Source organism: Hemiscyllium ocellatum, chromosome 12, assembly GCF_020745735.1.
Source record: "Hemiscyllium ocellatum isolate sHemOce1 chromosome 12, sHemOce1.pat.X.cur, whole genome shotgun sequence".
In the NCBI taxonomy this organism is placed as follows: Eukaryota; Metazoa; Chordata; class Chondrichthyes; order Orectolobiformes; family Hemiscylliidae; genus Hemiscyllium; species Hemiscyllium ocellatum.
In genome coordinates, this window is record NC_083412.1 from 10,536,637 (window position 1) to 10,680,815 (window position 144,179).

At 45.3% G+C, this 144,179-nt stretch overlaps 1 protein-coding gene across 1 annotated transcript; it reads left to right on the forward strand.

The window, feature by feature from the left end:
• Positions 1 to 42,660: 42,660 nt before the first annotated feature.
• Positions 42,661 to 117,685, forward strand: LOC132820887 (coagulation factor X-like). The gene is made up of 10 exons (XM_060833246.1): positions 42,661 to 42,693; positions 51,820 to 51,920; positions 53,685 to 53,917; positions 62,891 to 63,051; positions 67,975 to 67,999; positions 70,926 to 71,039; positions 72,532 to 72,663; positions 75,920 to 76,137; positions 84,445 to 84,562; positions 117,030 to 117,685. Exons 1-10 carry the CDS (start codon positions 42,661 to 42,663, stop codon positions 117,683 to 117,685), a joined length of 1,791 nt encoding a protein of 596 aa, XP_060689229.1.
• The last annotated feature ends 26,494 nt before the right edge of the window (positions 117,686 to 144,179 follow it).

A 144,179-nucleotide genomic window follows, 5' to 3' on the forward strand; every position in this document is an offset into this window, starting at 1 on the left:
TTGCTTTTGTTGGTGAGGTTGGGGGTGGTGTGATATCAGCATAAGCTAACCACCGGACCATTCTGTTAGAATAAGATAACAGCACTTATGTAATTGTCAGTCTTTGTTAGGGTGAAGTACACTATCAGATCAATGTGCTCTTGTACAAAGCCTCCCCTCTGTACTTTGACCATTAGATTTCTGTTTATTTTGTGGTCAAATCCTCAGCAAAACAGCGTCTGTCAATCCAATCATGGCTCGTTTTCGCATCACTGTGCTCGTTTCCTTGATGCTTCAGATGTTCTGGGTCACCCACTCTGCAGGTAGGTAACTCATTCAAAACTCAGGGATCGGCAGATTACTGTCACCAACCATTCTCACCCAGAAAGCACGAATCATTACAAGGATCGCGGCTCCTTTCTCTTTGACACTGATTTTGTTTATTCTGAAAGGACACTGGTAGTTGCTCGACAGGAGCTGTTTCGTGTATTCAAGGGTGCCCCTGTTCGGGATGAAGGAGCAGATTGGAAGAGAGCTTACTTTCAAAGTTGAGGGCGTGTTGGGTGGGGTCAACGCAGAGAGGCTGCTTCCTCCTGCAGTCCTGGTCTCCAAATGGTCACGTATGGGAAAACAGCAAAGTGTAATAACGTGAAAGATTGTTCCCTGGAGAACAGCCAAGCTCCCACAGGGTGGATTGAAGAAGATAAAAGCCCCTGTAATTGAAGGGTCAGTGGCAGTACGGCTACGCAAGGAGGAGAAAACAGACAATGCGGTGAAGGAATGAAAAAATGCCAGGGATCTTCAGGACAGCACTGTGTAGAGAGAAGCCAGATAAACTGATTCAGTGATGAAGTGGGCTGGAGGAGTGGTAACCTCGTGCTCAGTGCCATTTTACCCCTTGATTTGTTTAAGCAAAGAGAGACCTGCAGGCTTTGAGAGAAGATCGCCAGCAGACAGGAAGTGCATTAGGTGAGTGTGATGTTAGGGTGATGGGAGTACACTGGGACAGTTGGGTGCCAGAGAGGTGAGGAATTCGAATTTAACTTAGCTTTATTGTCACATGCATGCGTATGAGTACAGTGAATGGTTTACAAGTCGTCTATTATGGCACCATCTTAGGTACCAAACCACTTGGGTTCAGATTGTTAAGTACAAATTCTTAAGGGAAAAGGTTAGCAATATAAAGTACAGAAATAAATTATCAAATTAGAGAAATAAGAGTTCAGAATAACACCCGTTCCAACCCAGCATTCACCTTGAGGTCAGGAACGCCAGGAGTCCAAGTCCGCGCTGAAGCCATGAGTTCGAGTCCACATTGAGGCTGGGGGTCCGCACTGGCTTTCACCCCAGACATCACTGATGCCACCTGAGGATGGGAGGTAAAAGGAAAAAGAAATAAAAATGCAAAAAGGAGAGAAAAAGGAAAAGAAATGGATGCAGTGGACAACCTACTCCATTGCCATGTGGTGTCCATTGGGTGACAAGTACACAGTGGGCAGAGGGTCGGGGGTGGAGTGCTAGAGTTTTGTGCATGGGGTACAGGGGTTGGGGGGGTGGGGGGGGGGGGGTGGATGGGTGCAGATGAGGCCTGGAGCGGGGCAGTGTGTCAGAAGTGAGCAATGGGAAAACTGGGTGTTCATGTTGGATCGAGGGCATAGAGAGATAGAGAGCGGCTTGTTAGCTCAGGGTCTGCATGAGGTATAGACAGGAGCCATACCTTACGAACATGGTGGGAGGGATCGCTGAACACTTCTTCAGGAGTTAGATGGTGTGTTTAACAAATCTAACTTTTCCTGAGTATTTATCTAATTTGATCAGAACCTTTTGAATTCTTTTAATTTATAAGAAGAATTTCAGGGGGTCCTAGATGGAGAAGAATTACCCAGCAGAAAATTTAATTCCCCAGGCAGTCCCTTCAGAGTCCTCTCTGACATGGACGCTTCCCCTTACTCACCTCCCTTCTACATTGCAACAGCAACTGAATGTTGTTTCAGGTCTGAGGGATTGGATTTACATGTATTCGGAAACGCAAGGACTCATTTGGGACAGTGAACATGGCTTTGCGCATGGGAAACTGTATCTCAACAACTTGATTGAGTTTTTTGAAGAAGCAATGAAGAGGATTGATGAGGGCAGAGCGGTGGACGTGATCTATACGGAACTCAGTAAGGCATTCGACAAGTTTCCTCATGGAAGACTGGTTAGTAAGGTTAGATCACGTGGAATATGAGGAAAACTAGCCACGTGGATGCAAAATTGGTTTGAAGGTAGGAGACAGAGAGTGGTGGTGAGACTTGAGGCCTTTGACCAGTGGTGTGCTGTAAATATCAATGATGGGTCCACTGCTTTTTGTCATTTAAATAAATGATCTGGATGTGAATATAGGAGGTATAGTAAGTAAGTTTACAGATGATATCAAAATTGTGGTATAGTGGACAGCGAAGAAGGTTATTTCAGAGTACAACAGAACTCGATCAGATGGGCCGATGGCCGAGAAGTGGCAAATGGAGTTTGATCTAGATAAATGTGAGGTGCTAAATTTTGGTAGGGCAAACCAGGCAGGACTTATACACTTAATGGTAATGTTGCTGAACAAAGGGAATAAGGGTTATAATTCCTTGAAAGTGGAGTTGCGGGTAGATGGGGTAGTGGAGAAGACATTTGGTACACTTGCCTTTATTTGCACTGAGTTTTGGGGTTGGGAGGTCATGTTGCAGTTATACGGGACATTGGTTCAGCCACCTTTGTAATATTGCATTCAGTTCTGGTCTCCCTGTTATTTGAAAGATGTTGTGAAACTTGAAGGGGTTCAGAAAAGATTTACAAGGACGTTGCCAGGGTTGGAGGGTTTGAGCTGGGAGAGGCTGAACAGGCTGGGGCTGTTTTCCCTGGAGCGTCAGAGGCAGGGGAATGACCTTATAGAGGTTTATAAAATCATGAGGGGCATGGATAGGGTAAGTAGACAAGGTATTTTCCCTGGGGTGGGGGAGTCTAGAGATTATAGGTTTGAGAAGGGAAAGATATAAAAGGGACCTAAGGTGTAACCTTTTCACACGGAGGGCTGTGCATGGATGGAATGGGTTGTCAGAGGAAGAGGTGGAGGCTGGTACAATTACAGCATTTTAAAGGCATCTGGTTGGGTAATGAATAGGAAGGGTTTAAAGGGATATGGGCCATCTGCTGACAAATAGGACTAGATAATTTAGAATATCTGGTCGGCATGGACGAGTTGGGCCAAAAGGTCTGTTTCCATGCTATACAGCTCTTTGATTCTATGCCTCTATAAATAGTTTCATGATTTTTTTTAACAATTCTATCAAATCTTCTCCCTGCCTCCGAGCTCCATATAACTGAGGTCCTCCATTGTCAGAACCATTCAATCTAATATCCTCTATACCCTCTCTGCAGCATTCGCACCCTCCCTATTGCTACCTAAAAATGAGACCTAATTTTTTTTTCTTTTAAATATTCTGTTTTTACTGTTAATTAAATCAAGGATCCTGATACGATGGTATGGATTCTCTGCTGCTTGAATAAGGACCCTCCAAGCTCCAAGAAAGATGACTTGACTTTATTAAATTCTGCAGGCTGTTGGTGGAGACCAGGCAGCTGCTCAGGGTGGATCACACCATTCCCAGGTCATCTTACATGTCTATCCGGCTATTCACCCTGTCCATGCCCCTCATGATTTTATAAACTTCAGTAAGGTCATGCCTCAACCTCTGACACTTCAGGAAAAACAGCCCCAACCCATTCGGCCTCTCCTTATAGCTCACACCCTCCAACCCTGGCAACATCCTTGTAAATCTTTTCTGAACCCTTTCAAGTTTAACAACATCTTTCCTCTAGCAGGGAGACCAGAAATAAATGCAGTATTTTAAAAGTGGACAAACTAATGTACTGAACAGCCACAACATGACCTCCTATACCAAATGTACTGACCAATAAAGGCTAGCAGACCAAACACCTTCTTCACTATCTTATCTACTTGCGACTCCACTTTCAAGGAGCTATGAACCTGCACTCCAAGGTCTCTTCATTCAGCAACACTCCCCAGGACCCTTTGACAGAGTGCACATAGGGAAATCATTACCATTGACAGAAATGTTGGCAATTAGAGGGAAACAAGAAATAGTATAAGCAAATAAAAGATACACAACAAGCTCTCATCATCTGGCATTCTGGTGCTGTTTAAAATGGCAGTTGCAGATTCAATATTAGCTTCCAAAAGAAGATTGGGTAAAAAATATATAGTCTGTGGAGAAGCAACAGGGGTGCAGGGATGTCAAAGTGCTGACACAAGCTCGATGGATCGAATGGTCTTCTGTACTATGACTCTAACACTGTGGATGAAGGAAGAGTTGAGGGACATAAATTTCAGGCAGTTACTAATAATTCCAATAACAAAATGGGGAGAATAGACTTCGCTCAAGGAAGGGAAAGCTATACCACAGGGATTGCCTGAATGTTGGTGTGGAGTTTTCAATACAGAAGCCATTCCATGTGAAACAGTACTGGATACAACAAAACCTACACTCTGCCTACAGCACTGAGACTAGTGCTCCAGAATTAACTGCAGCCGAAACCCACCACTGCACCTAACTCATTTCAGGAACCTACTTAGCAAAGTGAAATATTCTTCAGGCACTGCATGTCCTCCAAGATACTGGAGAGACTCAATCTGGCCATTAGCCTGCATTTTAGGCACCAGCTATTAACTGCACAATTGAGAAAATGGCTGCAAGGTCACAACTACGGAGTGAGGGGCCTGCAACACTAAAAAGATCATCAAGGTGTGGGCAAAATCACACATTGGAGGGGACTTTGAGGCATAACGTGTTTGAAGAACTTATGCATTGGGAAACTGAAGAGGTTGTGAGTCATTGGGGAGGTCACCATAGTTGATTGGGAGTTGCTTTAATCTGAGAAGACGGAAGTGGTGGAGTTAACTTCCTGCATTTTTCTTGGCCCACACACAGTGCTGAAAGGCACTTAACTGGTAACTGTTCAATCCAAAAGCCCACAAAAACCCTTGAAGTACACGGACGAATTTGTACATTGAAATAACTGCCCACTCTCTGGAAATCAGGTTAGTCATCAACTGAAAGTACCCACGGTAGAGGTAGCTTGGGTGGGGAGGTTTGCTCCACTTTCCTTCTACACTCCAAACATGTTTTAGATTAGATTAGATTAGATTACCTACAGTATGGAAGTGTGCAGGTTAGGGTGGATTGGCCATGTTAAATTGCCCATAGTGTTCATGGATATGTAGGTTACGTGCATTAGTCAAGGATAAATGTAGAGTTGTAGGGTAGAGGAATGGGGCTGAGTGGGTTACTCTTCAGAGGGTCAGTGTGAACTTGTTGGGCCACTGTAGGGATTTTATGATTCTAACCTTCAATGATAACCTGATGAAGACACAAGCCAAGAATAAGGATCCTTCCAATTCCAGAGGGCAAGCCTAAATCTAAACCATATGAAACAAACATTGGACAATTGTTTGCAGTTCTGAGCACCATCTATTATGCAGGATACAGTCAAGCCTCACCATGGTCATAGAGTCGTAGAGATGTACAGCATGGAAACAGACCCTTCGGTCCCACCCGTCCATGCCAACCAGATAACCCAACCCAATCTAGTCCCACCTGCCAGCACACGGCCCATATCCTCCCAAACCCTTCCTATTCATATATCCATCCAAATGCTGCTTAAATGTTGTAATTGTACTAGCCTCCACCACTTCCTCTGACAGCTCATTCAATACACGTACCACCCTCTGCATGAAAATGTTGCCCCTTAGGTCTCTTTTATATCTTTCCCCTCTCACCCTAAACCTATGCCCTCTAGTTCTGGACTCCTCCACCCCAGGGAAAAGACTTTGTCTATTTACCCTATCCATGCCCCTCACAATTTTGTAATCTTCTATAAGGTCAGCCCTCAGCCTCCGATGCTCCGGGGAAAACAGCCCCAGCCTGTTCAGCCTCTCCCTGTAGCTCAGATCCTCCAACCGGCAACATCCTTGTAAATCTTTTCTGAACCCTTTCAAGTTTCACAACATCTTTCCGATAGGATGGAGACCAGAATTGCGTACAATATTCCAACAGTGGCCTAAGCAATGTCCTGTACAGCCACAATATGACCTCCCAACTCCTGTACTCAATACTCTGACCAATAAAGGAAAGCATACCAAACACCGCCTTCACTATCCTATCTACCTGCGACTCCACTTTCAAGGAACTATGAACTTGCACTCTAAGGTCTCTTTGTTCAGCGACACTCCCTAGGACCTTACCATTAAGTGTATGAGTCCTGCTAAGATTTGCTTTCCCAAAATGCAGCACCTCGCATTTATCTAAAATAAACACCATCTGCCACTCCTCAGCCCATTGGCCCATCTGGTCCAGATCCTGTTGTAATCTGAGGTAACCCCCTTCGTTGTCCACTACACCTCCAATTTTGGTGTCATCTGCAAACTTACTAACTGTACCTCTTATTCTCGCATCCAAATCATTTATGTAAATGACAAAAAGTAGAGGACCTAGCACCGATCCTTGTGGTACTCCACTGGTCACAGGCCTCCAGTCTGAAAAACAACCCTCCACCACCGCATTCTATCTTCTACCTTTGAGCCAGTTCTGTATCCAAATGGCTAGTTCTCCCTGTATTCCATGAGATCTAACCTTGCTAATCAGTCTCCCATAGGGAACCTTGTCAAATGCCTTACTGAAGTCCATATAGATCACATCTACTGCTCTGCCCTCATCAATCTTCTTTGTTACTTCTTCAAAAAACTCAATCAATTTTGTGAGACATGATTTCCCACGCACAAAGCCATGTTGACTATCCCAAATCAGTCCTTGCCTTTCCAAATACATGTACATCCTGTCCCTCAAGATTCCCTCCAACAACTTGTCCACCACCAAGGTCAGACTCACCGGTCTATAGTTCCCTGGCTTGTCTTTACCGCCCTTCTTAAACAGTGGCACCACATTTGCCAACCTCCCGTCTTCCGGTACCTCACCTGTGACTATCGATGATGCAAATATCTCAGCAAGAGGCCCAGCAATCACTTCTCTAGCTTCCCACAGAGTTCTCGAGTATACCTGATCAGGTCCTGGGGATTTATTCACTTTTAACCGATTCATGACATCCAGCACTTCCTCCTCTATAATCTGGACATTTTGCAAGAAGTCACCATCTTTTTCCATATCCTTTTCCACAGTAAATACTAATGTAAAATATTCATTTAGTATCTCCCCCATTTTCTGTGGCTCCACACAAAGGCCGCCTTGCTGTTCTTTGCAGGGTGAAAATGTGTTGCTGGAAAAGCGAAGCAGGTCAGGCAGCATCCAAGGAGCAGGAGAATCAACATTTCGGGCATGAGCCCTTCTTCAGGAATGAGGAAAGTGTGCCCAGCAGCTAAGATAAAAGGTAGGGAGGAGTGACTTGGGGGAGGAGCGTTGGAAATGCGATAGGTGGGAGGAGGTCAAGGTGAGGGTGATAGGCCAGAGAGGGGGTGGGGGCGGAGAGGTCAGGAAGAAGATTGCAGGTTAGGAAGGCAGTGCTGAGTTCGAGGGATTTGAGAGAACAATTCTTCCACCGCCTTCGCCTCCACACCGACTTCTTCAACCAGGACTCCCGCCCACCCTCTGACAACCCCTTGTCCCGCCTCCAATATACCCCATCCATCTGGACACCCCGTGCTGGCCTCTTACCTGCCCTCGATCTCTTCATAGCCAACTGCCGCCGCGACACTAACCGCCTCAACCTGTCCATCCCTCTCACCCACCCCAACCTCTCACCCTCACAACATGCAGCCCTCCACTTCCTCCGTTCCAACCCCAACCTCACTATCAAACCGGCAGACAAGGGAGGCGTGGTGGTAGTTGGGCGCACCGACCTTTACGCCGCTGAGGCTAAACGCCAGCTCGCGGACACCTCCTCCCACTGCCCCCTTGACCATGACCCCACCTCCCACCACCAAACCATCATCTCCCAGACCATCAATAACCTCACCACCTCAGGGGATCTCCCATCCACCACCTCCAACCTCATAGTCCCACAACCCCGCACCGCCCGTTTCTACCTCCTGCCCAAAATCCACAAACCTGCCTGCCCCGGCCGACCCATTGCCTCAGCCTGCTCCTGCCCCACAGAACTCACCTCTGCATACCTCGACATGGTCCTGTCCCCCTTAGTCCAAGAACTCCCCACCTACATTCGAGACACCACCCATGTCCTCCACCTCGCTTCCCCGGTCCCCAACGCCTTATCTTAACCATGGACATCCAGTCACTGTACACCTCCATTCCCCATCACGAAGGACTCAAAGCCCTCCGCTTCTTCCTTTCCCGCTGCACCAACCAGTACCCTTCCACTGACACCCTCCTTCGACTGACTGAACTGGTCGTTACCCTGAATAACTTCTCTTTCCAATCCTCCCACTTCCTCCAAACAAAAGGAGTAGCTATGGGCACCCGCATGGGCCCCAGCTATGCCTGCCTCTTCATATGATATGTGGGACAGTCCATCTTCCGCAGCTACACTGGCACCACCCCCCACCTTTTCTTCCGCTACATCGATGACTGCATCGGCGCTGCCCCATGCTCCCACGAGAAGGTTGAACAGTTCATCCACTTTACCAACACTTTCCACCCCGACCTCAAATTTACCCACCAACTCCTCCCTCCCCTTCCTAGACCTTTCCATTTCTATCTCGGACGACCGAATCAACACCGACATTTACTACAAACTGACCGACTCCCACAGCTACCTAGACTACACCTCCTCCCACCCTGCCCCCTGTAAAAACGCCACCCCACACTCCCAATTCCTTCGTCTCCGCCGCATCTGCTCCCAGGAGGACCAGTTCCAATACCGTACAACCCAAATGGCCTCCTTCTTCAAAGACCGCAATTTCCCCCCAGACGTGATCGACGATGCCCTCCACCGCATCTCCTCCACTTCCCGCTCCTCCGCCCTTGAGCCCTGCCCCTCCAATCACCACCAGGACAGAACCCCACTGGTCCTCACCTACACCCCACTAACCTCCACATACATCATATCATCTGTCGTTATTTCCGCCACCTCCAAAAGGACCCACCACCAGAGATATATTTCCCTCTCCTCCTCTATCAGTGTTCCAAAAAGACCATTCCCTCCGTGACTCCCTCGTCAGCTCCACACCACCCACCAACTCAACCTCCACTACCGGCACCTTCCCCTGCAAAACTTTCGCCCACACCTCCCCCCTTACTTCTTCCCAAGGCCCTCAGGCTATCCGCCACAAATTCACCTGCACCTCCACACACATCATTTACTACATCCATTGCACCCGATGTGGCCTCCTCTATATTGGGGAGACAGACCGCCTACTTGCGGAACGTTTCAGAGAACATCTCTGGGACATCCGGACCAACCAACCCAACCACCCCGTGGCTCAACACTTCAACTCCCCCTCCCACTCCACCAAGGACATGCAGGTCCTTGGACTCCTCCATCGCCAGACCATAACAACACGACGGCTGGAGGAAGAGCGCCTCATCTTCCACCTAGGAACACTCCAACCACAAGGGATGAACCTAGATTTCTCCAGTTTCCTCATTTCCCCCCCCCTCCACCTTGTCTCAGTCAAATCCCTCGAACTCAGCACCGCCCTCCTAACCTGCAATCTTCTTCCTGACCTCTCCGCCCCCACCCCACTCCGGCCTATCACCCTCACCTTAACCACCTTCCACCTATCGCATTTCCAACGCCCCTCCCCCAAGTCCCTCCTCCCTACCTTTTATCTTAGCCTGCTGGACACACTTTCCTCATTCCTGAAGAAGGGCTCAAGCCCGAAACGTTGATTCTCCTGCTCTTTGGATGTTGCCTGACCTGCTGCGCTTTTCCAGCAACACCTTTTCAGCTCTGATCTCCAGCATCTATAGTCCTCACTTTCTCCTCTGATCTTTGTTGGACGCCCTATTCTCTCCCTAGTCACCCTTGTGTCCTTAATATATTTGTAAAACCCCTTTGGATTCTCCTTAATTCTATTTGCCAAAGCTATCTCATGTCCCCTTTTTGCCTTCCTAATTTCCCTCTTCTAGGGATACACTTGATCTATCCTGTCTGTACCTGACATTTGCTTCCTTCTCTTTCTTAACCAAACCCTCAATTTCTTTAGTCATCCAGCATTCCCTATACCTGCCAGTCTTTCCTTTCACCCTGACAGGAATATACTTCCTCTAGATCCTTTATCTAATTTCTGAAGGCTTCCAATTTTCCAGCCATCCCTTTACCTGCCTCCAATCAGCTTTCGAAAGTTCTTGCCTAATACCGTCAAAATTGGCCTTTCTACATTTTGAACTTCAACTTTTCAATCTGGTCGATCCTTTTCCATCACGATTTTAAAACGGATAGAATTATGGTCGCTGGCCCCAAAGTGTTCCCCCACTGACACATCAGTCACCTGCCCTGCCTTGTTTCCCAAGAGTAGGTCAAGTTTTGCACCTTCTCTATTAGGTACATCCACATACTGAATCAGAAAATTGTCTTGTACACACTTAACAAATTCCTCTCCATCTAAACCTTTAACACTATGGCAGTCCCAGTCTATGTTTGGAAAGTTAAAATCCCCTACCATAACTACCCTATTGTTCTTACAGATAGCTGAGATCTCCCTACAAGTTTGTTTCTCAATTTCCCTCTGACTATTAGGGGTTCTATAATACAATCCCAATAAGGTGATCATCCCTTTCTTATTTCACAGTTCCACCCAAATAACTTCCCTGGATGTATATCTGGGAATACCCTCCCTCAGCACAGCTGTAATGCTATCTCTTATCAAAAATGCCACGCCCCCTCCTCTCTTGCCTCCTTTTCTATCCTTCCTGTAGCATTTGTATCCTGGAACATTCAGCTGCCAGTCCTGCTCATCCATGAGCCATGTTTCTGTAATTGCTATGATATCCCAGTCTCATGTTCCTAACCATGCCCTGAGTTCATCTGCCTTCCTTTCAAGCCCCTTGCATTGAAGTAAATGCAGTTTAATTGATTAGTCCTACCTTGTCCCTGCCTGCCCTGACTGTTTGACTCACTTCTGTTCTCAGCTGTACCCATCTCAGATTGATCTCTTTCCTCACTATCTCCCTGGGTTCACCCACCACCCCCACCCCGCCCACCCCCACCTTACTAGTTTAAATCCTCCCAAGCAGTTCTAGCAAAATTTCTCTGCCAGTATATTAGTCACCTTCCAATTTAGTGCAATCTGTCCTTCTTGTACAAGTCACTTCTACACCAAAAGAGATTCCAATGATCCAAAAATGTGAATTTTTCTCCCGCACACCAGCTCCTCAGCCATGCATTCATCTGCTCTATCCTTCTATCCCTGCCCTCACTCGCTTGTAGCACTGGGAGTAATCCAGATATTACTACTCTTGAGGACCTCCTTTTTAAATTCCTGCCTAACTCTCTATAATCTCCCTTCAGAATCTCAACCTTCCAATGTTGTTGGTTCCAATGTGGACAATGACCTCCTGCTGGCCCCTCTCCCCCGTGAGAACATTCTGTACCCTGTCTGAGACATCCTTGATCCTGGCACCAGGGAAACAACACACCATTCTGCTTTTTCTCTGCTGGCCACAGAAACATCTGTCTGAACCTCGGGCTACAGAATCCCCTAACACAATTGGTCTCTTGGAAGCTGACGTACCCCTCATTGCATTAGAGCCAGTCTCAATACCAGAAACTTGGCTGTTCGTGAGTGATCCAGCTGAGAGGTCAGGTGAATGGTTAAATCTGGGCAGGTCAGCTCGATTAGAGGTGCCTGTTGCCTGGTATTCTGTACCATTTTAAAACCAAGCCTCTGAAAGGAACCCTGCTGGGGAATTCACACCTACTGATGTTCATCGGCAGCCCCTTTAGAAATTCAGAAAGCAAATGTGTCACAACCTAATCTGCCAATTACATATCCAGTATTTAGTAATTCAACAGTGAAGGTACAAGTGAGTATTCAGCTTTTGAAGCCATTAACATTAACAAAACAGAAGTGTTAACTACAGAGGTGGACAGATTGGCTCTGTGTTCATTGCATACTTACAGTGTTCACCTCAGTGTGAGAGGCATTGAACATAAAGGCAAGGATATTATTGCTTCATTTTTACAGTGTCATGGTGAGATCACATCTCTTGTACTGTGTGCAGTTTTCCTTCTTTGAGGACGAATATAAATTGAAAGTTCAGAGGAGATCTTCCAGAACGATGGTGGTCATTTGGTTTGGGATTGGTGCAAAGTGACACCACAGGCTGGGTTCAAATCTCACACTGGCTGAGGTCAACATAAAGGTCCCAGCTTCTCAACTGTGACCATCAGGTTAAAATACCACCAGCCATCTCTCTCTTTAATGACAGAGTGGGAGGATGGTGACTTTTGTTACCTACTCAATTGGTACCTGGACTGACTGGCTTTCCTATGGACAGGCTGGGCATGTTTTCACTGGACATCAGAGGAACTCAGCATGATGTTTTAAAATTCATTTATGGGACTCGGGCATCGTTGGCTGACCAGCATTGATAGCCCATTCTTATTTGCTCTTGAGAAGGTGATGGTGAGCTGCCTTCTTAACCGCTGCAGTCCACTTGCAATGGGTTGACCCACAATGCCAGTAGGGAGGGAATTCCAGGATTTTGATGTCACGACTGTAAAGCAACTGCAGTATATTTCCAAGTCCGGGTGGTGAGTGGCTTGGAGGGGAAACTTGCAGGTGGTGGTGTTCCCAAGTACCTGCTGCCCTTGTCCTTCTAGATGGAAGTTGTCATGGGCTTGGAAGGTGCTGTCTGCAGGGCACCTTGTAGATTGTACACACTGCTGCTACCAAGTGCCAGTGGTGGAGGGATTGAATGTTTGTAGATGCAGTGTCAATCAAGAAGATGGTATTCGGGATGAAGTCAAGCTTCTTGACTGTTGGTGGAGTGCACCCATTCAGGAAAGTGGGGACTACTCCATTACACTCCTGACTTGTGCCTTGTAGACTTTATGGTGTCAGGAGGTGACTTACTGACAGCATTACCTCTAATCTCTGACCTGCTGTTACAGCCACTGTGTTTATGTGGGGAGTCCAGTTTCTGGTCAATGGTAACTCCAAGGATGTTGACAGTGGGGGAATTCAGTGATGGTAATACTGTTGAATGTCAAGGGGCAGTGGTCCGAGTGTCTGTTATTGGTGATGGCCATTGTCTGGCATTTGTGTGGCGGGAATGTTACTTGCCACTTGTCGGCCCAAGCCTGGATATTCTCCACATCTTGTTGCATTTGGGCACGGACTGTTTCAATATCTGAGGAGTTTGCGAATGGTGCTGAACGCTGTAATCATTGGTGAACATCCCACTTCTGATCTTATGACGGAGGGAAGGTCATTAATGAAGCAGCTGAAGATTGTTGGGCCTAGGACACTACCCTGAGGGACTCCTGCAGAAATGCCCTGGAGCTGAGATGACTGACCCTCCACAACCACAACCATCTTCCTTTGTGCCAGATATGAGTCTAACCAGCAGAGTGTTTGCCCTCTGATGACTGAAGCTGATGAGATTCTGACAAGGTCTTGACAAGGTGGAGGTGGAAAGGACACCAAAAGTTCTTCCCATGTCTGAACTCACAGGAAGTTCTGTTCCCATGTCTCCTGTACGATCACTGGTTGACACTGGCTCTTGGTCCAGTAGCATCTTGATGTGAAAATTCTCCCCAATTTTCGAATCCCTCCATGACCTCTCTCCTCTCGATCTGTGTAATCTACTCTGCCCTTGCACTTGGAACAGCTTAGCAAAGGGAACAGCTATTTAGGAGCATAAGTCTTTAACCCTACAACCTTTGCAATATTCAGTGCTTTCAGCCTTTACTTAATACCAGGTGGAGTGAATTGAATTGGCTGAAGACTGGTACCTGTAATGCTGAGACCACTGGATAAGGCCGAGATGGATAATCCACTCAACCCTTATGGAATCATAGGCTATTACAGAATGGAAACAGTCCCTTCAGTCCAACTCGTCCATGCCAGGTTTCCCTAACTGAAGTAGCCCCATTTGCCTGTGTTTAGTCCATGTCCCTTGAAATCTTTCCTATCCATGCACCTGTCCAAATGTTGTTAAATTTGTAACCAAATCTGCATCTCCCACTTCCTCTGGCAGTTCATTCCACATATGAACCACCCTCTGGGGGAAAAAGTTGCCCCTTAGCTCCCTTTTAAACCTTTTTTCTCTCACCTTAAACATATGTCCCCCAGTTTTGAATTACCCATCCTGGGGAAAAGAGCTTTGCCATTTACCTTATCTATGCCCCTCGTGATCTTATAAAGCTCCATAAGGCCACCCCTTAACCCCCTACACTCCAAAGGAAAAGAGTCTCAGCTTCCCCAGCCTCTTCCTATTACTCGAACCGTCCAGTTCCGGGAATATCCTTGTCAATCTTTTCTTCATCCTTTCCAATTTAGTAATATCCTTCTTATAGCAGGCCGATCAGAACTGGACACAATACTCCAAAGGCGGCCTCACTGTTGTCCTATATAACATCCTGTTGTGAATGCCTTACCTTTTGCACTGGTGTTCTTCCATCATTGAGGATGGGGACATTTGTGGAGTCTTCTTCTCCAGTGAGCTGTTTAATCATCCATTCATGACTGGACATGGGAAGCCTACAGAGCTTAGATCTCATCTGTTGATTATGGAATTGTTTAGACTTGTCTATCACTTACTGCTTATCCTGTTGGCACGCAAGTAGTCCTTGTTGGTGGCTTAACCATGTTGACACTTCATTTACAGTTTTGCCTTGTGCTACTTCTGGCATGCTCTCCTGTACTGTTCATTGAATCAGAGTTGTTTCCCAGGCAGGATAAGGGGGTATGCCAGGTGATGAGGTTGTAGATTGTGCTGGAGTACAATTTTGTCAGTATTAGTGGCCCACAGTGCCTCATGGATGCCCAGCCTTGAGTTGCTAGATCTGTTTGAAGTCTGTCCCATTTAACACGGTGATCGTGCCACACAACATGATGACCAATACTGTTTTTGCTGCAGTGCTCCAGTGCAACACGCCCGCGCTTTCCAATTTGATTTTCTGCCGATGTATCACTTGAATCTGTCTCATGCAGTTTTCCTGCAGGAGTCTGAAGCCAATGGCGTGCTGCACAGAGAGAGACGGGCGAATGCAGGACTGGAAGAGCTGAAAAGGGGCTCCATTGAACGGGAGTGTCATGAGGAGGTCTGCTCATATGAAGAACTGAGGGAGGTGTTTGAAGATGGTGAAAGAACAGTATGTCTCAATTCTTCTCCTGTAAAATCTCATTGTTGTTCCATTGGATCTGACCACTTCCTCTGGTTAGTCCAGAGAAGTCAATCTGTGATTGGGTCCCAGATAACACTGTCGTCTAGTCAGTAATCTGTAATTTATTCCACTATTGCAGTCTATTACACAAACATTCAAGTCAATACACTGTCTATATTCCATTGTAACAGCCCAGTTTGCAATCTATCCTTACTTTGCACTAACTGTCCAGTCTGTAACCCATACTTTATATCACTCTCGCAATCTGTAAAGTGTCAGAATTCCACTATTAACAATCCAGTCTGTCAATTGTGTGTATTTCACTTGAACACTCCAGCCTGTTACTTAACCAAATCCAGTTAAACAATCCAGTCAGTAATTATTCTATTGTAACAGTTCAAGCTATAATCTGTCCTTATTCCACTTTAAAATTTCATTTTTTAACTCCATTAATTCCTAATCTGTATTCTGACTCCAGCCACGCTATAGTTCCAGTCTGTAATCTACATCTTAATCCACTTTAATTGTCGAGTCTATAAACTGCACCCTATTGCACTCAGACGGTAACATGCGCCTTATTCCACTGTGATAGGAAAGTCTGTAATCTGCATTTAGTTCTCTGTATCAATCCAGTCAGTAATCTGTTTTAATTTATCTATAACTGAAATAACACCACAGAGGCTGGTATCCCGTCACCATGTCACTCTTTATTTACACACTGATCCAGCTCACTCAGAGCCAGCTCTCAGAGTGAATAGAACCTCTGAAACTCCTGTTCATATCTGATAAGCCAGGGCTCCCTGATTAGACCCAGGAACTCCTGTTTTATGGAATCCCCTGGCTGACCCTGTTATAATCGCTACATTGCTCTTCCTCTCTAAGTCTCTGGATGTAGGCCCGTTCTTTATCTTGTAGCCTGTCCTGGGGCATTTTCACACCGGGTCCAGTTCCTCCAACTTAGAATCAGATATGGGCAGCGTGTACCACACCGTAGTTCACCTCTTCCATCTAAAGCATCTCAGAAGAAAGTCATCATCTTCTTCAGGCAGTAAAGGTGTTGAGCCTGTGATACACAGTGTCCATCTCAGACTCCAAAGTTGGTTTGATGTTAGATGGTGGGGGAGAACCACTGGGTTCCAACAGCATTTCTGGCTGGTCAGAGAGTCTGAGCATGTTTTGATCCTGCCCTGTTTTTGGGTTTGCAGCTTTCATGTGGTCCAGAACTGTCATACCTACCTGAACGTTGTGCATCATGGGCCCTGACCTCCTGCCGAGCAGGCCTCTGACCCATGCATGGCTATTTCCATGGTTTCAGCACCAAACTTTGTCCCTAAAGTAAACTGTCTTTTTCACTTAGAGGAGTCTTTGGTGTTCCTGTTGCTATTTCACACTCCCCTCCACTCTTTGACCAGGAAGATCAGGTTTAGCCTGGTGTAGAGTCTTCTTCCCATTAACAACTCTGCTAGAGCTATCCCTGCAATTGCACAATGCGTGGTCTGATAATTAAACAGGAACTGGGACAATTTGGTATTGAGTGAAGCTGTGGGCTGTATCTTTATGGTAACCTTCAAAGTTTGGAACGTTATTTCCACCAGATCATTGGATGATGGATGGTATGGAGCTGTCCTTATAAGCAGAATGCCTTTCGACTCTAGAGAGTACTTTTATTCCCTGCTGGTAAATGATGGCCCATTCTCTGTGACCAACACTTCTGGGAGCCTGTGTATTGCGGAGGTTGCTCGCAGGTTTTTGATCGAGAGCCCCGTGTTTGACACATTCACTCTATGCATGTACAACCACTTTGAGTGGGTACCCACCTTGGAAAAATGCCTAAAAACTATGTCCAAGTCTTCTAACCACTCTTTAGTGGTCTTCCCTGTTATTAGTATGTGATCTTAATAAATGCCGGCCTAGGGTAGATATGTAAAATGTTCTCCATCATCTGCTGAAAAATGGCACAGGCTGATGATACCCCAAATGGCAGCCAGGTGGACCTCTAGATTATGAATTCCCTCATTGGGCTGTTAATCTGTCCAATCAGAGAGCCCTGGCTGACAGATACAAACAGGAGTATCACTTTGACAACTGGCTCTGTGGGAGCTGGATCAGGACTCACCACATATCAATAAGGGGTGACTTGGTGACAGGGTACTGGCTACTGTGGAGTTATTTCAGACGAGAGAAATGCATGCTCCTAAAGACGTTCACTCAAAACAATCACCTTTGCATTGGAGTAAGCATATCTGGTATCTTGCTGTTATTTGGGAAGCTTGACCTGTCGACCCTTCCGAAGGCTGGGCCCTGTATGTGGAAAGAAAGCTTAATGTTTCTGGGCAAATGACATTGGGGCAGATGAAAAGCAACAAGTAATTGTCCTGACAGTGTGTGGACCCGCAGCTTTTTCGGTTATTAGGAGTCAAACCTTCCCTGAGGCACTAGATACCAAAACCTTTCAAGAGTTGACAGATTTACTTATGGAATATTATAACCCCAAACCTCCTCCAATTCTGAGAGGCTATCAGTTTAACTCAGCAAGGTAAGAACCAAGGAAAACTGAATTGGGATTTTTGACTAGGTTAAGACAACTAGCAGAGGGATCTGACTTTGGTTTAATGAGATGCTGATAGACCGGTTGGTATGTGGGATCAGTGATGGAACCATGCGATAGCGCCTTAACAACTGAATCCCAACTGGGCTCAGTGGGATTCCACTCAGTGCATCATCTAGACAAATGGGAGAAAGGGAGGACTGCAGATGCTGGAGATCAGAGTCGAGAGTGTTGTGCTGGAAAAGCACAGTGGGTCAGGCAGCTTCCAAGGAGTAGAAGAGTCAGGAATTTCCACTAAAACTTCAGCAGATGTAACTTTATAATAATAATGGACCATAAATGTTGCTGTGTCTACATAAAGAGGACAAGGCAGTGTCACCCATAGCTTCAGGTCAAATTCAGCTGTGTGCTCTAATACTTTGTACACATAGTGACAATTTGGAACAGCATCTGGGAGGTCAAGTAGCAAATGCGGATGTATTGAACCACTCGTGGCACCACCACTGAAAGGGTCCACAATGGTTTCAAATTTTCTGAACTCCCTTCCAGTCACAGCTGACAATACCAGGCTTTGGATGTAGAAAGATCCAGACCTGACAAAATTAAAAGAGCTGGTGGTGACGGGGGAAACAAATGGGTCTTTGCAACCAGACTGGAATCCTTTCCATACCCAGAGAGACCAGATCACAAGAGAGGACAGCATTTTATTACAGAGAGCAGAAGTGATTGTCCCAAGCAAAGGTCACCACCAGATACTGGCTGACCTCCATCAGGGTCGTCCATGGGTTTCCAAAATGAAGATGTTGGCAAGACATTATGTCTGGTGGCCAGCAGTGAATGCAGACATAGCTGCATTAGCTACAATTGCAGTGTCACGCAGGGACATATCCTGAACAGAGAGATTCTAGGTCAGCCCATATCAAAACCCCAAAACAAAGCCAAATCTTGCTCAAGCAGTTAAAATATTTTCCAGGATCCCATCAAGTAAATGTAGTTGCTGCCTGTACGCAGACTTGAGACAGCAAAAGAGTCCCACATTGAGTAAGAGAACTCAGAGGCCGGTATCCAGAAGAGTGCATACCCTGGAAAGCCCCCTTACAGTGCCCAGAGTGCCAACATGGACAAAATGTACCACTCGCGTTTGTGAGAATGGCGGGGTAAACTCTGGATTAAGTTACACGTCAACGATGCCAATCCTTCCGTGGTCTCAACATTCTTAGTCATTGTGGATGTCCATTCAAAGTGGCCGGATGTGCATAGAGTTCATTCATCAAACATGGGGACGCCTTTGGAAAAACCACACCCGTTTTACAAAACGCGGACTCCCGGAAGTGTTTCTCACAGATAGGGGGCCATCGTTTACCGGCAGGGAATGTAAGTATTTCCTAAAGTCTGATTTCAATGGAGTTACAGTTAAGCCAATGTTCTTTTCTTTTTATTTTGCCTGTTTTTTAACTGTACTGTAAAAAAAAAGTGCATTTTGTTTAACACCGAGTAGCTTGATCAATCGAATTGCATCTGGAATGCAACACCTTTAAAATAAGAAAAGGTGAGGTTATCTTCTGAATATATTTTGAGGGAGCTTGGTCTGGTCCATAAACAGTGTTCACTATTCTCCACTAATGTGACATCTCTGACTACATCTTTACAATCGGGACACTTATAGTCTCTACTGTACATCATAATTGTGCTCCATATGACACTGTTTCAAACTGATTCGTGAAATGATTTCATTCTTTTTTTCTTCTTTTTTCAGAATGAATTCTGGAAGATCTACAGTGGTATGTCTCCAGTCCTTCTCTCTGATTTATAAATGGATAGTTCTGTCTTGCCTCATTTTTATGATCAGTGTTCCATGAAGTGGCTGTGCCTTACAGACCTTTAGTAAGTTAGCGGCTGCTGGCTGAGATGGGGAACAATACCCATGGAGAGAAATTGCCATCTTGCGCTGAAGGCTCCATTCCCATTTGATTTGATTTGATTTGATTTGATTTGATTTATTACTGTCACATGAACTGAGGTACAGTGAAAAATATTGTTTTGCATACTAACCAGACAAATTGTACCTTACATGTGTGCAGCAGGGCACTAGTATAGAATGCAGAACATAGTGTCACAGCTACTTTGGGCACAGTGGTTAGCACTGCTGTCTCACAGCGCCTGTGACCCGGGTTCAATTCCCGACTCAGGCGACTGACTGTGTGGAGTTTGCACATTCTCCCCGTATCTGCGCGGGTTTCCTCCGGGTGCTCCGGTTTCCTCCCACAGTCCAAAGATGTGCGGGTCAGGTGAATTGGCCATGCTAAATTGCCCCTAGTGTTAGGTAAGGGGTAAATGTAGGGGTATGGGTGGGTTGCGGGTCGGTGTGGACTTGTTGGGCCGAAGGGCCTGTTTCCACACTGTAAGTAATCCAATCTAATCTACAGAGAAGGTGCAGAGAAAGATCAACTCTCACATTCGAGAGAGCCATTCATAAGGGAAGAAGCTGTTGTTAAATCTGTTGGTACGTGTTTTCAAACTTTTGTATCTTCTGCCTGATGGAAGAGAGTATAACTGGGGTGAGAGTGGTCTTTGATTATGCTGGCTGCTTTCCCGAGGTAATGGGAGGTGTAGACTGAGTCAATGGAAGGAAAGCTGTTGCGCGTGAAGGAATGGGCTGAGTTTACAACTCTCTGTTTCCCCTTGGTCTTGGGCAGAACAGTTTCCTGTGATGTACCCACATAGATGATTTCTATGTTGCATCGATAAAAACTGGAGATACATTGTGGAACAGGAGGGAAACCTGGGGATATGCCACAGTGCAAATTGCTGAGAGTAGGTATCGGCAGGAGTGCGGTGAGAAGGGCAAGGAACTGATTCACCCTCTTTGAGGCAAGGGCTGAGACAGAAGGTGGGCAGAACAGTGCAGGCCATTGTGAGGGAGGTCAGAGCACTCTCGGGCACAGAACCGGGCAACTGTCAACAGTAACTAATCAGGTCCAAGACAGAAAAACTGATTGGAGTAGAAGTGTAAGTAAAGCAACAGGAATAAAAGAGAAAACAGGACCTCAATGGAAAATACTAGAGCAGACAGAAGCCCCATGCAACCTCATTGGAGACTGATTTGGGTTTCCACAGAGCAGAGAAATGGTTGAAGGAAAATAGGAGCAAGTACACTTTCACTCTCACTTTCAGCTCATAGCCGAACATTTTGATGAATTGATAATTTGGTGATATGTCTGAACATTTTTCACACACAGATGAGAATCAGTGCGTGTCAAACCCCTGCCAAAATGGTGGAACCTGTCAGGATTTGTTTCAACGTTACCTGTGCACCTGCCCGAAGAAGTTTGAAGGCTGGAACTGTGAAATAGGTAAGAGTCGACATGGTAGACACTGATCCAGTTCAGTAGGAATGTGTTCTTGAAGTTCAATTCTGAATAGAAGTCCCAGTTGATGCTTCCCTTCATAAGCTTCCAATGATTGTCTATAACACTCCATCAAATCAAATTCACCTCGTTCTTCCTCCAGTATGAACTGTGTCCATAAGATTATTTGGTACAGGAGCAGAATTAGGCCATTTGGCCCATTAGGTCTACTCCACCATTCGATCATGGCTGATATGTTTCTCAATCCTGTTCTCCTGCCTTCTCCCCATAACCCTCGATCCCCTTTCTAATCAAGAACTATCTATCTCTGTCTTAAATACACTCAATGACTTGGCCTCCACAGCCCTGTGCAATAATGAGTTCCACAGATTCCACCCTCTATCTGAAGAAATTCCTCCTCATCTCAGTTCTAAAGGATCATCTCTTCATTCCAAGTTCTTGCCATGGGATACGAGCCTCTCCTACTAGTGGAAAAAATGTCACCACATCCACTCTGTCCAGGCCTCTCAGTATTCTGTAACTTTCGATCAGATCCCCCCTCATCCTTCTAAACTCCATTGAGTACACATCCAGAGTCCTTAACCACACCTCATATGACAAACCCTCATCCCTGGGATCATTCTTGTAAACCTCTTCAGACTCCCTTCCAAGACCAGTACATCTTCCTTCGATATTTCAATATTTCAAATATGATCTGACTATAGTCTGACATAGCAAGTACACATACTCAACAGTATACCTCTAGTCCTCTTGCAATGAATGCTAGCATTACATTTGCCTCCCTAATTGACAACTGAGCCAGCATGTAAACCTTAACGGAATCCTGATCTAAGACTCCTAAGTCCCTCTGTGCTTCAGTTTTCCAAAACCTTTCACCATTTAGAAAACAGTCTATGCATCAACTCTTCCTACCAAAGTGCATAACCTCACACTTTCCCACATTGTATTTGATCTGCCATTCCTTGTCATTCTCCTCCTAGTCTGTCCATGTCCTTCTGTAATGAGGAGACAATGATGAATGGCTTCATGCTAAAACATTGACTCTGTTGCTTTTCGGATACTGCCTGACCTGCTGTGCTTTTCTGGTGCCACACTTTTCAGCTCACATCCTTCTGTAGCCTCCAGCTTCCTCATCACTACCTGTTCCTCCATTGGAGCTCAACATCTCAAGATGAGGAGGAGCCCTGGTCAGATGGCTTTAAAAGTTAAGAAACGAGAGACAAATTCATTTATTCTACCATCTGTCAACCATACTGTGTGCAGTTTTGGTCGCCATTGTGTGCAGTTTTGGTCGCCATACTATAGGAAGAATGTGGAGGCATTGGAACGAGTGCAGAGGAGGTTTACCCGGATGTTGCCTGGCACGGTAGGAAATTCGTATGTGGAAAGGCTGAGGCACTTGGGGCTGTTCTCATTGGAGAAAAGAAGGTTTGGGGGAGATTTGATAGAGGTGTATAAGATGATTAGGGGTTTAGATAGGGTTGACAGTGAGAACCTTTTTCCGCTAATGGAGTCAGCTGTTACTAGGGGACACAGCTTTAAATTAAGGGGTGGTAGGTATAGGACAGTTGTTAGGGGTAGATTCTTTACTCAGCGGGTTGAGAGTTCATGGAATACCCTGCCAGTAGCAGTGGTGGACTCTCCCTCTTTATGGTCATTTAAGCGGGCATTGGATAAGCATATGGAAGTTATTGGGCTAGTGTAGGTTAGGTAGGCTTTGGTCGGTGCAACATCGAGGGCCGAAGGGCCTGTACTGCGCTGTATTTTTCTATGTTCTGTGTTCTATACATTGATCTTTCCATTCCTCCATTGATACTTTTCTCTCTCTTTCTCGTCAACCTTTCATAAAGTCATGGCATCTGATCACTCATCACTTTTCACACCTCTGCATTCATCCTGAATCCATCAGTCTAGCTTTGTTTCCTCTCCTCCTTCATTTATCCATCAGGTGTGCTCTCTGCAGATGGATGGATATCCCAAACTCTATCCACACACCTTCCCTTTATTCATCCATTCATTAGCCCCGAGTTCTCCCACCTATCCTTCCATTTCCAAGGCATCGAATAGAGTACAAAAGCAAACAATCATGAGGGGAAGTTGGATAGCCATGGATTGCAGGCGAAAAGACAAGAGATTGGTACTAGGTAAGGGAACCAGAATAGGCCTAATGGGAAGAATGGCCTCCTTTTGGAATGATTCATTGCATCCGTGCACTATAAGTTAATTCCCTGAGACCTGAAGAATCCACACCATAGAGATTTGAACAAAATGTTTATCGAGATGGTCATTGTGTTGGGAATCCTATAAACTCTGGAACATATCCCTGTATATTGGATGCTTTCAAATCAGTTACTGCATACCAATGATTAGATTAGATTAGATTATGGGTGGCACGGTGACACAGTGGTTAGCACTGCTGCCTCACAATGCCAGAGACCCGGGTTCAATTCCCGACTCAGGTGACTGTCTGTGTGGAGTTTGCACATCCTCCCCGTGTCTCCGTGGGTTTCCTCCGGGTGCTCTGGTTTCCTCCCACAGTCCAAAAATGTGCAGGTTAGGTGAACTGGCCATGCTAAATTGCCCGTAGTGTTAAGTGAAGGGGTAAAGGTAGGGGTCTGGGTGGGTTGTGCTTCAGCGGGTCGGTGTGGTCTTGTTGGGCCGAAGGGCGTGTTTCTAAACTGCAAGTAATCTAATCTAATCTAACATACCACTCCTAGAGTATACTGTGTGCTGCTTTGCATCTCCTTATCTCTGGAAAGAGACTATTGCCAGAGAGGGAGTGCAATGAAGACTGTTCCTTGAATGGCAAGACTGCCCTATGAAGACAGATTGGGCGAACTGGGCCTGTATTCGTTCAAGTTTTGAAAAATAAGAGGTGAATTCGTAGAAGCCTCCAAGGGATAGGCAGAGTAGATGCAGGAAAGATGTTTCCCCTGACTGGGGAGTGTAGAACCAGAGGTGCAATTTAAAAATTAGGGAGGTGTCACTTAGAAACCAAGAGGAGGAGGCAGTGTTTATTCAAACTCTTTGGAATTCGTTGTTTCGAAACTCAGTTTGGTATATAGACCAGAGATATTGACCAGTCTTTGATTGCCAGTGGTATAATGGGATTATATGGAGAAAGGGGATGATATTCAGGTTTGGGTTGGCAAGTGGCAAGTATTAGCACCAGACAAATGCCTGGCTATGACTATCGCCACTCCACCAAGGACATGCAGGTCCTTGGCCTCCTCCATCGCCAGACCATAACAACACGATGGTTGGAGGAAGAGCGCCTCATCTTCCGCCTGGGAACCCTCCAACCAGAAGGGATGAACTCAGATTTCTCCAGTTTCCTCATTTCCCCTCACCCCACCTTGTCTCAGTCAAACCCCTCGAACTCAGCACTGCCTTCCTAACCTGCAATCTTCTTCCTGACCTCTCCGCCCCCACCCCACACCTTGACCTCCTTCCACCTATCACATCTCCATCGCCCCTCCCCCAAGTCCCTCCTCCCTACCTTTTATCTTAGCCTGCTGGACACACTTTCCTCATTCCTGAAGAAGGGCTTATGCCCGAAACGTAGATTCTCCTGCTCCTTGGATGCTGCCTGACCTGCTGTGCTTTTCCAGTAACACATTTTCAACTCTGATCTCCAGCATCTGCAGACCTCACTTTCTCCTCCTATGACCATCGCCAACAAGGGTAATTTAAACATCGTCTCTTCACATTCTCTGGATATTGTGAAATATCCTCCTCAAACTCAGCTTCCCACAGAAATCCTATACTCTACCTGCTTCACAATCACATGCCAGCTGCGACTCTCAGCAGTGGAACCATCGCGGACAAACAAACCGGGATAAAGGCAGACTGCGTTACCTCACCGCCAGCTTTCTCCATATTCCTTGCTGCTGCACTCCACACCATCTTCGTGGCGGTCTCAGCTGGAATGGAGCTAATAAACAACAGGAGTGTGAAATCAGGCCAGTACCAAGACCACCCCAAACTCTATCATTGAGCTGCATCATCGATGCACTTTCTGGAGGCTTACAAAAGAATGGAGTTCAGACTAACCAGAAAACAAGGATTTCCCTACCAGCTTGCCCTTGCCACTGGGCAGCTTTGGAGGCAGCACGGTGGCTCAGTGGTTAGCACTGCTGCCTCACAGCAGCAGGGATCCGGGTTCGATTCCACCCTTGGACGATTGACTGTGTTGAGTTTGCACATTCTCCCTGTGCCTGCGTGGGTTTCCACAGGCTGCTCCGGTTCCCTCCCACAGTCCACAGATAGGTGGATTGGCCATGGAAAATTGCCCATATAGTGTCCAGGGAAGTGTAGGTTAGGTAGATTAACCATGGGAAAATCCAGGGAAGTGGGACTAAGAGGGATGCTTTTCAGAGGGTTGTTGTGGACTCAGTGAGTCAAATGGTCTGCTTCCACACTACAGACATCCTACACATCTATGAAATCTCAAGGGAGTTACCACCAGCCTTTGCAAAATCCCACAAACTCACTGACAGGGCTGATAGACTGATGTGAGTGTTCTCTCCCAGGCCAGGCCGGTATTGAGGCACTGGTCAGACATGAGCAGCTGGAGTGGTGCAGGCCACATTGTCCCCTGCTCCCAAAAAAAAGCTCCCTTCAGAGCTCTGCAATGATCACTGAGACAGCAGAGTAAATGCAACAAAGACGCTGCAGGCAACCTCCTCACCAAATGCAACATCCCCATCAAGAAGTGGGAATGGCCTGCCGACCATTTTGAATTCCGTTGGGTGGAGCAAACTACAAGCATTGAATTAACTTCATTATCACGTTTACAGGGCGACCCCCATATCTGCAGAATTATTTTCCATAGTTTCAGTTACCTGCAGTGTTTCAACTTTGGAAGCAGGTATAGATACTTGAGTACATTTTTTAAGGAAAAAATTAAAGTCAGAGATGTGTAGAGAATGTGCAGCACAGAAACAGACCCTTTGGTTGAACTCAGCCATGTTAACTAGATATCCTAACCTAATCCAGTCCCATTTGCCAGAACTTGGCCCATATCCCTCCAAACTCTTCCTATTTATATATCCATCCAGATACCTTTTAACGCTGTAATTGTACCAGCCTCCACCACTTCCTCTGGCAGCCCATTCCACACACGCACCACCTTCTGCGTGAAAAAGTTGCCCCTTAGGTCCCTTTTAAACCATTCCCTTCTCACCCTAATCCTATGCCCTCACGCTCTGGACTCTCCCACACCAGGAAAAAGACCTTGTCTATTTACCCTATCCATGCCCCTCATGATTTCATAAAGCTCCTCAATCTTCAATGCTCTAGGGAAAGTAACCCCTGTCTATTCAGCCCCTGCCTATAGCTCAAATCCTCCAAATCTGGCAACATCCTTGAAATTGTCCCCTTCACACCAAGTCCAAGATGATTAATATATACATGAAAAACAGAAGACCCAATACCGGCCCCTGGGGAATGCCAGTATAAACCTTCTTCCAGCCTGAAAAATATCCATTGGAATACAATGCCACCCTTTTCACAAGATTACATTGTCCTTGTGTTTTTTTCAAGAGGGGTTGTAAAGGCAGTGGTGCCAAAATGGCTGACAGAAACTGCCAAAGTCAACAATCAGAGGACGGATTTACATATTTTAAAAAACAGCTGTACAATGAAAGGGGATTGGTCAGTTCTCCTAGTTCAGGTTCTTTCTAGTTTGGTTTAGTTTTAGCAGGTAGTCGAAAACTGCTGAAGACCGAGAGAAGCATCTGCAATAAAAAGAGGTTCTATGCTTCAACAGAAGTTTCTCGCCTGAACTTTCTCTCTGTAACCTCTCCTGCCTGGAAGAAGCTGTTTCAATTTACCTTTTGCCAAGGAGTGTGTTTATGGGATGTTGCGGGAATTGAAACAGTTTCATTAAGTTGCAATTTTGAGTCAGTTGGGTTTTCAAAAAGTTAAGATATTCTAAATCCTGTGGTGTTGGAAAAGTCCAGCCAGGCTGGCAGCAACCAAGAAGCAGGAAACTCGACGTTTCAAGCATAAGCCAACTCTCCTGCTCCTCTGATGCTGCCTGGTTATCTGTGCTTTTCCAGCACTTCATGTTTTGACTCTGATCTCCAGCGTCTGCAGCCGTCACTTTCTCCCATATTCTAAATTCTGTTTTCTTTTGTTGGTGTTTCAAGTGTAGTGTTTAAATAAATTCTGCTTTGCTTCAAGCTGAGTGGTTTGACTGGCTGCATCGCTTGTGGAAAGTCCACTTCACTTCTGCCTTTAATAAAAGTAAAACTAGGGTCTGGGCTACCTTCTTAAAATATTTGGAGGGGGAGCGGGTGGTCTGGCCGGGTCCATAACAATTGATTCTTACTCTCTGTCTCTTGTCACTCAGCCAGTTTTGTATCCACATTTACTGAACCTTTTATGCCATGGCCCAGAAACTTTACTCACAGGTCTGTGTGTGACATTGTATCAAATACCTTCCGCGTACACCATATCAACAGTATCATCGTCATCGAGCCTTCCTGTTATCTCTTCAAAAAAATTCCAAAATGTCAATTAAACACAATTTCCCTTCAGAAATCCACAGTTGTAATTTTTTTAGGGTATATAGTTATTGAGTAATGATTAAACTCACTTGCTTTTAGAGAAAACAACCAGAATTGAGTGTCATTTTGAGAATGGAAACTGTGAGCAGTTCTGCACAAATGTGGTCAATTCATCTCGTCAATGCAGCTGTACAGAGGGCTACAGACTTGGAGAAGACGGAGTGTCCTGTATTCCTGAAGGTTCGTCATTGTTTACCATCCTTAACAGCCGACCGACTCTATGGTGAAAGAAATGGTTATAGATAACTGAGCACCCAGCACTTGAGACTGTCTCCAACAAATCATCAGATTAGATTCCCTACAGTGTGGAAACAGGCCCTTTGGCCCAACAAGTCCACACACACCCTCTGAAGAGTAACCCACCCAGACCCATTTCCCTCTGACTAATGCACCTAACACTATGGGCAATTTAGCCTGGCCAATTCACCTGACCGGCACATCTTTGGACTGTGGGAGGAAACTGAAGCACCCGGAGGAAACCCACGCAGACACGGGGAGAATGTGCAAACTCCACACAGTCACCCGAGGCTGGAATCGAACGTGGGGCCCTGGTGCTGTGAGGCAGCAGTGCTAACCACTGAGCCACCATGCCGCCCTAGGCCCAATTAAAAAGTGGGGCAGCACAGTGACTCACAGTACTAGGGACCTGGGTTCAATTCCAGCTTTGGGTGACCGACTGTGTAGAGTTTGCACGTTCTCCCGGTGTCTGCGTGGGTTTCCTCTGAGTACTTCAGGTTTTCCCACAGTCCAAAGGTATGCAGGTTAGGTAGATTGGCCATGCTCAGTTGCCCATAGTGTTCTGGGATATACACACCAGGTGGGTTAGCCATGGGAAATGCAGGGTCCCAGAGATTGGGTGGGATGTTCTTCAGGGGATTGGCGTGGACACGATGGGCTGTCTGGCCTCCTTCCACACTGTAGTACATTCTATCAGTGCCACTCACTGGTAACGAAATGTTCCAGGGAATACTAATCCCATGCAGATGGACACTCCTACACTGCTCTTTCACAAACAAAATGAACTCTGTATTTTTGAGAGGAGATTCCACTTTTTCCCTGAGGTTGGTGAGTCCAGAACTAGAGGGCATCAGTTTAGGGTGAGAGGGGAAAGATATAAAACACACCTAAGGGGCAGAGGGTGGTACGTGTATGGAATGAACAGCCAGAGAAAGTGGCATCTGGATGGGAATATGAATAGGAAGGGTTTAGAGGGATATGGGCCAGGTGGTGGCAAATGGGGACTAGATTAATTTGGGATATCTGACTGGCATGGATAAATCGTCGAAGAGTCTGTTTCCATGCTGTACATCTCTATGACTCTATGACTCTGTGAAGTATGGAGTCTGACAGGACTTGTGTAGCATTGAGCAGGATACCAGATAGGAAGCAGGGGCAGTACAAAGTAAACAGGGTGTTGGATGAGGAGAGTGCCAAATACATAGTGGGCTAGTGGGAGATGGTGCCAACTGGGAAGGAGGTACCGTGAAGGAGGGTCCCAGCTGGGGAGAGTGCTCGTGTGCAAAGTGGCAAGAGTGGGGTGGGAGGGTGGGAGACTCAGATCTGGGGGTTTCAGGAGTGATGTTGGAACTCGGAATGGACTTACAGCAGCACGGAACAGGAAAGGGTGTTTGGATCCAGTGGTGGAGTTGTGGGGGGATGGTTTCAGCAGTCAGTTCAGGGCCAGCAAGGGCACGGTCAGGGGAAGAGGGAAGGGTCATTTGGTCCAGCGGTAGGGTCAGGTTCGATCCGGCAGACAGGAGGAGTCAGACCCTGGGTTTTTTGGAGAAGCATAGTTGAGTGTCGTTGAGGGATGTTCCTCTCCCTACTCTGCAAAGACCCAGATGAAAACTGGTTCCTGAGAATCACCAATAATAGGAGACCTGTAACTCACTGACTGCAGAGACCCATAAGTCACTGATAACAGAAATCCCATAACCCATCTCCAATAGGAATGCTGTACCTCAGTGACAAAAGGAATTCTGTGTCTTAGGGACAGTAGGAATCCTTTACTTTCTCGAAGTGGGCACAATTACAATATTTAAAAGGTGTCTGCTTGGGTACATGAATAGGAAGGGGTGAGAGGGATAAGTGCAGGCAAATTAAAATAAGTCATGTTGGGATATCTGGTCAGCATGGATGAGTTGGACCAAAGGGTCTGTTTCCGTGTGTATGAGTGGTTCAGTGATAACAGGAATTCTGCACTTGGGCATGGGGGATTTCTGTAACTCACTGACAACAGGAATCCTGTATCTCAGTGACAACAAGAATCCTATATCTCCATGTCATCAAGATTTCTGTATCTCAGTGACAAGATTCCTGTAGTTCATTCACAACAAGAATACTGTATCTCCATCAACAAAAATCTTGTATCTCACTGTCAACAGTAACCTGTATCTCAGTGACAATAGGAATCTTATAATTTCTCGACAAAAGGGATCCTGTAGTGCACTAATAACAGGCATCCTGAAACTCACCCACAACAGGAATTCTGTATTTCAGTGATAACAGGATCTCTGCTACTCTATGTTATCAGATCCCTCAGAGAACTATTCTATGAGTTATATCCTCTCTCTCCACGCCTGATAAATTGAAAGTTAATTCTGGATCTTGTTCAGTTTTTTTCTTCAGCCCCACTTTGTGAAGATAGATGACTCTACACTGGCATTCGAAACCTCTGCCAGGTCAACACCATTTCAGGGAGTAGCTCGAAGCTTACTGAAGACAAGTCAACAAGTTTGTGGAAGGACATTGACAGAATCTGAGCAAAAACTAACCGATTCCTTTCCTTTTAAAAGTGCCCTATCCGTGTGGAAAAGTGCCAGTTCTGATGAAGCGCCCGACCCCACCCAGCGACTTTGCAGGGTTAGGGAGAATTGTGGGAGGTTCAGATGCTTTGAAAGGAGAATATCCATGGCAGGTATGCAAGAATGAGTGCTGCAAAGTGTATCGTGATTCCAGACCAAAATTATACAACAGAAAATATTAATTGTGGGAATTGGGCTGTACAGGACATTGGTTCGGCCATTTATGGAACATTGCATTCAGTCCTGGTCTCACTGCCATAGGAAGGACGATGAGAAACTCATAAGGGTTCAGAAAAGATTTACTAGAACATTGCCAGGGCTGGAGGGTTTGAGCTATAGGGAAAGGTTGAATAGGCTGGGGCTGTTTTCCCTGGAGCATTGGGGTGACCTTATAGAGGTTTATAAAATCTATAGAGGGGAATGGATTGGGTGAATAGTCAAGGTCTTTTCCCCAGGGTAGCGGAGTCCAGAACTAGAGGACATAGGTTGAAGGTGAGATGGGAAAGATATAAAAGGGACAACAGTTTATTGCAGAGGGTGGTGTGTGTATGGAATGAGCTGCCAAAGAAAGTGATGGTGGCTGGTACAATTGCAACATTTAAAAGGCATCTGGATGGGTATACGAATAGGAAGGGTTGAGAGGAAAATGGGCCAAATGCTGGCAAATGAGACTAGACTGGATGAGGATATCTGATCAGCATAAACGAGTTGAACTGAAGGGTCTGTTTCTGTGTTGTACATCTCTATGACCCTATGATCATGATCCATGATCTCAGAAACCAGTATCTGAGAGCCCAGAAAACCTGATTCGTGTCAAACGCCCGAGTTTGACACTGCTTGATTGACAACGTGAGCTGGGGGCGATCATTGCTACTGAGAAAAACCTGAAAGAACTGCAGGTGCTGGAAATCAGAAACAAAAACAGAAATTGCTGAAAGAAAACTGGCAACATCTGTGAGGAGAAATCAGAGTTAATGTTTCGGGTCCAGTGTGCTCTGAGGCCACTGGACCTGAACCGTAGGTGGTGCAGTGATAAGTTTAGATTAGATTAGACTTACAGTATGGAAACAGGCCCTTCGGCCCAACAAGTCCACACCGACCCGCCAAAGCGAAACCCATCCATACCCTTACATTTACCCCTTACCTAACACTAGGGGCAATTTAGCATGGCCAATTCACCTGACCCGCACATCTTTGGACTGTGGGAGGAAACCGGAGCACCCGGAGGAAACCCACGCAGACACGGGGAGAACGTGCAAACTCCACACAGTCAGTCGCCTGAGTCGGGAACTGAACCCGGGTCTCAGGCGCTGTGAGGCAGAAGTGCTAACCACTGTGCCACCGTGCCGCCCACAAAGTGTCCCTATCTCAACAGGTTCAAGTCATTCCTTCTCCAAAGGTGCAGAGTGGCATCTCTGAACAGATTGCCAAAAACATATATTTGCCTGTACTGCCTCCCTTATGGTGGATCAATGGTTAGCACTGCTGCCTCACAGTGCCAGAGGCCTGAGTCTGATTCCACCCACAGGCTGTTTGGAGTTTGCACATTCTCCTCACGTCTGTGTGGTTTTCCTCCTGGTGCTTGAATTTCTTCTCGTAGTCCAAAGAGGTGCAGGTTGGGTGCGTTGGCCATGCTGAATTGCCTATAGCATCCAGGGAAGTGCAGCTGAGGTGGATTGGCCATGCTAAATTGCCCCTAGTGTGTAGGCTAGGTAGATTAACCATAGGAACTGAAGGGTTACAGGGATAAAGTCCTCTTTGGAGGATCGGTGTGGACTTGACGGGCCAAATGGCCTGTTTCCACACTGTGGGGATTCTATGCTGAGCTTTTCCAGCAATTTCTGTTTTATTTATCAAGCTCACAATGTCTATTTACATAAGATATTTCCAGCATCTGCAGTTCTTTCAATGACTACAGTTTCAACCCACTGTAACTTTGGGGGTTTAGTAATTGACACGTTTATTGCAACAGAAAAGTTTTTTTTAATCACCATGTGTCCACTTGTATAGCATGTTTTAAACTTCTTTGACTCATTCCACCATCACTATAAGGTCCATTGCTCTTATGAAGTGTATGATGAGCAGATGGGCATGGACGAGAATCTGAGTGAAGATGCCAACCTTTTGGCACGGGAAGCATGGAGGGTGGGTGAAGAGGCATGAGGGGCAATGGGGGTTTATTTGGGATGATGAGGGGTGAGTGTAGGAGGGCTATTCTCTCTGGAACAAGGTCCAACAGCACCAAGGTGGGACTTTTCATCAATCTGCCTCCATGCCCAGGGCAATGGATGCCTCTGGATTCTTCCCTGGCGCAAATGATATCTTCTGTGCTCCCCCAAGCCCATCACACAATGAAAATTCCCTCTTTCCTAGCACATTCTCCCTAATGGGACTCAGCCAAGACTGGAATATTCTTGATTTCCACAATCTGCCTGGACAGAGAAAAGATTCGAGATTAGAGAGGTGCTGGAAAAGCACAGCAGGACAGGCTGGAAAACCAAGGAGCAGGAAAACCGACGTTTCGGGCAAAAGCCCTTCCATCCTGAGGCTGGGTAGAGAGAGAGGATGAATACAGAACCTGTTTTGGAGGTTCGAGCTGGCGAAAATCAGAAAATCACAATGTGATCAAGCAAATTCCACATGGCTTTGTGAAAGGAAAATCCTGTTTAACTATCCCCTAGCTTTTGGACACCTTAACATTCATTGTGGTTAAAGGGGTAACAGTAGGCATTAGGAGCATGGATTTTCAAAAGGCATTTATGGAATGCTTCCCTTCACCACCACTCATTTAACCATCGAATACAATGGACATTCGACATTACAAGTGAAACATCACATGAACAGAGAACATGGAACATGACAGCGCAGTACAGACCTTTCAGCCCTCAATGTTGCACCGACCCAATCTGAAGCTAATCAATCCTTCACTATTCCATTTTTATACCTATCCAATGACCATTTAAATGCTCTTAAAGTTGGCGAGTCTACTACTGTTGCAGGCAGTGCTTTCCATGCAGCTACTACTCTCTGAGTAAAGAAACTACCTCTGACAACTGTCCTATATCTATCACCCCTCAATTTGAAGCTACGTCCCCTCGTGTTAACTGTCACTATGCTAGGAAAAAGGCTCTCACTATCCACCCTATCCAACCGTCCACTTATCGTATATGTCTTAATTAAGTCCCCTCTCAACCTTCTTCTCTCTAACAAAATAGCCTCAAGTTCCTCAGCCTTTTCTTGTAAGACCTTCCCTCCATACCAGGCAACATCTGAGTAAATCTCCTCTGAACCCTTTCCAAAACTTCCACATCCTTCCTATACTGCAATGACCAGAACTGTACGCAATACTCCAAGTGCGGCCGCACCAGAGTTTTGTACAGCTGCAGCATGACCTCATGGCTCCAAAACACCATCCCTCTACAAATAAAAGCTAACACACCCTATGCCTTCTTAACAATCCTATCAACCTGGGTGACAACTTTCAGGGATCTATGTACCTGGACACCGAGAACTCCCTACTCATTTGCATTGCCAAGAATCTTACCATTAGCCCAGTATTTTTATTCCTGTTGCTCCTTCCAAAGTGAAATACCTCACACTTTTCCACATTAAACTCCATTTGCCACCTCTCAGCCCAACTCTGCAGCTTATCTATGTCCCTCTGTAACCTGCAACATCTTTCGGCACTATCCACAACTCTCCTGACCTTAGTGTCATCGTAAATTTACTAACCCTCCTTCTTTGATCTCATCCAGGTCATTTATAAAAATGACAAACAGCAGTCGACCCAAAACAGATCTCTGTGGTACCCCACTAGTAACTGAACTCCAGGATAATCATTTCCCACCAACCACTACCCTCTGTCTTCTTTCAGCTAGTCAATTTCTGATTCAAATCACTAAACGACCCTCAATCCCATGCCTCTGTATTTTGTGCAATAGCTTACCATGGGGAGCCTTATCAAACACCTTACTGAAATCCATATACACCACATCAACTGCTTTACCCTCATCCACCTGTTTGGTCACCTTCTCAAAGAACTCAATAAGGTTTGTGAGGCACAACCTACCCTTCACAAAACCATGTTGACTGTCCCTAATCAATTTATTTGTTTCTAGATGATTATAAATCCTATCTCTTATAACCTTTTCCAACACTCTACCCACAACCGAAGCAAGGCTCACTGGTCTATAATTACCAGGGATGTCTCTACTCCCCTTCTTGAACAGAGGGACAACATTTGCTATCCTCCAGTCTTCTGGCACTATTCCTGTAGACAATGACGACATAAAGATCAAAGCCGAAGGCTCTGCAATCTCCTCCCTGGCTTCCCAGAGAATCCTAGGATATGTCCCAGCCGGCCCAGGGGACTAATCTGTTTCCAGAATTGTTGTGGTTCTTTCATATGTTGCGCTGAGGCGGTTAGCGCAGGATTCCCATCTCCTGGCTTGTTTCAGCGTTTCTCGCCCGTAAGTGTTTAAAATCTGATTGAAGATTTGTAGCTCGGGTATCCGTCGTTGTGTTTCCAGAATTGCTAACACTTCCTCCTTGTGAACCTCAACCCTGTCCAGTCTAGTAGCCTGTATCTCAGTATTCTCCTTGACCACATTGTCTTTTTCCAGTGCGAATGCTGACAAAAAATATTCATTTCGCACTTCTTCTATCTCCCCTGACTCCACACACACCGTCCCACTACTATTTTTAATTGGCCCTAATCTTACTCCAGTCATTCTTTTATCCCTTATATACCTATAGAAAGCTTTACGGTTTTCCTTGATCCTGTCTGCCAATGATTGTTCATGTCCCCTCCTGGCTCTTTTTAGCTCTCTCTTTAGGTCTTTCCTGACTAACTTGTAACTCTCAAGCCCCACTGAGCCTTCGTGTCTCATCCTAACATAAGCCGCCTTCTTCCTCTTGACAAGAGATTCAGCATCTTTAGTAAACCACGGCTCCCTCACTCTACCACTTCCTCCCCGCCTGACAGGTACATACCTATCAAGGACATGCAGTAGCCGTTCCTTGAATAAGCTCCACATTTCAATTGTGCCCATTCCCTGCAGTATCCTTCCCCATCCTCTGCATCCTAAATCTTGCCTGATCACATTATTACCTTTCCCCCAGTTATAACACTTGCCCTGCAGTGTATACCTATACCTTTCCATCACTAAAGCAAACATAACCGAATTGTGATCACTATCACCAAATGCTCACCTACCTCCAAATCTGGTCGGGTTCATTCACCAGTACCAAATCCAATGTGGCCTCGCCTGTTGTTGGCCTGTCTACATACTGTGTTAGGAAACCCCTCCTGCACACATTGGCCAAAAACTGACTCACCTAAAGTACTTAAACTATAGCATTTCCAGTCAATATTTGGAAAGTTAAAGATCCCCATAACAACACGTATGGAGTCAGCTATTACGAGGGGGCATAGCTTTAAATTAAGGGGAGGTAGGTATAGGACAGATGCTAGGGGTAGATTCTTTACTCAGCGAATCGTGAGTTCATGGAATGCCCTGCCAGTGCTTTATGGGCATTTAAACGAGCATTGGATAGGGATATGGAGGATAGTGGGCTAGTGTAGGTTAGGTGGGCTTCGATCGGCGCAACGTCGAGGGCCAAAGGGTCTGTACTGCGCTGTATTTTACTATGTTCTATGTTCTAACTACCCTGTTACTCTCGCTCTCACTCTCAACTACCCTGTTACTATTAGCTTGTTAGTTTCTTCCTGCTATTGCCTCTTAGTTAATGAAGGATTCTCTTGACTCTGCTCTCTATTTTATGAACAGATGCTGCTGAAGTACTACGGGGAGGTACTCTGTGGTGGCGTGTTGCTCAATCCCCAATGGGTTGTCACTGCAGCTCACTGTCTGCAAAATAAAAAACGGGAAGGCTTTCAAGTCATCGCAGGTACGTTGTTCAAGTGAAGTTTGTTTCGTCTGGGATTCTCCTATCAGGTTTCAGTTGGTTACTGAGGGTGCACTTCGGGACAGTGTTATTGGAGCCAAATGTTTCGGGATGCCGTATTTGGGATGAGAATGGTTCGTGTTGGTGTAGCAGAGTGGTTTTGAGTGGTGGGTTTTGGATCAGATAAATTAGGATGATTCATTCATAATGGGAGTGATTTGGGATGGCGTGTTTGAGATGAAAGTAGTTTGGGATGGTGTATGTTGAATCAGAATGGTTTGGAATGGTATAGTCAAAATCAGAGTGGTTCAGTATTTGGGATGAGAGAGGTTCAGAATGGTGTATTTAGGAACAAAATTGTTTGGGATGGAGTATGATATTCAGGATCAGCATGATTAGGAATGGCATATTTGGAATCAGAGTGATCAGGAATGGTCTGCTTTGGATCACAGGAGTTTGGGATGGTGTATTTTGGGATCAGACTATATTTGGGGTGAGTATTTAGTACGTATGAATTGTATATTCAGGATAAGGTTGGTTTGGAATGGTGTATTTAGGATGAAAGTGGTTTGGGATGATGTGCTTTTGATCAGAATGTTTTGGGATGGAATATTCAAGATGGATGTTCAAAGTGTCCAGGTGTATCTGGGATGAGAGTGGGATTATATTCTCAGCATGATGATTTGAGATGGTGAATTCAGGATGAGAGTGGTTTCCGAATACTTCATTTGGGATCAGAGTGGTTCAGGGTGATGCTTTTGGAATGTGGATGGAATGGTCCAGATTCTGCCCCTGACTGTTCTGTTGAACCTAGGAGTTCATACATTTGTTCTGAAGACTCAAAACGCTGGGACTCGAAACATCAACTCTGTTTCCCATGCTGCCAGAGCCTCTCCAGCAATTTTTTTTTTGTTGCACTTCCACATTTCCTTTCCTGAATAAAAGTCTCGGAAAACTGCCTGGGTTTTCTTAAATACGACCGCAGTTAAATGGGGATGCATGTGAAGTCTGGTCTGCGACGGGTTGAAGTGAAGGGCACATCTCTATGGTGAGAGGAGAAATATTTACTAAGAACAAGTAGAGGGGGGCAACGTTTTAACACAGGGAGGGTCATGTGTGGGATGAATTTCCAAAGGAAGTGGTGGAAACACTTGCGGCATTTAAAAGACATTTGGATAAGTACATGGTTAAGAAATGTTAGTGCAGGCAGATGGGACTAGTTTAGTTTGGGATTATGTCTGGCATGGACTGGTTGTAGGGTCTATTTCTGCGCTGTATAACTCTATTCCTCTATGACTACGTTATGTTCCATTTCTGCAAGTTGTAATGGAAACAGCAAGGTGAAATAAAAACAATGATTTTTCTCTGTCTGAAGGTGAACATTTCCTCCAGATTCCAGAAGGCACTGAACAAGTGAGGAACGTATCCCGGGTGATCCTACATGAGAATTACAACGCAGAAACCGTCGATAGTGACATTGCACTGCTCGAACTCAGTGCTCCGGTCGAACTGAACGATTTTGCAGTCCCCATCTGTTTGGCGGAACGGGATTTTGTTTTACGGGAGTTAAACCAAATCCGGTTCCCCACAGTGACCGGCTGGGGAAGGGTATTCGATGCAGGGATCATTGCGCAGACACTTCAGAAACTCCGGATCCCACTTGTCCGGACCTCTGAGTGCCGCCTGACGACCGAGAGAGAAATCACTCAGAACATGTTCTGCGCAGGATACCGGGACGTGAAGATGGACTCCTGTCGAGGGGATAGCGGGGGGCCGTTGGCCGCACAATACAAGGGCAGCTGGTTTTTAACTGGGATCGTAAGCTGGGGAGAAAATGGGTGCGCCAGCAAGGGAAAATATGGAGTTTACACAAAAGTCTACAAGTTCATTGAATGGATCCGGCAGTATGTAAATCAGGGCAGGCCAACAACAAGTCCCCCTGTGCTGGAGAACCGGACTGCATCAATGAAATGAATGGTAACCACTTCCTAGGTCTTCATAAACCATCTTCTGCTGATTTTGAGACAAATGTGACAGGAATTGTAATGTTTCACTGATGAAAATTAAAATCACAAACTGTTGTAACTCTCTGGCCCCACTAACTTCTGATTGAAGCCCCAATGAATCATGCAGATTTTCCACACCACCCTTCACAGATTTCTGTTCAAAATTCTGCTGAAATGGAAAATAAGTACAAACGGTGATTTGAAATGGGAAGCACATCGAGGGGTTATAACCTTCCCGGAAACTGGGGAAAGTTCAGTTTCTCTCACAATAGGTCACTTGGAGTAAACGGTTTGAGAAGGTCGCAGCCATACCCCGCTCCATACTCTTCCTGTACAGAGGGAGGCCATTTTTCCCATCATGCTTGGTTCTATTACCTCGTGGAGAAAGTGGGGACTGCAGATGCTGGAGATCAGAGCTGAAACTGTGTTGCTGGAAAAGCGCAGCAGGTCAGGCAGCATCCAAGGAGCAGGAGAGTCGACGTTTCAGGCATAAGGGCTTATGCCTGAAACGTCGATTCTCCTGCTCTTTGGATGCTGCCTGACCTGCTGCACCTTTCCAGCAACACATTTTCAGCTCTATTACCTCATGCCAATATTTCTCAGTGCCCTACACACTATTTCTATCCAAATACACTTCCAATGCCTCTCTTCATTGCTTCAATCAAGCTTGCCTCCACCACATTTCTAGGCAGTGTATTCCATACTCACTGTGAAAATGATTCTTCCCACATCACTCTTGCTTTAAATCTATGCCACTCTCAGTGTGGCTTTTACAGTAGGCACTTCTTCTCCACCTGCCTGCTATATCCAGCCCATTTATGGATTTGAAAACCTCTATTAAATCTCCTCCTAACCTTTCTTCTCTCCTGGGGGAGCAGCCCCATCTTCTTCAATCTATCCTCATCACTGACATTCCTCATCTCTGGAACCATTCTTGTAAATCATTTCCATTCTCTGTCCAAAGCATTCACACCTTTCCTGTAATGGGGCACCCAGAAATGTGTATTATGCTCCAGCTGGGATTTAACAAGCGTTCTGTACAGTTTCAACATCACCTCCTTGCTTCTGTACTCGACGCCCCTGTTAATAAAGCTGAGGCCACTGTGCGCTTTATGAACCAACAGGTTTATTTGGAAGTACTAGCTTTCAGAGAGCTGCTCCTTCATCTGATATCTTTTGGAGCAGGATCATAAGCTTCCTGATGAAGGAGCAGTGCTCTGAAAGCTAGTGCTTCCAAATAAACCTGTTGGACTGTTACCTGGTGTTATGCGATTTTTGACTTTGTCCACCCCAGTCCAACACCAGCACCTCCACGTTGTGCTTTATTAACAGCTCTTCTGCCACTTTTGATGATCTGCGCACATAGACACCCAGGTCTCTCTGCTCTTACACCCCCTTTAGAATTGTACTCCCCTATTTTTTATTGTCTTTCAATGTTCTTCCAAACAAAATGCAACACTCCACACTTCACCACATTGAGTCTCACCTGCCACCAAGCTTCCCATTCCACTAACCTGTCAATGTCCACACGGCCGTCCTCACTGCTTACAATGCTTCCTAATTTAGTGTGAGTCACAAACTTTGAAATTGTCCCCGGAATGCCAAGGTCTATCAATATATATCAGGAAAAACAAAAGTCCTAATGCTGATCCCTGGAGAATGCCATTACAAGCCTTCCTCCAGCCTGAAAACTATCCATTGATTATTATTCTCTGTCTCATGTCACTCAGCAGGTTTTGTGTTGACGTTGCTACTAACCCATTTATACCATGGCCCATTAATTTTCCTCACAACTCTGTTGTGTGGCACTGCATCGAAGACCTTCAGAAAGCCAATGCATACCTCATCAACAGTATTACCCTCATCGAGTCTTTCTGTTACTGACTTGGATTGAAAATTGGCTGACACTCAGGAAGCAAAGAGTTGTGATAAACGGGTCCCTTTCGGAATAGCAGGCGGTGTCCAGTGGGGTACCATTGTGGGGTACAGGTGGAGTTCGGTGCTAGGATTGCAGCTATTTACAATATATATTAATGATGTAAATGAAGGCATTAAAAGTAATATTAGCAAATTTGCTGATGACACAAAGCTGGGTGGCAGGGTGAAATGTGAGGAGGATGTTAGGAGAATACAGGGTGACCTGAACAGGCTAGATGAGTGGATGGATGCATGGCAGATGCAGTTTAATGTTGATAAATGTGTGGTTATCCACTTTGGTGGCAAGAACAGGAAGGCAGATTACTACCTAAATGGAGTGAAGTTAGCTAAAGGGGAAGTACAATGAGATCTAGGTGAGCTTGTACATCAGTCAATGAAAGCAAGCATGCAGGTACAGCAGGCAGTGAAGAAAGCTAATGGCATGCTGGCCTTCATGACAAGAGGAATTGAGTATAGGAGAAAAGAGGTCCTTCTGCAGCTGTACAGGCCCCTGGTGAGACCGCATCTGAAGTATTGTGTACAGTTTTGGTCTCCAAATTTGAGGAAGGCCATTCTGGCTATTGAGGGAGTGCAATGTAAGTTCAAGAGGTCAATTCCCGGAATGGCGGGACTATCGTATATTGAAAGATTGGAACGATTGGGTTTGTATATGCTTGAGTTTAGAAGGATAAGAGGGGATCTGATTGAGACGTATAGGATTATTAAAGGATTGGACACTCTGGAGGCAGGAAGCATGTTTCTGCTGATGGGTAAGTCCCGAACCAGAGGACACAGTTCAAAAATAAGGGGTAGGCCACTTAGAACAGAGTTGAGGAGAAACTTCTTCACCCAGAGAGTGGTGGCTGTGTGGAATGCACAGTCTTACAGCGTTTTGGCTCAGTGTTACTCTATAACCATAAGACCATCAGGTACAGGAGCAGAATGAGGCCATTCGGCCCATCGATCTGCACTGCCATTCAATCATGGCTAACATGTTTCTCAACCCAATTCTCCTGCTTTCTCCCTGTAACTTTGACCCTCTCACCAATCAAGAACCTATCTATCTCTGTCTGAAATAACCTCAAAGGCTTTGGTTTCCACAGAAAGTTCTATGGAAAGATTCTCACCGCAAGGCTGAGTGGATTTTCTCACAGTATCTCACCAAACATGTGCATTAGTGCCATTGTGAGCCCTCACAGTGAGAATCATATCTGACTACCACCTCATTTTGCCATACCCAGAGTGAGTTGACATTACCTGCTGATTGACTGCAGCCCCTGGCGCCATCTTTAGAAGTCAATTCTGCACCCGGGCATGCTGTGTCAGCATGGAGCTGCTGCTCTGTACGGTTCGTGACATCTGCCCATGAACATGGCAGACAGAGGGTTGCAAAGTGCCCTGCTGTGTGGGCAGAAAGCTGGATGGTCTGATACACAGGCAGGACGTGCACATCCCTCAAGACCAGCATTGCAGGCCAGACCATGTCAGCCTGGCTCAAGCATGTCCACTAGGTAGGAACAGTTTGTCTGTCTGGAGTACTGCCCGGCACTATGGGCAGATGGTCAATAATCTCCCCGCTTCCCCAGTGTCAGTGCCACCGTCTTCTATCTGCTACCTCACACTCGCGCTGTTACTGTCCCTATCTCCCATTCCAGGCTCATGCTCTACCAGTCTCACTGTTACCCGACATCACCTTCACTTGCTGTTCACCTTCCCAGCACTGCCGGCCATGCGTGCTCTCTACACTGCCTACTCACTCAGCTGGGATACCTCCCCAACCACAGTAATAGTAACCCACTTTCATCTCTAGCAATGTTTGCCTCTCTCTCTCATTCTGGGGCAAACCAGTGGCAGATAGAAAAAGGCATGCTGGGTGGTTGACTGCCCAGTATTTGGCACCACTCCCTTTATGTGGGAGTCCTGAGCAGGACTGCCCCAAATGATTGACTGATAGCAATCCAGGGATAGCCCTTGACTTTCTGAGCCATGAACCCCTGTGCAAAGACTTGCTCCCTTGATCTGCTAGAGCCTTGCCTACAATCATGACAGGGCTCATACAGATATCATTGGTCTTTCAGCCAATCAACGCTCAGACTTTCTGCCCTACTCTCTCCCCAAGTCCACCGGCATTTTCTTTCACTCCTAATTAAGGCCTGAAGATCCTCTCTGTTCACTTCACACTGGACAATCTGGGATTGCTGGTGATCCTTGTGGAAAGATGTTTTCAAATCTTAGTCCTGAATTGACAGGCTGCTATTATCTGTAGCAATGGCTGAGTGGCAGGAAGACGGTAGCATGGTGGTAAGTTTACGGCTAACCATCCAAAGGGGAGAAAGTGAGGACTGCAGACGCTGGAGATCAGAGTCAAGTGGTGCTGGAAAAGCACAGCAGATCAGGCAGCATCTGAGGAGCAGGAAAATCGATGTTCAGGCATAATTCCTTCTCGATTCTCCTGCTGCTTGGATGCTGCCTGACTTGCTGTATCTTTCCAGCACTGCGCTCTTGACAATCCAAAGACCCAAGTGTAATACTCTGAGGAACGTGGGTTTAAATCCTACTATGGCATGCGTTTGAATTTTATGAGTTAATTTGGAATCGGAAACTAATCATCAATTGTTGTCAAACCCCACGTGGTTCACTAATGTCCATGAAGAAATCTGAACTGTCCTTACCTGATCTAGCCTATATGTAACTCCAAACCCGAAGCAGTTGGCTCTTAACTGCACTCTAAAATGGCTGAGTAAGCCACATAGTTCAAAGGTATCTAGGGATAGGCAACCAGTTTTTAAGACTGCATAACTGTCAGAAAAATTATCTATTCATATACACAGTGGTTTCAGTGTCAGTCCTGAATGCGTAACCTTCTAAAGAGAACAGCAAATTCTATCTTGTACATCCCTCCTTCCCTTAGCCCCACATCCTTCCAGGCACATGACAATGTAGTGGAGGTTGCTTGATGTCATTAGGATTCTGGCTGATCCGATGATGTCACAGAGCTGTTCCTCGTGGGCCGAAATACACACCGAGGGTGGAATTAAGGAGAGTAGGGAGAAAAAGCACAGGAAAGTCTGAAATCTGACCATCGGAATGTTACAAACACATGCAGAGAGATATGTGGATAAGATCAACTCATGTTAGATGGTCGGGTTTAGGGGATAATCTTTCACTCATATCAAAATGATACTAAAGCTTGGTGACCATAATTCTAAAATAGCAATGAAAAGGGTAGACCATATCTAAAAGTTAAAATTCTAAATTGGAGGAAGGCCAACTTTTGACTGTATTAGGTAAGAACTTTCAAAAGTTGATTGGGGGCAGATGTTCACAGACAAAAAGATGGCTCGAAAGTGGGAAGCTTTCAAAAATGAGATAACGAGAATCCAGAGACAATATGTTCATGTTGGGGTGAAGGGTGTAGGGAATGCTAGGTGACTAGAGAAATTGAGGTTTTGGTTAAAAATAAGAAGGAGGTATATAGGTCGATAGAATAGTGAAGAAGGCATTTGGTACGCTATCCTTTATTGGTCAGAGTATTGAGCACAGGAGTTGGGAGGTCACGTTGCAGCTGTACAGGACATAGGTTAGGCCACTGTTGGAATATTGCGTGCAATTCTAGTCTCCTTCCTATCAGAAAGATGCTGTGAAACTTGAAAGGGTTCAGCAAAGATTTACAAGGATGTTGCCAGGGTTGGAGAGTCTGAGCTACAGGGAGAGGCTGAATAGGCTGGGGCTGTTTTCCCTAGAGCGTCAGAGGCTGAGGGGTGACCTTATAGAGGTTTACAAAATTATGAGGGGCATGGATAGGGTAAGTAGACAAAGTCTTTTCCCTGGGATCGGGGAGTCCAGAACTAGAGGGCATAGGTTTAGGGTGAGAGGGGAAAGATATAAAAGAGACTTATGGGGCAACTTTTTCACGCAGAGGGTGGTACATGTATGGAAATGAGCTGTGGTGGAGGCTGATACAATTGCAACATTTAAGAGGCATTTGGATGGGTATATGAATAGGAAGGGTTTGGAGGGATATGGGGCTAGGTGCTGGCAAGTGGGACTAGATTGGATTGGGATAGCTGGTCGGCATGGATGGGTTGGACCGAAGGGTCTGTTTCCATGCTGTACATCTCTATGACTCTTTGCGGTTTAGACAGCAGAGATCAAGGGAATCCTTCGAACAGTATAAAAGTACTTACTGTGTTGCCATACCACAGGGGTTCCTCTCATATTATCAAGAAGTAACTGGTGGTGATCTAACCTGAAGGCAACCAGACCTCAGGTGAGGGAAGAAGTTGAGAAGGAGAGACTTTCATGGGAACCACAAACCAGTGATGGGCATTGAACCCACACAGTTGGTATCACACTAGCCTGTAAACCAGCAATCCAGCCAACTGAGCTAAACCGATTCCTTCAAAGGCTATAGGAGTATACTTAAGAGGGAATTCAGGAATGCAGAAGAGGACATGCGATAGCTTTGGCAAGTAGGATTAAGGAGAATGCAAAGGGATTCTATATGTATAAAGTAAGGTGTAAAGGTTAACTAGTGAGAAAATAATGAAAGATCAGCAAAGCCACTTATATGTGGAACAGCAGGAGATGGGGGAGATACTAAACAAATATTTTGTGGAGAAGGACATTAAAGATAGAGAACATGGGAAAATACATAGGGGCACCTTGAAAAGTGTCCATATTATAGAGGAGGAGCATAAAGGTGGATAAATCCCTAGGACCTGGTCAGGTGTATTCTAGAACTCTGTGGGAAGTTGGGGAATTGATTGCTGTGTCCCTTGCTAAGATATTTGTATTATCGCTAGTCGCAGGTAAGGTGCCGGAAGACCAGAGCTTGGCCAAAATGGTGCCGCTATTTAAGAAAGGTGGTAAGGAGAAGCCAGTGAACTATAGACCAGTGAGCCTGACCTCAGTGGTGGGCAAATTATAGAGTCATAGAGATATACAGACCCTTCGGTCCAACCCGTCCATGCCGACCAGATATCCTAACCCAATCTAGCCCCACCTGCCAGCACCAGGCCCATATCCCTCTAAACCCTTCCTATTCATACACCCTTCCAAATGCCTCTTAAATGTTGTAATTGTACCAGCCTCCAACACTTCCTCCGGTAGCCCATTCCATACACGCACTGCCCTCTGTGTAAAAATGTTGCCCCTTAGGTCTCTTTAATATCTTTCCCCTCTCACTCTAAACCTACGCCCTCTAGTTCTGGACTCCCCCACCCCAGGGAAAAGACCTTGTCCATTTACCATATCCATGCCCCTCATGATTTTCTAAACATGTATGCAGTCAGCCCTCAGCCTCCGACGCTCCAGGAAAACAGCCCCAACCTATTCAACCTCTCCCTGTAGCTCAAATCGTCCAACTCTGGCAACATCCTTGTAAACCTTTTCTGAACTTTTCAAGTTTCACAACATCCTTCTGATAGGAAAGAGACTAGAATTGCTCATAATATGCCAAAAGTGACCTAACCAATGTCCTATACAGCTGCACAATGACCTCCCAACTCCTGTACTCAATGCTTTGGCCAATAAAGGGAAGCATACCAAACGCCTTCTTCACTATCCTATCTACCTGTGACTCCACTTTCAAGGGGCTATGAACCTGCACTCCAAGATCATGTTGTTCAGCAACACTCCCTAGGACCTTACCATTAAGTGTATAAGTCCTGATGAGATTTGCTTTCCTAAAATGCATCATCTCGCATTTATCTAAATTAAACTCCACTGCCATTCCTCAGCCCATTGGCCCATCTGGTCAAGAACCTGTTGTAATCTGAGGTAACCTTCTTCGCTGTCCACTACATCTCCAATATTGATGTCATCTGCAAACTTACTAACTGTACCTCTTATGCTCACATCTAAATCATTTATATAAATGACGAAAAGTAGTGGACCCAGCACCGACCCTTGTAGCACTCCGCTGATCACAGGCCTCCAGTCTGAAAAACAACCCTCCACCACCATCCTCTGTCTTCTATCTTTGAGCCAGTTCTGTATCCAAATGGCTACTTCTCCTTGTATTCCATGAGATCTAACCTTGCTAATCAGTCTCCCATGGGGAACCTTGTCAAATGCCTTACTGAAGTCCATATAGATCACATCTACTGTTCTGCCCACATCAATCTTCTTTGTTACTTCTTCAAAAAACTCAATCAAGTTTGTGAGACATGATTTCCCACGCACAAAGCCATGTTGACTATCCATAATCAGTCCTTGCCTTTCCAAATACATGTACATCCAGTCCCTCAGGATTCCCTCCAACAACTTGCCCACCACCGAGGTCAGGCTCACTGGTTTATAGTTCTCTGGCTTGTCTTTATCACCCTTTTTAAACAGTGGCACCACATTTGCCAACCTCCAGTCTTCCGGCACCCCATCTGTGACTATCGATGATACAAATATCTCAGCAAGAGGCCCAGCAATCACTTCCCTAGCTTCCCACAGAGTTCTAGCGTACACCTGATCAGGTCCTGGGGATTAATCCATCTTCACGCATTTCAAAAGATCCAAGAATTTCTTCTCTATTATATGGACATTTTTCAACATGTCACCATCTATTTCCCTACATTCCACTGGTAAAGTTGAGAACAAAGGTGAGTCAAACAGTCAGGGCAGGCAGGGACAAAGCAGAGAACAAGGTAGTACTGATAAATTAAACTGTATTTATTTCAATTCAAGGGGCCTAACAGGGAAGGCAGATGAACTCAGGGCATAGTTAAGAACATGGGACTGGGATATCATAGCAATTACGGAAACATGGCTCAGGGATGGACAGAACTGGCAGCTCAATGTTCTGGGATACAAATGTTACAGGAAGGATAGAAAGGGAGGCAAGAAAGGAGGGGGAGTGGCATTTTTGATAAGGGCTTACAGCTGTGCTGAGGGAGGATATTCTCAGAAATACACCCAGGGAAGTTATGTGGGTTGAACTGAGGAATAAGAAAGGGATGATCACCTTATTGGGATTGTATTATAGAACCCCCTAATAGTCAGAGGAAAATTGAGAAACAAATTTGTAAGGGGACTTCAGCTATCTGTAAGAATAATAGGGTGGTTATGGTAGGGGATTTTAACTTTCCAAACATAGACTGGGACTGCCATAGTGTTAAAGGTTTAGATGGAGAGGAATTTGTTAAGTGTGTACAAGACAATTTTCTGTTTCAGTATGTGGATGTACCTACTAGAGAAGGTGCAAAACTTGACCTACTCTTGGGAAATAAGGCAGGGCAGGTGACTGAGATGTCAGTGGGGGAGCACTTTGAGGCAAGTGACCATAATTCTATTCGTTTTAAAATAGTGATGGGAAAGGATAGACCAGATCTAAATGTTGAACTTCTAAATTGGAGAAAGGCCAATTTTAATGGTATGAGAAAAGAATTTTCAAAATTGGGAGCAGATGTTTGCAGGTAAAGGGACGGCTAGAAAATTGGAAGCCTTGAGATATGAGATAACGAGAGTCCAGAGAAAGTATATTCCTGTTAGGGTGAAAGGGAAGGCTGGTAGGTATAGGGAATGCTGGATAACTATAGAAATTGAGGGTTTAGTTAAGAAAAAGAAGGAGGCATATGTAAGGTATAGACAGAATAGATAGAGTGAATCCTTAGAAGAGTATAAAGGCAGTCAGAACATACTTATGAGGGAAATCAGGAGGACAAAAAGGGGACATGAGGTAGCTTTGGCAAATAGGGTTAAGGAGAATCCAAAGGGTTTTTACAAATACATTAAGGACAAAAGGATAACTAGGGAGAGAACAGGGCCCCTCAAAGATCAGCAAGGCAGCCTTTGTGTGTAGTCGCAGGAGACAGGGGAGATACTAAATGAGTATTTTGCATCAGTGTTTCTTGTGGAAAAAGACATTGAAGATAGCACAGAAACAGACCCTTTGGTCCAACCCGTCCATGCCGACCAGATATCCCAACCCAGTCTAGTCCCACCCACCAGCACCCGGCCTATATCCCTCAAAACCCTTCCTATTCAGTATGTCTTTTAAATTTTATGAGAGGTTGATAAAATCATGAAGGGAATGGATATGGTAAATAACCAAAGTCTTTTCCCTGGGGTCGGGTGTCAAAAACTAGAGGTGAGAGGGGAAAAATATAAAACCGATCTAAGGGGCAACTGTTTATGCAGAGAGCAGTGTGTGTATGGAATGAGCTGCCGGGGGGAGGTGGTGGAGGTGAGTACATTTCTGACTTTTAAAAGGCAACTGGATGGATTTATGAATAAAGTTAAAAACCACACAGCACTGGGTTATAGTCCAACAGGTTTATTTGGAAGTACAAGCTTTCAGAGCGCTGCTCCTTCATCAGGTAACTTGTAACCTATTTGGTCTATAGCCTGGTGCTCTGTGATTTTGCACTTGGTCCAGCCGAGTCCAACACCAGCACCTCCTCATCATGGGTGAAGGGTTTAGAGGCATATGGATCAAATCTGGCAAGTGAGACTTGATTAATTCAGAGATTTGGCCGGCATGGACGACTTGGATCAAAGAGTCTGTTTCCGTGCTGCATATCTCTATGACTCTATGACCCTCAATCACTAAATACATATAGTTGTCTTCAGTCTTAACCTGTATTAAATTCAATAGTGTCATACTGTCTCCTCAACCAGGCTATCTTCAACCAAACCCTGGCTATGGGTGTGCCAAGAGTGAGATTCCCTTGAACAAATGGTTGTTGTCCCTCACGGGGCCCGTGCCATTGACTGGAGGATTGAAAGGAGGTCTTTTGAGTTGAATTGGCATCATTTGATGTGGGTGTAGCCCAAGCCGCCTGTCAGCTCCCTGCATATCGACGAGTGCAGGCTCTCTGTGCTTATCACAACCGATCACTGACCTTTACATCTGTTTACTGTTTCCCCTGCTCTTATTGACTAATTGTTGGTTTTGCAGAGGTCAGGGGTTCAGGGGTCAGCAGGTCAAGGACATCCCAAGGTGCAGTTCGCCAGGAGCAGGCAGCTCCGGGGGCCCAGGGCAGAGTAGAGCACTTGTCCTCCAGGAGGCGCCTCATAGTCACAGTGCTGGGACTAAAAAAATTAGAGAAACTGATTTACAAACTTTGAAACAAAAACTTAGGGGTAGAGATGAGGGGAATTTATTTCTTTAATGCTGTCTAGAATTCTCTTCTTTCTCCTTAAATCACTGTCTGAGCCAGACTTACTGCCCATCCCTAGTTGCTCCTTGCGAAGATGATGGTGAGCTGCCTCCTTGAACCGCTGCAGTCCATGTGTTGTAGGTGGACTCACAATGCAACTCAGTAGGGCATTCCAGGATTTGACCCAGCAACACTGAGGGAACAATGATGTCTTTCCAAGTCACTGTGTGGCAGTAGGGGAACTTGCAGGGGGTGGTGTTCCCTCGTATCTGCTGCCCTTGTCCTTCTAGATGGAGGTGGTTGTGGATTTGGAAGGTGCTGTCTGAGGACCCTTGGTGAATTTCTGCAGTGCATCTTGTAGATAGTATACACTGCTGCTACTGAAGTGTCAGTGCCGGAGGGAGTGGATGTTTGTGGACGTGGCGCCAATGAAATGGCCTGGATGGTGTCAAGCTTGTTGAATGTTGTTGGAGCTGCACCCATCCAGGCAAGTGGGGAGTATTCCATCACACTCCTGACTTGTGCCTTGTTGCCAGGCATTGGGAGTCAAGGGGTGAGTTAATTGAGGCAGTATTCCTTGCATCTGACCTGTTCTTTTAGCCACTGTGCTTATATTGTGAGTCCAGTTCAGTTTCCAATCAATGTACCCCCCGGCATGGTGATAAAGGGGGATTCAGTAATGGCAATGTCAAGGGAAGATGGTTAGGTTCTTGCTTGTTGCAGATGGTCACATCCTGGCACTTGTGTGACACAAATGTAACTTGCCACTTGTCCAGAGATTGTCCATTTGAATATGGACTGCTTCAGTGCCTGAGGAGTTGCAAATGGTGCTGAACATTGTGCAGTCATCAGTGAGCATCCCTATTTCTGACCTTATGTTGGAGAGTAGATCATTAATACAGTGGCTAAAGATGGCCTAGGACACTCCCTTGATTACCCAGGGAAGGCAATGGTGTTCTGGTAATGTCATTGGATTCACAATCGATAACCTCAGGGAAAAGTTCTGGGGACATTGGTTTGAATCTCACGGGGTCAGACAGTGAAATTTGAACAGGGGAGTCCAGAAGTAGAGGGCATAGGTTTAGGGTGAGAGGGAAAAGATTTAAAAGGGATCTAAGGGGCAACTTTTCCACGCAGAGGGTGGTATGTGTATGGAATGAGCTACCAGAGGAACTGGTGGAGGCTGATACAATTACAACATTTAAGAGGCATCTGGATGAGTATATGAATAGGAAGGGTTCAGAGGGATATGGACCAAATGTTGGCAAATGGGACTGGATTAATTTAGGAATGACTCTACAATCCAATGGGGAATGAAGAAGTCGGCTTGAATGTGGCCATTTAGCCGTTGTTAGTTGCCATAAGTACAGAGACAACCGTGCATAGCTCAGTTGGGACAGCATTACTCTGAAGATCTGAAGGCCCAATTTCAATTTACTAGGGAGTTCATTTGGTGCAGTGGTAGGACGTACCTCTGGGTCAGAAGGTCTGAACTCAATTCCCAGTGCTCCAGAGTGGTGTAATAACATCACAACGTTGATTTGAAAATAACCACCTTGATTATAACAGGAAGCAGCTGAGACCGAATGCTCTGACTGACATAGATGGAGGTTTGGTAACGTGGAAGTGGAGGGTTACAGGAGACAGTCACGGACGGTGAGACCACAAGCAGATTGGTCGCGATTTTATTGAATGGTGGAGCAGTCTCGAAGGACCAAGTGGCCTAAGATCCCATGTTTAACCTCAGTGCGAGCTGTGTTGTAGGTGACACCCTCTCCCATCACTCTCCATGTCGGCCTGCAACTGTGTCAGTGAAAATGATCCTGCATTTAACACAGTCAGATTGGAATCCCCCACCCAATCCATATCACCCCATCCCTCCTCCCTCCTCCCCCCCCCCAGGTAATGTTCTGGAGACCTGGGTTCAAATCCTGTGAATGCAAATGGTGGAATTAGGTAAGGATGGCAGTTTACTTCCTTAAAGGGCATTCGTGACCTAGATGGGTTTTTCCTGACAATGCTTTCATCATTAGACTCTTCCAGATTATTACTGAATGCAAATGGTGGAATTTGCATTCAGTAATAATCTGGAAGAGTCTAATGATGAAAGCATTGTCAGGAAAAACCCATCTAGGTCACGAATGCCCTTTAAGGAAGTAAACTGCCATCCTTACCTAATCTAGCCTCAATATGACTCTAGACCCACATCAGTGCAGTGACTCTTAACTACCCTCTGGGCAATAAGGGATTCGCAATAAATGCTGACCTAGCCTAGATTTTAAAACCTCTTCCCACAATAAAGATACTGAATCTGATTTTTGTTCCATTATAGTCCATCTCTAACTGCCCTGGAGAAAGAGGTGGGGAGCTGTCTCCTTACATTTCCAAGCAGGATCACGAGCTTGGAGGCATGACTGACCAAACCGTCAACCTGTACTCCCTGCTCTGATAGGTCTTCCCTTCTGTTCCCCACCACTGCTCACCGAAGGGTGATGACAGTTTTCAGCTGGGGTCAACGTGAGACAGGGTCACAGTTGGGGAGAGGTTTGGGTAACACTGGTGGAATCATCCCATTAGGGAGGGAATTTCAGGATTTTGACCCAGTGACATTGTGAAGGAATGGCAATGTATTTCCATGTCAGGATAGTGATTGACTTGGAAGGGGTAGCGCTCCCATGTATCTGCTGTCCTTATCCTTCGAATTGAAGTGGCTGCGGGTTTATAAGGTGTTGCCTGAGGGTCTGTGGTAAATATCTGCAGTGCATCTTGAAGAGACATGCTGCTGCTACAGAGCGTTGTTGGTGAAGGAAGTGAACTTTTATGGATATGGGCTGTTTTGCCCTGGATGGTGTCAAGTTTCTTGAATGTTGTAGGAACTGCACTCATCCAGGCAAATGGGGGGGGGGTATTCCATCAAACTCCTGACTTGTGCCTTGTAGATGGTGGATAGACTTTGGGGAATTGAGAGACAAATATAGAGGGGATGTCAGAGGCAGGTTCTTTACACAGAGAGTTGTGGAGGCAGGGTCACTGGGGACATTTAAGAGACATGCAAATGGTCACAGAAATTTGAGGGTGAATACATAAGGATCAGTGGTCGGCACAACATCGTGGGCTGAAGGGCCTGTTCTGTGCTGTACTGTTTTATGTTCTATGTTCTAAGTTACTTGCTGCAGGATTCCTAGCCTCTGAGCTGCTCTTGGAGCCATGTGTTGATATGGTAACACCCAAGATGTTGCAGCTGATGGTGATTGGGCCTAGGGCACTACCCTGAGGAACTCTCTCAGAGATGTCCTGGAGCTGAGATGACTGATCTCTAACGACCACAACAATCTACCTATATTGAGAGTTTGTTGCTGGAAAAGCACAGCAGGTCAGGCAGTATCCGAGGAGCAGGAGAATCGACGTTTCAGGCTCATTCCTGATGAAGGGCTCCGGCCCGAAACGTAGATTTTCCTGCTCCTCGGATGCTGCCTGACCTGCTGTGCTTTTCCAGCAACACACTCTCAACTCTGATCTCCAGCATGTGCAGACGTCACTGTCTCCCACCATCTACCTGTATGTCAAGTATCACTCCAACCAATGAAGAGTTTGTTGCCTGATTTCACTGATTCCAGTTTTGCTAGGGCTTCTTGTTGCCAAGTGTGGCCTTCAAGGTCAAGGGCTGTCACTCCCACCTCACCTCAGGAATTCAGCTGTTTTGTCAATGTTTGAACCAGAGCTGAAATGACATCAGGACATGAGTGGCCCTGGCAGAACCCAAACTGGGTGTCAGTGAGCAGGTTATTGCTGAGTAAAGCAGTGTGAACAATCCTTCCTCTCATTTCACTAATGATTTACACTTGTTATGATGAAGGTTCATTAACGATAGTACCACTGGGCCATTGGATCCCCCTAAAGAGGTGGGTGCTATGTAGGGATATTGGGTTCCACTGGTTTAAAATGTCCTCAGCCCTGAAACAGTGAGCGGCCTCCTATTGCTCGTGGGTGTTGGAGAAGGGGGTTGTTTGAGCTGTGAGTGTTGTATAGTCCCTGTGCTCACACTTTGAATGTAGCTGGGGAGCTACGACCTGCTGATTGCGAGTCACTCAGGATGCCAGAGATCAAGGGTCGGTGGGGTATCGAGCGGTTTATGTTTGCAGCCCTAGTTGTTGATCTTTGAGCCTTGGTTCACTCGGGCTGTTCACTGAAACTCAGACGCAGGAGGAGTCAGCAAGCACCAGCGAAACATGGCAAGACTGCTCTGGGCTACGTCCCTTTTCCTGTTGCTTCACCCCACAGCCGCTCAAACTCCAGGTACCGTCTTTCTGTCGACCGGTACGCGGATGAAGATTCTCAATTTTGCAAGCTGTGCCCACCGCCGGTGGAAAGATTCAGAGTTTGTGACCTCGAGGGAGAGTCGTTCCTCGGCCTCCCATCTCAGCCAGATGGTGTGATGGTTAATCGTTGAAACCAGAGTATTCAGGGATGCACCCACTAACTGTCCCTCAGGGTTTGGTTCTGTCCAAAGTCTGTGCTTGGGACATGCTGGTCTCCCTGATCTCAGCTGCTGAACACCAGAGTTGCAATCATTAGATCGTTTCAGTAGTGGTTATTGATCGCTGTCCATTTTTATAAGTACTCTGTGTCCCCCATTCCTTTCATCATGTTCAGGGGCTGTGTGTACCAATTCATCCAAGACCATCTGAGATACTAAGCACCTCATAGGTAAGAGTCCTAGTGAGGTGGTCACACCTAAGGTGCAGGCAGACAGGAGCCTGGATGACCACTAGGAAAGGTAAAGGGAGTGCAGGAATCCCCTGTGACCATTCCCCATGTATACCATTTTGGATACAATTGGTGGGGGGATGATCGTTCAGGGGAAAGCAGCAATAGTCAGCTCAGTGGCGCTACAGCTGGCTCTGGGGCACAGCAGGAAAGGGCAAAGATAAACAGGACCTCAGTGACAGGAGACTGTAGTTACAGAGTAGGAGATTCTGTGGCTGCAAAGGGGAATCCAGGACGGTGTGTTGCCTCCTGGGTGCCAGGGCCCAGGATGTCTCAGAATGGCTGCAGAATGTTCTCAAGGTGGCGGGCAAAGAGTCAGAAGTCATTGTGCACTTTGGTACAAATGACATCGGTAGAAATGAGGAGGAGGTCTTGCACAGTGTTTATCGAGAACTAGGAAAAAAATTCAAAACCAGGTCCTCGTTGGTGATAATCTCTGGATTACTGCCCGTGCCACGTGTGAGTCAGAGTAAGCGCAGGAAGCTATGGCAGAATCATGCATGGTTCAAGAGTTGGTGCAAGGGGCAGGGATTCAGATTTGTAGATCGTTGGAATCTTTTTCTGGGGCAGAGGTGACCCATTCAAGAGGGACGGGTTGCAACTGGACTGGAGGGGGAACCAATATCTTGGCAGTCAGGTGCTGCAAGGGAGGGTTTAAACTAGATTGGCAGGGGGGAGGTGGGATCCTCAACATGGGGAGGCAAGTGTGAGGTTGGAAGGAGATACAGTAATCAGAAATAGTAAGTTGAAGAGGCAGGTCAGGCTGGAACACAACAGAGACTAATGAATGCCTGTTGGATTAAATTCCTTCTATTTCAGTGTAAGAGTGCTGACAGATAAGGCTGATGAACTCAGGGCGTGGATAGGTACATGGGACTGTGATTTTATAGCCATTACAGAAACATGGCTAAAGGAGGGACGGGACTCACAGCATAATGTACCAGGGTACAGGTGCTTTAGGTGGAACAGAGGTATTGGAAGGAGAGGAAGGGGAGTTGCATTTTTGATTAGGGCAAATATCGCAGCAGTAGTCAGAGATTAAATAATTAAACAATCATCCAGTGTGGCTTTGTGGGTGGAGCTAAGAAATAAGAAGGGGGTGGTGATGTTATTGGGGTTGTACGATAGGCCCCCAAATGGTCAATGGGAATTGGAGGAAACTTGCAGGAGCAATATGGTTGTCATAGTGGGGGATTTTCATTTTCCAAACATAGATTGGGACTGCCAGAACAGTAAGGGCTGAGATGGGGTGGAATTTGTTAAGTGCGTTCAGGAACGTTTCCTCAAGCAGTATGTAGAGGGCCCTAAATGGGAAGGGACAAAGATTCCTGATGAAGGGCTTTTGCCCGAAACATTGATTTTCCTGCTCTTTGGATGCTGCCTGACCTGCTGTGCTTTTCCAACTCTGACCTCCAGCATCTGCAGTCCTCACCTTTGCCTAGGGACAAAACTCGACCTACTCTTGGGAATCACGGAAGGACAGGTGACAGAGGTGACAGAGGGCAATGCACTCTGGGATCAGCGACCATAGTTCTATTAATTTTCAAATGGCTCTGGAGAGGGACAAAACTGGTCCACAGCTTCAAGTTCTAAACTGGGGCAGGGTGGAATTTGGTGGAATTAGACAGGAACTTGCAGGGGTTGGTTGGAATAGTTAGTTTGCAGGCAAAGGGAACTCTGGCAAGTGGGAGGCTGTAAAAGTGAGATAGCTAGAGTTCAAGGTCTATATGTTCCTGTGAGGGTGAAGGGTGAGTTTGGCAGGAATAGGGAACCCTGAATGATGAGATGTTGAGACTGTGACCAGAAAAAAGGAGGGGGCATGGCTCAGGTACAGGCAGCTGGGATCCTTGGAGGTATAAGGGAATACAGGAGTTTACTGAAGAAGGAAATCAGAAAGGTGAGAAGGGGATATGAGATACCCTTGGCTGAAAAGATTAGAGTGAATCCAAAGAGGTACTTTGAGTATATTAATGGAAAAAGAATAGCTAGAGAGAGAGAATAGGGCCCCTCAGGGACCAAGCGAACACGCATGTGTAGAACCACAAGGGATGGGCAAGGTTCTCAATGAATATTTCTCCTCTGTGTTTACCATGGAGAAAGACTCGAATACTTGGGAACTTGGGGAAGTTAATGGTGATATCTTGGGGACAGTCCATATCATAGTATAGGAGATTTTGGATGTATTTGAAAGTATGAAGGTGGATAAATCTCCCAGTCCTGGGCAGGTATATCCAAAAACACTGGAAGAGGCTACAGAAGAAATTGTGGGGGCCCTGGCTGATATTTTTGCATCATCATTAGCCATGGAAGAGGTGCCAGAAGTTGTGCCATTATTCAAGAAGGGCTGCAAAATAAAGCCTGGGAACTGTAGAACAAGAAGCTTAACATCTGTGCTAGTTAAGTTGCTCGAGAGGATTGTGAGGGATAAGATGTGCATGCATTTGGAAAGACAAGGTTGGATTAGGAGTAGTCAGCATGGCTTTGTGCGTGGGAGATCATATCTCAGGAATTTGTTCCAGTTCTTTGTTGAAATGACCAGGAAGGTTGACGAGGGCAGGGTGGTAGATGTAGTCTATATGGATTTCAGTAAGGGTTTTGATAAGGTTCCACATGATTGGCTGTTCTGGAAGGTTAGACCACATGGAATCCAGGGGTAGCTGGCAAAATGGATACACAATTGGCTTGATGGTGGGAAGCAGAGGGTAATAGTGGAAGGATGCTTGTCAGACTGGAGGCCTGTGATCAGTGGAGTGTCTCGGTGATCGTTGCTGGGCCAATTGTTGTTTGTTATCGATATCAATGATTTGGATGAGAATGTACAAGCCATGTTTAGTAAGTTTGCTGATGACATTAAATAGATGGTCTCGGGGAAAGTGAGGAAGGTTCTTAGAAATTGCAGCAGGACCTTGATCAGCTGGGGAAGTGGGCTGAGAAATGGCAAATGGAATTTAATATAGATAGGTGTGAGGTCTTGCATTTTGGAAAGTCAAATCAAGGTAGGAGTTTCATGGTGAATGGTAGGGCCTCAAGGAGTGCAGTGGAACAGAGAGACCTTGGAATTGAAGTGTATGGTTCTCCCAAAATGGAGTCACAGGTAGACAGGGCAGGGAAGAAGGCTTTTGATACACTGGCCTTCATCAGTCAGGGAATTGAGTATAGAAGTTGGGAGGTTATGCTTCAGTTATACAGGACATCAGAGTATTGTGTTCAGTTTTGGTCACCTTGCTATAGGAAGGATGTTATTAAACTGGAAAGAGTGCAGAGAAAATGTACAAGAAGGTTGCCTGGACTCAACGGGTTTGAGTTATCGGGAGAGTTTAGACAAGCTAGGACTTTTTCTTTAGAGCGTAGGACATTATAGAGGTGTATAAGGTCATGAAAAACATGGATAGGATGAATGAACTTAGTCTTTTTTGCAGGGTTGGGGAATCGAAGACTAGAGGGCATCAGTTTAGGGTTAGCGGAGAAAAAATAAAAGGGAATTTGAGGGGCAATGTGTGTACACAGAGGGTGGTACGCATATGAAATGAGCTGGCAGCGGAAGTGGTTGAGGCGGGTACATTAACAACATTCAAAGGCATTTGGACACACACACGGATAGGAAAGGATTAGAGGGATATGGGCCAAGTGCAGGGAAATGGGGTTAGTGTGGATGGACATTTTGATCGACATGGACTATAAAGTCATAGAGATGTACAGCATGGAAACAGACCCTTCGGTCCAACCCGTCCATGCCGACCAGATATCCCAACCCAATCTAGTCCCACCTGCCAGTACTCGGCCCATATCCCTCCAAACCTTTCCTATTCATATACTCATTCAAATGCCTATTAAATGTTGCAATTGTATCAGCCTCCACCACTTTCTCTGGCAGCTCATTCCATACACATACCACCCTCTGAGAGAAAAAGTTGCCTCATTGGTCTCTTTTATATCTTTCCCCTCTCACCCTAAACCTATGCCCTCTAGTTCTGGACTGCCCCACCCCAAGGGAAAAGACTTTGTCTATTCACCCTCTCCATGCCCCTCGTGATTTTGTGAACCTCTATAAGGTCTTGTGCCAAAGGGTCTGTCTCTCTGCTGTCCAAGTTTCCTCTGTTCCAGTGCACTCCTTAAGGCCCTACCATTCAAACTCCTACCTTGATTTGACTTTGCAAAACGCAAGACCTCACACTTACTTATATTGAACTCCATTTGCCATGTATTAGCTTACTTCCCCAGCTGATCAAGGTCCTGCTGCAATTTATGATAACCTTCCTTACTGTCCACTATATTGCCTATTTTAGTGTCATCTTCAAATTTACTAATCATGTCTTATAATCTCATCTCAGTCATTGATATTGATTAAAAAAACAGCAACGAGCCCAGCACCGACCCCTGAGACACTCCACTAGTCACAGGACTCCAGTCCAACAAACATCTTTCCACTATTACCCTCTGCTTCCCACCATCATTTTATCCAATTTGCCTGCTTATCCTGGATTCCATGTGGTCTAACCTTCCAGAGCAGCCTACCATGTGGAACCTTATCAAAGACCTTACTGAAATCCATATAGACTACATCTACCACCCTGTCCTTGTCAACCTTCCTGGTCACTTCATCAAAGAACTCTAACAAATTTGAGGCGTGCTCTCCCATGCAGAAAGCCATGTTGGCTATTCCTAATCAAAGTAAAGAAAAAGACAAGAAATTATAGGCCGGTTAGCCTGATCTTGCTCCTTAATAAAATTTTGGAGGTCATTGTGAAGGATGAAATTTCTGAACATTTGGAAGTGTACAGTAAAATAGGGCCAAGTCAGAATGACTTCATCAAGGTGAGAGCATTGCTTGACAAATCTCTTAGAATTCTTTGTGGAGGTAACAAGCAGGTTAGACCAAGGAGAGCCAATGGATGTTATCTACCTAGGCTTCCAAAAGGCCTTTGACAAGGTGCTGCAGAAGAGGCTGCTGAGTAAGATAAGGGCCCATGGTGTCAGAGGTAAGGTACTAGCATGGATGGAAGCCTGGCTGCCTGGCAGAAAGCAGTGAGTGGGGATAAAAGGGTCCTTCTCAGGATGGCAGCTGGTGACAAGTGGTGTGATGGGATAACAACTTTATACTTTATATATTAATAATTGAGATGAAGGAACTGAGGGCATTCTGGCTCGGTTTGCAGATAGGTGAAGAGGCAGGAAGGCTGCAGAAGGATTTGGAGAGGTTAGGAGAGTGGACAAAGAAGTGGCAGATGGAGTATGATGTGGGAAAGTGTGAGGTCATGCACTTTGGTAGGAAGAATAGAGACGTAGACTATTTTCTAAATGGGGAAACAATTCAGAAATCATAAGTACAAAGGGACTTGGGAGTCCTATTCCAGAATTCTCTTAAGGTAAATTTTCAGATTGAGTTGATAGTTGGGAAGGCAAATACAATGATGGCACTTATTTTGAAATGACTAGAATATGAAAGCAGGGATGTACTTCTGAGGCTTTATAGGGCTCTAGTCAGACCAGATTTGGAATATTGTGCACAATTTGGGGCCTCACACTTCAGGAAGGATGTGCTGGCCTTGGAGTGGGTTCACAAAAAATGATCCCAGGAATGGAAAGCTGAGCATATGTGGAATATTTGAGATCTACACGCATTGGAGTTTATAAGGGGGGAATCTAATTGAAACTTTCAGAAGATTGAACAGCCTGAACAGTGGATGTTGGGAAGATGTTTCCATTGGTAAGAGGGACTAGGACCTGAGGACACAGCCTTAGAGTAAAGGGAAGACCAGTTAGAATGGAGATAAGGAGGAACTTCTTCAGCCAGAGAGTGGGGAATCTGTGGCATTCATTGCCACAGAAGGCTGTGGAGGCCGGATCATTGAGTATATTTCAGACTGAGGTAGATAGGTTCTTGATTGTCAAGGGGATCAAGGGTTACGGGGAGAAAGCAGGAGAATGGGGTTGAGAAACTTATCAGCCATGATTGAATGCCAGAGCGGACCTCAATAGGCTGATCAGTCTCATATCTGCTCCTATATCTTATAGTCTCATTGCCTTCTGATGTTTCTACATGTCAGACATATAAGAAGGATTCTATAGAGCAAGCCTATAAAGTACTCTATAACTGTAAAGGTCAGGAATAGGTCGATGATTCTATAAGTCAAATATAAGTTGGGATGAGCTGATGATTTTATTCTGGGACCTCCAAGTCCTCCATTTGTTCCTCTCCCGACGTCCCCAATAATACTCTTACACTGACACTCTTATTCGTTTGGCTGAACTGGTCCTCACCCTTAACAATTTCTCCTTTGAATCCACCCACTTCCTCCAGACCAAAGGGGTAGCCATGGGCACCCTCATGGGCCCCAGCTACACCTGCCTCTTTGTCAGCTATGTAGAACAGTCCATCTTCCATAGTTACACCGGCACCACTCCCCACCTCTTCCTCCGCTACATCAATGACTGTATCAGCGCCACCTCATGCTCCCACGAGGAGGTCGAACAGTTCATCAACTTCCCAACACATTCCACCCAGACCTTAAATTCACCTGGACCATCTCTGACACCTCCCACCCCTTCCTCGACCTCTCCATCTCCATCAATGATGACCAACTCAACACTGATATTTTTCACAGGGCCACCGACTCCCACAACTACCTGGATTACACCTCCTCCCATTCTGCCTCCTACAAAAATGCCATCCCACATTCCCAATTCCTCCGCTTCTGCCACATCTGCTCCCAGGAGGATCAGTTCCACCACAAAACACACTAGATGGCTTCTTTCTTTAAAGACTGAAATTTCCCTTCCCATGTTGAAGATGCCCTCCAATGCATCTCATCCACGTCCTGCACCTCTGCTCTCGAACCCCACCCCACCAACTGCAACAAGGACAGAACACCCTCTTGGTCCTCAACTTCCAACCCATCAAACTCTGCATAAACCGCATCATCCGCTGACATTTCCGCCACCTACAAATGGACTCCAACACCAGGGGTATATTTCCCTCCCCAGCCCTATCCACTTTCTGCAAAGACCATTCCCTCCGCAACTACCTTGTCAGGTTCACGCCCCCTAACAACCCACCCTCCCCTCCTGGCACCTTTCCCCCGCCATCGATTGTATCCGTTGCTCCCGATGCAGTCTCCTCTATATTAGGGAGACTGGACGCATTTCCACAGACCGCTTTAGGGAACATCGCCAGGACACCCTCACCAATCAACCCCACCCCCCTGCGGCCCAATATTTCAACTCCCCCTCCCACTCTGCCGAGGACATGGAGGTCCTGGGCCTCCTCCACCATCATTCCCTCACCACCAGACGCCTGAAGGAGGAATGCCTCATCTTCCGCCTTAGAGCACTTCAACCCCAGGGCATCAATGTGGATTTCACCAGTTTCCTCATTTCCCTTCTCCACCTTACCCCAGTTCCAACCTTCCAGCTCAGCACTGCCCCCATGACCTATCTTATCTGCCTATCACCCTTCCCACCTATCTGCTCCACCCTCCCCCTGACCTATCACCTTCATCCCCACCTCCATCCACCTATTGCACTCTCAGCTACCTTATTCCCACCCCCACCCCCATTTATCTCTCCATCTCGGAGTCTCCCAGCCACATTCCTGATGAAGGACTCCTGCTCGAAATGTCGATTTTCCTGCTCCTCAGAAGCTGCCTGACCTGCTGTGCTTTTCCAGCACCACACAGTCTCAATGTTGATGAGTTTATAGGTTGAGGAGAGGCTGGTGATTCTATAGATCAGGGATAGGTCACTTATTCAAAAGATGAGAAACAGGCTCAAAATTATATAGAAGAAAGTGAGGATTGCAGATGTTGGAGATCAGAGTCAAAAATTGTGGTGCTGGAAAAGCACAGCCGGTCAGGCAGCATCCGAGGTGAAGGAGAATTGACGTTTTCAGCATTGGCATTCCAAAGATGTGCAGGTCAGGTGAATTGGCCATGCTAAATTGTCCATAGTTGCTATGTGCGTTAGTCAGAGGAGAGTGGGTGGGGGGGGGGGGGGGGGGCGTGTGGACTGGTTGGGCTGAAGGGCCTTTTTCCACACTGTATGGAATCTAATCTAATCCTGATTCTGTAGGTTTTAGCAATTGGTCCTGATTATATAGGTTTCAGAGATAGATGTCAGGAACAGGCCCCGATTCTACAGGTGACATGGATAAATCCTGATTCTATGGGAGTCAGGGATAGGCCCTTATTCTAAAGATATCACAGAATCCCTACATTGTGGAATCAGACCCTTCAGCCCAACAAGTCCACACCAACCCTCCGAAGAGTAACCCACCCAGACCCATTCCCCCTGACCTAACCTACACATCCCTGAGCATCATGGGCAATTTAACATGGTCAATCCACCTAAGCTGAACATCTTTGGATTGTGGGAGGAACCCCGAAGAACTCGCAGACACAGGGGAAATGTGCAAACGCCACTTATTCCACAGGTTGGTATTGAACCCGGGTCCTTGCCACTGTGAGGCGGCAGTGCTAACCACTGAGCCACCCTGCCAGAGGTGTCTGGGATAGGCGCAGTTATGTCTTTCCCATTGACCTCCCCCACCCCCTCACGATAAGCCTACCCTGTAACTTCCCGACAAACTGAGTGGAATGGCAGCTCCTAATTGCTTTGTATATCACTTTGCTCCGTCCCAGTGTTTGTGACTCATGAAAAGGCCAATAACCTCCTAGCAAGACAGAGGCGGGCAAACAGCTTTCTGGAGGAATTTAAAGAGGGTGACGTGGAGAGGGAATGCATTGAAGAACGGTGCTCGAAAGAAGAAGTGAGAGAAATCTTTGAAGATGACCGGCGAACTGTAAGCAACACTATCTCTGGCTTCCATCTTTGATTGCTGCTCTTAGCTGTTCCGTGTCTGAGCAGGACAACATCCTAGTGATGAGGAAATATCTCTTCAGTCGAAACCTGTTGGTTTCTCTATCATGAGAGATGGAGAACAAATCACTGAATGTGTTTATGAAAGAGGTGGATTTCTAGGAGCTAAAGGTGTCAAGGATATGAGGAGAGAGAAAGGCTATAGCTTTGTGATTGAGGGTCAGCCACGATTACATTGAAAGGTGGAACTGGCTGGATGGGCCAAATGGCCTACTTTTGCTCCTAATGCATACATTTCTCTTCCTTTCCCTGAACGCACTGATTTGAGGTGTATTAGCCAATCCAGTCATTCAAATTTCCAGTCACTTCTTTTTATGTTGGCATATGCCAAGAACATTATTTTGGTACTCCATACTATCACCAGAGAGACTCCAAATAAAGATACCTCTGTGTCAATCTCATTCATACCATGAGCACGCTGAGGCATTTCCCGCATAGCTCTCAGTTCTCATGCTTGCTATGCTTTTTCTGGTAAATAGGACAGGATGTCGCTATGACACAGGATCAGCAATGTGGAGGCCTGAAATTCTAGGTGAGTTTGCCAAATGGAATTCCAACAGGAAATAAAAATCTGGCTCCAGTGGGTTGACAACCAAACTGTCAGATTCCTATGGAAATCCAATGGGCTGGAAGCTCGAGGGAATGGAGACCTGAAGTCCCCCAACAGCCTGGCCTACTTGTGACTCCTGTAGCCCCAAGTCAGTGCGGTTGCCTCTCAGTGAGCCCTGGCTGGACTTGTCCTGAGTGTGGAGACCTAGGCAATCAATGCAGTTACATCAAAAATAACATTTGGCAAAAAGCCAATCATCACCTTCTCAGGGGAAGGAGATGTGGTGATATAGTAGTTCACATCACTGGACTCGTAATTCAGAACACCAGGTTTACATTCTGGACAGCATTTGAATCACATCATGGCACAGTGACATTTGAATTCAATCCAAATTGGGAATTAAAAGCTGCCCTAATAGTGACCATGTCAGCACTAGCACTAAGGCAGTCCTTAGCAGTGACACTAACATCCCACAAACAATATATTTTTAAATGATCATTTGAGTAAGAGGGGGATGTGAGGAAGACACTTTTCAACATGGCAAGTGGAAATGACTTAGAACTCACTGCCTTCAAAGATGTGGTGACAACCATGGAAACATGAAGTAAAGGAGCTGGAGTAGGCCATTCAGCCCCTCGAGCCTGCTCTGTGATTCAATATGATGGTGGCTGATCTAACAACTCCATATCCTGTTCCCTGTTACTCCCTATAGACTTTGATCCCTTTAGCCCTAAGAACTATATCTAACTCCTTCATGAAAATATTCAATGTTTTCGCTTCAACTGGTTACTGTGGAAGAAAATTCCATAAGCTTATCACGGTCTAGGTGAAGACATTTCTCCTCATCTCAGTCCTCAATGGTCTCTCCTGTGTCCTTAAACTGTGACTCCTGGCTCTGGACTCCCTGGTCATCGGGAACCTCTGTCCTGTATGTACCCTGTCCAGTTACAGTTGGAATTTTATAGATTTTTATGAAATCCTCTTTCATTCTTCTAAATTTCAATGAATCCAAACTTTATTCATATGTCCGTCCTGCCATCCCAGGAGTCAATCTGATTAATCCTTGTTGCACACCCTCTATCACCAGAACATCCTCTCTCAGGTAAGGAGACCAAAACTGCACGCAATACTCTATGTATGGTCTTACCAAGGCCTTGTAGAATTGTAGCAAGGTTTAGAGGGAATTTGAGGAAAAGTTTTTCTTTACCCATTGGGTGGCAGGATTCTGGAAAGCACTGCCTTGAGGCAGGACACCTAATGACCTTTTAAAAAGTACTTGGATGAGCATTTGAAGTGTCAGAGTATCTGGGTATAGTGTGGAGAGCGGGGGCTAGTGCCGTTTGGTGCACTTTAGTCAGTACATACTCAAAGGGCTAACGGGTCTCTTGTGTACTCTATTATTGTATGTTTTCCCCACCTTCCAACCACCCTTCCCCACGACATATCATTGAACCTCTCGGATCTCCAACCACTCCCTCAACTCCCACCAGTTCCAGGTCCATTCCTCTATCAGAAATACTCCCATCAGAGAGTCTGCCTCTGTGTGCCCAGTACATGACCAGGTCAATTGCAATCCTGCCTGGAAATTCATTTCATTTCATCCTTGGGCACTGCCGGCTTTAATAAAGAGTTAAAAATTAGACAACACCACGTTATAGTCCAACAGGTTTATTTGGAAGCACTAGCTTTCATAGCAATGCTCCTTTATTGGGTGCCTGATGACAACCACCTGATGAAGGGGCAATGCTCCAAAAGCTAGTGCTTCCAATTAAACCTGTTGGGCTATAACCTGGTGTTATGTGATTTTTAACTTTGTCTACCCCAGTCCAACACCGGCACCTCCACATTTAGCAAAGAGAGTATTGTATTGGGCGTGCAACCGCTGGGAAGCATCAGAGCTGTGGTCTTTGACAAGGGGTGTATGGTGAGGGTGAAACTATGCCACATAATGTCCCTGGACTAATGGGTTACACCAGACAAGGGTGAAAACTGCAACTTCATCAAACACGCGTCCTTCACAGAGAAACACCTGCCCGTATTGCATCTCCCATGAGGAAGTCTTCAGGAGCAGTAGGTGACTATGAGCCTGAAGCTCTGGGTTTGATTCCTATCCCTGAGGGCCAAGGGAAGTGTAATGTGGCCAATAGGTTGAGAATCAACAATATGACCGGGGGGGGGGACAGGTTGTTGGAAGGTGGGGGAAAACACACAATTATAGAGTACAGAAGAGGCCCTTTGAGTAAATCCCCCCAACACACAGCAGTGAGAATTGGAGAGATTCGTGGTCACTTTGGTAATTGAGAGAAACCAGAGCCTCTGTCATCAGTCTCCATGGCTCCTGATTGTAACATGCAAGTAAACGTTGCCACAATGACTTGTATTCCATGGTAGGTCAATGTGGATCAGATTGGTGTTGATAGCTCAGGGTTCAATTCCCCTGGGTTGGGATGTATTCAGGTCCAGTCTTTTTGCTCCAACCATGGTGATGATTGCCGCTCATTTAAGGGTGACCCTGCCTTCAGGCAGAGAGCTGATGAAGGAGAATTTATCGCCCAGCTCTTAAAAGTCTCACCCCTGTTTCACACCAATCCATTCCAGGTCAATTTCTCTTCTACTAACCACGGATCTCATTGCTCACTCCCATCCCACTCCCACTTCTGACTAGCCTTCCCATTGACCACCAACCTCACAATTCATGAGTCATAGAGTCATACAGCACAGAAACACACCTTTTAGACCAACCAGTCCATGTCGAAAATAATCCCAAACTAAATTACTCCCACCTGCCTGCGCTTAGCCCATATCCCTCCAAACATTTCTTCCTCATGAACTTAGCCAAAAGTCTTTTGAACTTTGTAACTGTTCTCACATCCACCACTTCTTCTGGAAGAAAATGCCACACACAAAGCACTCCCTGTGTAAAAACATTGGCCCTTGTCTGTATTTAATTCGTAGGCCTCTCACCTTAAAAATATGCTTGCCAGCCTTAAAAGCTGCCACCCTAGGCAAAACACGCTTTCTATTCACCTTATCTATGTCCCTCATGATTTTAAAAATCTCTATAAGGTCACTCTCAACCTCCTACACCACAGTGAAAAAATTCCCAGCCTTTCCTTATCGATCGCTTTCCAACTATCTCCAATCCCTCACCTACCTTTACAGAATGTACCTTTGTGTGATCCATTGGTGATAACATCAATATTCTTGTGTACATTCACCAGCTCCATGGCTTTACTGCCTTCTTACTCTTCACATTCAATATCCAAGCCCAGCATCTTGGGTGGCACAGTGGTTAGTGCTGCTGCCTCATAGCACCAGGATCCCAGGTTCAATTCCAGCCTCAGGTGACTGCCTATGTGGAGTCTGTAGTTTCTCCCTGTGTTGGCATGGGTTTCCTCTGGATGCTCCAGTTTTGTCACAAAGATGTGCAGGTCAGGTGAATTGGCTCGCACTAAAATAGTGTTAGGTGCATTAGTCAGAGGGAAATGGGACTGGGTCGGTTACTCTTCGGAGGGTTGGTGTGGACTTGTTGGGCTGAAGGGCCTGTTTCCATACTGTAGGAAATCTAATCTCAATGATACTATTAATGTCATCTATCTCACTGACTATTTGTAGTTTTACCTTTCCCCTAAAAACAAGATGAGACCATAGAGTTCGATATTAGGGGTGGACAACATTTACCAAATAATCCGGAACCCTCGCACATAATTCAAGAGTTATGTTGGGAACCAACTGAAGATTATCAGTTCGCGTCACAGTGGGATTCATTTGCACCTGCTGGAAGCTGCATATCTTCACACATAGGGCCCTGCACTTTGTAGAGCAACAGAAAATTTCCATAAACTGTACCTTTTCAATGAGGCAGGGGTCATGGAGACAAATAATCTCTGCTATAACTCCATGATGAGTGTTCTGACGAGAGCCGGCTGGCCAATTTCAATGTTAGCAGTTAATAGTTCCTGTTGCAACACCTCAGCAACCACAGTCCCACCAATCAGCACCAGACTGCAGAAACCGCTGCACCCTTCCTAAAGGCTGGTTTGATTGCCATTCAGTCCTGATCACTGCCAGACTACACGTCTCTTTTCTTTGCAATGTTTAACTAATGGACTGTCCTCCAGCTCACGTGAATTAAACTGTGCAGTCCTCAGGAAGGACGATACTGGTGGGACATTAGTTTGTGACAATAAAGACAGTGAGCTCCCTATCTGACTCTGCTTACAATGTCCCTCTCTGTCTTTACTCAATATTCTATAACACTGTATATACTGACATGCTTTCATCTTCTTGTTTCAGGATGAATATTGGAATAAGTATGTAGGTGAGTAATAATTTAAACATATATTTTTTCAGTTCGAATCCCTCGGATTGAGTCATTGTTTAGCCCCAAGAGGAATGGTCTGAGTGAACCTGTGCAGTGAGGGAACTACCTATCAGAGTAAGGGAGTATGGGGGAAGGTTAGCAATCTCAGTGCTGTGATCTCCAAACTTTCCCACATGGTGATGGGATTGCAGGATTGGCTCTTAAGCAAAGACCTCAGATCTAGGACTGAGGAGCCCTCAATCATTGAAGCATCAGAGATGATGTAAGTACAGAAAGGCCTTTTGTAATATCACGCTCAAGCCTCTTCTACTCTCTGAGATCCCTTTCAACCTCTCCCCACTCTTAGTAGTCTCTCTCTGCTCCTTTCCAATTTCTCCCTCTTTCTGTTCACCTACTCTCTTTCTTTCTCTCCACCAGAAGAGTCATAGAGTCATACAGCATGGACACAGACCCTTTGGTCCAACCAGTCCATGCAGACCATGTTCCCAAACCAAACTAATTCCTCCCGCCTGTGTTTGGCACATATCCCTCCAAACCTTTCCCATTCACGTACGTGTACAAAGCCTTTTAAATGTTGTAACTGTATCCAACCACCACTTCTTCTGGCAGTTCATTCCACACGGACCACTCTCTATATAAAAACCTTGAGCATCTTGTCCTTTTTAAATCTTTTTCCTCTTATATTAAAAATATGCCCCTTAGTTTTGAAATCACCACTTTCCGGAAAATACCCCTTGATAATCACCTTCTCTATACCCCTCATGATTCTATACATCGCTATAAGGCCGCCCCTCAACCCTCCAGTGAAAAAAATCCCAGCCTATCCTGTCTATCTTTATAACCTAACCCTCCAATCCCAACTACATTTGGTAGGTTTTATCTTAACCTTCTCTGATCTAATAGTATCCTTCCTTTAGCAGTGTGACCAGAACTGCACACAGAAGAGGTCTCATCAATGTCCTGTACAACCTCAACATGACATCCCAACTCCTCGGTCTGACCAATGAAGGCTAAATGCTAAATGCCCTCTTAACCAACCATGTATTATGGACCTGAACCCCTGTTCAAAACACTACCCAAGACCTTACCATTTATTGTACAAGTCCAGCCCTTGTTCTTTTCACCAAAATGCAAAATCTTGCATTTATCTAAACTAGGGACGGCACGGTGGCTCAGTGGTTAGCACTGCAGCTTTACAGCGCCAGGGACCCAGGTTCAATTCCAGACTTGGACAACTGTCTGTGTGGAGTTTGCACCTTCTCCCGTGTCTGTGTGGGTTTCCTCTGGTTTCCTCCCTGTGCAGATTATGGGAATTGGCCGTGCCAAATTGTCCATAGTGTTCAGGGATGTTTAGGTTAGATGCATTAGTTAAGGATAAAGATAGAGTGGAGAAATGGGTGGGATACTCTTCAGAGCATCAGTATGGACCTATTGGGCCAAAGGGCCTATTTCCACACTGTAGGGATTCTATACATTCTAAACTCCACCTACCACTTCTCAGCCAATTGATCAAGATCTCGACGCAATCTTCAATAGCCATCTTCACTGTCCACTTTGCCATTAATTTTGGTGTCATCTACAAATGTACTCACGGTGCCTTTTTTATATTCTCATCTAAATCATTTATATAAATGTTTTATATAAACTAAAGTAGACCCAGTACTGATCCCTGTGGAACACTGCTGGTCACAGGCCTCCAGTCTGAAAAAAAAACCCTCCATCACCATTCCCTGTCTCCTGCTGTTAAGCCAATTTTGTGTTCAATTGGCAAGCTTACCCTGAATCCCATGTGGTTGGGCTTTATTAATTAGTCTATGATGCAGAACCTCATCAAAGGCTTTACTAAAGTCCATGTAGACAACATTCTGCTGTTATCAATCTCTTTGGTTACATCCTCCGAAAACTCACTCAAGGTGTGAGGGACGATTTCCCTGGCACAAAACCATGCTGACTATTGTTTATTAGTCCTTGCTTCTCCAAATGCATGTTTTCTCTATCGTTCTGAATCCCCTCCAACCTACCCAACACTGAATTCAGACTCACAGGTCTGCAGTTCCAGGCTTCTCTTTACTTCCTTTCTTATATAGGCACAACGTTAGCCACTGTTTAGTTCTCCAGCACCTCACCCATGGTTATATAAAAAAGTTGCCCCTCAGGTTCCCTTTTATTCTTTCCCTTCTAACCTTTTCCCAATTCCTCGATTCCCCAACCCTGGGAAAAAGACCGAGTGCATTAACCGTATCCGTACCTCTCATAATCTTATACGCGTCTAAAAGAGCCCCCTCAGTCTCCAACTCCCTACAACTCAGAATCTTGAGTCCTGGCAGCTTCCTGCTCTCTTTCTGGTTCAATAACATCCTTCCTATAGCAAGGAAACCAAAATTGAACACAGCAATCCAAGTGTGGCCTCACCAATGTCCTGTACAACGGCAACATAACTTCCCACCTTCCATACTCAGTGCCCTGACTGATGAAGGCCAGTGTGCCAAAAGCCTTCTTCACTGCCCTGTCTACCTGTGACACCACTTTCAGAGAACCGTGCACCCGAACTCCAAGGTCCCTCTGTTGCACTACACTCCTTAAGGCCCTACTATTCACGAAGAGAAACAGAGTTAACATTTCAAGTCTGATACCAAGAGACGACAGTTTTGAGGCAGTTTTGAGGCCACTAGCTGCAAACACTCTGCTCACTGTCCTGAAGAAAATGTCTTTACTATTTGTAGCATTAAATATTTGAAGTTTGCTGTTTTATTGGGGAATGACTTTAAGTACACTGGACCTGGAGAGAATCTCGGAAATGGGTGGGGGAAGTGGGTGGAGTTGGGGAATGACGGGGAATTGGTGGGGGGGCAGGGGTGGGAGGGAATGAAAAGAGTTTTACGGAGGTGTTTCAGATGGATGCCATTCTCTTCCCCTTTCTCAGACGGCGATCAGTGTGAGTCCAACCCTTGCAGGAACGGGGGCGTCTGTCGTGATAACGTTAACCGGTACGATTGCCAATGTCCAAAGGGTTACCATGGCAGCAACTGCGAGATTGGTAAGATCCCAGAGAGAGGCATTGACTGGCTACATCCAGCAGAGTGACATGTTCGTGTGAGGTCAATGGTACAGGGTGGCACTCCCTGGACAAGACTGCAGTCAGGGGCTGGGCACTGGAGGTATGTAGGTGAGAGGGGAAAAGCCTGTGTGGGAAGGTAGACATCATTCCTAACCTCATGTTTAAATGTTACCTTGTCAGCTTCTCCTGGACTTTACTCAGGGGGATTGGCTATACCAAATTGTCCAGTGTTGGGTGCATTAGTTGGGGTTAATACAGAGTAGGGAAATGGGTCTGGGTGGGTTACTCTTCGGAGTGTCAATGTGGACTTGTTGGGCCGAAGGGTCTGTTTCCTTACTGTAGGGAATCTAATCTAATCTACTTGATAGGTTTGGCCTAGAGGTGAAGGTCTCACACTTTTAACTCTGCCTGGCCAATGGAAACCAACTAACTGAGCTCTTCAAACCGCTCTGGGTTACCCATGGACTAGAAAACCACAATGGAAGTCACCTTCTGAATTTTGATTGCCTGTACTGCACAAAAAGCAGGAACCCAGGGTCTATCTTACAAGCAAGGTCTACCTTTGCATATCAAGGTGTCAGGATAGGTCCGCCATTTTAACAGGCTGGGTTTAGTTTTCTTTATTCTTCAATGAGATATGGTCATCACTGGTATTTTGTCATCCATCCCTAACTGCCCGAGAACAAAGTGGTTTGCTCAACGAATTCAGAGAACAGTTAAGAGTCAACCATATTGCATTAGGTCTGGAATCTAATGTAGGCCAGATCGGATAAAGTTGGCAGATTTACCTCCCTGAAGGGCATTAGTGAACCAGATTGGGGCTTTATGACAATCGATGGCAAGCTGGCTCAGTGGTTAGCACTACTGCCTCACAGTGCCAGGAGCTGGAGTTCAATTCCACGCTCAGATGACTGCCTGCAAGAGGGAAAGGGGCTGAATGTTTCACCTCCTTCAGAATGTTTTGAAGAACATTCATTGGGCTTTTAACTCTGTTTCCCTCTTCACGGACGCTGCCAGACCTGCTGAGATTCTCTAGTGATTTCTGTTTTTGCTCGTGACCCAGGATGATAAACTGGATTTCTGGCTTGCTCACTCAGAATATTATATCCATTGCCCATGAGCAGAGCAGGAATGGATGGATTAAGGCGATCTGGCAAGCTGTCAATTGAGAGCTCAGAGGATGATGGAGGTTGAGGGGCCTGATCTTTATTGGATTATGATATGGAGGAGCCGGTGTTGGGCTGGGGCGGACAAAGTTAAAATCACACAACACCAGGCTATAGTCTAATCGGTTTATTTAGAAGTACAAGCTTTTGGAGGGTTGCCTAGCTATCTGATGAAGGAGCAGCTTGTACAATTGGACTATAACCTGGTGTTGTGTGATTTTTACCTTTATTGGATTAATGAGCTCTCTTATACTCCCCCACAGCATTGTTATGTGTGCTTCATGTCTCCTTCTTGCTACTTTCAGATGTCCCACAGCTCTGCAACCTAGACAATGGAGGTTGCCAGCATTTCTGTAGGGTCCAAAGGGAACAAGTCAGGTGCTCCTGCGTCAATGGCTTTGCACTTCATGCAAACAAGAGATCCTGTATTCCAGAAGGTAAACATGTAACGTTGCGTGAGATGTGCTCTCCTAAGGTTCGGTGGTTAGCACTGCTGCCTCACAGCACCAGGGACCCAAGTTTGATTCCAGACTTGGCCGACCATCTGTGTGGGTTTCCTCTGTTTACAAGACAGCATGAGCCAGGCACATTTGTTCAGTTTGACACACTTTAGTCCCCTCACCATCTCATTTGGTTGTGATGTGTACTGACCATAGACAACTTAATTATCCCTTCCCTCAGTCATGATCAAGGAGTCTAGGTTTAGTGTGGTGCTGGAACAGCAAAGCAGGTCAGGCCGCATCTGAGACGCAGGAAAATCGATGTTTCAGCCAAAAGCCCTTCATCGGGAATGGAGATAATATTTATAGAATCCCTACGGTGTGGAAGCAGACCATTCAGCCCCTCCCTGCACATCTTTGGAGGATACTAGAGCACCCGGAGGAAACTTATGTAGCCAAGAGACAAATACGCAAACTCCACACAGACAGTTGCCCAAGAGTGGAATTGAATCCAGCTCCCTGGTGCTGTGAGGCAAGAATGCTAACTGTTGAGCCACAGCGTTGTCCCAGGGGATGTATTTTCACTGTTCCTTCACTGTCGCTGGGTCAAAATCCCAAAACTCCCTCCTGAACAGCATTGTGGGGCTACCTACAGACATGGATTCCAGCAACTCCAGATTACTGTGTGGAGAAAACAAGGGGGCAGATGTAAGAGAGAGGCCAGCGCCTAATGGTGAACGTTGCATGCAAAGCACTATTAGGAGATCAGTCTTCAGGGCAAGGCACCTCCAGGTTGATTCATAAAGCAGTGGGTGTGCTGTTCCTCGCTCTTCCTACACAGTTATACAAAACAATGTTATAGCATTCCAACTTCCCAGAGCAAAGTTGTCTCCCACATCAGCCTGCTGTGTGGGGCCTGTGCACCTTCTGTAAGATCGCATTACAGTGCACAATAATATTTACATATAGGATATTCTGAGTGAACTCCCCGTCACCTGTCCTTCTTGTTGGCATTAGCCCAGATGTTAATATCATCTAGGGAATAATGCCCACACACAAGCAGAAGATGGGATCAATCTACTTAAACTGTAAATGCATGATGTCGAAAACATAGTTGTTTCATCTCAGGCATCAGGCCCGGTTTAAGATTGCATGACTATTGAATAATTGAGATTTACAGCATGGAAACAGGCACTTTGACCCAGTTTTGACTATTCAACTAGCCCAATTTGACAGTATTTGGTCTATATTCCTCCATAATTGTTCCATCCTTGTCCTTGTCCACTTGTTTCTTAGATGACAAAGTTGTACTCACTTCCACGACCACCTCTGACAGCTCATTCCAGACACTCATCATCCTCTGTGTGAAAAAATGGTCCTCTGGAGCCTTTTGTACCTCTCCCCATCACCTCAAACCTATACCTTCTAGTATTAGACCCCCCCTACCATGGGGAAATGCCTTTGGGTATCTATCTTATCCACAGAGTTTATAGACCTCTGTGAGGTTATCCCTCAGTCTCCTATGCTCCAGGGAAAGAAGTCTAAGTTTGTCCAGCCTCTCCTTATAAATCAAACTGTCCAGTCCAGGTCGCATCCAAGTAAATGTTTTAATGCACTCTTTCTCAGAGAACAATATCTTTTCTACAGTAGGGCAACCATCATTTCCTGAAGAAGGGCTCATGCCCGAAACGTCGATTCTCCTGCTCCTTGGATGCTGCCTGACCTGCTGCGCTTTTCCAGCAACACATTTTCAGCTCTGATCTCCAGCATCTGCAGTCCTCACTTTCTCCTCAACCATCACTTCATGCAGTACTTCAAATGTGGTCTTATCAATATCTTGTATAGCCGCAATAAGATGGCCCAACTCATATACTTAATGCTATTAGGTTCATGCTGTTTAACACTAAGAACCACAACTCAAGAATTGATTTGCCCCTCACAAGATCTGTTCTGTCACCAGAAACATACTCTGAAGGCAGCAAATGTTGGGAAAGCAACCCGAGACATCTTGGTCCAACTTTCCACCAACATCATTGTGCCTGAACTTCCAGAAAAGCTTTCACCAGTTGGGAAAATCCAACTTTGTGCCTTTATTTATAATACCAAGAATTGTGAATGCTTTCTTAACAGCTTTATGCTGTCATCTTTAGAGATCTGGTATGTGAAACCACATTTATATCAACTCTTGTCTAAATTCAAGAGGGGAATTCAGTTTAGAAATAGAAACCCAATAGAAATAGAATTAGAATCCCTACAGTATGGAAACAGGCCCTTTGGCCCAACAAGCCAACACAGACCCTCCCAAAAAATATTCCGCCCAGACCCATTCCCCTCCCCCCAATTATCCTACATTTAACCCTGACTAATGTACCTCGCCTACACATCTCTGAACACTACAGGCAATTTCCCCTGGCAAATTCACCTAACCGGCACATCTTTGGATTGTGGGAGGAAACCCACACAGACACGGGGAGAATGTGCAAACTCTGCACAGTCGCTCACGACTGGAATCGAACCCGGGTCCCTGGTTCTGTGAGGCGGCAGTGGCTAACCATTGAGCCACTGTGCTGCCCCAAACCGAAGTCAGCAGAGTATGTCGGATTGTAGTACAGGGAAGGGAAAATTGAATAGAGGTGTTCAAAATCCCACGGAGTTGATTGAGAGAAAGTGGTAACATTGGGGGAGGGGTGTGGGGTGTGGAGGGTTAGTAACCAGAAGACACAGATAAGAGAAAACTTCAGGAGGTATTCAGAAGGTTTTCCCCATTCATCAAGTTATAGGGCAATTAGGGATGGGCAATAAATAGTGGCCTCAACAGCAAGGCTATGAATAGCAGAGTCAATGTAATGCCAAGTCTGAAAACAGCTGCACAATCAAATTCAACACCAAGTTTTAAAAGGGGATTGAACCAATGCAGCAAGCAATGCAGGACTGTGGGAAAAAAGGAGGGGCATGAGACTCAATGGCCCATTCTAACCTAGATGGGCCAAATGGACTGCTTCTTTGACTGAATCATGGAACAATACAATGTCTACTACCCATTGGCACAATCACCATTTGGTGATTATTGATGTATTGACAGTGTGTCATTGATTGTATGTTTGGGAATATGGTGATCGGATTGCCAAGCAGAAGGACAGGGATTGCTTCTGAGCTATAGGCTTCCTTTGCAAAAAAGAAAGCCATTCAAATTACGAGTGGTTGAAGCAACTTTCAGACACAAGTCCACACTGAGTTTATTTCTTCTTAACAGTTCCTTATCCTTGTGGGACCGTCATAAAGAACAGAGTCCGAAGATCAGATTTGGATGGTGACTCTGTGTTAGCTAACAACACTGCGCCGACAGACAGCTCTGCATCAAACAGCACCAGTGACCAAGCTATTGAGCCAACCCACAACTCTAACCCCACTGACCACATTGTAAGGATTGTGGGTGGACAGGATTGTCCCTTGGGACAATGCCCATGGCAGGTAATCCCTTCATTTCAACCTTCAAGCTTCATAGACGTTAGTGCTCCAGTACGTTTCTCATTGCGTTATCATTTGACCCATTCAGGTTGGCTTCCCAACAATTGTCCAACATAGAAACATGCTCCTTCCACCTGGCTCAGTCTCATTTTCACATTAGGTCCCCATCCAAATTGATTCGCATCCAATCCACATTAAGGGTGCTTTTCCCAACGCTCGTAGAAAGTGCATTGTAAGTGCAGAACAGATCTGACTTTCACAAATGGCCATTCTTCACCCGGGTTCCTTTACACTGTCAGTCACTGGGTTACAACTTCCTAGGTGTTTGTGTGAGACAGGAAGATTGGAGCCAGGTACACTGACACCTGGGAGGCAGTCGCTGGTGGCTGTGAGCAGAAATTAAAAGCCTAGCTACCTAAGTAAAACCCTTCTGAGTCCACTGTCTACCTCTATAACAAATATGGCTCCTGATCCCTACCAAGCAATGTACAACAAAGATGACCACCATGGAAGAGACCATTGACTTACAGATGGAAGGTAAAAACTATGTGAAGAGAAAAAGCTCATTTTCTGTCCTGGACAATGGCATTCAGCTAGTTTGGTTGTTCACGGGCAGAAAAGGTAAATTAGCCATAGTCCCACTCCCTCATGAGGCAAAGAGAGATGACTAGTGGTGGTTTAACCTGAGGGTTGAGAAAGTGGGACCATCATTGTAACCGCAACTGGTACCGGAATTGAACCACCGCTATTGGCATCACTCCACACTGCAAATCAGCTGTACAACCCACTGAGCTAACCTAACCCCTGCCCACAAGTTATGCCATGTGTATTGTGTTCAATTCCATTGATGAACCAGGATTATATATCAACATTGACTTCACCGGTTTCAAAATCTCCCATCCCCTCTATCTCATCTCAGATCCAACCCTCCAACTCGGCACTGCCCTCTTGACCTGACCTATCTGTCCATCTTCCTTCCCACATACCTGCTCCACCCTCTCAACTGACCCATCACCATCATCTTCTATCTGCATCCACCTATTGCCATCCCACCTACCTTTCTCCACCCCATCCCCTATTTATCTCTCAGCTCCCTTCCCCCACCTTTCCTGATGAAGGGTTTCTGCCCGAAACGTTGGCTCTTCTGCTCCTTGGATGCTGCATGACCTGCTGTGTTTTTCCAGCGCCACACTATTTAATTCTGACTCTCCAGCATCTGCAGTCCTCGCTTTCTCCAGGAATATATACAATCACAGTAAGATTACACAGAATCAGACCATTCAACCAAACCATCCCTTCCCATTGTTTGTGCTCCAGTTGAGCCTGCCCTCATCTTTCCACATCTGAATCAACCATTGTAATTCCCTTCACCCTCGTATGTCTGTCTCGGTGCTTCTTCAATGCATCAGCTCCATTCACTGCCTGTCAGAGTGTAATCTCACCAGGCCCTGATCAAAGAAATGCCTGGAATTCCTGATTGGATTTATTGGTAACTATCTTGTGTGGAAAAGAGTTAGTTCGTTAGAGGAAACATTTCCTCTGCATTAATTCTGCCAAAGGCTTTCTGAATTTTAAAGACCTTAATTAGGACACTCCTAAGCTTCCCCTTTTGGAGAGAAAAGACCCAGCTTGTTTATACATTTCTTATACACAAATATATATGTTTCCAGGATCATCCTTCTAAATCCTCTTTGCACCCTCCCCAGTGCCCCTCTATCCTTCTGATAAGATGGTGATGAGGACTGCACATTTAAAAATGTGGTCAAACCAGGGTTCAGTATAGATTTAGCATAACTTCCCCACTTCTCAATTCGGTTGACCTAGTTTGTTCCTTAAAGGCTTTTTTTAGCCCATGGACAATCTTAAGTGTGTAATGTGTTTTCTATCCAGGTTCCCTCTACTCCTCTACCTCACCTTACACCTTTCCAAGTAACAAATGATCTATCAATTCCTCATACAAAATGTATTTCCTCAGTATTTATGTGTGCTAATCCTCATTTAGTCATTGAGTCATAGAGATGTACAGCACGGAAACAGACCCTTCCCTCCAACCCGTCCATGCCGACCAGATATCCCAACCCAATCTAGTCTCATTTGCCAGCACCTGGCCCATATCTCTCCAAACCCCTTCCTATTCATACACCCATCCAGATTTTAAATGTTGCAATTGTACCAGCCTCCACTACTTCATCTGGCAGCTCATTCCATACACTTACCACCCTCTGCATGAAATAGTTGCCCCTCAGGTCTCTTTTATATCCTTCCCCTCTCACCCTAAACCTATCTCCTCTAGTTCTGGACTCCCCCACTCCAGGGGGGAGTCTATTTATCCTATCCATGCTCCTCAGGATTTTATAAAACTCTATAAGGTCACCCCTCAGCCTCTGACACTCCAGGGAAAACAGCCCCAGCTATTCAGCCTCTCCCTATAGCTCAAATCCTCCAACTCTGGCAACATCCTTGTAAATTTTTTCTGAATCCTTTCATGTTTCACGACATTTTTCCGATAAGAAGGAGACCAGAATTGCACGCAATATTCCAACAGTGGCCTAACCAATGTCCTGTACAGCCGCAACATGACCTCCCAACTCCTGTACTCAATACTCTGACCAATAAAAGAAAGCATACCAAACGCTTTCTTCACTATCCTATCTACCTGCGACTCCACTTTCAAGGAGCTATGAACCTGCGCTCCAAGGTCTCTTTGTTCAGCAACACTCCCTTGGACCATTTGACCATGGCGTAAGTTCAGTAATGTTCTGTAGATTGCTCCTCAGTATGGATGATTTCCCATCCAACAAGACTCCATTTGGTGTCACCAACAAATTTAGAAACTGTTGTCTTATTAATAGAAATTGTAAGCAGCTATGGCCTCATTACTGATCCTCATGGAACCTCTCATCCAACTGTCTGTGACTCTGAATAACTTACCTTTACTCAGACGCTGTTTACGGTCTTGAAGCCAGCTGCCAATCTACTCTGCTCCATTCTCTTACTTGGTCTACTATGAGGCACTGTGTAAAAAGACTTGTTGAAAATCCAGATAAATTACATTGTCATTGTCTACTCTCCGTTTACTTCCTCAAAAATCCCATGGCTGTTCAAGCAGCAATCCTTATTTCTGAAATTGAAGCCAACTATTCAACGACTCATGATTATTTTTCTTGTTTCAAGATGTTCTTCAATTTGCTCCATGAGCAATGATTCCATTATTTTCCTACCTCTGATGTTGAACTGGCTGGTTTGTAATATCCTGGATAGAATCACAAAGTTATTACAACTCAAAAGTTGGCACATCTTACTTTTATCGCTTTTTAAATGAGCATCTCTCTTACCTTGACCCTACAGTCCTGCACATTTTTCCTTTCTGAATAATTTGGTTGAATCTAGTTCTCCGCACTCTTTTGCCACACATTCCACTCATTGTGTGGAAAGTTCTTCCTTGGATCACTTTTACTTCTTTAGCCCAATTCCTTTGCTTCTGTGCCCCTTTCCATTCTCAATCATTTCACTGATGCTCTATTCCCTATCTATTCTGTCTAGACCCCTCAGGATTCAGAGCACCTCGGTCAAATATCCTTGCAGCCCTCTCTTTCCTGAGAAAAACAGCACCAACTTCTCCAATCTCTCTTCCTATTTGAAATTCCTCATCCCTGGAATCATTATCATGAACTTCTCTTGTGCTCCCTCTCTAATGTCTTCACATCTTCACTGAAGTGCAGTGCCCAGAACTGTACGTAATATTCCACCAGTGGTCACCTTGGTGTTTAGTACAAGCTCATCATAATTTCCTTGTCCGTGCCCTATTAACAAAGCCTTGAACAGTATATGCTTTGTCAACTGCTCCCTCAACCTATCCTGTCATCTTGAATGATCGATGCAGGTGTACCCCAGCTTCCTCTGCTCTTGCACTCTCTTCAGAAATGTATCTTTCTTTTGTATTGCATCCTATCATTTCTACTTTCCCTGTATGAGATTGTATTTGCCACTTGTCGGCCTATTCCATCAGCCTCATCACCACACCTCATCACCTCAGCAGATCTCCCAACCTCATAGTTCCCCAACTCTGCATCGCCTAGTTCTACCTCAACCCAAAATCCACAAACCTGACTGCTCCAGTCAACTGATTGTCTCTGCCTGCCCTCTGCCCCACCGAACCCTCTGTCCTGTCCCTCTCGGTTTATGAACTCCTGCGTACGTTCCAGACACCACCCACACCCTCCACCTCCTCCATCACTGCCAATTTCCCAGCCCCCAACACCTCATCTTCACGTCCAGTCCATATAGACATCCATCCCCCATGGCCAACACCGAAAAGCCCTCCATTTCTTCCTCTCCCGCCAACCCGACCAGTCCCCCTCCACTGATACACTCATTCGATTGGCAGAATGGGTCTTCACTTTCAACAACTCCTCCTTCGAATCCTCCCATTTCTTTCAGACCAGAGGGGGTAGACATGGGCACCCACATGGGCCCCAGCTATGTCTGCCTTTTTGTCGGGTATGTGGAACAGTCTCTCTTCAGCAGTTACACCGCATTATCTCCACCTTTTCCTCTGCTACATTGATGACTGTACGGTGCCACCTCGTGCTCCCATCAGGAGGTTGAATAGTTCATTAACTTCGCCAACACCTTCCACACTGACCTCAAGTTCACCATGAACCATCTTCCAAACCTCCCTCCCTTCCTGGACCTCTCCATCTCCGGCGACTGACTCAGTACAGACATCTGTTACAAACCCGCCAACTCCCACAACTACCTGAAGTACACCTCCTCCTACTCCCCCTCCTGTAAAAACCTGACCCAATTCCTCACCTCTGCCATTTCTGTTCCCAGTAGGAGTAATTCCACTCCAGGACATCCCAGATGGCCTCCTATTTCAAGGACCAAAATTTCCCTTCCCACATGATCAACAATGCCCTCCAGCGCATCTCCTCCACTTCCCGCACCTCTGCCCTTGAACCCCACTCTGCCAACCGCAACACGGATAGAAACCGCCTGGTGCTTACCTTCCACCCCATGAATCTCTGGATACAGTGCATTATCCTCCACCACCTACAATCAGACCCTCCACACCCCATTTATGTTCCACAGAGAACCATTCCCTCCATGACTCCCTCATTAGCTCAATGCCTCCCACTAACCCACTCAACACCTTCCCTTGCTGCTGCACAAAATGTAAAACCTGTACCCACACTTAGCCTCTCACCTCCCACCAAAATCCAAAAGGATCATTTTAAATCTAGCAGAGATTACCCTGCGCATCCAGTCACCTCATCTGTGGTGTCCATTGTTATTGATGTGGTCTCCTCTACATGAGGGAGACAGAACACTAACTTACGGAGCAGTTCAGGCAACATTTCTGGGATACACGTACTAAACAACCCCACTGCCCTGTGGCCGACCACTTCAACTCCCCCATTCCGCCAAGGACACGCAAGTCCTGGGCCTCCTCCACCGTCAAATCAAAGCCACCCACCACCTGGAGGAAGAATGCCTCATCTCTGCCTCAGGATCCTCCAATTTCACCAGTTGCCAAATCTTCCTAGTCCCCACCTCATCCATCTCGTCACCGCCCTCTTGACCTGTCCCACCCTCCCATCCTCCTTCCCACCTATCTGCTCTACCCTCCCGACCGAACTATCACAATCACCCCCACCCGGATCCACCAATTGCCTTCCCAACTACCTTTCCCCCAACCCCATTTTATCTCTCAGCCCTCTTCCCAAGCCTCATTCCTGATGAAGGGCGTATGCCTGAAACGTCGACTCTCCTGCTCCTCAGATGCTGCCTGACCTGCTGTGCTTTTTCAGTGCCACACCTTTTGACTCTGACTGTCCAGCATCTGCAGTCCTCATTTTCTCCTATTCCACCTGACTGTCTTTTTTAGATTAGATTACTTACAGTGTGGAAACAGGCCCTTCGGCCCAACAAGTCCACACCGACCCGCCGAAGCGCAACCCACCCATACTTCTACATTTACCCCTTACCTAACACTATGGGGCAATTTAGCATGGCCAATTCACCTAACCCGCACATCTTTGGACTGTGGGAGGAAACCGGAGCACCCGGAGGAAACCCACGCAGACACGGGGAGAACTCCACACAGTCAGTCGCCTAGTCGGGAATTGAACCCGGGTCTCAGGCGCTGTGAGGCAGCAGTGCTAACCACTGTGCCACTGTGCCGCCCACAGAATATCCTCTCAAAATTTTACACTCTGCTCCTCACAGTTCACAATTCTTCCAAGTATTGTATCATATTCAAACTTAGAAATTATGCCTCATACACTAAGTTCTACTTTGTTTAATATATAGACAAGCAAAGCTGCCATCGTTGATCTCTAGAGAAATCCATTAAAAGCTTACTCTGTACTAACACATAGTCACTATCACTCTGGGCTTCTTGTCACTCAGCCAATTTTGTCTCCAATTTCTACTGAACAATTATTAAATGAGTTATAACTTTGTGCAAAAGGCTAATGTCTGTTTTAATGCCTGAATGTGTCTATTGTAATGCAAGTAGTGTCAGGAATAAGGGTGACAAACTCAGAGCATGGATCAGTACTTGGAGCTACGCTGTTGTGGCCATTAGGGAGGCTTGGATATCACAGGGGCAGGAATGGTTGTGGGATGTGCCAGCGATTAGATGCTTCAAAAGGAACCGGGATGGGGAGAGTAAAAGAGGTGGGGGAGTGGCATTGCTAATCAGGGATGGTATCACAGCTGTATAAAGGGGGATTATCGAGGAGGGTTTATCTACAGAGTCAGTATTGGTGGAAGTCAGAAACAGGAAAGCAGCAGTCACTTTATTGGGAGTTTTCTACAGGCCCCCCCCCCCCCCAATAGCAGCACACAGAGGAGCAGATTGGGAGGCAGATTTTGGAAAGGTGCAGAGGTAACAGGGTTGTGTCATAGGTGACTTCAACTTCCCTAATATTGATTGGAACCTCCTCAGTGCAAATAGATTGAATGGAGCAGATTTTGTCAGGTGTATCCAGGAAGGGTTCCTGACTCAATATGCAGATAGGCCCACTAGAAGGGAGGCCATATTGGATTTGGTGCTTGACAGCGAACCAAGTCAGGTGTCAGATCTCTCAATGGGACATCATTTTGGTCATAGTGATCACAACTCCCTGACCTTTACTATACTCATGGAGAGGGGTAGGAGCAGACCGTATAGGAAAATATTTAATTGGGGAAGGGGGCATACAATGCTATTAAGCAGGAACTGAGGCACCTAAATTGGGCACAGATGTTCTCAGGGCAATGCGCATCAGAAATGCACACATCAGTTTTCCCACAGTTGTCAATTTAATTATTAATTTTATCCCACATTATTATTTCAATATGTTTCCCGCACTGAACGTTGGCCTAAATGGGCTGTTGTTGCTAGAATTATCTTGACAACCTTTTCTGGACAAAGATGTAATATTTAGGGTGCAAAGATCCTCAGACACCACCTTCCAAACATGACCACTTCCATCTAGAAGGACAAGGGCAGAAGACGACTGCCTGCCAGTTTCCCTCTAAGCCACTCACCATCCTGACTTGGAAATAGGTCACTGTTCCTTCACTATTGCTGGGTCAAAACGGTAGAACTCCCCCCAGCCTTTCAGCACTGTGAGTCAACCCAGAGTGAGTGAACTGTAGCAGTTCAAGAAGGCAGCTCACCTCCACCTTCTGTATGGGCAACTAGGTCTGGGCAATTAATGCTGGCCCAGCCAGTGAAGTCAATAGCCTGGGCCCAAATCTTTAAAAAGCACACTACAGAGAGACGGCAGAAATATCAAAGAATTAGTTTGCTTAGATATTAACATAGTACAGAAAACATTGTAGTCATTGCCTGGATCGCCCATTGTAGTCATTGCCTTAATATACCCAGTCCCATCTCAGCCTTCCCTCCCAATAGTTTGCTATTGAATACCAACACCAGGGATTATCGAATTTTACTGTCCATAAGCAATACTGACAGATTCAGACGGATTATATCCCTGAGTAATATCATGTGACAGAGACCAAGTTCTGACATTGAGCACTGCCACAGAGGATTAGCTGGTTGGTGTTTTTCTTTCGTCCGTACAATCCTTTGGGACACAATAAGCTCTCTATCCATGAGCAATGCCAGTGGTGGTCATCTGCAAGTCCGTGTGGTTCCAATTGCAGACCATATTGTTTGTAGAATTCCCTGATTCGGTTTCAGGGCCTTAACACTTTTTTAAGCTGCCTGTGTTCAGTTTAATGGTTTTTACTTTAAATGTTTGATGGGACCAATTAATGATTATCCTGAAGCTCTATTGAATTATCCAACAGGTTCTTTTAGTCGATGAAAATGGCAAAGGGTTTTGTGGAGGTACAATTCTAACTGAGACTTTGGTGGTGACTGCAGCTCATTGTCTGAACGAAACAACAACGATCACTGCTGTTGTGGGTAACTATCCTTTCCTAAACTTCCTCTTTGATTTCCAATTTAAATAAACTCAATTTTACCAAGAAACAGTGAAATAATTCTCCAATCTAAGAGTCTGTGGTTTGCAAACTGTTTAGACTATGTGTTCTTCTGTCCGAGAATTCATTCACATTTTGCCTCCAGGAGGGTATATTTCACCTGAAGTGGCAATGCTCATGTTATACTATTCAATATGGCAGCAAGGGATAAACCAGGGAATAGGCTAACTTTAGTCTGTCTAACTTTAGTGATGAGAAGCTATTAGGGCAGTTCTGAGGGCCAGACTTAATCTGCGTTCATAGAGGCAAAGATTAATTAAGAGGCTATTGGGGCAGTTCTGAGGGCCAGACTTAATCTACGTTCAGAAAGGCAGAGATTAATTAAGAACAATCAGCGTGGCTTTGTTAAGGGGAGGTCATATCAGACCAATTCCATTGAATGTGTCAACATGGTGGCCAGATGTATAGATGAGGACAATGCTTGGACTTCAGCAAAGCTCCTGGTAAGGTCATATATGGGAGACTGACAGCAGAGATAAGGAGTCCAAGGAAAATTGGTAAATTGGATCTGCAATTGGCTGAGTGACAGGAATCAGAGGGTGATGGTCGAGGGGAGCTTCTCCAACTACAGTTTTGTGTACAATGGGGTCCCACAGGGGTCAGTGTTGGGGCTCTTGTTGTTTGTGGTTTATATAAATGATTTACACTTGAATGTAGAAATGTTAGTCAGTAAGTTTGCCGATATAAAATCAATGGGGCGGTAAATAGTGAAGACGATAACCTAAAATACAAGAAAATATAGACACTAGACAGATGGACTGATCAGCGGCAAACGGAATTCGATCTGGTTAAATGGGTGGCGATGCACTTGGGCAGGTCAGAACATGGCAAGTGGATGCATAATGAATGGTAGGACGCTGGGAACCACAAAGGAACAAAGAGATCTTGGTGTACACATCTAGTGGTCTCTTAAGGTATCAGTTGGATGAAGTGGTTAAAAAAGCATATTGTTATTTATCATTATCATATATGCCTTAATTAACTCAGGCATAAAGTTGAAGAGTTCAAGCCAATGATGTTGTGCTGGGATTATATAAATTGTTGGCTTGGTCCCAATTAGAGTATTGTGTACAGTTCTGGAATTATCGGAGCATTGTTCAAGTTTCAGTCGAGACGGTAAATTTTAAAAGATATAAAAGCTTATTTAAAGGGAACAGCATTCTTCATGTTTTATCAGCGGAAGTTGGAGTGGGAGGAGAGACAGCAAGGACCAGTGACCTGATGGGAAGGTAAATTTTAAAAGATATAAATGTTTACCTCGTGAATAAGTGGAGCACACTGAGCAGGAGCAGACATGGGACTGCGGGGTAAGTGAGGCTTTATATTTGGGTGGTTGCTTTACCTGAAACACTCCTCGGGTATTATCTCCCACCCATCCTCCTCCTCTAGCCAAAAAGTAAGGATTCTGTGTGCCGGATTGGTAAGGTGACTAGTTCCTTTTTAGTTTTTTAGTCGTCTTGTTGGGAGTTTAGAGGTTCAGGCAGTTGAATGCTCCTCCTGCTGAATGTGAGAGGTAAGGGTCACCACCAGCGTCCCGCTAACTACATCTGCGGGAAGTGCACCCAACTCCAGCTCCTCGAAAACCGCGTTAGGGAACTGGAGCTGGAGCTGGATGAACTTCGGATCATTCAGGAGGCAGAGGGGGTTATTGAGAGGAGTTACAGGGAGGTAGTCACACCTCAGGTACAAGTAGAAGGCAGATGGGTTACAGTCAGGGGAGGGAAAGGGAATTGGCATGCAGTACAGGGACTCCCTGTGGCCGTTCCCCTCAATAACAAGTATACCGTTTTGGATACTGTTGGTGGGGGGATCTTACCAAGTTAAGCAAGGGGGCACAGGTCTCTGGTGCAGAGTCTGTCCCTGTTGCTCATAAGAGAAGTTGAGGAGCAGAGCATTAGTCATTGTGGACTCCATAGTTAGGGGAACAGATAGGAGGTTCTGTGGGAATGAGAAAGACTCACGATTGGTGTGTTGCCTCCCAGGTGCCAGGGTTCATGATGTCTCTGATCGTGTTTTTGGGATCCTTGAGGGGGAGGGGGAGCAGCCCCAAGTCATGATCCACGTAGGCACCAATGACATAGGTAGGAAGAGAGATGGGGATTTAAGGCAGACATTCAGAGAGCTAGGGTGGATGTTTAGAGCTAGAACAAACAGGGTTGTTGTCTCTGGTTTGTTACCCGTGCCACATGCTAGTGAGGTGAGGAATAGGGAGAGAGAGGATTTGAACACATGGCTGCAGGGATGGTACAAGAGGGAGGATTTGGTTTCCTGGATAAATGAGGCTCTTTCTGTAGTACAAACAGGATGGTCTTTACCTTCATCAGAGGGGGACCAATATCCTGGAGGGGAAATATTCTAATGCTGTTCAGGTGGGTTTAAACTAATTCAGCAGAGAGATGGGAACTGAAATTGTAGTTCAAGTATATGGGAGGTTGAGAGTAGTGAGGTCAGAAATAAGGTTTCAAGGTTGCAAGAGGGTACTGGCAAGCAAGAATTTGGTTTGAAGTGTGTCTACTTCAACGCCAGGAGTATCCAGAATAAGGTGGGTGAACTTGCATCATGGGTCGGTACCTGGGATTTCGATGTTGTGGCCATTTTGGAGACATGGATATAGCAGGGACAGGAATGGTTGTGGCAGGTTCCAGGATTTAGATGTTTCAGTAAGAACAGAGAAGATGATAAAAGAGGGGGAGGTGTGGCATTGTTAGTCAAGGACAGCATTATGGTGGCAGAAAGGACGTTTGAGGACTTGTCCACTGTGGTAGTATCGGCTAAGATTAGAAACAGGAAAGGAGAGGGCACCCTGTTGGGAATTTTCCATAGGTCTCTGAATAGTTCCAGAGATGTAGAGGAAAGGATAGCAAAGATGATTCTGGATAGGAATGAGAGTGGCAGGGTAGTTGTTACGGGAGACTTTAGCTTCCCCAATATTGACTGGGAATACTATAGTTCAAGTACTTTAGATGGGTCAGTTTTTGTTCAATGTGCAGGGGGGTTTCCTAACACAATATGTAGACAGGCCAACAAGGGGAGATGCCATATTAGATTAGGTCCTGGGGAATGAACCTGGTCAGGTGTTAGATTTGGAGGTAGGTGAGCACTTTGGTGATAGTGACCATAATTCAGTTATGTTTGCTTTAGTGATGGAAAGGGACAGGTATATACTGCAGGGCAAGTGTTGTAACTGGGGGAAAGGTAATTATAATGTGATCAGGCAAGATTTAGGTTGCGTAGGATGGGGAAGGAAACTCCAGGGGATGGGTACAATTGAAATGTGGAGCTTATTCAAGGAACAGCTACTGCGTGTCCTTGATAAGTATGTACCTGTCAGGCAGGGAGGAAGTGGTAGAGTGAGGTAGCCGTGGATTACTAAAGAAGTTGAATCTCTTGTCAAGAGTAAGAAGAAGATTTATGTTATGATGAGACATGAAGGCTCAGTTAGGGCACTTGAGAGATACAAGTTAGCCAGGAAAGACCTAAAGAGAGAGCTAAGAAGAGCCAAGAGGGGATATGAAAGTCAATGCCAGATCGGATCAAGGAAAACCCTAAAGCTTTCTATTGGTATATCAGGAATAAAAGAATGATTGCAATAAGATTAGGGCCAATCAAGGATAATAGTGGGATGTTGTGTGGAGTCAGAGGTGATAGGGGAAGCGCTAAATGAATACTTTTTGTCAGTATTCACACTGGAAAAAGACAACGTGGTCAAGGAGAATACTGAGATACAGGCTACTAGACTGGGTGGGATTGAAATGCAGAAGGAGGAGGTATTAGCAATTCTGGAAAGTGTAAAGATAGATAAGTCTCCTGGGCCGGCTGGGATTTATCCTCAGATTGTCTCAGAAGCCAGCGAGGAGATTTCAGAGCCTTTGGCTTTGATCTTTATGTCGTCATTGTCTACAGGAATAGTACCAGAAGACTGGAGGATAGCAAATGTTGTCCCCTTGTTCAAGAAGGGGAGTAGAGACAACCCTGGAAATTATAGACCAGTGAGACTTACATCAGTTGTGGGTAAAGTGTTGGAAAGGGTTATAAGAGCTAAGATTTATAATCATCTGGAAAGGAATCAGTTGATCAGGGACAGCCAACACGGTTTTGTGAAGGGTAGGTTGTGCCTCACAAATCTTATTGAGTTCTTTGAGAAAGTGACCAAACATGTGGATGCGGGTAAAGTGGTTGATGTGGTGTATATGGATTTCGGTAACATAAAGTTCCCCATGGTGGGCTATTGCACAAAATACGGAGATATGGGATTTAGCAATTTGGATCAGAAATAGGCGATCTGAAAAAATACAGGGTGGTGGTTGATGGGAAATATTCATCCTGGAGTTCAGTTACCAGTGGGGTACTGCAAGGATCTGTTTTGGGGTCCACTGTTGGTTTGTCATTTATATCAATGACCTGAATGAGGGTGTAGAAGGATGGGTTAGTAAATTTACAGATGAGACTGAGGTCAGTAGAGTTGTGGATAGTGATGAAGGATGTTAAAGGTTAGAGAGAGACTTAGATAAACTGTAGGGCTGGGCTGAGTAGTGGCAAACGGAATTTAATGCAGAAAAGTGTGTGGTGATTCACTTTGGAAGGAGCAACTGGAATGCAGAGTGATAAACAGAGAGATATCAATGTCCATGTGCATAGATCCTTGAAAGTTGCCACCCAGGTTGATAGGGTTGTCAAGACGGCATACGGTGTGTTAGATTTTGTTACTGGAGGGAATGTGTCTCGGAACTACAATGTCATGCTGCAGTTGTAAAAGACACTGGTTAGGCCGCATCTTGAGTATTACATACGGTTCTGGTCACTGCATTATAGGAAGGATATGGAAACTTTGGGAAGAGTTCAGACAAGATTTACTAGGATGTTGCCTGGGTGGACACACAGTACAGCACTAAACTGGCAACCATTTAGTAATAAACTGAAATGAACTGTTGCCCTCACAGCCAACAATAAACTGTAATAATCTGCTAACCACATAGATCAGATATACACTGTAATAAGCAGCTGTCCACACTGGTCACTGATAAACTGCAGTAAATGGCAGACCACACAGTTTAATAATAAACTATTGGCCGCATGGATCAGTAATAAACTATAATACACTGGTCACACAAGTCAATATGCTGTACAAAACAACCAGCCACACAGATCAGTGAGAAATTGTAATAAACTGCTACCCAGACAGGTCAGGAATAAACTCTTATTAATTACAAGCCAGACAGGTCAGTAATAAACAGTACAATATATGCTACCCACACAGGTCAGTAATAAAGAGTACAATAATTGCAACCCAGGCATTTCAGTAATAAACTGTTACCCATGCAGGTCAGTAATAAACCACAATAAACTGCTACCCACACAGGTCAGTTATAAACACTACAAGAACTGGAACCCACACAGGTCAGTAATAAACAGTACAATAACTGCTACCCACACAGGTCAGTAATAAACAGTACAATAACTGCTACCCATGCAGGTCAGTAATAAATAGTACAATAGCTGCTACCCACTCAGATCAGGAATAAACAGTAAAATAACTTCTACCCACTCAGATAAGTAATAAACAGTACAATGAATACTACCTGCACAGGTCTGTAGTAAACAGTACAATAACTGCTATGTACGCAGGTCAGTAATAAACTGTAATAAACAGCTACCCACACAGATTAATAATAAACTGCTACCCATACAGGTCAGTAATACACAGTACAATATCTGCTACCCACGCGGGTCAGTAATAAACAGTACAGTAACTACGACACACTCAGAGCAGTAATGAACAGTACAATTACTGCTACCCACACAGATCAGTAATAAACAGTACAATAATTATGACACACTCAGGTCAGTAATAAACTGCAATAAACTGATACCCAAACAGGAATAATGAATTGTACAATAACTGCTACCCAGACAGTTCAGAAATAAACAGTACAATAACTGCTACCAATGCAGGTTAGTAATAAACAGTACAATGACTACTGCCCACACAGTTCAGTAATAAACTGTGCAATAACTGCTACCCACGTTTGTCAGTAATAACAGGACAAGTACTGCTACCTACTTAGATCAGCAATAAACAGTACAATAACTGCCACCAAATCAGAGCAGTAATAAACAATACAATTAATGCTTCCCACACAGGTTAGTAATAAACAGTACAATAACTGCTCCCCAATCAGATCAGTAATAAACAGTATAACAACAGCTACCCACGCAGGTCAGTAATAAACAGTACAATAACCTCAACCCTTACAAGGTCAGTAATAGACGGTACAATAACTGCAACCAACACAGATCAGTAATAAACGTTACAATGACTGCTACCCACGCAGGTCAGTAATAAACAGGACAATAACTGTTACCCACACAAGTCAGTAATAAACAGTACAATGACTACTACCCACGAAAATCAGCAATAAACAGTATAACAACTGCTACCCACACACGTCAGTAATAAACAGTGCAATAACTGTGATCCAAGCAGGTCAGTAATAAACAGTACAATGACTGCTACCCACGCAGGTCAGTAATAAACAGTACAATAACTGCTACCCACGCACATCAGTAATAAACAGTACAATAACTGTGACCCAAGCAGGTCAGTAATAAACAGTACAATAACTGTGACCCAAGCAGGTCAGTAATAAACAGGACAATAACTGAGATCCAAGCAGGTCAGTAATAAACAGTACAATGACTGATACCCACGCAGGTCAGTAATAAACAGCACAATAACTGCTACCCACGCACGTCAGTAATAAACAGCACAATAACTGCTACCCACGCACGTCAGGAATGAACAGTACAATAACTGCTACCCACACAGGTCAGTAATAAATAGTACAATAACTGTTACCCACGCAGGTCAGAAATGAACAGTACAATGACTGTTACCAATCAGATTAGTAACAAACAGCACTATAAACTGCTACCCAGACTGCAGTAATGAACTGTATAATAACTGCTACCCACGCAGGTCAGTAATAAACAGAACAATAACTGCTACCCACTCAGGTCAGTAGTAAACAATACAATAATTGCTACCCACACAGGTCTGTAGTAAACAGTACAATAACAGTTAGCCATGAAGCTAAGATGTAAACAGTACAATAACTGCGACTCACTCAGGTCAGTAATAAACAGTACAATAACTGCTACCCACTCAGTTCAGTACTAAATAGCACCGTAACTGCTACCCACATGGATCAGCAATAAACGGCTACCCCCTCAGGTCAGTAAGAAGCAGTACAATAAATGCTACTCACGCAGGTCGGTTATCAACTGTACAATAACTGCTACCCATGCAGGTCAGTAATATACGGTACAATAACTGCTACACACACAGGTCAGTAATAAACAGTACAATAACTGCTACCCACGCAGGTCAGTAATAAACCGTACAATAACTGCTACCCACGCAGGTCAGTAATAAACAGTACAAAAACTGCTACCCACGCACGTCAGTAATAAATTGTAATAAACTACTACCCACTCAGATCAGTAATAAACAGTACAATGACTGCTACCTACGCAGGTCGGGAATAAACAGTACAATACTACTACCCATGCAGATCAGGAATAAACAGTACAATAACTGCTACACAATTAGATCAGTAATAAACAGTACAATAACTGCTACCCACACAGGTCTGTAATAAATAGTGCAATAACTGCTACTCACGCAGGTCAGTAATAAACTGTACAATAATTGCCACCCACGCACGTCAGTAATAAACTGCTACCCAGACAGGTCAGGAATAAACAGTACAATACTGCGACCCATGCAGGTCAGTAATAAACAGGAGAATAACTGCTACCCACGCAGGTCAGTAATAAACAGGACAATGACAGCTACCCACGCAGGTTAGTACTAAACAGGACAATAACTGCTACACATGCATGTCAGTAATATACAGTATAATAACTGCAACACACACAGGTCAGTAATAAACTGGAATAAAGTGCTACCCACTCAAGGCACTAAAAATCAGCACAATAACTGCTATCCATGCAGGTCAGTGATAAACAGTACAATAAGTGCTACCCAGGCAGGTCAGTAATAAACACTACAATAACTGTTACACACGCAGGTCAGTAAGAAACTGTTAAACAGACAGGTCAGTAATAAACTGTACAATAACTGCTACTCACGCAGGTCAGTAAGAAACTGTCATAAATTGCTACCCACTCAGGTCAGTAATAAACAGTGCAATAACTGCAACCCATGCAGGTAATTAATAAACCGTACAATAACTGGTCCCCAGGCAGGTCAGTAATAAACAGTGCAACAACTGTTACCCACGCAGGTCAGTAATAAACTGCTACCCACTCAGGTCAGTGATAAACAGTACAATAACTGCTACCCACTCAGGTCAGTAATAAACAGTACAATAACTGCTACCCACGCAATTCAGTAATAAACAGTACAATAACTGCTACCCACGCAGGTCAGTAATAAACAGGACAATAACTGCTACCCACGCAATTCTGTAATAAACAGTACAATAACTGCTATCCACGCAGGTCAGTAATAATCTGTAATGAACTGCTACACACGCAGGTCAGTAATAAACAGTACGATGACTGCTCCCCACTCAGATCAGTAATAATCTGTACCGTAACTGCTACCCATAAGGATCAGCAATAAACAGCTACCAACACAGGTCAGTAATAAATATTACAATATCTGCTACCCACACAGGTTAGCAATGAACCACTACCCATTCAGGACCATAATAAACAGTACAATAACTACTACCCACACAGGTCAATAGTAAACTGTAATAAACTGCTGCCGACTCAGATCAGTAATAAACAGTACAATAACTGCGATCCATGCAAAACAATAATAAACTGCTACACAGACAGGTCAGTAATAAAGAGTACAATAACTCCTACCCAATGAGATCAGTAATAAAAAGTACAATAACTGTGAACCATGGAGAACAGTAATAAACTGCTACCCACGCAGGTTAGCAATAAACAGTACAATAACTGCAACTCACGCACGTCAGTAATCAACAGCACAAAAACTGCTACCCACGCAGGTCAGTAATAAACTGCTACAAACACAGGTCAGTAATAAACAGTGCAATAGCTATAACCCACACAGGTCAGTAATAAACATATACCCAGAAAGGTCAGTAATAAACTGTACAATAAATGCTACCCACTCTGATCAGTACTAAATAGTACCGTAACTGCTACCCACAGGGATCAGCAATAAACTGCTACCCCTCAGGTCAGTAAGAGGCAGTACAATAAATATTACCCACGCAGGTCGATTAGCAACTGTATAATAACTGCTACCCATGCAGGGCAGTAATAAACTGTATTAAACTGCTACCCACACAGGTTAGTAATGAACAGGACAAGAACTGCTACCCTCGCAGGCCAGCAATAAACAGAACAATAGCGGCTTCCCACGCAGGTCAGTAATAAACTGCTAACCAGACAGGTCAGTAATAAACAGAACCATAACTGCTACCCACTCAGGTCAGTAATAAACAATACAATTATTGCTACCCACACAGGTCTGTAGTAAACAGTACAATAACAGTTAGCCATGAAGCTAAGATGTAAACAGTACAATGACTGCGACTCACGCAGGTCAGTAATAAACTGTCATAAATTGCTACCCACCCAGGTCAGTAATAAACAGTGCAATAACTGCTACCATGCAGGTAACTAATAAACCGCACAATAACTGGTCCCCAGGCAGGTCATTAATAAACAGTGCAACGACTGCGATCCACACAGGTCAGTAATAAACTGCTACCCACTCAGGTCAGTAATCAACTGTACAATAACTGCTACAGAGACATGTCAGTAATAAACTGTACAATAAATGCTACCCACTCAGGTCAGCAATAATCATGACAATATCTGCTTCCCACGCATGCCAGTAATAAACAGTGCAATAACTGCTACACATGCAGGTCAGTAATAAACCGTACAATAACTGCTACCCACGCAGTTCAGTAATAAACAGTACAATAACTGCTACCCACGCACGTCAGTAATATATTGTAATAAACTGCTACCCACGCAGGTCAGTAATAATCTGTACCGTAACTGCTACCCATGCGGATCAGCAATAAACAGCTACCAACACAGGTCAGTAATAAACATTACAATATCTGCTACCCACACAGGTTAGCAATGAACCGCTACCCATTCAGGACCATAATAAACAGCACAATAACTGCTGCCCACTCTTGTCAGTAATAAACAGGACAATAACTGCTACCCAGACAGGTCAGTAATAAACAGAACAATAACCGCTACCCACTCAGGTGGGTAATAGACGGCTACCCAGACAGGTCAGTAATAAACATCATAATAACTGCTATCTGCACAGGTCAGTAATAAACAATAATAAACTGCTACCCAGACTGCAGTAATGAACTGTATAATAACTGCTACCAACACAGGTCAGTAATAAACATTACAATATCTGTTACCCACACAGGTTAGCAATGAACCGCTACCCATTCAGGACCATAATAAACAATACAATAACTGCTACCCACGAAGGTCAGTAATAAACAGCACAATAACTGCTACCCACGCAGGTCAGTAATAAACTGCTATACACACAGGTCAGTAATAAACAGTACAATAACTGCTACTCACGAAAGTCAGTAATAAACTGTAATAAAATACTACTGACTCAGGTCAGTAATAAACAGTGCAATAACTGCAACCCACACACGTCAGTAAATAATAGACCATACAATAACTGGTCCCCAGGCAGGTCATTAATAAACAGTACAACAACTGCGCTCCATGCAGGTCAGTAATAAACTGCTACCCACACACGTCAGTAATAAACAGTGCAATAACCACTAACCACACATGTCAGTAATAACAGTGCAATATCTGCTACCCACACAGGTCAGTAATAAACAGGACAATGACTGCTAACCACATGGATCAGCAATTATCAGCTATCCCCTCAGGTCAGTAAGAAACAGTACAATAAACTGCCACCCACACAGGTCTGATATCAACAGGACAATAACTGCTGCCCATGCACATCAGTAAAATAGACAGTACAATAACTGCTACCCACACAGGTCAGTAATAAACTGTAATAAACTGCTACCCACTCAGGTCAGTAATAAACAGCACAATAACTGCTACCCACGCAGGTCAATAAAAACAGTACAATAACTGCTACACACACAGGTCAGTAATAAACAGGACAATAACTGCGACTCATGCAGGTCAGTTATTAACTGCAATAAACTGCAATAATCAACACAGGTCAGTAATAAACTGCTACCCACTCAGGTCATGAATAATCATGACAATAACTGCTACCCACGCATGTCAGCAATAAACAGTACAATTACTGCTACCCACGCATGTCAGTAATAAACAGTACAATGACTGCTGCCCACACAGGTCAGTAATAACCTGTGCTGTAACTGCTACCCACACGGATTAGCAATAAACAGCTACCAACACAGGTCAGTAATAAACATTACAATATCTGCAATACACACAGGTTAGCAATGAACCACTACCCATTCAGGACAATAATAAACAGTACAATATCTGCTACCCAGAGAGGTCAGTAATAAACTGTATTAAACTGCAACCCACACAAGTCAGTAATAAACAGAACAATAACTGCTACCCACACAGGTCAGCAATAAACTGCTACCCAGACAGGTCAGTAATAAACAGAACAATAACTGCTACCCACGCAGGTCAGCAATAAACTGCTACCCAGACAGGTCAGTAACAAACAGAATAATAACTGCTACCCACGCAGGTCAGTAACAAGCAGTACAATAACTGCTACTCACGCAGGTCAGTAATAAACAGTACAATAACTGCTACCCACGCAGGTCAGTAATAACCTGTACCGTAACTGCTACCCACAAGTATCAGCAATGAACAGCTACCAACACAGGTCAGTAATAAACATTACAATATCTGTTACCCACACAGGTTAGCAAAGAACCGCTACCCATTCAGGACCATAATAAACAACACAATAACTGCTACCCACGAAGGTCAGTACTAAACAGCACAATAACTGCTACTCACGCAGGTCAGAAATGAACAAGACAATAACTGCTATCCAATCAGATCAGTAACAAACAGTACAATAACTGTTACCCACGCAGGTCAGTAATAAACAGTACAATACCTGCTACCCACGCAGGTCAACAATAACTGCTACCCACACAGGTCAGTAATAAACAGCAATAAACTGCTACCCAGACTGCAATAATGAACTGTATAATAACTGCTACCCACGCAGGTCAGTAATAAACGGTACAATAACTGCTACCCAAGCAGGTCAGAAATGAACAGTGCAATAACTGCTACCCACTCACATCAGTAATAAACAGTGCAATAACTGCAACCCACGCACGTCAGTAATAAACAGTGCAATAACTACTGCCCACGCACATCAGTAATAAACAGTGCAATAACTGCAATCCACGCACGTCAGTAATAAACAGTGCAATAACTGCTGCCCACGCACATCAGTAATAAACAGTGCAATAACTGCAACCCATGCCGGTCAGTAATAAACAGTAGAACAACTGCTACACACTCACATCAGTAATAAACAGTGCAATATCTGCGACCCACGCGCGTCAGTAATAAACAGTACAATAACTGCTACCCACTCAGGTCAGCAATAAACTGCGACCCAGACAGGTCAGTAATAAATAGAACAATAACTGTTACCCACGCAGGTCAGTAATAAACATTACAATAACTGCTACCCAGACAGGTCAGTAATAAGCAGAACAATAACTGCTACCCACACAGGTCAGTAATAAACAGTACAATGACTGCAGCCCACGCAGGTCAGTAATAACCTGTGCTGTAACTGCTACCCACGTGGATTAGCAATAAACAGCTACCAACACAGGTCAGTAATAAACATTACAATATCTCTTACCCACACAGGTTAGCAATGAACCGCTACCCATTCAGGTCCATAATAAACAATACAATAACTGCTACCCACGAAGATCAGTAATAAACAGCACAATAACTGCTACCCACGCAGGTCAGTAACAAACTGCTGTTCACACAGGTCAGTAATAAACTGTACAATAACTGCTACTCACGCAGGTCAGTAATATACTGTAATAAAATGCTACTGACTCAGGTCAGTAATAAACAGTGCAATAACTGCTACCCATGCAGGTAACTAATACACCATACAATAACTGGTCCCCAGGCAGGTCATTAATGAACAGTACAACATCTGCGCTCCATGCAGGTCAATAATAAACTGCTACCCACGCATGTCAGTAATAAACAGTGCAATAACCGCTACCCACGCATGTCATTAATAAACAGTGCTATAACTGCTATCCACACAGGTCAGTAATAAACAGGACACTGACTGCTAACCACATGGATAAGCAATTATCAGCTATCCCCTCAGGTCAGTAAGAAACAGTACAATAAACTGCTACCCACGCAGCTTAGTAATAAACTGTAATAAACTGCTAGCCACTCTGGTCAGTAATAAACAGCACAATAACTGCTACCCACGCAGGTCAATAAAAAACAGTACAATAACTGCTACCCAGACAGGTCAGTAATAAACTGTAATAAAATGCTACTGACTCAGGTCAGTAATAAACAGTGCAATAACCGCTACCCACGCATGTCAGTAATAAACAGTGCAATATCTGCTACCCACACAGGTCAGTAATAAACAGGACAATGACTGCTAACCACATGAATCAGCAATTATCAGCTATCCCCTCAGGTCAGTAAGAAACAGCTCAATAAACTGCTACCCACACAGGTCAGTTATCAACAGGACAATAACTGCTGCCCACGCACATCAGCAATAAACAGTACAATAACTGCTACCCACGCAGGTCAGTAATAAACTGTAATAAACTGCTACCCACTCAGGCCAGTAATAAACAGTACAATAACTGCTACCCACGCAGGTCAGTAATAAACTGTAATAAACTGCTACCCACTCAGGCCAGTAATAAACAGCACAATAACTGCTACCAACGCAGGTCAATAAAAAACAGTACAATAACTGCTACCCACAAAGGTCAGTAATAAACAGTATAATAACTGCTACCCACACAGGTCAGTAATAAACAGGACAATAACTGCGACCAATGCAGGTCAGTAATTAACTGCAATAAACTGCAATAATCAATACAGGTCAGTAATAAACTGCTACCCACTCAGGTCAGTAATAATCATGACAATAACTGCTACCCACGCAGGTCAGTAATAACCTGTACCGTAACTGCTACCCACAAGGATCAGCAATGAACAGCTACCAACAAAGGTCAGTAATAAACATTACAATATCTGTTACCCACACAGGTTAGCAATGAACCGCTACCCATTCAGGACCATAATAAACAATACAATAACTGCTACCCACGAAGGTCAGTAATAAACAGCACAATAACTGCTACCCGTGCAAGTCAGTAATAAACTGCTATACACACAGGTCAGTAATAAACAGTACAATAACTGCTACTCACGAAGGTCAGTAATAACTAGTGCAATAACTGCAACCCACACACGTCAGTAACTAATAGACCATACAATAACTGATCCCCAGGCAGGTCATTAATAAACAGTACAACAACTGCGCTCCATGCAGGTCAGTAATAAACTGCTACCCACACACGTCAGTAATAAACAGTGCAATAACCACTAACCACACATGTCAGTAATAACAGTGCAATATCTGCTACCCACACAGGTCAGTAATAAACAGGACAATGACTGCTAACCACATGGATCAGCAATTATCAGCTATCCCCTCAGGTCAGTAAGAAACAGTACAATAAACTGCCACCCACACAGGTCAGTTATCAACAGGACAATAACTGCTGCCCACGCACATCAGCAATAAACAGTACAATAACTGCTATCCACGCAGGTCAGTAACAAACTGTAATAAACTGCTACCCACTCAGGTCAGTAATAAACAGCACAATAACTGCTACCCACGCAGGTCAATAAAAAACAGTACAATAACTGCTACACACACAGGTCAGTAATAAACAGCACAATAACTGCGACGCATGCAGGTCAGTTATTAACTGCAATAAACTGCAATAATCAACACAGGTCAGTAATAAACTGCTACCCGCTCAGGTCATGAATAATCATGACAATAACTGCTACCCACGCATGTCAGGAATAAACAGTACAATTACTGCTACCACGCATGTCAGCAATAAACAGTACAATTACTGCTACCCACGCAGGTCAGTAATAAACAGTACAATGACTGCTGCCCACACAGGTCAGTAATAACCTGTGCTGTAACTGCTACCCACGCGGATTAGCAATAAACAGCTACCAACACAGGTCAGTAATAAACATTACAATATCTGCAATACACACAGGTTAGCAATGAACCACTACCCATTCAGGACAATAATAAATAGTACAATAACTGCTACCCAGAGAGGTCAGTAATAAACTGTATTAAACTGCAGGTCATTAATGAACAGTACAACAACTGCGCTCCATGCAGGTCAATAATAAACTGCTACCCACATACGTCAGTAATAAACAGTGCAATAACCGCTACCCACGCATGTCAGTAATAAACAGTGCAATATCTGATACCCACACAGGTCAGTAATGAACAGGACAATGACTGCTAACCACATGGATCAGCAATTATCAGCTATCCCCTCAGGTCAGTAATAAACAGCTCAATAACCTGCTACCCACACAGGTCAGTTATCAACAGGACAATAACTGCTGCCCACGCACATCAGCAATAAACAGTACAATAACTGCTACCCACGCAGGTCAGTAATAAACTGCAATAAACTGCTACCCACTCAGGCCAGTAATAAACAGCACAATAACTACTACACACGCAGGTCAAAAAAAACAGTACAATAACTACTACCCACACAGGTCAGTAATAAACAGTACAATAACTGCTACCCACACAGGTCAGTAAAAACAGTATAATAACTGCTACCCACACAGGTCAGTAATAAACAGGACAATAACTGCGACCAATGCAGGTCAGTAATTAACTGCAATAAACTGCAATAATCAATACAGGTCAGTAATAAACAGTTACCCACTCAGGTCATGAATAATCATGACAATAACTGCTACCCATGCATGTCAGCAATAAACAGTACAATTACTGCTACCCACTCAGGTCAGTAATAAACAGTACAATGACTGCTGCCCACGGAGGTCAGTAATAACCTGTGCTGTAACTGCTACCCACGCGGATTAGCAATAAACAGCTACCAACACAGGTCAGTAATAAACATTACAATATCTGCAATACACACAGGTTAGCAATGAACCGCTACCCATTCAGGACAATAATAAACAGTACAATAACTGCTACCCACGCAGGTTAGTACTAAACAGGACAATAACTGCTATCCATGCACGTCAGTAATATGCAGTATAATAACTGCAACACACGCAGGTCAGTAATAAACTGGAATAAACTGCTACCCACTCAGGGCATTAAAAATACAGTACAATAACTGCTATCCATGAAGGTCAGTAATAAACAGTGCAATAACTGCTACCCACTCAGGTCTGTAATAAACAGTACAATGACTGCTAGCCACGCAGGTCAGTAATAAACAGTACAATGACTGCTCCCCACTCAGATCAGTAATAATCTGTACCGTAACTGCTACCCATGCAGATCAGCAATAAACAGCTACCAACACAGGTCAGTAATAAACATTACAATATCTGCTACCCACACAGGTTAGCAATGAACCCCTACCCATTCAGGACAATAATAAACAGTACAATAACTGCTACCCACACAGGTCTGCAATAAACAGTACAATAACCGCTAGCCACACAAGTAGTAATAAATTGCTACACACACAGGTTAGCAATGAACCACTACCCATTCAGGACAATAATAAACAGTACAATAGCTGGGACCCAGGAAGGTCAGTAATAAACAGTACAATAACTGCTACACACACAGGTCAGTAGCAAACTGTGATAAACTGCTGCCCACTCGGGTCAGTAATAAACAGTACAATAACTGCGATCCATGCAGAACAGTAATAAACTGCTACACAGACAGGTCAGTAATAAACAGGACAATAACTGCTACCCAATCAGATCAGTAATAAAAAGTACAATAATGGCTACCCACGCAGGTCAGTAATAAACAGGACAATGACTGCTAACTACTAAGGTCACTAATGAACAGTACAATAACTGCAACCCACACAGGTCAGTAATAAACAGAACAATAACTGCTCCCCACGCAGGTCAGCAATAAACTGCTACCCAGACAGGTCAGTAATAGACAGTACAATAAATGTTACCCACGCAGGTCAGTAATAAACAGTACAATAACTGCTATCCACACAGGTCAGCAATAAACTGCTACCCAGACAGGTCAGTAATAGACAGTACAATAACTGTTACCCACGCAGGTCAGTAATAAACAGCACAATAACTGCTACCCAGACAGGTCAGTAATAAACAGAATAATAACTGCTACCAACGCAGGTCAGTAATAAACAGTACAATAACTGCTACCCACGCAGGTCAGTAATAACCTGTACCGTAACTGCTACCCACAAGGATCAGCAATAAATAGCTACCAACACAGGTCAGTAATAGACATTATAATATCTGTTAACCACACAGGTTAGCAATGAACCACTACCCATTCAGGACCATAATAAACAATACAATAACTGCTACCCACGAAGGATAGTAGTAAACAGCACAATAACTGCTACCCACACAGGTCAGTAATAAACTGCTATACACACAGGTCAGTAATAAACAGTACAATAACTGCTACACACACAGGTCAGTAGCAATCTGAGATAAACTGCTGCCCACTCAGGTCAGTAATAAACAGTACAATAACTGTGATCCATGCAGAACAATAATAAACTGCTTCACAGACAGGTCAGTAATAAACAGTAAAATAACTGCCACCCACACAGTTCTGCAGTAAACAGTACAATAATCGCGGGCCAAGCAGATCAGTAATAAATTGCTACCCAGTCAGGTCAGTGATAAACAGAACAATAACTGCTGCCCATGCGAGTCAGTAATAAACAGAACAATAACTGCTACCCACGCGAGTCAGTAATAAACAGTGCAATAACTGCTACCCACGCAGGTCAGCAATAAACTGCTACCCAGACAGTACAATAAGTGCTACCCCGACAGGTCAGTACTAAACAGTACAATAACTGCCACCCACGCAGGTCAGTGATAAACAGGACAATCACTGCTAACTACTAAGGTCAGTAATGAACTGTACAATAACTGCAACCCACGCAGGTCAGTAATAAACTGCTACCCACGCAGGTCAGTAATGCACTGTAATAAACATCTACCCAGACAGGTCAGTAATAAAAAGTACAATAACTGCTACCCAATTAGATCAGTGATAAACAGTACAATAACTTATACCCACGCAGGTCAGTAATAAACTGCAACCCGGACACTCAGTAATAAACAGTACAATATCTGCTACCCATACACAGGTCAGTAATAAAAAGTATAATAACTGCTACCCACGCATGTCAGTAATAAACAGTGCAATAACTGCTACTCAAGCAGGTCAGTAATAAACTGCAATAAACTGCTACCCACGCAGGTCACTAATAAAGAGTACAATAACTGCTACGCACACAGGTCAGTAATAAACAGTACAATAATTGCTACCCACGCACGTCAGTAATAAACTGCTACCCAGACAGGTCAGGAATAAACAGTACAATACTGCTACGTATGCAGGTCAGTAATTAACAGGACAATAACTGCTACCCATGCAGGTCAGTAATAAACAGTAAAATAACTGCCACCCGCACAGGTCTGCAGTAAGCAGTACAATAACAGCTAGCCACGCAGGTCAGTAATAAAATGCTACCCAGTCAGGTCAGTAATTAACAGTACAATAACTGCTACCCAATTAGATCAGTAATAAACTGCTACCCACACAGGTCAGTAATAAACAGTACAATAATTGCTACCCACACAGGTCTGTAGTAAACAGTACAATAACAGTTAGCCATGAAGCTCAGATGTAAACAGTACAATAACTGCGGCTCAAGCAGGTCAGTAATAAACAGTGCAATAACTGCTACCCACACAGGTATCTAATAAACCGTACAATAAATGGTCCCCAGGCAGGTAATTAATAAAAAGTACAACAACTGCGATCCACACAGGTCAGTAACAAACCGCTACCCACTAGGCCAGCAATAATCGTGACAATAACTGCTACCCACGCACATCAGTAATAAACAGTACAATAACAGCTACCCATGCAGGTCAGTAATGAACAGTACAATGACTGCTAACCACTCAGATCAGTAATAAACAGTACAAAATTGTTACCCACGCACGTCAGTAATAAACTGCGACCCATACAGGTCATTAATAAATAGTACAATAACTGCTACCCACTCAGGTCAGTAATAAACAGTACAATAACTGCTACCCACGCGGATTAGCAATAAACAGCTACCAACACAGGTCAGTAATAAACATTACAATATCTGCAATATACACAGGTTAGCAATGAACCGCTACCCATTCAGGACAATAATAAACAGTACAATAACTGCTACCCAATCAGGTAAGTAATAAACAGTACAATAACTGCTACCCACGCAGGTCAGTAATAAACAGTACAATAACCGCTAACCAATCAGATCAGTAATAAACAGTACAATAACTGCTACCCACGCAGGTCAGGAATAAACAGTAAAATAACTGCCACCCACACAGGTCTGCAGTAAACAGTACAATAACTGCTAGCCACGCAGGTCAGTAATAAATTGCTACCCAGTCAGGTCAGTAATGAACAATACAATAACTGCTACCCATTTAGATCAGTAATAAACAGTACAATATCTGCTACCCAAACAGGTCTGTAATAAAAAGTATAATAACCGGTACCCATGCATACCAAAAATAAACGGCTACCCACACAGTTCAATAATACACAGTACAATAACTGCTACCCAGGCAGGTTAGTACTAAACAGGACAATAACTGCTACCCATGCACGTCAGTAATATGCAGTATAATAACTGCAACACACGCAGGTCAGTAATAAACTGGAATAAACTGCTACCCACTCAGGGCATTAAAAATACAGTACAATAACTGCTATCCATGCAGGTCAGTAATAAACAGTACAATAACTGCTACCAACTCAGGTCAGTAATAAACAGTACAATGACTGCTAGCCATGCAGGTCAGTAATAAACAGTACAATAACTGCTACGCACTCAGATCAGTAATAATCTGTACCGTAACTGCTACCCACAAGGATCAGCAATAAACAGCTACCAGCACAGGTCAGTAATAAACATTACAATATCTGCTACACACACAGGTTAGCAATGAACCCCTACCCATTCAGGACAATAATAAACAGTACAATAGCTGCGACCCAGGAGGGCAGTAATAAACAGTACAATAACTGCTGCTCACTCAGGTCAGTAATAAACTGCTGCCCACTCAGATCAGTATTAAACAGTACAATAACTGCTACCCACACAGGTCTGCAATAAACAGTACAATAACCGCTAGCCACACAGGTAGTAATAAATTGGTACACACACAAGTTAGCAATGAACCACTACCCATTCAGGACAATAATAAACAGTACAATAGCTGGGACCCAGGAAGGTCAGTAATAAACAGTACAATAACTGCTACACACACAGGTCAGTAGCAAACTGTGATAAACTGCTACCCACTCGGGTCAGTAATAAACAGTACAATAACTGCGATCCATGCAGAACAGTATTAAACTGCTACACAGACAGGTCAGTAATAAACAGGACAATAACTGCTACCCAATCAGATCAGTAATAAAAAGGACAATAACTGCGAACCATGGAGAACAGTAATAAACTGCTACACACGCAGGTCAGTAATAAACAGTACAATAACTGCTACCCAATTAGATCAGTAATAAACAGTACAATAACGGCTACCCACGAAGGTCAGTAATAAACAGGACAATGACTGCTAACTACTAAGGTCACTAATGAACAGTACAATAACTGCAACCCACACAGGTCAATAATAAACAGAACAATAACTGCTACCCACGCAGGTCAGCAATAAACTGCTACCCAGACAGGTCAGTGATAAACAGAACAATAACTGCTACCCACGCGAGTCAGTAATAAACACTGCAATAACTGCTACCCACGCAGGTCAGCAATAAACTGCTACCCAGACAGGTCAGTAATAGACAGTATAATAAATGTTACCCACGCAGGTCAGTAATAAACAGTACAATAACTGCTATCCACACAGGTCAGCAATAAACTGCTACCCAGACAGGTCAGTAATAGACAGTACAATAACTGTTACCCACGCAGGTCAGTAATAAACAGCACAATAACTGCTACCCAGACAGGTCAGTAATAAACAGAATAATAACTGCTACCAACGCAGGTCAGTAATAAACAGTACAATAACTGCTACCCACGCAGGTCAGTAATAACCTGTACCGTAACTGCTACCCACAAGGATCAGCAATAAATAGCTACCAACACAGGTCAGTAATAGACACTACAATATCTGTTAACCACACAGGTTAGCAATGAACCACTACCCATTCAGGGCCATAATAAACAATACAATAACTGCTACCCACGAAGGATAGTAATAAACAGAACAATAACTGCTACCCATGCGAGTCAGTAATAAACAGTGCAATAACTGCTACCCACGCAGGTCAGCAATAAACTGCTACCCAGAGAGTACAATAAGTGCTCCCCCGACAGGACAGTACTAAACAGTACAATAACTGCTACCCACGCAGGTCAGTAATAAACAGCACAATAACAACTATACATGCAGGTCAGGAATAAACAGCACAATAACTGCTACACACGCAGGTCAGTAATTAATTGTAATAAACTGCTACCCACGCAGGTCAGTAATAAACTGCTACCCACGCAGGTCAGTAATGCACTGTAATAAACATCTACCCAGACAGGTCAGTAATAAAAAGTACAATAACTGCTACCCAATTAGATTAGTAATAAACAGTACAATAACTTATACCCACGCAGGTCAGTAATAAACTGCAACCCGGACACTCAGTAATAAACAGTACAATATCTGCTACCCATACACAGGTCAGTAATAAAAAGTATAATAACTGCTACCCACGCATGCCAAAGATAAACGGCTACCCACACAGCTCAGTAATACACAGTACAATAACTGCTACCCACGCATGTCAGTAATAAACAATGCAATAACTGCTACCCACGCAGGTCAGTAATAAACAGTACAATTATTGCTACCCACGCACGTCAGTAATAAACTGCTACCCAGACAGGTCAGGAATAAACAGTACAATACTGCTACGTATGCAGGTCAGTAATTAACAGGACAATAACTGCTACCCATGCAGGTCAGTAATAAACAGTAAAATAACTGCCACCCGCACAGGTCTGCAGTAAGCAGTACAATAACAGCTAGCCACGCAGGTCAGTAATAAAATGCTACCCAGTCAGGTCAGTAATAAACAGTACAATAACTGCTACCCAATTAGATCAGTAATAAACTGCTACCCACACAGGTCAGTAATAAACAGTACAATAATTGCTACCCACACAGGTCTGTAGTAAACAGTACAATAACAGTTAGCCATGAAGCTCAGGATGTAAACAGTACAATAACTGCGGCTCAAGCAGGTCAGTAATAAACAGTGCAATAACTGCTACCCACGCAGGTAACTAATAAACCGTACAATAAATGGTCCCCAGGCAGGTCATTAATAAAAAGTACAACAACTGCGATCCACACAGGTCAGTAATAAACTGCTACCCACTAGGCCAGCAATAATCGTGACAATAACTGCTACCCACGCACATCAGTAATAAACAGTACAATAACAGCTACCCATGCAGGTCAGTAATGAACAGTACAATGACTGCTAACCACTCAGATCAGTAATAAACAGTACAAAATTGTTACCCATGCACGTCAGTAATGAACTGCGACCCATACAGATCAGTAATAAACAGTACAATAACTGCTACCCACTCAGGTCAGTAATAACTGTACAATAACTGCTACCCACGCGGATTAGCAATAAACAGCTACCAACACAGGTCAGTAATAAACATTACAATATCTGCAATACACACAGGTTAGCAATGAACCGCTACCCATTCAGGACAATAATAAACAGTACAATAGCTGCTACCCACGAAGGTCAGTAATAAACAATACAATAACTGCTACCCACACAGGTCAGTAATAAACTGTAATAAACTGCTACCCAGACAGTTCAGTAATAAACAGTACAATAAGTTCTAGCCACGCAGGTCAGTAATAAACAGTACAATAAATGGTATCAACACAGGACAGTAAAAAACTGCCACCCAGACAGGTCAGTAATAAACAGTACAATAACTGTTACCCACACAGGTCAGTAATAAACAATACACTAACTGCTACCTATTGCAGGTCAGTAATAAACTGTAATAAACTGCTTCCCACTCTGGTCAGTAATAAACGGTGCAATAAATGCTACCATGTAGGTAACAATTAAACCATACAATAACTGGTCTACATGCAGGTCATTAATAAACAGTACAATAACTGTTACCCACACAGGTCAGTAATAAACAGTACAATAACTGCTACAATAACAGGTCAGTAATAAACCGTGCAATAACTGCTTCCCACTCAGATCAGTAATAAACAGTACAATAACTGCTACCCACACAGGTCTGCAATAAACAGTACAATAACCGCAAGCCACACAGGTAGTAATAAATTGCTACACACACAGGTTAGCAATGAACCCCTACCCATTCAGGACAATAATAAACAGTACAATAGCTAGGACCCAGGAAAGTCAGTAGTAAACAGTACAATAACCGCTACACACACAGGTCAGTAGCAAACTGTGATAAACTGCTGCCCACTCGGGTCAGTAATAAACAGTACAATAACTGCGAACCATGGAGAACAGTAATAAACTGCTACACACGCAGGTCAATAATAAACAGTACAATAACTGCTACCCACTCAGATCGGTAAGAAACTGCTACCCACGCACATCAGTAAAAAATAGCACAATACCTGCTACCCATGCAAGTCAGTATTAAAGAATGCTATAACTGCTACCCACACAGGTCAGTAATAAACAATACACTAACTGCTACCTATTGCAGGTCAGTAATAAACTGTAACAAACTGCTTCCCACTCTGGTCAGTAATAAACAGTGCAATAAATGTTACCCATGCAGGTAACAATTAAACCATACAATAACTGGTCTCAAGGCAGGTCATTAATAAACAGTACAATAACTGCTATCCACACAGGTCAGTAATAAACAATACAATAACTGCTACCCACGCAGGTCAGTAATAAACCGTGCAATAACTGCTTCCCACTCAGATCAGTAATAAACAGTACAATAACTGCAACCCACACAGATCAGAAATAAGCTGTTACCCACACAGGTCAGTAATAAACATTAAAATAACTGCTACCCAAACAGGTTAGCAATAAACTGCTACCCACTCAGGTCCGTAATAAACAGAGCAATAACTGCCACCCATGCAGATAACTAATCAACTGCACAATAACTGTTCCCAAGGCAGGTCAGTAATAAACAGTACAAAACTGCTACCCATGCACATTAGTAATGAACTGTAATAAACTGCTACCCACTCAGGTCAGTAATAAACAGTACAATAACTGCTACCCATGCAGGTCAGTAATAAACTGCTACCCACACAGGTCAGTAATAAACAGTACAATAACTGCTACCCATGCAGGTCAGTAATAAACTGCTACCCACTCAGGTCAGTAATAAACAGAACAATAACTGCTACCCACGCAGGTCAGTAATAAACTGCTACCCACACAGGTCAGTAATGAACATTGCAATAGCTGCTACCCACACAGGTCAGTAATGCACTGTAATAAACTGCTACCCAGATAGGTTGGTAATAAACAGTGAAATAACTGCTACCCACGCAGGTCAGTAATAAACTGTACAATAACTGCTACCCACGCATGTCAGTAATTAACTGCTACCCATTCAGGTCAGTAATAAACAGTACAATAACTGGAATCCAGACAGGTCACTAATAAACAGTACAACAACTGCTACCCACTCAGGTCAGTAATATACAGAACAATAACTGCTACCCACTCAGATCAGTAATTAACAGTACAATAACTGCTCCCCGCTCTGGTCAGTAAAAAACTGTAATAAACTGCTTCCCACTCAGGTGAGTAATACAAAGAGCAATAACCGCTATCCATGCAGGTAAATAATAAACTATACATAAACTGGTCCCCAGGCAGGTCATTAACAAACAATACAATAACTGCTACGCACGCAGGTCAGTAATAAACTGCCAACCCCTCAGGTCAATAATAAACAGTACAATAACTGCTACCCACTCAGATCGGTAAGAAACTGCTACCCACGCACATCAGTAAAAAATAGCCAACCCCTCAGGTAAATAATAAACAGTACAATACCTGCTACCCATGCAAGTCAGTATTAAAGAATGCAATAACTGCTACCCACAAAGGGTCAGTATTAAACAGTACAATAACTGCTGCCCACACAGGTCAGTAATAAACAATACACTAACTGCTACCTATTGCAGGTCAGTAATAAACTGTAACAAACTGCTTCCCACTCTGGTCAGTAATAAACAGTGCAATAAATGCTACCCATGCAGGTAACAAATAACCATACAATAACTGGTCTCCAGACAGGTCATTAATAAACAGTACAATAACTGCTACCCACACAGGTCAGTAATAAACAGAACAATAAGTGCTACCCATGCAGGTCAGTAATAAACCGTGCAATCCACTCAGATCAGTAATAAACAGTACAATAAGTGCTACCCATGCAGGTCAGTAATAAACTGTGCAATAACTGCTACCCACTCAGGTCAGTAATAAACAGTACAATAACTGCAACCCACACAGATCAGAAATAAGCTGTTACCCACACAGGTCAGTAATACACATTAAAATAACTGCTACCCACACAGGTTAGCAATAAACTGCTACCCACTCAGGTCCGTAATAAACAGAGCAATAACTGTTATCCACTAAGGTCAGTACTAACATTACAATAACTGCTACACACGCACAACAGTAATAAACAGTGCAATAACTGCAACCCATGCACATCAGTAATAAATATTGCAATAACTGCTACCCACGCACATCAGTAATAATCAGTGCAATTACTGCTACCCACACAGGTCAGTAATAAACAGTACAGTAACTGCTACCTATGCAGGTCAGTAATAAACCATATAATAACTGCTACCCACTCAGATCAGTAATAAACAGTGCAATAACTGCTACCCACACAGGTCAGTAATAAACATTACAATAACTGCTACCTACACAGGTTAGCATTAAAGTGCTACCCACTCAGGTCAGTAATAAACAGTGCAATAACTGCTACCCATGCAGGCCAGTAATAAACATGACAATAACTGCTACCCATGCAGGTCATTAATAAACAGTACAATGACTGCTGCCTACTCAGATCAGTAATAAACAGTACCGTAACTGCAACCCACAGGGATCTGTCATAAACTGCTACCCTCTCAGGTCAATAATAAACACTACAATAACTGCTACCCATGCAGGTCACTAATAAACAGAACAATAACTGCTACCCACACAGGTTAGTAATAAACACAACAATATCTGCTACCCACTCAGATCAGTAATAAACAGTACAATAACTGCTACACACTCAGATCAGGAATAAACTGTTACCCACACAGGCCAGTAATAAACATTACAATAACTGCAACCCACACAGGTTAGCATTAAACTGCTACCCACACAGGTCAGTAATAAACATTACTATAACTGCTACCCACACGGATTAACAATAAACTGCTATCCACGCAGGTCAGGAATAAACTGTAATAAACTGCTACTCACTCAGGTCATCAATAAACAGTACAACAACTGCTACCCACACAGGTCAGTAATAAATAGTACAATAACTGCTACCCACACAGGTCAGTAATAAACCGTACAGTAACTGCTACCCACACAGGTCAGTAATAAACTGCTACCCACACAGGTCAGTAATAAACAGTACAATAACTGCTACACGCGCATGTCAGTAATGAACAGTACAATGACTGCTACCCAATCAGATCAGTAATAAACAGTACAATAAATGCTACCAACGCAGGACAGTAATAGACTGCCACCCAGACAGGTCAGTAATAAACAGTACAATAACTGCTACCCACACAGGTCAGTAATAAACAATACACTAACTGCTACCTATTGCAGGTCAGTAATAAACTGCTTCCCACTCTGGTCAGTAATAAAGAGTGCAATAAATGCTACCATGCAGGTAACAATTAAACAGTACAATAACAGGTCTCCAGGCAGGTCAGTAATAAACATTTAAATAACTGCTACCCATGCACGTCAGCATTAAACAGTGCAATAACTGCTACCCACGCACGTCAGTAATAAATAGTGCAATAACTGCTACCCACGCATGTCAGTAATAAACAGTGCAATAACTGCTACCCACACGGGTCAGTAATAAACAGTACAATAAGTGCTACCCACGCAGGTCAGTAATAAACCGTGCAATAACTGCTACCTACTCAGATCAGTAATAAACAGTACAATAACTGCAACCCACACAGATCAGAAATAAGCTGTTACCCACACAGGTCAGTAATACACATTAAAATAACTGCTACCCACACAGGTTAGCAATAAACTGCTACCCACTAAGGTCAGTACTAAACATTACAATAACTGCTACCCACACAGGTTAGTAATAAACACAACAATATCTGCTACCCACTCAGATCAGTAATAAACAGTACAATAAGTGCTACCCACGCAGGTCAGTAATAAACCGTGCAATAACTGCTACCTACTCAGATCAGTAATAAACAGTACAATAACTGCAACCCACACAGATCAGAAATAAGCTGTTACCCACACAGGTCAGTAATACACATTAAAATAACTGCTACCCACACAGGTTAGCAATAAACTGCTACCCATGCAGGTCACTAATAAACAGAACAATAACTGCTACCCACACAGGTTAGTAATAAACACAACAATATCTGCTACCCACTCAGATCAGTAATAAACAGTACAATAACTGCTACACACTCAGATCAGGAATAAACTGTTACCCACACAGGCCAGTAATAAACATTACAATAACTGCAACCCACACAGGTTAGCATTAAACTGCTACCCACACAGGTCAGTAATAAACATTACTATAACTGCTACCCACACGGATTAACAATAAACTGCTATCCACGCAGGTCAGGAATAAACTGTAATAAACTGCTACTCACTCAGGTCATCAATAAACAGTACAACAACTGCTACCCACACAGGTCAGTAATAAATAGTACAATAACTGCTACCCACACAGGTCAGTAATAAACCGTACAACAACTGCTACCCACACAGGTCAGTAATAAATAGTACAATAACTGCTACCCACACAGGTCAGTAATAAACCGTACAGTAACTGCTACCCACACAGGTCAGTAATAAACTGCTACCCACACAGGTCAGTAATAAACAGTACAATAACTGCTACACGCGCATGTCAGTAATGAACAGTACAATGACTGCTACCCAATCAGATCAGTAATAAACAGTACAATAAATGCTACCAACGCAGGACAGTAATAGACTGCCACCCAGACAGGTCAGTAATAAACAGTACAATAACTGCTACCCACACAGGTCAGTAATAAACAATACACTAACTGCTACCTATTGCAGGTCAGTAATAAACTGCTTCCCACTCTGGTCAGTAATAAAGAGTGCAATAAATGCTACCATGCAGGTAACAATTAAACAGTACAATAACAGGTCTCCAGGCAGGTCAGTAATAAACATTTAAATAACTGCTACCCATGCACGTCAGCATTAAACAGTGCAATAACTGCTACCCACGCACGTCAGTAATAAATAGTGCAATAACTGCTACCCACGCATGTCAGTAATAAACAGTGCAATAACTGCTACCCACACAGGTCAGTAATAAACATTACAATAACTGCTACCTACACTGGTTAGCATTAAACTGCTACCCACTCAGATCAGTAATAAACAGTGCAATAACTGCTACCCCCACAGGTCAGTAATAAACATTACAATAACTGCTACCTACACTGGTTAGCATTAAACTGCTACCCACTCAGGTCAGTAATAAACAGTGCAGTAACTGCTACCCATGCAGGTCATTAATAAACAGTACAATGACTGCTGCCTACTCAGATCAGTAATAAACAGTACCGTAACTGCAACCCACAGGGATCGGTCATAAACTGCTACCCGCTCAGGTCAATAATAAACACTACAATAACTGCTACCCATGCAGGTCACTAGTAAACAGAACAATAACTGCTACCCACACAGGTTAGTAATAAACACGAGAATAAGTGCTACCCATGCAGGTCAGCAATAAACAGTACAATAACTGCTACCCATGCAGGTCAGCAATAAACAGTACAATAACTGCTACTCACTCAGATCAGTAATAAACAGCACAATAACTGCTACCCACACAGATCAGTAATAAACTGTTACCCACACAGGTCAGTAATAAACATTTCAATAACTGCAACCCACACAGGTTAGCATTAAACTGCTACCCACTCAGGTCAGTAATAAACAGTGCAAGAACTGCTACCCACACAGGTTAATAATAAACACGACAATAAGTGCTACCCACACAGGTTAATAATAAACACGACAATAAGTGCTACCCATGCAGGTCAGCAATAAACAGTACAATAACTGCTACCCACTCAGATCAGTAATAAACAGTACAATAACTGCTACCCACTCAGATCAGTAATAAACTGTTACCCACACAGGTCAGTAATAAACTGTTACCCACACAGGTCAGTAATAAACATTACAATAACTGCTACCCACACGGATTAGCAATAAACTGCTATCCACGCAGTTCAGGATTAAACTGTAATGATCAGTAATACACAGTACAATAACTGCTACCCATGCAGGTCAGTAATAAACTGTCATAAATTGCTACCGACTCAGGGCAGAAATAAACAATGCAATAACAGCTAACCATGCAGGTAACTAATAGACCGCACAATAACTGCTACCCACGCAGGTCAATAATAAACTGTAAAATAACTGCTACCCACGCAGGTCAGTAATAAACTGCTACCCACTCAGGTCAGCAATAAACAGTACAATAACTGCTACCCACGCAGGTCAGTAATAAACTGCTACCCAGACAGGTCAGCAATAAGCAGTACAATAACTGCTACCCAATTAGATCAGTAATAAGTCGTATAATAACTGCCACTCACGCAGGTCAGCAATTCACTGTAATAAACAGCTACCCATGCAGGTCAGTAATAAACAGTACAATAACTTCTCCCCACACAGGTCAGTAATTCACTGTAATAAACTGCTACCCAGGCAGATAAGTAATAAATAGTACAATAACTGCTACTCCTGCACGTCTGTAATAAACAATACAATAAGTGGTAGGCACACAGGTCAGTAGTAAACAGTACAATAACGGCTACCCACGCAGTTCAGTAATAAACAGTACAATAACTGCTACCCACACAGGTCAGTAAAATACTGCTACACACGCAGGTCAGTAATAAACAATACAATAACTGCTACACATGCAGGTCAGTAATAAACAGGACAATAACTGCTACCCACGCACGTCATGAATAAACAGTACAATAACTGCTACCCACACAGGTCAGTAAAATACTGCTACACACGCAGGTCAGTAATAAACAATACAATAACTGCTACACATGCAGGTCAGTAATAAACAGTACAATAACTGCTACCCACACAGGTCAGTAATAAACTGTAATAAGCTGTGACCCACTCAGATCAGTAATAAACAGTACAATAACTGCTACCCTTGTAGATAACTAATAAATTGTGCAATAACTGGTCCCCAGGCAGGTCATTAATAATCAGTACAATAACTGTGACCCACACAGGTCAGTAATAAACTGCGACCCACTCAGGTCAGTAATAAACATTACAATAACTACGACCCATGCTCGTCAGTAATAAACAGTGCAATAACTGCTACCCACACACGTCAGTAATGCACTGTAATAAACTGCTACCCAGACAGGTCAGAAATCAACAGTACAATATCTGCTACCCACTCAGGTCAACAAGATCTCACGACTCTTAAACTCAATCCCCCTATTAATGAAAGCCAAAACACCACAGAATTCCAGGCAGAATATTTTCCTTCTACTACCATTCACTGTCTTCTGTTGGCCAGCCAATTCTGTATCCAGACAGCTAAGTTCCCCTGTATCCCATTCCTCCTGACCTTCTGAATGAGCCTACCATGGGGAACCTTATCAAATGCCTGGCTGAAGTCCATATATACCACATCCACAGCTCAACCCTCAACAACATTTCTAGTCACATCCTCAAAGAACTCAATAAGGTTTGTGAGGCATGACCTGCCCCTCACAAAGCTGTGTTGATTGCTTTGCATCCATGAAACACATAAGGACAAATCATTATGTTAAAAGCTAAAAAGGAAGCACATACAGGCATCGGTGGGAGTCCAGAAATGGTTCGTTGTACTGATACCAGGTATGGAGGGTCCTCTGTTATGAGAGTTTGAGCCTATACTCATGGGAGGCAACCTTTAGATTAGATTACTTACAGTAGTGGAAACAGGCCCTTCAGCCCAACAAGTCCACACCGACCCTCCAAAGAACAACCCACCCAGACATTTACCCCTTCACCTAACATTACGGGCAATTTAGTATGGCCAATTCACCTAACCTACACATCTTTGGACTGTGGGAGGAAACCCACGCAGACACGGGGAGAATGTGCAAACTCCACACAGACAGTTGCCCGAGGCAGGAATCAAACTTGGGCCCCTGGCGCTGTGAGGCAGCAGTGCTAACCACTGAGCCACTGTGCCGTCGTATAAGCTTCTCAAGGAAGATGACAGGGTAGATGCGGAAAAGTTGTTTCCCCTTGTGGGAGAGGCTAGGACCAGAGAATATAATCTCAGAACATTGAAAATAGAGAGGAGGAGAAATTTCTTCTCTCAGAGAGCAGCAAACCTGTGGAATTGTTTACCAGAGAGGCCTGTTGAAGCTGGGTCATTATGTCTACTCAAGACTGAGATAAAAACAGGTTTGTAAACAGTGAAAGAGAATCAAGGTAACAAGAAGTAACATGGAGTTCAGGAGTCTCTTTCATTTCATTGCTTGTCAGTAACTTGCTGTACATTTGGCAGTTGAATGAATAATACCGGACATTTGTACAACACTGAGGCACTGACCAGTTGACAGGTATCTCTTGTTAACCTCCTCAGGTGAATTTAATGTCAGGGAAGACGAGCACACAGAACAGCGGCTTGAGGTCGAGGCAGTCATCGCTCACCCGCATTTCCTGCGCAGAAATTACGACAACGATATTGCGGTCCTGCAATTGAAGAAGCCTATGCAGTTCAACCAGAACGTTGTGCCGATCTGCCTGCCCCAGAAAGACTTTGCAAACAGGGTGCTGATGAACTCACCGAATGCCTTGGTCAGTGGTTGGGGCCACGTCGTTTACCACGGGATGTCAGCTGACAAGCTCCAGCGCATCATGGTGCCGTATATTGATCGGACGGAATGCGTCGAGTCCAGCAGGCACCAGGTGTCTCCGAACATGTTCTGCGCTGGCTACAAGAACAAGAGCAAAGATGCTTGCCAAGGGGACAGTGGTGGGCCCCACGTCACAGAACACAAGCGCACCTGGTTCTTGACTGGTATTGTCAGCTGGGGAGAAGGATGCGCCCAGCAGGGCAAATATGGCATCTATACCAAGGTGTCAAGATACGTCAGTTGGCTCAAACTGATCATTAGACATGTGTCTACTAATCAAAACAGGGAGGACACCCTAGAGCTCAGTGAGAGCGCCCCTACCCATAAGCCAGAAGCTCTGCGCTCAGCTTTGCCCCCGCCAGGACATGCCAGTGACCACTAACCCATCATTGCTGAAATAATGATCACGCTTTAATGGATCCTGCAGAACCAAATTCAGGTTGCGCCAACTCCACAAAATCTCAGTTGTCCTCAGACTAGCTTATCCACCTTGGACCCAAATCTTAGCGGTCATCATCGTTAATATTGTTTGAAAGTAACAATGATCTCTGGTGGCCAGTCACCTGCAGTGCAGTCAATCAGGGGCTTGCTATCAGGGATACCTTTTCTAACCTCCATGGAGTGGCTGCTGCAGTCTTCTCATTTTGACTGAAATGACAAAACCTTTGGATCTTGACATGCTGTTCTCACCTTGTAGAAACGACATCTTAACGATCATGCCCTGCTAGATGGGGAGGGGGGGGGGGGGCAACTTGAGTTTTTATAATGTACAAAGTACTAATTCCTTATTAACTAGCTCGCTAACCCTGAAGTATTAATTTTATAAGTGTGGATTCTCATTCCCACCATTCGGTGATACCTGTACCATGATTTTTAAAGTAATAAAACATAATTTTTGTTTCACGTTTGTACATGCATAATCCCAATTCTTATTTCATTCTCTGGCTGGTAATTAAAAAGTGAACGACAATCTGAATGTTTCTGCTTTGCAGTCTGTGAGAATTCTTTGATCTAATTGGCTGCTCAGTCCACTTGACAATATCAACACTATGAATCTTCGAAAGATAACAGCAACTTGGGAGTAGGATCACACTCACTGTAAAAGCACTGCAAGCAGCTTTCTCCAGAGAGAGCATGTGAGTTCTGCTGACTACCCTTTGAGTTTACAAAGAAGTTTGAACTTACAACTGTCTCCTAACCGTCACATGCAATGCCTAAGTTATAATTTCAATGGTCAGTGAAAAATGGGGTCCTGGTTGGGTCTATGGACCTGCCTTCAGTGGGGTTTAGAGGATTGAGAGGAGATCTCATTGAAATGTACACTATTCTAGCTGGACAGACTGAATGTGGGATGATGCTTGCCCTGGTTGGGGTTGGGGGTGGGATGGAGTCCAGCACACAGGATCTCACTCTCAGGACATAGGCCACGTCATTTTGGGCTGACGGGCAGATAAATTTTAACTCAAAGGGTGGTGATTGTGTGGATTTCTCTCCCACAGGAGACTGTGGAGTCTAAGTCACTGAATATATTCGAGATAGAAAGAGTTGAATTTCTGGACACTGGTGACATTAGGAGCATGGGGTGAGAGTGGAGGTGTGGCACTGACAGAGGATCAGCCCCTGTCATATTGAATGGTGCAGCAGCTGCAGTGGGCGAGATGCCTTACACCTGCTCCCCTACGTTTCTACATACAATGATACCACCCGGATGATTACAGGCCGACCTTATGCAATGGTGCATTAATATGTATTATTAAAAATAAAAAGATTACATCATTAACGATCAAATGGTGTGAGTGACAATTCAAGTAGGTGTACAGTCATGTGAATTGCAATGAGAAATAGACAATTGACAGAGAAAACGAACAACACTAACTGTCACACTGAACTGCAACAAATCACCAACACTGTCAGCCACGCAAAAGTGTGCAGACAACAAACACTGACAGTCATATTAAACTTAACAAGTCACTGACTATGACAGTCACACTGAACTGCAGCAAGACACCAACACTGACAGTCACACTGAGCTGTACCAAATGGCCATCACTGACAGTCACACTGAACTATATCAAGACACCAACACTGACAGTCACACTGAACGGTACCAAGACACAAATACTGACAGTCACACTGAAGTGTACCAAGGCACGAACACCGACAATAACACTGAACTGTACCACAGCACCAACACTGACAGTCACACTGAACTGTACCAAGTGGACAACACTGACAGTCACACAACTGTACCAAGACACCAACACTGACAGTCACACTGAACTGTACCAAGGCACCATCACTGACAGTCACATGGAACTGTATGAAGACACCAACACAAACAGTCACACTGAACTGTATCAAGACACTGACACTGACAGTCACACTGAACCATACCAAGGCACCATCACTGACAGTCACATGGAACTGTTTCAAGACACCAACACTGACAGTAACACTGAACCATACCAAGGCACCAACATTGACAGTCACACTGAACTGTACCAAGACACTAACACTGACAGTCACACTGAACTGTACCAAGTGGACAACACTGACAGTCACACTGAACTGTACCAAGACACCAACACAGACAGTCACACTGAACTGTACCAAGACACCAACACTGACAGTCACACAGAACTGTACCAAGACACCAACACTGACAGTCACACTAAACTGTATCAAGACACCACCACAGACAGTCACACTGAACTGTATCAAATGGCCAACACTGACTGTCACACTGAAATGTATCAAGACACCACCACTAACAGTCACACTGCACTGTACCAAGACACCAACGCTGACAGTCACACTGAACTGTACCAAGAAATCAACACAGACAGTAACACTGAACTATATCAAGACACTGACACTGTCAGTCACACTGAACTAAATCAAGACACCAACAGTGACAGTCACACTGAACTGTACCAAGACACCAACACTGACAGTCACACTGAACTGTACCAAGACACCAACAGTGACAGTCACACTGAACTGTACCAAGTGGCCAACACTGACAGTCACACTGAACTGTACCAAGTGGCCAACACTGACTGTAATTCTGAACTGTGCAAAGGCCCCAACACTGACTGTAATTCTGAACTGTGCAAAGGCCCCAACACTGACAGTCACACTGAACTATATCAAGACACCAACACTGACAGTCACACTGAACTGTATCAAGACACCAACTCTAACAGTCACACTGAACTGTACCAAGACACCAACACTGACAGTCACATTGAACTGTACCAAGACACCAACACTGACAGTAACACTGAACTGTATCAACACTGGACTATGGGAGGAAACTGGAGCACCCAAAGGAAGCCCACGCAGACATGGGGAGAATGTGCAAACTCCACACAGACAGTCGCCCGAAGCTGGAATCAAATCTGGGTCCCTGACGCTGTGCGGCAGCAGTACTAACCACTGAGCCACCATACCACCACCATATTGCAAATTAATAAATTGTTACCCCTTGCAATGACCCTCTGCCTTAAAAAGAGAGGGCAATGAGCAGATAGGTATTTGCAACTGAGAATCCTCACAACAGGTTTTGAATATAAGACCTGGAGGAGCTTGGAACTGAAGAATGGAATTGTGGTCCTTGATCATGGTAAACATCCAGGGCAGGACCAAAGGTCATGCCTCTCAGCCCTGAAGGCCGATGCCCTACCTCGGTCACTAAACCGGTCACCTGACTTGTCCATGGTTGTGCGCTGTGCCTTCTCTGCCAATCAGAATAGGAGCAGACATCACCTGACCCACTCTTAATTCTTATTTAAACTCGCTGTTTCACAGAGAACAAGGAAAGGAAGTGTTTTCAAAGAGCCCCAAGAATAGATTAGATTACTCACAGTGTGGAAACAGGCCCTTTGGCCCAACAAAGTCCACACTGACCCGCCGAAGCGCAACCCACCCATACCCTTACCTAACACTACGGGCAATTTAGCATGGCCAATTCACCTGACCCGCACATCTTTGGACTGTGGGAGGAAACCGGAGCACCCGGAGGAAACCCACACAGACACGGGGAGAACGTGCAAACTCCACACAGTCAGTCGCCTGAGGTGGGAATTGAACCCAGGTCCCTGGTGCTGTGAGGCAGCAGTGCTAACCACTGTGCCACCGTGCTGCCTAAATAGTTTTAGACATCAGAGAGATGGGCCAAATGGAGACAAATGGAACGAGTTCAGTTTGGGAAACTTGATCAGCTTGGGCAAGATGGATCGAAGGGTCAGTTTCCATGCTGTACGGCTCCATGACTCTGATGTTACTACTGGATTGGCCACCTTAATGATAGGAAGGTTCACCTTTAATTTCAAGACAATTCAGGGGTATTGGCTCCAACTAAATCAGTGACACTGTTCGATAGTTTTATTTTAATAAGCTTAATCACAGAACGTGGGCATCAATAGTTCATCCAGCATTTATTACCCTCCCCCAATTGTACTTGAGAAGGGATTAGATCAGAGTGGTGCTGGTAAAGCACAGCAGGTCAGGCAGCATCTGAGGAGCAGGAAAATCGACATTTTGGGCAAAAGCCCTTCATCAGGAATGGAGGCAGGGAGCCTCCAGGGTGGAGAGATAAATGGGAGGCGGACTGGGGAGAAGCAACATTAAAAGCAAACTTTTGTCTAAACTATCCTGAAATCAGCACAGGGATTCAAACTGAAAGTCCCCTCTGACCTATCACCCCCATCCCCACCCCCATTCACCTATTTTACTCTTCACTACCTTCCCCCACCCTCTTCTCTGACCTATCACCTCCATTCCCACCCCCATTCACCCATTATACTCTTTGCTACCTTCCCCCACCCTCTTCTCTGACCTATCACCTCCATTCCCACCCCCATTCACCCATTATACTCTTTGCTACCTTCCCCCACCCTCCCCTCTGACCTATCACCTCCATCCCCACCCTGCTAAGCACATGACTTTGATATCCTCTGATAAAATCCCATTCCAAGTGTCTATGGTTCCGGTACTGTGCGAGCAATTTTCAGGAAATCTGAATTAGGCAAGAGAACAACAAATTTGCCCAGAACATTCATCAATACTGTCAAAACAAAGGACTTTCAGTTTGAATCCCTGTGCGGATTTCAGGATAGTTCAGGTGAAAGTTTGCTTTTAATGTTGAAAATTTTGTAATGGATGAACTGACAGTGAAACCAGCTTTGTACACTCACCTGCAATCAAAGCAAATATTATGAAACATGTTTGGTAAGTTAACAGAGTTCAAAAATATTGCCTAAGAGGACATTGCCCAAGATCACATTGTGACCAGAACACTCTCTCCCAAAAGCTGTAACGATGCAGGAAAGGTAACTCGGATTTCAAACAGATCCGATAGACCAATTGCCTAATTTCTTCCTATTTTGTTTGTCATTTATACAAATGATTTGGAATGAGAATTTATAAGGGATGGTTAGTAAGTATGCGGAACGACACCAAAATGTGTGGCATAGCAGACAGTGAAGAAGCTTTTCTAAGTTTACAAAGGGTCAAATGGGTCAATGGGCTGAAAAATGGCAGACGGAATTCAGTCTGGATAAATGCAGAATATTGCACTTTGGTCCAACAAACAAGGGTAGAGTTTATACAGTTAACAGTAGGGCCTTGGGTAGTGTTGTAGAACAGAGGTACCTAGGGGTTGGCTAAACAGAATTCTTTGAAGTTTGCATCATATATGGACAAGGTAATTAAAAAGGTGTTTGGCACACTTGTCTTCATTGCTCAGTCCTTTGAGTATAGGAGGTGGGAATCATGTTGTGGTTGTACAGGACATTGGTGAGGCCTCTTCTGGAATACTGTGTATAGGAAAGAAATGATCAAGCTGGAGAGGGATCAGAAAAGATTTACCAGGATGCTGTTGGGAATGGAAGGGTTTGAGTTCTAAAGAAAAGCTGGAAAAGGCTGTGACTTTTATCACAGGAGCATTGGAGGTTGAGAGGTGACCTGATAGAGGTTTATAAAATAATGAGAGGTATAGAGAGAGTTATTGGCAGTTGTCCTTTCCCAAGAATAGGGGATTTCAAGACTGGGAGCACACATTTAAGATGAGGGGAGAGAGATTAAAAAGTCATAAGAAGCCAAATGTTTACATAGAGGGTAACTCGTATATGGAATAAACTTCCTGAGGAAGTGATGAATGCAGGTACAATTACAACATTTGGATAGATACATGGATAGGAAGGATTTGGAAGGATGTGAGCCAAAAGCAGGCAGGTGGGACTCGTTTAGATTGGGATAATGGTCAGCATGGACTGGATGGACCGAAAAGTCTGCCTCTGTGCTGTATGACTCTATGCCTCTATGACATAGGAAAGTTCTGAGAAATGTTTTGTGGGATTGTTTCTTTCTACATGAAGGGAGCAAAGGGTGCAGGAAGAGGTTGGCCATTTTTGGCTTCTCAGTCTCCATTTGCTGGCCGCAGGGCTGCCATTTACAGGATGGATAGCTAGCTGTAGGCTTGGCTGACAATCTCAGCTCACCACCGGGGAAATATGGAGCCGAGCAAGGTTCAGTGAGGCATCGATGTGTGGGACTGGATGGATCACGGGAGGGGGGGCTGTAAAAAGATGGGGCAGGATGCAGGGGAGGCTATCATTTTCAGGGAGGAAATCAATGTCAGCAGCAATCACTCATGAATGAGTTTGGTTGTCCACTCAGAAACTCTGTGTCACTGGGGTCAAGGGTTCTGGGGGTTCTTGAGCGGCTGATTATCTCAATCCTAGAGCCATGTCTCTGACCATACATTTGGCAGGTGTTTCCATAGATGGAAATGGTCCTTAGCCTAGGGAAAATGCACGTAATTTTCTCCAGTTCCTTTTCAGGTGTTCTCAAAGATTTGTGTCCCTTGTTTCCTCCAAGTTGGTTTCTCCCATACGTTGACATTTATGTTGAATTCCTTGAGGGCAGCCTTCAGGAAAGTTTTGAAATGCTTCCATTGTCGTCCTCTTGGTCAAGTGCGTCCCTTGAGTTGGCCAAAGAAGATTTACTAAGCAGTCGAAAGTCAGGCATCCTAAGCACAGTGGAGTTGGTTTTGATTGAGCATAGCCTTGGATGCTGGTGGTATTGACTCGTTCAAGGACACCGATGTTAATATGTCTGTTCTCCCAGCAAAGAATCTATCTCAAACAGTATTGATGGCACTTCTCCAGAGTCTTGAGATGGTGTTGACATGTAGTCCAAATTTCAGAGCTATATAGAAGAGTAGGAAAGCTGACTGCCTTATCCACAAGGATCTTGGTAACAGTAGGAATGTCATGATCATTGATAACTCTCAACTTTAGACACGGAAGGTGGTAGCTCACAGATTGGATGAGATGTTGAATCTCCCCATAAATATCAGCCTTCGATGAGATGTAGCTACCAGGTAGAGGAGGTCTTCCACGTTTGGGGGGATTTACCTTTTGACTCAATGGAGAGATGGACCAGAACTAGACTGGGGATGGGTTGGGAAAGGATTTGGGTCTTCTTGAGGTTGAAGCCAAGACTGATTCTTCAATGTGGTTCCGCAAAGCTATTAAGCAAGGCTTGAAGATTCTTTTCCGAGCAACTGTAGATGATATTGTCGCCACGTACTGAAGTTCCACAAGCAAGGTCAGTGTTGGTTTTATTCTTGGATTTTAATCAGTTGATGTTATAAAGTTTTCCATCCAACCTGTAGACAATATCCACACTACTGATGGTGATGAAGATGGACAAAATGATGGGACGATGATACATCCCTTCTTGATCCCAGTCCTGACCTCAAAGAACACTGTCATATTACCATCACTGAGGACTATCGCTGACACCTTGGCATGGAGGAGATGGAGGATATTATTGAAATTACTGAGACTTGGATGAGGAAAGAGCATGATCGGCATCTAAATATTCCAGGATGTAGGCTGGGGCTATTTTACCTGGAGTGTCAGACACTGGTGGGATGACCTTATAGATGTTTATAAATTCATAAGGGCTATGGGTAGAATTAATAGCCAGGGGCTTTTCCCAGGATAGGGGAGTCTAAAACTAGAGATCATAGGTTTGAGAAGGGGAAGACATAAAAGGGACCTAAGGTGTAACCTTTTCACACGGAGGGCTGTGCATGGATAGAACAGGTTGTCAGAGGAAGAGGTGGAGGCTGGTACAATTACAGCATTTTAAAGGCATCTGGATGGGTACATGAAAGGAAAGGGTTTAAAGGGATATGGGCCATCTGCTGACAAATAGGACTAGATTACATTAGGATCAAGTTGGACCGAAAGGTCTTTATGAGTATATCTTTACGACTCTATGATTCTATGGTGGAGTAGCAATTGGTAAAGAGGACCATCAGAGAATACAGCAGAATCTAGGTAGATTGGGGAGTTGGGTGGTGAAATGGCAGATGGAGTTCAATCTGGGCAAGTGTGAGGTGATGCATTTAAGAAGATCCAATTCTAGACCAAATTACACAGTAAATGAAAAGGTCCTGGGGAACATTGATGTACAGAGAGATCTGGGTGTTCAGGTCCATTGTTCCCTGAAGGTGGCAACACAGGTCAGTAGAGTGATCAAGAAGGCACACGGCATGCTTTCCTTCATTGGACGGGGTATTGAATACAAGAGTTGGCAGGTCATGTGACACGTGTATAAGACTTTGGTTCAGCCACATTTGGAATAGTGCGTACTGTTCTGGTCACCCCATTACCAAAAGAATGTGGATGCTTTGGAGAGGGTGCAGAGGAAGTTCACCAGGATGTTGCCTGGTATGGAGGGTGCTAGCTATGAGGAGAGGTTGAGTAGATCAGGATTGTTTTCATCAGAAAGACAGAGGTTGAGGGGGAGCCCTGATTGTGCTCTACAAAATCATGAGTGGATAGCAAGAAGCTTTTTCCCAGAGATAGAGGGTCTGGATCGGTGCAGGCTTGGAGGGCCGAAGGGCCTGTTTCTGTACTGTAATGTTCTTTGCTCTTTGGTTTTGGTCTCTATTACTTACCTTGTGGAACCAATGGCCTCCATTTGCATCAACAGTGGGTGTGGTGAGAGTGAGGACAGGGGGCTAACAGGAAGATAAATGTTCGTCTTTATTTACTCACCTCATGAGGAGGTGAATCAAAGGTGGACTCAGGGATTGCTGGCCACATGAACTGAGATATTCAGGCTGTGGCTGAACCCGAGACACTGCACATGTTACGTCTAATAAAAAAAAGGTTGTGGAGGGTGAGTAAAATAAGGCTTTTTTTGTCTTTTCTTCATTTATTTAATCTCTCTTGGCATTTTCGAACAGAGGGGATGGAGGCTAGGGCAGTTGTACGTTCCTCTTGCAGGTGAAGGAGGTAAGGATCACCACTGGTGTCCCTGCTGACTTCAGCTGGGAGAAGTGCACCCAACTCCAGCTCCTCACAGACCACGTGAGGGAACTGGAGCTGGAGCTGGATGAACTATGGATTATTCAGGAGGCCGAGAGGGTGATAGAGAGGAGTTATAGGAAGGTAGTCACACTTATGTTACAGGATAAAGATAGTTGGGTAATTGTCAGAAGAGGGAAAGGGAATTGGCAGACAATTCTCTATGACCGTGTCCTTCAATAATAAATATAATGTTTTGGAGACTTTTGGAGAGGGAGGGATCTACCAGGGGAAAGCCACAGTGGCCAAGCTTCTGGCACTGAGCCTGTCTCTGTAGCTCAGAAGGGAAGAGGGGAGAATAGGAGAGTGATAGTGATAGGAGATTCAATGGTTAGAGGAACAGACAGGAGATTCGTTGGTCACGAACAACACTCCGAGATGGCATGTTGCTTCCCTGGTGCCAGGGTCAGGGATGTCTTGGACTGAGTCTTCAGATTTTTAAAGGGGAGGGAGAGCAACTAGAAGTCATGGTACACACCAGTACCAGTGACATAAGTAGGGAAATAGATGAATAACAGGGTCAAAGAAGAGCAGAGAGGAATTTTGGAAAGGTGCAGAAGTAACAGGGTTGTTGTCATGGGTGACTTTAATTTCCTTAATATTGATTGCAACCTACTTAGTTCTATTCTTTGGATGGGGCAGCTTTTGTCAGGTGTGTGCAAGAAGGATTCCAGATGCAATATGTAAACAGGCCAACTAGCAGGGAGGCCATATTGGATTTGGTGCTTCGCAACGAACCATACCAGGTGTCAGATCTCTTGGAGAGAACATTTCGGTGATAGTGATCACAACTTCCCTGACCTTTACTATAGCTATGGAGAGTGACAGGAACAGACAGTATGGGAAAGTATTTAATTGGGGAAGGAGGCATTACAATGCTATTGGGCAGGAACTGGGGCACCTAAATTGGGAACAGATGTTCTCAGGGAAATGCACAACAGAAATGTGCAGGTTGTTTAGGGAGCACTTGCTGATAGTGCTGGGCAGGTTTGTCCCACTGAGGTAAGGAAGGGATGGTAGGGTGAAGGAACCTTGGGTGACAAGGGTGTGGAACATCCGTCAAAAGGAAGAAGGAAGCTTATTTAAGATTGAGGAAGCAAGGATCAAACAGGGTTCTAGAGGATTACAAGGTAGGCAGGAAGAAACTGAAGAATGGACTTAGAAGAGCTAGAAGAGGACATGAAAAAGCTTTAGTAGGACGGATTAAGGAAAGCCCCAAGGCATTTTACACTTATGTGAGGAACAAGAGGATGCTCAGAGTAATGGTAGGGCCAATAAGGGATAGTGGAGGGAACATGGGCCAAGTGTCAGAGGAAGTAAGGGAGGTTCCTGTAATCTTCTTCCTGACCTCTCCGCCCCCACCCCCTCTCTGGCCTATCACCCTCACCTTAACCTCCTTCCACCTGTCGTATTCCCAACTCCCCTCCCCCAAGTCCCTCCTCCCTACCTTTTAATTTAACCAGCTTGGCACACCTTCCTCATTCCTTATGCCCGAAACGTCAATTCTCCTGCTCCTTGGATGCTGCCTGACCTGCTGTGCTTTTCCACCAACACATTTTTCAGCTCTGATCTCCAACATCTGCAGTCCTCACTTTCTCCCAGATGGGATATACCCTAGGTTGCTACGGGAAATGAGGGAAGAGGCTGCTGTGCTTTGGCGATGATCTTTGCACCCTCACTGTCCACTGGAGCGGTACCAGATGATTAGGTGGTGGCAAATGTTATTCCCTTGTTCAAGAAAGGGAATTGGGATAATCCTAGGAATTATAGACCAGTCAGTCTTACATCAGTGATAGGCAAAGTATTGGAGAGGATTCTGACAGACCAAATTTACGATTACTTTAGAAAACCATCATTTCATTAGAGATAGTTAGCATGGCTTTAGAGGGGCAGGTCATGCCTCACAAACCTTATTGAATTCTATGAGGATGTGACAAAACACGTTGATGAGGGTGGAGCAGTGGATGTGGTGTACATGGATCTTAGTAAGGCGTTTGATAAAGTTCCCCATGGTAGGCTCATTCAGAAAGTAAGGAGGCTTGGTAGACAGGAAAATCTGACTGCCTGGATATAGAATTGGCTGGCCTATTGGAGACAGAGGGTGGTGGTAGATGGAAAGTATTCAGCCTGGAGCTCGGTGACCAGTGGTGTTCCACAAGGATCTGTTCTGGGAACTCTGTTGTTGTGATTTTTAAAAATGACTTTGATAAGAGAGTGGAAGGATGGGTTAGTAAGTTGCGATGATACAATGGTTGGTGGGAGTGGTGGATCGTGTGGAGGGCTGTTGTAGGTTGCAGTGGGACATTGACAGGATACAGAGCTGGGCTGAGAAGTGGCAAATGGAGTTCAACCTGGAAAATTATGAGGTGATTCATCTTGGGAGGTTGAATTTCAATGCAGAATGCAGGGTTAAAGGCAGGATTCTTGGCAGTGTGGAGGAATAGATGGATCTTGGGGTCCATGTCCATAAGTCCCTCAAAGTTGCCACCCAAGTTAATACAGCTGTTAGGAAGGTGCATGTTGTGTTGGCTTTCATTAGCAAGAGAATTGAGATTTAAGAGCTTATGCTGCAGCTCTATAAAGCCCTGGTTAGACCACACTTGGAATATTGTGTTCAGTTCTGGTCACTTCATTATAGGAAGGATATGGAACCTTTATAGAGGGTGCAGAGGAGATTTACCAGGATGTTGCCTGGACTGGAGAGCATGTCTTATAAGAAAAGTTGAGGGATCTAAGGCTTTTTTCATTTAAGGAAAGAAAGATGAGAGGTGACTTGATAGAGGTGTACAAGATACTGAGAGGATTAGCAAGTGGATAGCCAGAGATGTTTTCCCAGGGTGGAAATGTCCATCATGAGGGGGCATAATTTTAAGGTGATTGGAGGAAGGTATAGGGGAGGTGTTAGAGATAGGTTCTTTACTCAGAGAGTGGTGGGTGCATGGAATGCACTGCCAGTGGTGGTAAGAGAGTCAGATACATTAGGGACCTTTAACCGACTCTTGGATAGGCACATGGAGGATAATACAATGTAGAATATAGAACATAGAACATAGTAAAGTACAGCACAGAACAGACCCTTTGGCCCATGATGTTGAGCCGAGGGTTAATCCTAACATAAAATAAAATAACTTTACCTACACACCCCATGTACATGTCCAGCAGGTGCCTAAATGTCCATTATGTTTCTGCTTCCACCACCACTAGCAATGCATTCCATGCATTCACAACTCTCTGTGTAAAGAACCTACCTCTGATGTCTCCTCTATCCCTTTCTCCTAATATCTTAAAACTATGACCCCTCGTACCAGTCAATCCTGCCCTGGGGAAAAGTCTCTGACTATTGACTCTATCTATTCCTCTCATTACCATGTATACCTCGATCGGGTCTCCTCTCTTCCTCCTTCCCTCCAGAGAGAAAAGTCCAAGCTTATTCAGCCTCCTATGTAGGTTAGTCTGATCTTAGAGTAGGATAAAAGGCCAGCATAACATCGAGGGTTGAATGGCCTGTACTGTGTTGTACTGATCTATGTTCTATGCTCTACCCCTCTAAACCCCTTCCTATTCATATACCCACCCAGATGCATTTTAAATGTTGTAATTGTACCAGCCTCCACCATGTCCTCTGGGAGCTCATTCCATACACACACCACCCTCTCCGTGAAAAGATTGCCCCTTAGTTCCTTTGCAAATCTTTTCCCCCCTCACCTTAAATCCATGCCCTCTAGCTTTGGACTCCCATATCCTGGGAAAAAGACGTTTGCTCTTCACCCTATCCATGCCCCCTATGATTTCATAAACACCTATCTTAAAACTTATTTGCAGTATACGCTGCACCCATTCTCTACATTTTATTAATATCTTCTTGAATTTTCCACAGCACTTTTCAATTTAAATACTATTGTCCCATTTGATGTCAGCTCTTGAATCTTTTATTTTAATTTATTCACAGGATGAGGCATCACTGGCTAGGTCCAGCATTTATTACACAGAGGGCAATTAAGAGTCAACCACATTGCTCCTGGTCTGGAGTCACATGCAGGCAGTTTCCTTTCCTGAAGGGCATTAGTAAACCAGATGGATTTTCCCAACAAACTATTCATCGGCATCATTAGACTCTTAATTCCAGACTTGATACTGAATTCAAATTCCACCACCTGACGTGGTAAGATTCGAACCCAGGCTGCTCGGGCATTACTTGGGTCTGTGGATTAATAGCTGAAAATGTGTTGCTGGAAAAGCGCAGCAGGTCAGGCAGCATCCAAGGAACAGGAGAATCGACGTTTCGGGCATAAGCCCTTCTTCAAGAATGAGGAAAGTGTGTCCAGCAGGCTAAGATAAAAGGTAGGGAGGAGGGACTTGGGGGAGGGGCGTCGGCGATGCGATTAGTGGAAGGAGGTCAAGGTGAGGGTGATAGGCCGGAGTGGGGTGGGGGCGGAGGGGTCAGGAAGAAGATTGCAGGTTAGGAAGGTGGTGCTGAGTTTGAGGGATTTGACTGAGACAAGGTAGGGGGAGGGGAAATGAGGAAACTGGAGAATCTGACCTGCTGCGCTTTTCCAGCAACACATTTTCAGCTCTGATCTCCAGCATCTGCAGTCCTCACTTTCTCCTCTGTGGATTAATAGTCCAGTTTTTTAATACCACTAGGCCAGCACTGCCCCTAAAACAACAAAGATTTCAATGGGAGGACCATTCAGAGCTTAGCACAGGCCTAAACCTGTGATTCCATCCTCTGCATTGGTCTCTGTCTTGTCCTGTCTGCCTGTTTTCTGACGAGGTGTCTCCCTGCAGTCAGAGTCCAATTAAATTGTTGACATCTCCCTCTATTGGTGGCTTCTGGTATACTTATGCTCACTGTCTCTGATGTATATAACAAATTGTACTCAGATTGGACCAACTTGTCGCCTTGGGCCTATTCTGGCATTCCATATGATCATGGCTGATTTTGAGCTTGTTTAAACATTTCCACTGGATGTAGGCATCTCTGGGTGAACCAGTATCTGTTGCCCATCCTTGGTCACACTTGAGAAGGTGATGGTGAGTTGTTTTCTTGAACCACTGCTGTCCATGTGGTATAGATAGACCAAAAAGCCCGGAGGGAGGAAGTTCCAGGAATTTGACCCACTGAAGGAACGATGATTAATTCCAAGGCAGGATGGTGAATGTCTTGGAGAGGAACCTACAGGTTCCCATGTATCTGCTGCCCTTGTCCTATCAGATGACTAATGTTGATGTATTTCTGCCATGCATCTTGTAAATAGTACACACTGCTGCTACTGGGTGTTGGTGGTGGAGGGAGTGGATGTTTGTGGGTGTGGTGCTGGCTGCGAGATGGTGTCAAGCTTCTTGAATGCTGTTAGGACTGCAGGTGGGGAGTATTTCCTCACAATCCTGACTTGTGATTTGTAAATGGCAGGCAGGATTTGGAGAGTCAGGACCTGAGTTGCTCGCTACAGGATTCCTAGCCTCTGACTTGTCTTGTAGTCATAGTACTTACATGGCTAGTCCAGTTCAGTTTCCGGTCAAAAATAAGCCTCAGGGTGCTGACATCGATGGTGATGCCGTTGAATGTCAAAGGACAGCTGTTAGATTCCCTCTTATTGGAGATTAGATTCCCTACAGTGTGGAAACAGGCCTGTCGGCCCAACCAGTCCACACCGACCCTCCGCAGAGTAACCCACCCAGACCCATTTCCCTCTGACTAACGCACCTAACACTACAGGCAATTAAGCCTGCTCATTTTTGGACTGTGGGAGAAACTGGTGCACCCCCATTCAGAGAATGTGCAAAACTCTACACAGACAGTCGCCCAAGGCTGGAATCGAACCTGGGACCCTGGTGCTGTGAGGTAGCAGTGCTAGCCACTGTGAGAGGATTGTCATAAAAGCCCAAACTTGGATATCACCCAGATCTCATTCCATTTGAACATGGAGCTTTTGAGCATCTGAGGAGTCATAAATGATTAGATTCCTTACAGTGTGGAAACAGGCCCTTCGGCCCAACAAGTCCACACTGACCCACCGAAGCGCAACCCACCCAGACCCATTCCCCTACATTTACCCCATCACCTCACACTATGGAAAATTTAGCATGGCCAATTCACCTAACCTGCACATTTTTGGACTATGGGAGGAAACCGGAGCACCCGGAGGAAACCCACACAGAGACGGAGAGAATGTGCAAACTCCACACAGACAATCTGCCTGAGGTGGGAAATGAACCCGGGTCTCTAGCACTGTGAGGCAGCAGTGCTAACCACTGTGCCACCGTGCCGCCCACTGGACATTGTTGGACATTGTTGGACATTGTCTCTGCAGAGGGTTGAGATGGATCATTGACTCAGCATTTCTGGCTGAAGATCATCACTGTTGCTTTAGCCTGGCCCTTTGCATTGATATGATGCCCTGTCACTTATGAAGAGTTTCACCTGGATGCTCCTGAACAATCCCCATACCCCTTGATTGTGCAAAAGTTTTAATCCAGTCTTAAGCGTAACGCTCTGGGGAATTGGGTCAGTTCCAGGATTTTGACCCAGATACACTGAAGGAACAGTGATATATTTCCATATCAGGATGGTGACTAGCCTGGAGGAGAATTTTAAATGTAACTTAAATTCAATTAATAAAATCTGGAATTGAAAGCTAGCCTGAGGGATAATCAGCATTATATTGAGCGTCATTAAAAATAGCCCATTTGGTTCACTTATGGCCTCAAGGATAAGAAATCTGCTGTCCTTACCTGGTCTGGTCTCCAAGCAACTCTACACACTTGATGATGAGTCATGTCCGTGAACGAATAAATGAAAGTGTCAAAGTCCGACCTCATGAGCAGTCAAGGTTAATGAATGCATCTTCCCGTGTGAGTAGTCTCTGTGGTATAACCAGTAAATGTGTTTGGCCGTTAACAGAAAGATTGGTGGTTTGAACTCACCCAGGAACACGGTCATTTGGGGTGGAACCGCATCTCTACAGGAGCCCTTCAGAGTAGTGTCCTAGGCCCAACCATCTTCAGCTGCTTTATCAATGACCTGCCATCCACAAGAAGTGGGCATGCTCAACAATGATTGTTCAGCATCATTCAGCGATTCCTCAAATACTGAAGCAATCCGTATTCAAATGCAGCAAGACCTGAAGAATATTGAGCTGAAAATGTGTTGCTGGAAAAGCGCAGCAGGTCAGGCAGCATCCAAGGAGCAGGAGAATCGACGTTTCGGGCACAAGCCCTTCCTTAGGAAGAATATTGAGGCTTGGACAGATAAGTAATACTTGAACTGGACTTGCCGTGTTGGCCAGATACTAGGAACCAAGTAACTCAAATCTTCATTCCTCAAAGCCAGTCCACAAGGTACAAGTCAGGAGTATGATTGAATGCTCTCCACTTGCAGGGGTGACTGCCGCTCCAACAACACTCAAGAAGCTTGACAACAGCCAGGGCAAAGCATCACAGACTGGTACACCATCTTCAACATTTATTCCTTTCAACACTGACACATACAAGCAATTCACAGAGTCGCCTCTGACCTGCACCTTCTAAACCTAGCAGGACCACTTCCACTTTGAAGGACAAGGCAGTGAATGCATAGAAACACCACCACAAATGGAAAGTTCCTCTCCAAGCCGCTCACCATCCTGATTTGGAAACATATCAATGTCCCTTCAGTGCCTCTGGGTCAAAATCCTGGAACTCCCTCCTTAACAGAACTGTAGGAGTCCCTCCACCCAAGTGACTGAAGTTGTTCGAGAAGACTGCTCATCACTGTAAAAACAAAAGTCCTTTGATTTTGCCCTACTTTAATTGTGGACAGAAATGGGAGAAGGAACGAAAGGTTGTTGGAGGATGGCAGCATGTTTTGAAAGCAAGGAAGCTGTCATTCATTGTGAGTAGTGTTTACACAGCTACTGGTAGCAGCAATGGTTGGAGGCTGCATATAGATGGAGCTTCGACTGGTAACAACTTGCTGATTGGTCTGTGGACTAGTGACCAGTTGTTGACGATGAAGCTCTTGTACCTGCTAACAGTGATGTGATTGGTTTTCAGATTGCTAAACATCTTGGAGCTGTGAACAAGTCAAAGGGAAGTGATCAGATCTCCAGCAGCCCAGGAGTTGTGCCTCTGCAGTAAATGAACAGGCATTCATGTTAAGTACAGAAACCCGCCTCCTAGCAACCTGGGTCTAAATAAATTCTGCATACGTTTCAAAACTCATTTAGCTTTAGTGATGATCCTGAGATTGGTTGGGCTTGATTTCCAGCGTTCTACCCCAGTGGTGTGTCACAATATTACCTTTTTAGGTGTAATTAAAGAATGGCAAGACTGTGATATTAAATATTCCTGAGCACAAGGTGTTCAAATAAAATAGAAATGGAAGGGACGGAGTTTTGAATAAGGCAAAAGCCCTTGCCTGAAACGTCGATTTCCCTGCTCCTCGGATGCTGCTCCTCCAGCACCACTCTGATCTAAACTCTGGTTTCCAGCATCTGCAGTCCTCACTCTTGCCTAATTTAGCCAGAGGCAGGGAACAAAAAGGTCGCAATTACATTACGAGGTATAATCTAGAGACTATCAATTGATGGATAAGATGAAGAGGAACAAATCTGAAGGAGTGCCACCATTATGCAGCAGTTATGAAGGGTGAATTCACTTACCCAAACGTTTGATGGGAATACTGATTTGGTAAGGTGCAGTGACGGGCAAGTAGTCCCGGATTTTATTGAGGAGAACTTCCTTCAACACTATGTGCCCAGTCCCACAAGAAAGGGTGCACTGTTGGATCTTGGGAATGGCATGGGCCAAAGGCATTAATTGTCAGTGGGGGGACATTTAGGGGCCAATGATAATTGTATGACAATGTTCAGGATGATAGTGGAGAATGACATATTAACAGTGCAGACTGAGAAACATCAGTAAGCATTGTAAACTGTGAGGCAGCCAGGGCAGAATCCCCCTGACAACATTGAAAAGTCGGTGAGGTGGGCAGATAGGTGGCAGATGAGGTTCAAGGCAGTGATGTATTTTGTTCAGGAGGACATTGAAGCACAATATAGGGGTACAATTGTAAAGTGGGTGCAAGCCCAGAGGAACCTGGGTGTCTATGTGCTCAGATCACTGAAGGTGGCGGGAAGGGAGAGTGAGCTGTTAATAAAGGAGACAGAGTCCCGGGCCTTAGTAAGATTAGAGGTAGGTTTTATTGTCACATGTGCTCAAGTGCAGGTATGCAGGGGTAGTGAAAGAAATCTTAGATAACAAGGTGAAAAACAAAGAAATAAGTTAAAAGTTCAACATTGCAGTTCTTCACAGCATAAAGTAGTAAGTGAGAAATAAAGTTCAAAGTTCCAAATTACAGTGCTTCATCACCCATGGGCCTGCATTCGCTCTGAGCTGGGCTTCCCCCTCAAAGGGAAACTTCTTGGGCTTAATCTCTCTCTCTCTCTCTCTCTCGGACACTGAGCTCGACGTCTCTCACCCAAAACTGGGCTCAATGTCTCCCCCTGCAGTGGCTCGATCTCTCCCCCTGCACTGGGCACGATCTCACCCCACTGCACTGGACTCAATCACTCCCCCCACAATGGGAGCAAACTCACCCCCACACTGGGCTCAATCTCTGCACCCCCCCCCCCTCCCCCCGCACTAATCTCAATCTCATCCCCAAATTGGGGTCAATCTCTCCCCACACACTGGGGTCAATCTCTCCCGCCACACTGAGCACAATCTCTCACCCCACACTGCGCTCAATCTCTCCCCCCACACTGGGATCATACTCTCCCCCCACACTGGGATCATTCTCTCCTCACACACTGGGCTCAATCTTAGTCCCCCCACTGCACTCAATCTCTCCCCCCACGCTGGGATCATTCTCTCCCCACACGCTGGGCTCAATCTAACCACCCACACTGGGCTCAATCTCTCCCCCAACACTGGGTTCAATCTCTCCCCACACTGGGCTCAATCTCTATCCCCACATTTAGCTCAATCTCTCTCTCCCCGACACAGGGCTCAATCTCTCCACCTGCACTAGGCTCTGCCTCTCCCTCCCACACTGGGATTATTCTCTCCCCGTGCACTGGGCTCAATCTCTCCCAGCTGCACTGGCCTCAATCTCTCCCCTCACACTGCACTCAATCTCTTCCCCGACACTAGGCTCAATCTCTCCCCCAACACTGGGCTCAATCTCTCCACCCACACTGGGCTGAATCTTTCCCCTCATTGGACTCAATCTCTCTCCCTGCAGTGGATTCAATGACTCCCCTCACACTGGGTTCAATCTCTTCCCGTGCACTGGGTTCAGTCTCTCTCCCAACGCTGGTCTCAATCTCACCCCCACTCTGGGCTCAATCTCTGCACTGACGCTGGGTTCAATCTCACCCCTAACACTGGGCTCATTCTCTCCCCCACACTCGGCTCAATCTCTCCCCCAAACACTGGGCTCAATCTCTTCCCCACACAGGGCTCAGTCTCTCCACCAAACACTGGGCTCAATCTCTCTCCACACAGGACTCAATCTCTCCCCACAACACGGGGCTCAATCTCTCCCCATGCACTGGGCTCAATCTTTCCCCACACATTGGCTCAATCTCTACCCCCACGTTTGGATTTATCTCTCTCCCTGACACAGGGCTAAATCGCACCCACTGCATTGGGCACAATCTCACCCCCACACTGGGCTCAATCTCTCCTCCACACTGGGCTCAATCTCTCCCCCTGCACTGGGCTCAATCTCTCCCCCGACACTGGGCTCAATCTCTCCCCCAGCACTTGGTCCAATCTCTCCCCATGCACATGCCTCAATCTCTTCCCTGACGCTGGGCTCAATCTCACCACCTGCACTGGGCTCAATCTCTCCCCCACACTGGGCTCAATCTCTCCCAACACCGGGCACAATCTCTCCCCACACTAGACTCAATCTCTCCCCCTGCACTGGGCTCAATCTCTCCCACACACTGGGCTCAATCTCTCCCAACACCAGGCACAATCTCTCCCCACACTGGACTCAATATCTCCCCCTGCACTGGGCTCAATCTATCCCCCCACACTGGGCTCAATCTCTCCCCGTGCACTGGGCTCAATCTCTCTCCCCCACACTGTGCTCAATCTCTTCCCAAACTGGACTCAATCTCTCCCCATGCACTGGGCTCAATCACACACCTTGCAATGGGCTCAGTCTCTCCCTGAGCACTGGACTCAATCACTCCCCCTGCACTGGGCTCAATCTCTATCCATGCACTGGGCTCAATGTCTCCCCCACACTTGGCTCAATCTGACCCCTGCACTGGCCTCAATCTGTCATTCCTGATGAAGGGCTCTGGCCCGAAACGTCGAATTTCCTGTTCCTTGGATGCTGCCTAACCTGCTGTGCTTTAACCAGCAACACATTTCCAGTTCAATCTGTCCCCATGCACTGGGCTCAATCTCTCCCCCTGCTCTGGGCTCAATCTCTCTCCCTGCTCTGGGCTCAATCTCTCCTCCTCACTGGGATCTATCTCTCCCTGTGCACTGGACTCAATCTCTCCCCCTGCACCGGGGTCAATCTCTCCCCCAACACTGTGCTCATTTTCTCCCCTGACATTGGGCTCAAACTCTCCGCCCACACTGGGTTCAATCTCTCCCCCACACTGGGCTCAATCTCTCCCCCATGCACTGGGCTCAATATCTATCTATCCACTGGGCTCAATCTCTCTCCCCACACTGGTCTCAATCTCTCCCCCACACTAGGCTCAATCTTTCCCCCCACACTGGGTTCAATCTATCCCCACACACAGGGCTCAATCTCTCCCCCTACACTGGGCCCAATCTCTCCCCCACAAACTGGGCTCAGTATCTCGACGCACACAGGGCTCAAACCCTCCCCATGCACTGGGCTCAATCCCTCCCCGTGCACTGTGCTCAATCACTTCCCCCACACTGGGCTCAATCTCTCCCTTCTGCACTGGTCTCAATCTCTCCCCTGACAGTGGCTCAATCTCTACCCCACACTGTACTATATCTCACCCCCTGATCTGGGCTCAATCTCTCCCCCACACAGGGCTCAATCTCTCCCCCACACAGGGCTCAATCACTCCCCCACACTGGGCTCAATCTCTCCCCCAACACTGGCCTCATTCTCACCCCACCGTGGGCAGCACGGTGGCGCAGTGGTTAGCACTGCTGCCTCACAGCGCCAGAGACCTGGGTTCAGTTCCTGCCTCAGGCGACTGACTGTGTGGAGTTTGCACGTTCTCCCCGTGTCTGCGTGGGTTTCCTCCGGGTGCTCCGGTTTCCTCCCACAGTCCAAAGATGTGCGGGCCAGGTGAATTGGCCATGCTAAATTGCCCGTAGTGTTAGGTAAGGGGTATATGTAGGGGAATGGGTGGGTTGCCCTCGGCGGGTCAGTGTGGACTTGTTGGACCGAAGGGTCTATTTCCACACTGTAAGTAATCTAACCTAATCAATCTCTCCCCCACACTGTGCTCAATCTCTCCCAAACTGGATTCAATCTCTCCCCATGCACTGGGCTCAATCACACGCCTTGCAATGGGCTCAATCTCTCCCTGTGCACGGGACTCAATCTCTCCCCACACATTGTGCTCAATCTCTTCCCCTGCACGGGGCTCCATATCTTCCCCACACAATGGGCTCAATCTCTGCCCCCACACTGGGCAAAATCTCTCCCCCAAAACTGGGCTCAGTTTTTCCCACATTGGGCTTAATCTCTCCCCCCCTGCACTGGATTCAATCTCTCGTCCCCACACTGTGCTCATTCTCTCCCCCCCACACTGGACTCAGTCCCTCCCCCACTCTGGACTCAATCAGTCTCCCCGACACAGAGCTCAATCTCTCCCCCACACTGGGTGCAATCTCTCCCGCCAGCACTGGGTTCAATGTCTCCCCTCACACTGGGCTCAAACTCTCCCCACACTGGACTCAATCTCAACCCTTGCACTGGGCTCAATCTTTCCCCAACACTGGGCTCATTCTCTCCCTCACACTGGGCTTAATCTCTCCACGTGCACTGGGCTCAATCTCTCCCCCCTGTACTGGGCTGAATCTGTCCCCCTGCACTGTGCTCAAACTCTCCTCCATGCTTGGCACAGTCTCTCCCCCACAATGGGCTCAATCTCTCCCCATGCACTGGGCTCAATCTCTCCCTCTACACTAGGCTCAATCTCTCCCCCTGCACGGGGCTCAATCTCTCCTCCACACTGGGCTCAATCTCTCTCTCCTCACTGGGATCACTCTCTCCCCATGCACTGGGCTCAATCTCTCACCCCACACTGGGCTCCATCCCTCACCCCACACTGGGCTCAATCAGTCTCCCCGACACAGAGCTCAATCTCTCCCCCACACTGGGTGCAATCTCTCCCGCCAGCACTGGGTTCAATATCTCACCTCATACTGGGCTCAATCTTTCCCCACACTGGACTCAATCTCTCCCCCTGCACTGGGCTCAATCTCTCCCCCGGCACTGCACTCAATCTCAACCCTTGCACTGGGCGCAATCTCTCCCCCAACACTGGGCTCATTCTCTCCCCAGACACTGGGCTCAAACTCTATGCCCACTCTGGGCTCAATCTCTCCCTCACATTGGGCTTAATCTCTCCACGTGCACTGGGCTCCATCTCTATCCCCATACTGAGTTTAATCTCTACCCCCACACTTGGCTCAATCCCTCTCCCCACACTGTGCTCAATCTCCCCTTCCCCCACACTGTGCTCAATCTCCCCTTCCCCACACTTGTCTCAATCTCTCCCGCTGGCCTCAATCTCTCCCCCCACGCTGGGCTCAATCTCTCCCACCTGTACTGGGCTGAATCTGTCCCCATGCACTGTGCTCAAACTCTCCTCCACACTTGGCACAGTCTCTCCCCCACACTGGAATCAATCTCTCCCCATGCACTGGGCTCAATCTCTCCCCCGACACTAGACTCAATCTTTCCCCGTGCACTGGGCTCAATCTCTCCCCCAACACTGGGCTCAATCTCTCCCCACACACTGGGCTCAATCTCTCCCCCCACACTGGGCTCAGTATCTCGACCCACATTGGGCTCAATCTCTCCCCACCACATTCGACTCAATCTTTCCCCAACACTGGGCTCAATCCCTCCCCGTGCACTAGGCTCAATCTCTCCCCCAACACTGGGCTCAATCTCTCCCCACACACTGGGCTCAATCTCTCCCCACACACTGGGCTCAATCTCTCCACGTGCACTGGGCTCAGTCTCTACCCCCACACTGGGCTCAATCTCTCCCCCCAGACTGGGTGCAATCTCTCCCCACACACTGGGCTCAATCTCTCCACGTGCACTGGGCTCAGTCTCTACCACCACACTGGGCTCAATCTCTCCCCCCAGACTGGGTGCAATCTCTCCCCACACACTGGGCTCAATCTCTCCACGTGCACTGGGCTCAGTCTCTACCCCCACACTGGGCTCAAATCTCTCCCCCCACACTGGGCTCAATCTCTGCCCCCAGACTGGGCTCAATCTCTCCCCCCACACTGGGCCCAATCTCTACCCACACACTGGGCTCAGTATCTCGACCCACATTGGGCTCAATCTCACCCCACCACACTAGACTCAATCTTTCCCCAACACTGGGCTCATTCCCTCCCCAGACACTGGGCTCAATCTCTCCCCACACACTGTGCCCAATCTCTCCCCAAACTGGACTCAATCTCTCCCCTTGCACTTGGCTCAATCACTTCCCCCTCACTGGGCTCAAACTCTCCTCCACACTTGGCACAGTCTCTCCCCCACACTGGGATCACTCTCTCCCCATGCACTGGGCTCAATTTCTCCCCCTCCACAGGGCTCAATCTCTCCCCCACACTGGGCTCAATCAGTCTCACCTCACACTGGGCTCAATCTCTCCCCACACTGGACTCAATCTCTCCCCCTGCACTGGGCTCAATCTCTCCCCCGGCACTGCACTCAATCTCAACCCTTGCACTGGGCGCAATCTCTCCCCCAACACTGGGCTCATTCTCTCCCCAGACACTGGGCTCAAACTCTATGCCCACTCTGGGCTCAATCTCTCCCTCACATTGGGCTTAATCTATCCACGTGCACTGGGCTCAGTCTCTACCCCCACACTGGGCTCAAACTCTCCCCCCAGACTGGGTGCAATCTCTCCCCCCACACTGGGCTCAATCTCTCCACGTGCACTGGGCTCAGTCTCTACCCCCACACTGGGCACAATCTCTCCCCCAACACTGGGCTCATTCTCTCCCCAGACACTGGGCTCAAACTCTATGCCCACTCTGGGCTCAATCTCTCCCTCACATTGGGCTTAATCTCTCCACGTGCACTGGGCTCCATCTCTATCCCCATACTGAGTTTAATCTCTACCCCCACACTTGGCTCAATCCCTCTCCCCACACTGTGCTCAATCTCCCCTTCCCCCACACTGGGCTCAATCTTTCCCCCACACTTGTCTCAATCTCTCCCGCTGGCCTCAATCTCTCCCCCCACGCTGGGCTCAATCTCTCCCACCTGTACTGGGCTGAATCTGTCCCCATGCACTGTGCTCAAACTCTCCTCCACACTTGGCACAGTCTCTCCCCCACTCTGGAATCAATCTCTCCCCATGCACTGGGCTCAATCTCTCCCTCTACACTGGGCTCAATCTCTCCCCCGACACTGGGCTCAAATCTCTCCCCACACACTAGGCTCAATCTCTCCCCCGATACTGGGCTCAAATCTCTCCCCCCACACTGGGCCCAATCTCTACCCACACACTGGGCTCAGTATCTCGACCCACGTTGGGCTCAATCTCTCCCCACCACACTAGACTCAATCTTTCCCCAACATGGGCTCAATCCCTCCCCGTGCACTGGGCTCAATCTCTCCCCCCACACTGGGCTCAATCTCTCCCCACACTGGGCTCAAATCTCTCCCCACACACTAGACTCAATCTTTCCCCAACACTGGGCTCAATCTATCCACCCACACTGTGCCCAATCTCTCCCCAAACTGGACTCAATCTCTCCCCTTGCACTTGGCTCAATCACTTCCCCCTCACTGGGCTCAAACTCTCCTCCACACTTGGCACAGTCTCTCCCCCACACTGGAATCAATCTGTCCCCATGCACTGGGCTCAATCTCTCCCCCTACACTGGGATCACTCTCTCCCCATGCACCGGGCTCAATCTCTCCCCCACCACAGGGCTCAATCTCTCCCCCTCCACTGGGCTCAATCTCTCACCCCACACTGGACTCAATCCCTCCCCCACACTGGGCTCAATCAGTCTCCCCGACACAGGGCTCAATCTCTCCCCCACACTGGGTGCAATCTCTCCCGCCAGCACTGGGTTCAATGTCTCCCCTCACACTGGGCTCAATCTCTCCCCACACTGGACTCAATCTCTCCCCCGGCACTGCACTCAATCTCAACCCTTGCACTGGGCACAATCTCTCCCCCAACACTGGGCTCATTCTCTCCCCAGACACTGGGCTCAAACTCTATGCCCACTCTGGGCTCAATCTCTCCCTCACATTGGGCTTAATCTCTCCACGTGCACTGGGCTCCATCTCTATCCCCATACTGAGTTTAATCTCTACCCCCACACTTGGCTCAATCCCTCTCCCCACACTGTGCTCAATCTCCCCTTCCCCCACACTGGGCTCAATCTTTCCCCCACACTTGTCTCAATCTCTCCCGCTGGCCTCAATCTCTCCCCCCACGCTGGGCTCAATCTCTCCCACCTGTACTGAGCTTAATCTGTCCCCATGCACTGTGCTCAAACTCTCCTCCACACTTGGCACAGTCTCTCCCCCACACTGGGTGCAATCTCTCCCCACACACTGGGCTCAATCTCTCCACGTGCACTGGGCTCAGTCTCTACCCCCACACTGGGCTCAATCTCTCCCCCCACACTGGGCTCAAATCTCTCCCCACACACTGGGCTCAATCTCTCCCCCCAGACTGGGCTCAATCTCTACCCACACACTGGGCTCAGTATCTCGACCCACATTAGGCTCAATCTCACCCCACCACACTAGACTCAATCTTTCCCCAACACTGGGTTCATTCCCTCCCCAGACACTGGGCTCAATCTCTCCCCACACACTGTGCCCAATCTCTCCCCAAACTGGACTCAATCTCTCCCCTTGCACTTGGCTCAATCACTTCCCCCTCACTGGGCTCAAACTCTCCTCCACACTTGGCACAGTCTCTCCCCCACACTGGGATCACTCTCTCCCCATGCACTGGGCTCAATCTCTCCCCCTGCACTGGGCTCAATCTCTCCCCCTCCACAGGGCTCAATCTCTCCCCCACACTGGGCTCAATCAGTCTCATCGACACAGAGCTCAATCTCTCCCCCACACTGGGTGCAATCTCTCCCGCCAGCACTGGGTTCAATGTCTCACCTCATACTGGGCTCAATCTTTCCCCACACTGGACTCAATCTCTCCCCCTGCACTGGGCTCAATCTCTCCCCCGGCACTGCACTCAATCTCAAACCTTGCACTGGGCGCAATCTCTCCCCCAACAGTGGGCTCATTCTCTCCCCACACAC

Bases quoted from the DNA above. Each gene is read 5' to 3' on its own strand.
- LOC132820887 (XM_060833246.1), top strand. From the start codon at position 42,661: ATGGCTGAGTGGCAGGAAGACGGTAGCATGGTG. The intron at 68,000-70,925 runs GTGAGTAATAAT...CCCCTTTCTCAG, and splicing joins ATATTGGAATAAGTATGTAG to ACGGCGATCAGTGTGAGTCC. The intron at 72,664-75,919 runs GTAAACATGTAA...TCTTCTTAACAG, and splicing joins GAGATCCTGTATTCCAGAAG to TTCCTTATCCTTGTGGGACC.